Source organism: Amblyomma mixtum, chromosome 5 (genome assembly GCF_055824585.1).
Source record: "Amblyomma mixtum isolate Tamu chromosome 5, ASM5582458v1, whole genome shotgun sequence".
Taxonomy (NCBI): Eukaryota; Metazoa; Arthropoda; class Arachnida; order Ixodida; family Ixodidae; genus Amblyomma; species Amblyomma mixtum.
The window spans coordinates 176872186-177013779 of NC_143016.1; the positions used below are offsets into that span (position 1 = coordinate 176872186).

Here is a 141594-nt window from a genome sequence, read left to right on the forward strand (position 1 = left end):
GCAGTTTGTTAATATTGATACATACTACTCTCATGAACTTCCAGTTACTTCCTGCGTCCCTCAGGGCAGTGTGCTAGGACGATTGTTGTTTTTAATATATATTAATGACATTGTGAGCGTTATTACCGAACACATCCAAATACGATTGTTTGCAGATGACTGTGTGCTGTTCGGGGAAGTGTCAAGTGAGGATGACCAGATAGCTCTTAACAATAATCTTCAAAATATTCTTTCCCGGTGTCACTGTTGTGATATGCAATTGAACGCTAACAAAACAATGTATATAAAAATAACCAAGAAACCTAATAACCTTTCTTTTCTCTACGCCTTCGGGACAAAACCATTAACCGAAGTGAGGGAGTATAAATATCTTGGCGTCACACTAACAAATAGCCTAAATTGGAACACTCACATATCTAACGTATGTGACACAGCCTTTCGGAAACTTTGCCTTCTCCGTCATAAATTGAAGCACGCCCCCGCAGAAACTAAACGTTTAGACCAAAACTTGAATACGACCAAGACCAAAACTTGAATACGCCAAAACTTGAATACGCATGCGCAGTATGGGACCCTTATACCAAAACTAACATTGACGCTCTCGAAAGAATCCAGCGTAAGGCAGTCAGGTTTATTTTTTCTAAGTACCATACAACTGATTCCCCGACAGCACTAATGAAACAACATTGCATACCGACATTCGAACTGAGAAGAAAAATTCAGCGCTTAAAATTCATCTTCCTTCTTAAAAATAACCGCCTTGCTCTAACTCCTGATCCGTACATAACACTACTTACGGCTAGCTGAACACGACATCGACACGATGACTCTCTAACGCAATACAGCACCAGAACTAATGTTTTTAAATATTCTTTTTTCCTCACACGATAACAGATTGAAACCACTTACCTCTGCCTCTTTTAACCAGCATTGATTAAACTGAAACCTTGAATTGCTCTTAAATGTTTTTCTTGTCTGCTTTTTGGTTGCCCAAACTCATCGTGTTTTTTCCTTGCTGCATGTTTGATATTTCATTTTTGGATATTTCATTAATTGGCTTACTTCTGTTTGTTTATGTTTATAACTTTCCCAAATGAACAGCTTGGTTAGCATTTCGTTTAGTCCTTGTTTTTGCTCATATTCTATGTCCCAAAGAAGAAGTGTTTTGAAATTATTATTTGCTATCTTCGTTCTGTCCACTGATGTCATTTGTATGCCCCTCCTGCTTGGGCCGTAAAGGCCTGCAGTATTGAATAAATAATAAAAAAATTTCTCCGTCTACCGAAGCGCACAATTTACTGAAAGCGTGCCGATATCATCATTCCGTTTCATTCTCAGATGGTGACTGTTCGGCAGCAGTATCTATTCAAACCGATGGGTTTTCAAATTGCACTGACGAAACGGTATTTATATAATCAACCCCTATGCGATCTTGCGCAGGACGGAACATATTCCCCATTGCGTCAAGGTCCTACATTATGCAAGCATTACACGCGCAGAGCTCATGGTAAAGAAAAAGACGAAAGAACCGCGATTTGAACCCTAGGGTTGATCGATCAGTGGTGCAAAGAACCCTGCAGGCCTTGCTCACTTGTGAGTTAGGCTTTGTAACGGTCGTTTCCGAAGAACCTGGCACGTATGTTTACTGGGAGTACCCCAGACGGCTCCCACGCCATGAGCGTGCTCACTTTTATGCATGGCCTCCCATCTTTGCCTGCTTGTTTGAAAAAAAAAACAGCGTAAAAGAAGAACGGGACGGAAGCAAGGAAACAGGAACAGGCGCTGACAAGCGTTGACAAGTGCCTACTGTTGCAGCGAACCTAATCGCCGCGAGCCTGCAAGAACGAATAACTGTAGCTGCGGAACTCAAGGTACTCAAAGTAGACCATCCGCCTCGCATTCGGGAGGTGCTGAGTTCGATCTGCAGCTCAGCCTGGTAACAACCCATTTACTAATAGGTACAGGCTTTGCCCCTGACTGGATGTTACAGGTTTTCATCGTTGGAGAGCTTATCTATCGGGTGTTAGATCAAACAATTGCTTTTACGGGACACTGATTCGTTCCGGCTTCCAAGAACTTAAATCCGCCCTGTGCGCTATACGCCTGTTTGCGGCCCTTTTTCACTAAAAGCCAGTGTTGAAGCTCAGAGTGATAGGACTTGAAATCTCATGCTCTCTCCCCAAGCCATTCATGGTGGAGAGCCAAGCACTAGGCTGCTGGATAGCTAGTACCCATTTGGAGAAACCGATTGGCTGGTTGTGTGAGTTGAACCCACCGTCTTCCGAAGTGGGGTGCCACTTGCCGAATTATATTAATTGATCTTTAGTGCCATATTTGTATGGGGATACCGAGGCCCCGTCAGACGTTACTACTCCGCTAGATTCCTCCCCTCTCCTTAGACGTGTTCTAATATATTGTTATAATATATATATATATATATATATATATATATAAATAACAAAAGAACTGCTCTCCCAAAAACGCTTCAGACGCTGGGCTCTGATGCGCCTTTCTATGTTGCCTCTATAGGAGGTGCTTGGCGCACGTAGTGCTAGGATGAGGCGTACGAACTATCTAACCTTGCAAAAATTTTTCAGTATGTATAATCCTATTATTTTTTTCGGCTGCTGACCCAAAAGACGCGGGTTCGATCCCGGCCGCGGCGGCTAGAATTTCTTTGGAGGAGAAATTCTAGAGGCCCGTGTACTGTGCGATGTCAGTGCACGTTAAAGAACCCCAGGTGGTCGAAATTTCCGGAGCCCTCCACTACGGCGTCCCTCACAGCCTGAGTCGGACGTTAAACCCCATAAACCAACCAACCAATCCCAATCCTATTATTTAGGCGGCAACATTTAGCATGCCACGACACCCCTCTTGCATTTGAGCGCGCTTCCATGTTGCTACGGTAACAGTCAATACTCAAGCAAAGAACTATGGCAACTTACCAGAGGTTGGTGAAGGTTTCAGAAAACGAATATAGACGCCTGAACTTTCGCCACTTGAAGCCACGTAAGGTAAAAAAATTATATGCTTTCTTTGAGCAAATTAAGTGCACCAGAAACCTACGTAACACGCGGGTTAAACTATTTGAAAACGAGTCATTTCTGTCCGGTCGATGGAGGCCAACGCGAAGAGGCTGCAGAACGTTTTATGAAGCGCTGGCCTCAAAGACTGCGGCGGTCTAATAACTCTTCCTAGTTCTCACCAACTCTCTGAGCGGCGGAGTCGAACGCGCGCTGGTGCTTATTCGTTCTTAGGGGGCAACAACACAAAGAAAAGAAAAGGCTGCTTACGTTCCGCGGCCCTGATTGGCCAAAAGTGAAGCCTACCGCTGTGGACAACTCCGCTGTGCTCCACTTTTTATTGTGCGGCGCTGCGGAGGAACAGGCCTCCCCGGAACAGGCTTCATCTCAGCGGGTGAGCTTGTTCTTGCCGAAGAGGTTTTAGTCTATTTGCTCTTGTGTATACATTTGTGATTGTTCATTTTCTTTTATGAAACCATTTTCTCTGCTTGCTTATCTATCCTGCTCCACGTTGTTTGTTGTACTCCTGGCAGCTAAGCCAGCCTAAGAATGTCGGGAACTTCGAAGTCTAAAAATGTGAGTGAAAGAGGATCGACTTCAACGCGAAGGTAGGCAGGAAGCAGGCCGGGCACTAGGCGGCAGATGACTATGGCATAGGCTGTAGGAGTAGTTTTCGCAGTTAGAGTTCGCAGAAATAATTTACGGGTCTATAATACCTTCTTCCGCAAACGAGAGAACACGAGTGGACGTGGAAGAGGCCCAATGGTGAGACTATAAATGAAGTAGACTTTCACAGTATGCGCTCACCCTGGCATCTTGCAGGATGTGGAAGTCCTCAGAAAGGTGCGTTGTAGCGACCACAAAATGCTAAGGTCTCTAATTAGCCTAGAAGTGAAGAGGGAAGGAAAGAAACTAGTGACGCGGAAGCCTTACCGAGTAAGCGCTGAGAGGAGAAGGAGTGAAATTCATGATATCACTCTAGAAGAGATAGTCGGCTTTAACTGAGGAGGACGATCTTAATGTTCAGGCAATGAACGATAATCTCACAGCTATCATTACGGATTTCGCAGTAAAGTGGGCGGTTGGACGGTTCGGTATGATACCGGCAAGCTATCTAGCAGACGGAAAATGTGATTAAGAAAGGATAAAGCATGAAACAGTCAGAGCTATAAAAGTTAATAAATAAGAGCAGGGTAGCCGACATAAGGGAGTTTGACATGAACAAAATTTATCGTGCTCTAAAGAACAGAGGTAGCCCAAAAGCAGTGAACAAAAAGTATGCATACGTAGAAAACCAGACGTATGCGCTAAGACACAAAGACCGCAATGTCATTAGCAGTATGGATGATAGACAAAGTAGCGAAACAGTTCTACACAAATATGTGCATCCCGCAGGCGCACCTTGTGTTACGAGGTGTTGGTGCCTGGCGCCACCATGGACCCTTAGCCCCTATACCGAAGCTGTGATCCGCAACGTGGCGAAAGGTTTTAAGGTGAAGGGTAGAAACCACGAACGGTGGCGGTCGAGGCCGTGGTCAAGCCTCGGCCGACGGGCTCCTCGTCTGTCTACCTGGCGGGGGGCTCCGGGACCTTCTTGTGCCTATAAGGGTGAAGCACAGGTGACAAAACAGGAACCCTTAGTCCATACATGCCGCATGGTTACAAATTTCCCCCCTCTAAAAAAACTCATTCGAACCGGAAACTTGACCGCACCGATGTAATGAAACTATCGCCATCATCAAAGCCTTCCGACAACTTCCCGCAATTTCTGATTGTACACTCTGTTGAGCAAAATGCTCCAGTTAAAGCTTAATCAGTCTTTGCAATACAAAAGTGGATTGAAAGCCACATTGGTGATTACTATGAAGCCAAAAAAAGTTCCTCCGGAGGCTTACTCGTGCAACTGAAGACGAAAAAACAGTGACATACTTCTCATGCAAACAAATCTTTGACAACTTGACATTTCAGAAGCCAAAAAAAGTTCCTCCGGAGGCTTACTCGTGCAACTGAAGACGAAAAAACAGTGACATACTTCTCATGCAAACAAATCTTTGACAACTTGACATTTCAGTAACACCTCACAGAAGCCTAAACAGTATGCAGGGAGTCATTTCCGAAAGACTGCTACTAAAGGAAGATGACGCTGAGCTTCTTGAGCATTTGAGAAACCAAGTAGTCACCTCCTTTCGCCGCATCATAAATAAGGCGTACGGAAGAGGAGATCGCCACTTCACACATTGTTCTAACATTCGGCAGCACATGCTTGCCTGAAGCTGTCCGTGTCGCTTTTATCAGGTGTTCTCTCCGACCTTACGTACCTAATCCAAGGAGGTGCTTTAAATGCCAAAGATATGGCCTCGGAAGCCAGGCAGGTAGAGGCAAAGACACATGTGCAAAGTGCGCTGAAACTGACCATAACACAGGCAACTGTCCAGCAACAGAACCAAAATGTGCAAATTGCAAGGGACTACACGCAGCATACTCTAGAACTTGTGAGGTTTTCAAGAAAGAAAAACAGATATTTAATATCAAAGTCGAAGGAAATATCACTTACCCTGAGGCAAGAAAAAAATTCAATGAACAGTCATCAAGGTCATACGTTGACGCCGTCCGCCGGAGGGCCGAGCGGCGTCTGGTGATAGTGGGCACACAGTACACTATTGTTGATGTGTGCCTGCCCGGTCCCCCAGCCGAACAGCACTCTGGTGGCGGCGTAATTGACATCCCAGAGGCCACCGTCAGGTGTACCTCTGGCAAGCGGGCAGGCAAGCAGGAGTGTTACAGCACTCCAAGATAAGGCAACTGCCCAGGCAGGGCCATCCACATCTCTGGCAGGTGCAGCCAAGGCTTCCCTGACATCTCAAGAAGAAGGCTCGCTGGCCTCTGTGCCGGCAAGCCACATGGCTTCCCCCACCGGGAGAAGCCACAAATCCGTACCCCCGTGGGTTCCCCACGCAAATCCAGCGCCTCCAGCGAGGCAATGGATATAAGCAGTAGCCCACCTCCGCAGCAGCGGCGGCGCTACTCCCTTGAACCAAAAAAAGGGAGGAAAAACTCTCATAACGGGCCCCAATAAACCGGGAGCATAGACATTTTAAGTATATCCCCTAAAGATACCATATATGGCTTTTTAAGTTGACTGGAACTTTCGTGGCATGCTGAAAAACTACAGTGGCGTAAACGACCTTTCAGCCTCATATTCCCCGCTTGTTTTGTGTCTACAGGAGCCAAACCTGGGACCAATACATATAAAAAAATTAAGTAAATATAAAGTCTTTCGCTACGACCTAGAGCAAGCGAATAGGCTCTCTGGAGGTGTTGCTATTGGGGTCGAGAGTGGTGTCGCAACCCCCGAAATCCAGGTCAAGACGAAATATGAAGCCGTGGCAGTTACCATTCTCAGTTTTAAGACAATAATAATATGCTCTGTATACCTCGAACCTAATATTAATGTAACACTTCATGATTTAGAGGCACTTTTTAAACAGCTACCAGAGCCATATCTGGTAGTGAGAGATTTACGGAAGCGATCACCTTCCTTTAATAATTAGTTTATCATCATCACCGAAAGTCTTCCCGAGCAAACCACTTCGCTGGAAGGTACACTTAGCAGATTGGGCGCTGGTTAAAGAAATGGTCACTCTCGAGGACATCTTTTCGGATGAGCTTAGTGTCGATGAACTGAATGAAAGGTTAACAACCTGTATTATTACTGCTGCGCACCAAAGTATTCCCCCAATCCTCAGGAGTCTTACAACATAAACATAAATTCTGCTACACACAAGAATGTAAGGAGGCAAAACAGAAACAAAACAAAACCTGGGGGACTTTTCGGAGACACCCAACTCATCAGCATCTTGTAAATTCTAAAAAGGCGAAAGCCAATGCGCGCCGCATCCGCCGTGATGCCGAGAAGACCTCCTGGAAAAACTATGTATCACTATCAATAGTTCAATTACATCAAAAAAGATGTGGGAACAGGTGCATAAATTAGACGGCAAATTTTCTCCCTTTACAGTACCATTTCTAACAGCCCCTGGAACACAAACAAGTATAGATGAACATGCTGACATTCTAGGACATTTCTCTCACGTTTTAAGCTCTTCACACTACACAGTCATTCTTAAAACACAAAAACACAACTGAAAAGCAGAAACTTCCAATGACTGGCAGTACAAACGAAACATACAATACATTGTTTACAATTCAGGAGATCCAAAACGTGCTGTCCTCGGGTAAAAAGACAGCTACTGGCCCGGATGATGTGCATTATGAAATGCTTGCCCACCTGTCCGAAGCTGCTGTAGGGGCACGTTCACAATTTTTCAACAAAATATGGGTGTCCGGAAAGATGCCGGAGGCTTGGAAAAAGCAGATATCGTACTGTTCTTAAAACCTGGAAAGCCGCCCACCTCCCCTAATAGTTATAGGCCAATAGCTCTTTCAAGTTCTATAGCAAAATCATTTGAAAGTGTGCTCAATGTTAGGCTCCTCCTTGACAATCATCCTTGACTCCTTGACAATCATCAGTGCGGATTTAAAAAAGTGATGTTCGACAACTGACCATCTCGTCCGCTTAGAAAACACAGTCTGAGAAGCGTTCATACACCATCAACACTGTCTGGCACTGTCTGGCGCCTTCTCCATGTCTTCTTTGACATGGAGAAGGCGTAAGATACCACATGGAGATGTGGGATTCTACGCGGCTTACCAGATCTTGGCATCCGGGGTAGGATGTTGAATTGCCTGAAGGATTTCCTGTAAGACCGGTCTTTTCAGGTGCGCCTGGGTGCAACCCTTTCGAAGAGCTTTGTCCAGGAGAATGGGGTACCGCAGGGCTGTATCCTAAGTACTACTATTTTTGTGTGAAAATGAATTCCATAGCGAAAATAATTCCCAACCCCATTATGTATTCTGTGTATATCGACGACCTTCAGATTGCTTGCACGTCCTCCAGCCTGTCAACGTGTGAGAGGCAAGTACAACTCACATTAAACAAGCTAGCAATCTGGGCAGACAAAAATGGGTTCAAGTTCTCTTCACAGAAAACAGTGGCTGTTTAACGACAGAACACGGGAACACGAAAACTCGTTAGAAAACGGAGGCGGGTCGAATTTGCCCCTACATTGTAAAGATTGCAAGTGTGAGCCAGTGCTTAACGGAATAAGGATTCTCGGCAGGAGTCGCGATCAGGTGGCACGCGAAATTCTTGAGGCCTTTATGATCAATAAGAAGGGAAGCACTTGTGTTAGCGACTCCTCAGTATCCCTCCGTAGAAATGAAGTGTCCTTTCTTGACAGTTTTTTGTAACGCCATGTGCTGTGCATCTTTTCAGCCCTGCATTTCTAGCGGCCGTCTGTTGTTTGTTTTAGGCGGGTTGTTAACTTTGTTACTGTTTTTTGCTTTCCGTTTTGTTGTTTCTCGGGTTCTGACTGCTTTTGCTTAATAGATTTGACTCTGCCTTTGCTACGATTGTATTTTTTGATTTTTTTGACTGCTTTTGCTTCTCTTGTTTGACTCTGCCTTTGCTACGATTGTTTGACTCTGCTTTTGCTACGAGATGGCCTGCTCAAAGTTCTGTTATCAAAATCTTTTAGTTTTTCTGCAGAGGTTAAGGGTTTTTTCTTTTTTCTTTTATCCTGATGTTGCTGTTTCTTTTCCACGTGTTGAGTTCTGAGCGATAATGCGATTAGTGTCATGCCTGAGCTGTATAAATATGCCTCCTTTCCATGCAATAAAACAGTTGGTAGTGTGCGCATGTGGTGTCCCCTCTCTTGTTGTGTTCTTCTTGTTGCGCCGCCGTTCATTTCAGTGGCTGTTCTTTCCCGCTTAAAAGAGGCTTGTAGATCAATCCGAACTTGCACCTAAATGGAGTCACACTACCGGCAAAACAAGAACATACATATTTAGGAATAACATTTGATAAAAACTTACATTTCTGCAGCACATAAACAGCTTGAAGGTAAAGGCCTCCCGTGCAATGAATATCCTTAAAGTACTCTCAAGGAAACGCTGGGGATCTGAGAGAGCATGCCTCCTTCATATCTACCGTTTTCTAGTGCGCTCATGTCAAGGTTTTGGTAGTATAGTGTACGGCTCGGCAAGGCCTTCATATCTGAAAAGATTAGATCCAGTTCATAATCTAGGTGTCCGCCTATCTTGTGGATTATACCGAACGTCTCCGGTAATGAGCCTTCATGTTGAAGCAAATGAGCTATCACTAGAAGATAGAATAAAAGCACTTAAATGTGAATACATTCTTAGAATTCGGTCGCGAACAAAACACCTGTGTTCGTTAGTATCCATAACAGCAGATCCACAGCACAGGTATTTAAATATGGCGTACCTCAAGGTTCCATCTTAGGTCCTCTCCTGTTTCTCTTATATATTAATGACATTGTATCAATACCCCAAACCCCCGAAATAGGGTTGTATGCTGACGATACTGTGTTTTTTCATGGCAATTGTCTAATCGCCCTAATAAAGAATGCCAATACATGGCTCAAAGAATTATCGACGTTGTTGCAGCGTAGCCAATTAAGACTCAATACAGACAGAACGAACTACATTATCTTTCGGGCTAAAAATAAGGCGATTGACACTAAAGTTAAACTAGTCTTCGAGGAGCAAGCATTAAACCGTGTGAGCACTCAAAAATTTCTGGGTGTACATTTCCATGAGAACTTGAACTGGACACACCACATAAACTATTTGACTATGGACCTCGCGAAAACTATTGGAATGCTAAATAGATTTAAGTTTATGCTCCCAGCGTGGTTCAAACGCCAGCTTTATTATACCATGATTAATTCAAGATTGCAATACTGCATACTAGTTTGGGGCACCACTACCACAGATAATTTGGAACGTCTTCATATTCTACAAAAGAAATGCATCCGATTCATAGAAAATGCAGCGTTGCGAGAACACACAGCTCCACTGTTCTTAACAAATGAAATACCTGCAATTACAAGTATATTTCAACAGCGTTTCACCCTGAACATATTCACTCATAAAAATTAACCTAAATTCATTTCTTGGGAAGTATCGACGTGAAGAATTCGGCTATAATTTCAGGGGAAATTCATTCCCTAAGAATAAAGTAAGAACTTCCTATGGGACACAATCGCTTGACTACCAGACCCCTGTCGTTTTAAATTTGTTTCAAGAACTTATTGACATCGCAGTGGATGCATAGTCACCGTATGCTTATCAAGCGCGGATAAAAAATGCACTCCTGGTCGAAAAGAAAATGACCTGTCTCTTTGCTATCTCATCCAGCTTTGTGTTTCGTTTGTATTGGTGGGTTCATGTTTGATTATTGAAACAAGTCGACAAAAATGTTGCTTTTTCATGCTTTTGACACTGTAACAATTTTCTGGTCAGGAGCTAATCTTTTGTTGAGATAAATATTTATGCAACTGTGCTTCTTGCGTTTTGACACAATAACAACTTAGCAGGTTGTGATGTAAGCTTTTTTTTTTGCAGAAAAATTCTCTTGTTTTCTGTGGTACTTACGATTTTAATTTCATATAATGACCTGTTCACAATGCTTCTGTTTTCTGCACTTATTGAAAGATGCAATGTATTTTTTTTTAAACAGCGTTTGTAGCTTAGAGAGTTTGACGAACACATTTGACCAACACTCTTCCCACTTCGAGTTACTGAACAATTCGCTCTCGCCCTACCATAAGCTTGCCGTCCCGGTTAGCTCAATTGGTAGAGCGACTGCTCCGGTGTGGCGGTAGTTCCGGGTTCGAACCCCGGACCAGGACGAATTTTTCTTTAACTACGAAGTTTCTGAGAAAGCTGTATAGCTTTCCTTTGTAGCCGTTGGCTGCGCTTGGGTGGATGCCAATGAGTAATTACTCCGTTATTACAAATCTACTCCACCTTGGGGGATTCCCCTAAACATTTGACCAACACTCTTCCCACTTCGAGTTACTGAACAATTCGCTCTCGCCCTACCATAAGCTTGCCGTCCCGGTTAGCTCAATTGGTAGAGCGACTGCTCCGGTGTGGCGGTGGTTCCGGGTTCGAACCCCGGACCAGGACGAATTTTTCTTTACTACGAAGTTTCTGAGAAAGCTGTATAGCTTTCCTTTGTAGCCGTTGGCTGCGCTTGGGTGGATGCCAATGAGTAATTACTCCCTTATTACAAATCTACTCCACCTTGGGGGATTCCCCTAAACATTTGACCAACACTCTTCCCACTTCGAGTTACTGAACAATTCGCTCTCGCCCTACCATAAGCTTGCCGTCCCGGTTAGCTCAATTGGTAGAGCGACTGCTCCGGTGTGGCGGTGGTTCCGGGTTCGAACCCCGGACCAGGACGAATTTTTCTTTAACTACGAAGTTTCTGAGAAAGCTGTATAGCTTTCCTTTGTAGCCGTTGGCTGCGCTTGGGTGGATGCCAATGAGTAATTACTCCCTTATTATAACATAACAAGGAATGTAATACAAGGGCATAACATAAAATTATGCTGGGTTCAAAGCCATGTTGGAATTGATAGTAACGAGAGAGCGGACGCATGCGCTGCTCAAGCCCACAACAAGGAAATATAGAAAATAAACATGCCACAAAATAATTGTATGAAGCTAGTTCAGAGCAGACTGAGGAACAAATGGCAGAGCACATGGAATAGTCAGATAAATAATAAGCTACACTTAATAAAACCAATATTAGGAGAATGGAAATCATGCATACATCAAGAACGCTTTTTTGAAGTTATATTATGTCGTTTGCGTATTGGACACACATACCTTACCCACAAATTTCCACTACCAAACAGGACAAACCTACCTGTGAAAAATGCGGAGATGAACTCACAGTAACTCGTATCTTAATCTCATGCAGAGAACTTGAAACACTCAGAAACAAGGTTTTTACCCAGTTTTACAACCAACACATCCCTTTTCATCCGTGATTGATTTTAGGTGAATAAGCTCTTATTGATAAGTCAAGTGTTTTTAACTTTTTAAAAGAAGACAATGTACTCGAAAAACTGTTAATTCCTACCCCGTGCTTTACAATTTATTGACACACCTCATCATCCACCATCTCATGCCTGAGAAGAAGGCTGAGGTTCTCATTTAACTCGTTGGGATCCTCGGCGCTCTTGCACCGTCAAGGACACGCCGAGGTGACGCAACTTTTCTCAAATTTTAACCCTGCGTTTGGCGCATGATAGCCGCCGTTGCTTATTCGCCACTAAGCCCAACTCAACTCAACAAATCTGTGCAGCAGCCAATTAATTCAGAACATTACAGAGAGAGGCAGTAGAGCAGATCAATGGGACATCCCGCATGAAACGAAAGAGGCACTAAAGAAAGCCTTAGGAGTAATGAAAAGGGTGAAAGTAGATGGTGAGGATTAGGTTAAAGAAGATCTTTTAAAGAACGGAGGGGTTATTGAGCTACAAAAACTAGCCAGCCTGTACACGCAATGTCTTACTACCTAGAGCATACCAGAAGCTTTGAAGAACTCTAACATTGTCTTAATTCATAAGAAAGGAACACATCTGTATTCACTAGAGAAGACAGTTCCTACATTCCTTGCGTGCCCGATTTTGACTACCCATACATGGCTCCGATTGATATTACTCTTGAAGGCATAACCCGATTGATCACTAACCTAAGAGTGTCTTCTTCATGTGGCGTCGATGAAATTAATTCCAAAATATTAAAGAACACCATATCCGCGTCTAGTAACATGTTACTTCATACCTTTCGGCAGTCATTATTAACAGGCATGCTTCCGAATGACTGGAAAATAGCAAAAGTGGTACCAGTTTACAAAAGTGGCAATAAACATGCACGTGCAAAACTATCGCCCGATTTCTCTAACATGTATCTGCTGCAAGATGCTCGAGCACATTATTGCGTCTCATATTTACGGCCACTTGGAATCTGTTCATTTATTTTTCCCCAATCAGCATGGTTTTAGGAAAGGCTTTTCATGTGAATCACAGTTATTCGAATTCACTGCTGACCTTCATTCAAGAACAACAACTCACAATCTGATTGCGCATTCCTCGATTTCGCAAAAGCATTTGATCGTGTAGCTCACTGTCGCCTAATATCTAAGCTTTCGGCGCTCAAACTAGATGCTCTAACTTTGTCATGGCTCCGTAATTTTCTTTCGAATCGGCAACAGTTCACAGTCATTAATAATCACTTATCTCCTCTTTCTGATGTTACGTCAGGTGTGCCACAAGGGAGCGTCCTCGGTCCCTTACTTTTCTTAATTTACATTAATGACCTGCCGTGCAACATTTCATCCAGCATACGAATATTTGCTGCCGATTGTATTGGATACCCCATAAATAATACTGACGACCACATTTCACTTCAAAGTGACCTGGATTTCATTCATGATTGGTGTAGAACATGGCTAATGACCCGAAATGTTTCCAAGTGTAAAATAATCTCTTTTTCTCGAAAATCGGCAAACTCTTACTTCCCTTACCACATTAATAACAACATATTAGGTCGGGCTACTCAATACAAATAATTAGGCGTTCACTTCTCACCAAACCTTTCTTGGACTGCTCGCATAACCACCATTGCTGCCAATGCTTCACGGTCATTAGGTTTCCTGCACCGCAACTTACAAAGCACTACGGCTAATGTGCGTAAACAAGCCTATTTAACTTTTGTTAGACCTCAGCTCGAGTATGCGTCTTCCATCTGGTCTCCTCACCAAAAGTACTTAACTGACATGCTAGAAGCAATCCAAAATAGGGCTAGTCGATTTATTTCACGAAATTATAGTTTTCAATCAAGCGTTACCCAAATAAAGCTGGAACTTTCTCTCCTTCCATTAAGAACTCGTCGAGACATAGCCCTTTTATCTCTGTTTCACAAATAAATTCATGCCACTCAGTCACCTTTATCGCGCCTGCAACGACCCTCTTATTCATCAACCAGATCGCACAATAACCTCAACTACACGCGCATTTATGGCAGTACTCACGCCTTTAACTTTTTTCCGCTCCCACGTGCTATATGTCTATGGAATGATCTTCCAAACTGCACTGCATCGCTGCACAACCACGGCACGTTTCATAATGATCTGGTCAAACATTATATAGTTAACACCTAGCACGTTTTCTTCTTTGCCCGAGTCATGCCTGTTTTTTTTTTTGTCACACCCTGTTTATCAGCCCATTTGCCTTCCTGTGTATTTGCTCATGTTCTTTTTTTCCCCGTTACTATTATGTCGTATTTATATTCTATTTTTTTTATTCAATGTTTTGCTGCATGTATTTTGTACTGTCGTGATAATTTGTAATCAGCTTTTAGAACGTAACATTGTTTGTTCCTACGCATTTTTGATTTTTTCTAGCTACTGTTGCACAAATTTATTGCTCCCCCCTTACACAATGCCTCCCTGGAGGCCTGTAAGGTACCTGTAAATAAATAAATAAATAAATAAATAAATAAATAAAAGACTTCAACAATGACATACCGATCAGCTTACTGTCCGTTGCCTACAAACTATTTACTATGACCATCGCTAATAGAATAAGGAAAACCTTAGACTTCAATCAACCGAATGAGCAGGCTATCTTTCGCAACGGATACTCGACAATAAACCATTTTCACACTATCAATCAGGTGACAGAGAAATGCGCAGAATATAACCAATCCCTATATACCAATATAGCCATAATTGATTACCAGAAAGGCATATCACTCAGTGAAAACATCAGTGAACGAGGCATTGCGGATTCGGGGTGTAGAAGAGCCTGATCTGAAAATACTGGAAGATATCTCTAACGAATACCGAGCTACCATATGTCTCCATAAAATCAGTAATAGAATATCAACAAGAGAGGTTCCCAGGCAAGGAGACACGATCTCGCCAAAGCCATTTACCGCCTGTTTAAAGGTGGTGTCCCGAGGCCTAGATTGGGAACATTTATGGAGAAGAATAAATGGAGAATACCTAAGTAATCTCCGATTTGCTAATGACATTGCCTTGCAAATTCATTCAGGAGATGGACTCCAATACATCGTCAAAGGGTTAAACAGGCAGAGCATTATGGTGGATCTAAATTGAACGGGCAGCAACCAAAACAATGTTCAACAGTCTCGCAAGGGAGCGGCAGTTCGCAATTGGTAGCGAGATGCTGGAAGCGGTAAAGAAATATGTCTACTTAGGGCAGGTAGTGACCGCTGATACGGATCGCGAGAGGAAAACAAGAAGAATAAGAATGAGGTGGACAGCATAGGGCAGGTTCTCTCGGGTCCTGAATGGGAGTTTGCCAATATGCCTGGAGAGAAGAGAGTACTAGAGAAGGTGTATATTGCCGGTTCTAACCTCTCGGGGGCAGAAACGTGGAGGCTAACAAAAAGGATTCCGCTTAAGTTAAGAACAACGCAGCGAGCTATGTAAAGAAAAACGATAGGTGTAAAGTTAAGAGACCGGAAGCGGGCAGAATGGTTAAGGGAAAATACGCAGGTTAGTAACATCCCAGTCGAAATAAAGAGGAAGAAATAGGATTGTGCAAGGCATGTAATGTGAAGGCGAGATAGCCGCTTGTCCTTAGTGGTAACGGAGTGGATTCCAAGAGAACGCAAGCGTAGCAAGGAGTGGCAGAATATTTGGTGGGCGGATGAAATTAAGAAGTTTTAGGGGATACGGTGGCCACGGCTGGCAAATACCAGCGCTAAATGGAGATACAATGAAGAGACCTTCGCCCTGCAGAGGGCGTAGTGAGGGTGGTGATGAAGATTATGACTCGCGAGCTTCAGGTATAATCTCACTATACTCGAGCAAAAGACAGCAGAGTGTCCGAGAAGCAGAAGACAGAGTGTATATAAAAGATAATGTAGATGCAGTTTCATGCCTGGAACTGCCAAATGTGTGAATGCTATTTGCTGAAACTGGCCTTCTGAAACAAATCTGGACCAATGACTTCTGTTTTGCGTATTTACCTGGATGAACTTTGCCTCCACGTGAGCGGCATTTTGTTCTTCGGGTGCGAACCATATACAGTGAACACATTTGTTCTCTCTGTGTATGACATATTCCTAATGAACCTTCCGATCAAGTTTTTATAACATTCCAGCAAAGAAATACGAAAAATCTTACTTTATTTACACACGACATTATAAAACTTCCCACCTGCGCTTGCTAAATTCCGCATTTTGCGTTGCATTATATTGACGCGGATCATTGTATTGTTTGGATGTGCATTCTTCAATGCTATGGCCACGTGGGTGTACCGCTTTGTTCGTAAGGAAGACTGGACGTGATTTATCTCGATGGAATAGTTCTGCAAGGTGTTTTGAATGGCCTCCTTACAAAATAGTTTTTGTGCTCGAACACCGTCACACAGAAGACAGCATTGAACACATCGGCACGATGTGCAGTGCACCTCAAAATGTGATGGCCCAGTAAGGCTTCATATATGATCTTTGAGGAGAAAAGTTCAGTTACAAGAAATTCATTGCAGGGATTGGACAGCGCACCACTACTGACGTATGAGTGGCGCATGTAGCAGCAGGTCACAATGACATAATTAAGCTGATCACAATTCGTTTTTATATAGCATGTGGTATCCGTGTGCACTTCGATGCTAAATATACATGGTGCTCTAGCACAAGAATTAGCTCACATTCAAATATTGATAGACGTGTTTTACAGAAGGAAAACAGGCAATGAAACAGTTGTACGCCGCAAGACAGAGTTCGTTTTTACTAATGAGTACGAAGCTGTTAAGTTTTACGAAGCTGTTAAGCTGTTAAGCTGTTAAGCCCTGTTAAGTTTTTAAGAGTTTGTGACCGAGGCTTTACTTGCCTCTAGACATCATATGATCATATAGTTTAGTTGGTAATATATCTGTGGGATTTTATATATTTTTTTTGCTGTATTCTAGATACCAGAGTATCCACCAGAAAATGTAGACGAGGTTGTGTACCTTCAATTTCAGCACACACACTCGCGCCTCACATAAAGGTGTATAAAGGTGGTTGTGCATTAGATATCAATAACTATCGGCCAATTTCCGTCCTCCCAGTTTTTTCGAAGATATTTGAAAGAGCTATAAGTGATCGGCTTGTGTCCTTTTTTGAAAAGCATCAGATTATTACCTCTGCCCAGTACGGTTTCCAAAAGAGAAAATCAACGCAAATGGCTTTGATCCATATTAAAGAAAAGATAGTGGAAAACATTGAACAGAAACTTTTGACCCTTGGGTTGTTTTTGGACCTAAAGAAAGCATTTGACACTGTACAGCACGACATTCTGATAAAAAAGCCGGATATGTATGGTGTACGAGGAATAGCGCTCAATTTAATTAAAAGTTATTTATGTGATCGCTACCAGTATGTGGACATAAATGGTATAGCATCCAGTAAAATGCGAATTCTGTAAGGTGTGCCCCAGGGATCCATTCTAGGACCGTTTTTACTCCTGGTGCACATTAATGATATTACCTCAGTCACTGGCTTTACCGACATAGTTCTATATGCGGATGACACCAATGTCTTCTTCACTGGAGCAAACAAAGCAAGCTTGGGATAAGCTGCTAATGAATACTTGCTTAAATTGTCAGGATGGCTTTTAAATAACAAATTGAGTCTAAATACAAGTAAGACAAAGTACATTATATTCAAGCCCATAAATAGGAGAGACTATTCAACCATAAATGTAACCTATGATGGAACTATGATAGAACAGGTAAAAGAACAAAATTTTTTGGTGTTTGGTTCAGTGAAGAGCTTTCCTGGACTACGCATGTTAATAAATTAAAAGCTGATTTGGCGCTAAATAACCGGGAGCATCTACACGATCAGGAATCTAATACCCACGTCCTTAAAACAAGTGTTATATTATTCTCTTTTTTACTCAAGATTAAGTTATGGAAAATTGGTCTGGGGGACAACGACAGCCTATAATTATAATAAATTAATTGTTGCACAAAAGAAGGTATTACGCTTATGTGAGAACTATAAAGGCGATAGGCGCAACTTACGAACCGGGCCGCTTTTTGTTAAGTACAACATGCTAAAAGCAAACCAGGTCTATTACTTTAAACTGCTGCAGTGGGTCCATCGAAACAAACTACATATTCATCTAGGACAATATAGCAGTGCATACCCGATCCGCGAGCCTAAACGAAGAGTGCCTATGATACGAACTAATTATGGTAGCCAAACGCTAACTTTTCAGTCTATTAAACTGTTAAAAAGCTTTGGGATTCACATGGATTTCAACAAGCCTTTTACTGTTTTTAAATGTGAATGCAGAAACTTCTTGGTTAATTCAGCAATTTCATACACAACATAATGATATGTGTTTCTAGTAGAGCCTCATCAAATGGATTTAATCGTCAATAAGTGTTCCGCGGTTTGCACATGGAATGTGGTACCTAACGCTTGCCATTGGATACAAAATTGTTTTGGTGTTCTATTTTTCTTTTCTTTTGTTCATGATGAGGAGATGGCGCGGTGGGGAGCACGAGGAACAGAAAGGGATCGGCATGTGTTCCTTCTGCGCTATCTTTTCATCATGAACGTTATCTAATTCACCCAACTTTCGGCTTTGCTTTTCTTGTTTTGATGTTTGTAGTGTCGGTTTAACACTTGATGTTTCCTATTGCCTGTGCCCTTTATATGCAAACCTGGATATGTTTACAGAATCTACAGTTCCGTACACCCCGCAAGAGGCTACTTAGTGTGGGGCAGCCAGCGAACAAGCAGGCAGAGGGCAGGGGAGAGGGGAAGAAACAGTTCGAACGTTTGCAGAAAGCGGCCTTCCAGCTCGGTGCTTCGTTAGCTCATGTCTGTGCATGAGCAGGCCGAGGAACGCGCAGCCAAGGCTGCGAAGGAATGCAGCGAGCTACGAAAGCAGCTGATCGAGCTTCAAAGAGAGGGCAGTGAAGTGCAGAAAGGAATGTTGCTAGTGATGAAGCACTATTTGGACTCAAATGATTGTGCAGAATAATTCAATCTGGCTTTTGTGCATTATTTGGGCTCGAAGGAGAACAAAGAACAATTCATTCTGTCTTCTGTGTACTGTTTGGGCTCGAAGAAGAATAAACAATATTTTGTCCTGTCCTGTGTGTAATAAGCGAGCCACTGCCAGTAACGAAATGCTGTTGACAATGCCTATGCAGAAACCTCTTTCAACTATTCTGGAATTACTCAATGTAGACATGGACAATGCAGGAACTTGTGTACGGTTATTAATGAACAAGGGGTTCAAAATGTTTCTGGAACACCGAAATCATAAGGCACCCCAATTTCTTCACTGCCTGTTGAACAGGAGCCATGAACTGAGGAGTGGAAATATAATAGGATCAGCTGTCATTCATCAAGCATTGAAAATAAACATTCTTACTTGCCTTTCATTATTGCAGCCGACATAGATGACATACGTGCAATATGAGAAGTCCTCAAATAAAAACAAATCTCTAGCATTAGTTGCGAGTATGCAACTGCGGAGCAAATACGAAGCTCCCTGAATGTTTCAACACCCTATTATACAATATAAACAATATTTATGTATTTATTTATTTATTTATTCAAGGTACCTACAGCGCCCTGAGAGGCATTGTGGCATAGTGGTAGGTATCGGTAAGAAGCAGACATATATGCAGAAGACCAAAATTGTAAGCCCACATTTCGGTACTGTTACATGGTGCAATGAGACGGCATACAATGAAATGGAAAGGTGGCTTCTACGATTGTCCATGCCTCCACAATACCAGGTTAACACATAACCTTCAAATCACACTTTAAAAGATTGTACAGTTATAATTCTATCAGCCACCTACCATGAGACAAAAATGTGTTCTCATGCGGGATTAGAAATGTCTCGTAATCGAGACACTATACTCAACGACAAAGAATGAAGAGAAGCCGCGCCGCAACTTAAAAATTGGCAGGAGTGCCATTTATCTGCATACAGAGGAGGAGTATGCAAGAGAGATGTGCAATGCATGCATTACAGCAATAAGACAGCGTGGTAATACACTGCCCCACTGGAGCTGACCACAAATGTGCCTATGTGCCTGGCGCATGCTGCAGCAGGTCACCCTCAAAAGATCTATGCCTTCAAAATTTGTGTTTGGTATAACATGTGGCAGCCATATTACCTCGACTGAGAAATTCATTCGGCGCTGCACAAGAATGGCAAGTCCATAAGTTAAAAAAAATGTCTAGCATTTGTTACACGCAGGCAACTTCGCAGCAAGTCAAGCTCTGCCTATGTTAGCAGAGCTACCGAGAGCAATGTAGACTACAATGCACTGCTTCTTACAACAGCCAGTCTGCAATACAACATAGCACTTTATAGCATTCAATGAGATGCAGATTTACATGTATATAGCACAGCAAAGTAGTAAGGTCATGCCTTGGTGCTGTTAAATGGCTCAATGAGAAGGCATATAACGAAATCAAACGGATGCGTCTTTGGGTGGCCATAGCTCCACAATACGAAATTAGCCATTACAGTAAAAGACATCACGTCGGGCTGAAATATAGAAGCCTTTACATGTTTAACTACGTAAAACACCATGTGCGACAAAATAAAGTTTCCTCTTCGGGTGTTACTAATGTATTTTAAATAAGAAATTGGGCTCCACAACGGCGAACAAACAAAACTCGTATAATAGCGTAAAAAGTTGAGAAGAGTGACTTACGCGAACTCAGTGGACCCTACGTGGAAATAGAACTTTTTTTCGAGATGTTGGTTCTTGGCGAGATAGTTGGTTCAAAGGCAGAACACAGACGACCGTAAGGACAGGAAGACGAAGGCAGAACAACTGGTGGAACACGAGAATTTGTCATTCTGTACGTTACATTCTTAGATCCCTGGGGGTCCTCAAACTGCCCCTGGCGCAGTGACGCAGCGGTTAAGCTATGCGCCACCTGCATGGGAAGGCAAGTGCTGCAACCGGTAGGCCTTGTGCGACCCAGGTTGCTCTTCCCGAGTGACAAATCATTAATTTAGCTGGCACCTGCCACAGTGGCCAGTTTGCTCATGATCCGCTGGGCAAGTTGTGATGACTCGGTGCAAGACCACGTGACCTAGGTGGCCCACCTGCCTCCTAGGTAGCTTCTGCGGAGTTTTTCGTGTGTTTTTAGCTCAGGGTCAACGACGAAGACACCGACATCGAGTTTTCTTGGACACGGGCTCCTCACCGCTATCCCGTTAAAAGTAAACGGCATACGAAGGTTGATTTAAACTGATCTCAGTCAGAATTTTTTTCGTCTTGTTAAAGATGAGGTAGCATGGTCGTGCCGGAGAGGGAATGAGGGACGTTGGAGTTGAGGCTGCGGGAAAAGACAAGCAGGGGAAACTTGATACAATTACATTTACATTATTTACAAGGGAGCTCGGTAACGAGGCGCTCAATGCTGGAATGCTACATGAGGAGAGCACATAATGAGACCATGTGATGAGGATCTCTCGGCAGTACCGCTGCCGAGGTTTTAAAGTGTTCCATTTCCCTAGGTTCCCTGGATGGGGGCCGGGCCTGCCGAGGAAGGAAGTTCTCTGTGGCACCAATCACACACACACACCCCTGAGGGATCACACCGCCGTCGCGGGTTGGGAGAGGGAGAAAGATGCCATCCACGTAGCGCAGACGCTGGAATGTCTACGAGTGGCCATTCCAGCTCATTTCATGCGTACGAACGTGCGTACGCCCGCGGTGTAGGGGAGACGCTCGCTCAAAACTTCATCCAGGCAGACGGACGCGGCTTCCGTGGGTAATCCAGGCGTTCACCCAACGTGCGTTTCGGGGCTAGTCGGCGTTCCGCTGCAGCCACGCCGTTTTCTTCCACCCGACGAAGGCGAAACATAACAGTCTGAACCCGTTTGAAGGGGTTCGAACCGGAACGGAATGCCCATCCGGAGCCGAACCCAGAACTGAGCCGAAAGACTTGAAACTGAACCCGAACCGAACCCGAAGAATTTCCAGTTCGACACCCTGCTCATAATTAATATTCTTGGTGTAGACGAAACAGTATCGAACTTCAACTTTGTAACCTTGAAAGTCTTCATGGCTTCGCCCTTTACAACCAACGACCGAGGAATCTCTCTTGGCTTTCGACGTTTCGTGTAAAAGCGGCTCTTCGTTGCATTTCTTCGTTTTTCTAGATGACACTGGATACGAAGCTGTAGTCATTGAACTCCTCGATCCAAGAGGGCCTGTCTGCGGCGTTTTGGAAGTATAAACGCTTCTGCCGAAACACTTCTGCCATGGGAACATGGCGCTCGCTTCTGCTGCGATTTCCACGAAGACTTGCAGTGTTTGCCCGGCTGCTGCCTTTAGTAGCCCTGCCTTCGCCACTTACGGTCTATGGTGGACGCGGCCCCCAAGCTACTAAGACCTTTTTAGACGTGTATCTTTTCCCAGTGAAAAGGGAACGACCGTATATATTCCCATTACGCTCAATACATAAAAAGCGCTGGTCACGAGAGTTTTATGATAGTGCCGGATAATTGACAAAGAAGTTTAATACTTTTTATCTTCAAGCTGACGTCTTGCCTTTTACAGAATGAATGCAACGCCAACAATGAACGAAACCTTCAGTCCAAACACAATAGGCAGGTTAGAAAATTTGTCAATCCAGCCCTATCCTGAGCACCTCTCATTTACCCAAAATCTTCAGAAAGTCGAAGGTTCCAAAGTGGTCCTTCGTTTTTGCGCCCTTCTGTTTCGTTCATGAAGAAGACAAAGAGAGCGAACGGGAACGACAACCTACTCGTGCAAAGTGTCGTTCTAATGGGTTGTTGCTCGGGTTCGGTCTTTTTTCCTAATACGTGATCACAAGGCGATGCTCAAAAACCACGACGCTATACCGTCTAGCCTATAAAGCAGCGTTGTTAGCATTTCCCAGCATAATACTAGTAATCACCACGAACTGACCCAGCGAGCCCACCTCAGCCATAGCTTACAGGTATATGCTCAAGCTACGATGGCCGGAGCTGGCAACGGACAGGGCATAGTCAGGGCCATGATGACGATGATACTAAGCGTGACGCTCAGGCCTGTGTATGCTAAATGCTAGAGGAAGAGGCTTGATGGCTGCCCTAACAGACGAAAAGTTGAGACCAGTTTCTCAGAATCTGCGCCTTCATTAAGGCACGGGAATCTAAACGGTCGACTGCTGGCTGCAGAGATATTCGTTCACAGCCAAATCGAGGGCAGTCGCAAAGTTGGTGTGCATTTCTCTGTTCGCACTTGCAGAGCTCACGCGCTGGAGACTGTCACGACACTAAGATGAAAATATTCATTTGTGAAAGCCCCCCCCCCCTCCCAGCCAAAGGTGACATAACACATTTGCGTCACAGCAACAGACGCCGAACGGCAGCCACATCCACAACCCAGCGACGTCCTTCCACACCAAGTGCTTATTTCTGTGTGACGTGGTCCCCTGTCTGCTGCCTTGCGCCAAAAATACAGCAGATGTCTGCGGCCAGCATTAGACGTAACCTTACAGACAACCTTGTGCAAGCATAACCGCTTCGGCGCAAAACAGTGCCTACTCAGTCATGAACCGACATTCACTACTGCTACTAGTTGCTCTTTGTCAGTTTATTAATCGCAAACTGCACTCTGTTTTTACGTTCGTCGTCACTGCGAGACGAGCACGATGGCTATAATTTTCGAGCTTGCGTGGACCGCTACTAAAGCTAATATTCCTATTTAAAGCTAATTTCTCCCATTGCCATTAGCGTTACTTCGATCGCAGCTCCAGCTGTATTGCTAGTTCGCCGATGCTTACAACCAACACAAATGTTCTCTAACTCTCCGGTGCTCGAATATCGAACGAAAACCTCAGCCACGCAGAGCAATGGCGGGGATTTGGCTCAGCTTGGGCGTGATGCAATGAATAAAAAGAGAACTGCGGAAGGAATCAGGTTGAGGTTATGAAAAGGCAATGCAGGATCGTAAATTATTAGGAATGTATTATGAATGACCTCCTTTGACCTAGTTTTTGAGTTATTGCCATCGAAAGAGGAAATCTCTTTTGGCGAAAACATCTACCCCCCCCCCCCCTTTTATGCTCGACAGTTTGAACCTCTTTATTGCGCGTAAATAACTTTGCGCATTCATATTTTTGCCTCTCGCAGTTATCTTGACATCTTTAGCTCCGATGCAACCAATAAGCTCATGCCTGAAACGTTGCCTGTTATAAAGACCTATTAGAAAAACCACTTCATCATTACCTAGAAATTGGGAGAACTTCCGGAAAGTGCAACGAAGCTTTGCAGCACATTACTCTTCAAGGGGATGAGGCGCATTGTTTGCAAAACCCTGTTGTCCTATTTACTGATTCAATTTTCGAAAAAGATGTTCGTTATACAACATATGCTGTACATATCAAAGGCAGGGGCGCCAAGATGCCACGCCTAACGCTTGTTAATATATCAATCGAATTTTGTACACCAGAAGTTTATGGGAGCGTTCAAACCAAGCCCTTGTTGGTGGCAAAAACGTTATTTTTTACATTCAAGACCTCCAACTTCTTTCCAGCGGCTGCATGTTAAGCAAGGACTGAACGTTTTATTGGTCAGGGCCATGTAAATCACAACGAAAAGAAAAATTTCGTTAAATTTTTAAATCTCCGTCTCCCTATTTCACGCAATAGGAGTTTAAGGTAATCTATTCATTCGAAGAGCGTCGTTTATTAAGTGCAAAGACACAGTTTCGTTCTGGGTCCTGCTCCAAAGAATAGGAAAGAAAGACCTCGTATTAAATGCCTATAGTCTATAAATGATATGAAATTTAAGCGCACACGAAAAACGCACACAAGAGGAGGATACACACAGGACAGGCGCTAACTTCATCTGAAGATGAAGTTAGCGCCTGTCCTGTGTGTATCCTCCTCTTGTGTGCGTTTTTCGTGTGCGCTTAAATTTCATTTCATTTATAAGCTATGCAGCATCTAGCCCAAACAGAAGTTTTGTTAAATTGCCTGTAGTCTACGACGATATGCTAATGCAAAACAACATGATCATGAACCCTATGTTATGGCATTTCTCTTGGACTGCACAGGTTACCGAAAACGCGTATGTCGGAGCAGAATATATAATCTGTTGTTTCAGCTAAAAGAAATTTTAGTCAACTGATGCTCCAGGTGAAGGACGTTTTTCACAAAAGTACCTATGAATTGGATTGCTATCCTACTTTTATGTGCTCTGCACACTAAGAACTGAAGGACGGCGGGGAACGCCTTTCAATGGATTGTACGCTTGCCCCATATTACACTCCTTTTTCCAGAATCACCGCGCCGCTCTAAAGCGCACGCCCTCCGCAGGAGTAGGTATACTCTTCTGTTACGAAACGCTGATAAAAGTAAAACTGCATAAGAGTGAGGAACTGAACCGCAAATCTCCGTGTTATGAGTCACGCGCGATACCTCTTGACTACCCCTGGGACGCGAGTTATTGCCTCTGAGAACTTATATATGCTTTCATCTCGAATGCGTAGAGTGCTTGTATCGGTCGTGTCCATGGTCTGCCTCGGCCTGCGGCCAATGGCGTCGGCCTATTCGCATGAGCTACTAGCTTAAAAGGAGAGCCCTTTTTTACATTGCGCGAAATTAGGGACACACCTAGTTTGCATAAGATGCGAGTCACTGGTCACTATATATATGGCTCCACTGCAGTACATAAGCTAAGAAAATAAACAACCTCCAACTCCTTCATGCCGTACAGGGAGTGCACTCGCGGTTCTACTCTTTGCCGAAGGAGGCATTTGACTCTTTAGGCAATTTCAGCGGTGTACAAAGCTGCCAGAAAGAGTACAGTAACCGGCGTCTACGTACACAGTGTGGTTTCTAGTTGCCACTGTTTTTTGTACATACTCTGTTCTTGCTTCTCTTCTCGCCTTGTGTAGATTCTGGTCCATATTCCTTGGTATCGGTGCTACTTTGAGCGTGTTTCTGTATTCGTTTGGTACCGTCTTCGTGCTTTGGGTCTCCTTTATCGTAGCTTCGCCGCCGTATCTGCTCAGGAGTCTTCTGCCCGTTGCCGACAGTTCTAGTCTTTCGATTTGTGTTATTATTTGCGCTTCTTGGAGTTCTTCGAGACTCTTGTGTAGCCTTAGAGCCAATAGTTTGTCGGTTGATGCTGATTGTGGTAGGACGCTAGCAGCGGAGGGCTACCGATCCAACAGGTCCTTAACCATACTCACCGTCTCACAATCTGCATGCCGCAACTACCTAAACGGCAGAATCAGCCACAGCGCGCTCCGCATTCTCCACTCAAGTGGCAAGACCGAAAACAACCAGGCCAAACACACGATAGTTTGGGTGCCGGGACATACCGCCATTACGGCAAATCAGGATGCGGATACGATAGCTCGAGGGTACGCAACAACAAGTAAGCTAAACTGGGCTAGTCGGAGCAATTGCATCTTCGAAATACATAGCGCGAAAAACAAGACACAGGCAAGATGAAGACGAAGATGAAGGCAAGATGAAGATGAAGAAGATGAAGCGCTCGTGTCCTGTCTTCATCTTGCCTGTGTCTTGTTTTTCGCGCTACGTATTTCGAAGATGTACGCAACAAACCGAGCATCCAACAATCCCGACCCCGCTGAGGAGCCCGAGCCGGTAGCCCAAAGCTATACAGACATTCTTAACTACTACAGAGGGATCAGACGAAAATACCCGCCCCCACACAAACAGCTCAATAGAGAAGACGCCGTAGCATGGCGACAGTTACAAACGGGAACATTCCCGTGCCTAAGCATGCTAAGTAAAATCTACCCCACGCAGTACAAGAGCGAGTGCCCGTGGTGTGGAGACAAACCAACCCTATACCATACCACATGGGCTTGCCACAAAATAGGCGAGCTACCCATTCTAGAAAGCCCAAGTGCGGAACAGTGGGACAGGATGCTATCCAGCGACATCCTGAAAGTCCATCAAGGACTAGTAAAGCATGCACGCAGGGCAGCTACCCTAAGCGGAGCCCTGGACTAGGGAAACCGACCCTGATGATAAGATGGAAGACTCCATCTGAAGCCACAAAAAATATTGTAAAATAGAGCAAATAAACGGTTCCCACCACCACAGTAACCGGCATACTGTATCATAGAGAATACCAGCTCTTAGAGTGTGTCTCCTTGCCTCACTTTTAATTGCTAATGTTCGAGTTAAATATGTCCGTGTTCTGCCACTTCAGTGCACCGTAGCCACTCAGCCACTCTTAATAGCCACTGTACATAGCCTGTTATTATGCATAAATGTATGTAATAAATACAATGCTACGTAAAAAAGTTATTGCGGAGACTAGTGATCTAACTTAACTACACAGCGAGCAAAACGACGTGGAATCGAAACTGAGCTACGCAGGGATTTTTTTCTCAATTTTTTTTTTTTGCACTCAATGTTTCCTTGGGTTGTGTGAGTTGGCTACAACGGTGCTTGCATTTTCGTTTGCGGAAGATAAACCAATGCAGATTGGAAACTTCCCGTTCTCGCAGCTCTACGCTGCTGGTACTAGGAAATTCACTCTACGATACTAAAGCACTCTGCCAACTTGTTACCACGCAAGCATGCATCTCAAACAAACGGTTAACATTGAGAATGTCTCTTTGGCTTCATTCCTTTTTTGTCAACTGAACGCTTCTGCGTTGATCGATTCTACCAGAGGTCTCAACTTTACTGGCTTTCCTGCTGTGTTTGTTTTCTTCTTCCTGCAAGTTCTCTGTGTGTTTGGTACAGCGCTCTTATGCAAGCACATTGCTGTTGTCCATTGCTGCCTTTGTACGTTGCTGATCGGAAATGACTGAAGACAAGAAAGCGACCTAAGAGTCACGCCTAGATCGTGCTGTATTTCTCCCACTGGGAAAAGATCCGTGCGCTTCCATACTGAGCTCGCGGCCTCGATTGGCGCTACACCCAGTAGATTGTGTCGAGAGATTTCTGTAGCGTTTCATATGCGCAGTCGGGGAAAGACGTCGCACATTCATTTTCGCGTTCACTTGGCACGCGCATATGCAAAGCACCCCCTAATCTTTTCGCCGATTCCTGTGCTGTTTTTTGTGACTTCGCAGCGACCGAAGCATTCCATTAGCGACACCGCGTGTGGCACTTTCTTTTTCACCAGCTCAGGCAGAGTCGCAAGCGGTCGTAGAACCCTCGCAAAACGGCAGTTGCTGGCGCCAGTGGCCAACTTTGACCACGCGTTCGCGACTGGTACACAGCAATCTCCAGGAGCCAGTGACCCTTCGCGGCCGGCGCCCCGCGGCCGACTCCCTGGGCCGGCGGCGCCATGGGGGGCTAGGGGGGTCTGCGCGTGGCGCACTCCAACCGCTCAGCGTCGGCTCAAAAGGCCTGATCCGCCAACGACGAGGCCAGCCGCCCCTGGAATTCCGGCAGTGGACCGCAGTTCCACGCGGCATCGAGGTGAGCCTCACAGTTTGTTTCCTTACCGGCTGCATCCACTTGCCGCCAGCTCTTTGAATTCACGTGATCGAGTGTCGTGCATGCAGGTGTCAACTGGCGCAAATACCGCACTTCGCACTATACTTCATTCCATTTCATTTCATTTTATTACCTTAGAGACCCACGAGGGGTATTACATAAGGGGTCTGTACATATATTTTGGTGTGCACAGCGAAACATGAGTGGTAACATTATTGGCGGAGTTCTATGAGCACCTGAGGGCTGCGATGTCGTTGGGTAGGTCGTTCCAGTCAGCTGCAGTACGGGAAAAAAAATGATGCGGCAAAGGTGGTAGTACGCGCACGAGGTCTGGAAACTTGAAAAGGATGACGAGTCCGTTGAGATATGCGGGCTGGAGGGACGATGTAGGGTGCTCGGCCTAGTGAACTATGGAAAAATTTATGGAACAAGCAAAGGCTGGCAATGCGACGACGTAGTGATAACGACAATAAGTTGTATTCAGCTTTCAATGCTGATACACTGCACCAAATTGAGAAAACCAACTTGAGAAGTTCTCTTTGTTTCCAATATGCTTTGGAAAATTACTTTAAACTATGGGTTCAGTTAACTTGAAAACCGCGTGGTCAGTGGTTGCACTTGACAAGCTAACACAGTTTTCACATTCTAAAAAGGCGGTGTGTAACATTCTAAGAGCGTTGGGCAGGTATTAACATGCATGAGTGATAAATGGATCAACAAACCTGGAAACCGGGTTATGGGGAGTTTATAGCTGCGGCACACTGTTTCAGGTTTTCGTGTGCTAATACAGTTTAGAGCATGCAGAAGCCTGGAATCCCATAGAACCTCCTTGCTTTGTTTTGAACGCTCCAGTGCAATGTCTCTCAGCGTAAATGTAAACCACTCTCTGCGGATATCAAAAGGCTCTCGCTGAAAAAGCTATATAGGAAGGGCACCTGAGAAGGGTTCAGGCGTCGACGCATGCCTGGACCAGAACCACGCTGCCACCCTTGCTGCCTAACGGAAGAATCATGCGTATATGAAAAATACACCTTGCAGTATACTTATGGTTAGTTTGTGAATCCCGGAGATTCACACGATACCTTTGAGAGGCTTTCCTTCGGATTAAGGAACTGGACGCGCTTGATATTACGTGAATGGCAAATCTGCTGGCGGGGCTTCTCTCGCAGGCCCTCAAAATGTTCGATCTAAAAAATAGGACAGACTTCTTCGTCCGGGCTTCTGAACCGATCTTTCTGGGTACATATTTAAGTTTTATCTACTGTCTAAGTTCAGGCCTCTTGTACGGCACCTATTCCCTCATTGTTGTCAATAGCAAATGTTTTTACCTTACAAGACTCCAGTCAGCCTATGCCGGCTAGCGCCGCTGCAAGCATTGCGTACCAGTTGCGTTATGTGCTGTCATTCCCTAGGCTATATCTTACTGCTACTCACCTATAGGACAGAAACGTGGTACTAACTATAAGGGTTGAACTTAAACTGACGGCAATGCAGACAGCTTTCGAAAGCAAAATGGTAGGTGCATCGTTAAGAGACAAAAAGAGGGCTGAGTGAGCCACAGAAGAGAGGCTAGTTAATGACATCCTTCGAAAAAAGAAGAATAAATGAGTATAGGCAAGGTATTTAATGTATAATTAAGATAAACGATGGCCGTTAAGGGTAACGGTTTGGATTGGAAAAGAAGGCAAGTGTACCAGGGGGCGGCACAAACTCACTACAAAATTAGGATGTTTACGGTGATAAGGTCACCTCTGTTGCTCGAAGACAGGGTTAATTAAAGGGGTGTGGAAAAGGCCTTTGTCCAGCAGTATACATAGTTATGCAGGTGGTGATCCCCGTATTGTGGAACGCACACTCCTGCGGTCGCTGTATTTAGCTCTCTGTGCAAAGCCAGCTCAAAACAGGCTTTCAGGCATTGCTGACCCTTTCCTGCGTTGCATGTTTCCCGTAGTGTCTGACATACCCAACACACCGAATTTATCGGAGCCCTAGGTACTGTTCAAATAAAAATAAAATTACGCCATGTCACTAACCCATATATCAGGGCTAGTTTTGGTGCGCGGTCAGTTAGGACCTCCAGTGCTCGGCGTCGTCTTCCATATGTTGAGCCGTTTCTTTTGTTTCGTCTCCTGTCAACGTAGCCAAATAAATTATTCCCTTTTCCGTGATTCCAGATGGCGCTGACACACTCAGCCCGCTGCCGGTTTCTGTCTTGCGGCGGCGGCGGTCTGGCGGCTGCGGGGAGCCTGCTTCTCGTGTTAGCAGCTCCCTTGCCCACGCTGTGCGCAATGGGTCCCGAGGAAAGCTGCCAGTTGCGCCCCGTCATCCACGTGCTCAAGCAGCCCGGCTGCCAGCCCAAGCCCATACCGTCATTCGCTTGCCAGGGCTCCTGTTCTTCCTATGTCCAGGTACGCCAACAGGAGAAGCCGCGAAATGGTGCGCCAGCTTTAGTGTATTTCTTGAAAACTAACAACGAGATTACTTTGTGACAAGTACGGCGAAGAAAGTTGCATACAAGACTCCTCAGATGGCGGTCATACGCTGAAGAAAAATTGGTTGCATATGCTTTGTTCTTAGGAGGGTAACGGCTTGAGCCAATTCTGAATCACTGGTAGCGTTTTCTACGAAAGCTGGCAGCGGGCCTGTTATGAGTTTATGACCAGTCTTGTTTCGTCACTTGTCCCCTCTTGTGCACTCTGTTCAGCCACACACTATTAAAATTCCTTGTTTCTCACTAGCAAAAGCTTAGTGCCCTTCTGATCTCTTTGCAAGTTGGAGACTATTTATTCATTTATTTGTGACGCCGAGTGTGCCGCGCGGCATAAAACGCGGAAATCACTGTTTTCAAGGAGTGTACGGAAAATCATTTGGGAGGTGCAGGAATAGTAGCCATGCTAGAACTGATATGTCATGCACTGCTGATGCAAACGTGAAGTGTGAAACGCCTGCTCGTTAATTCGCACATGGTTTTAGAAAATATTGTTGCCTGTATGCACAGTTTGTCAAAAAATCAAGCTATCTGGAGCCTTAACTGTGTGGCACGCTCTAAGCGGCATTTTATAGCTGTTATACAGACCTCTTGTTTCAGCAGCGTACATGGGCCTCTAGCATTTCTCCTCCATCGAAGCAAAGAGCATCAAGGTGTCCTTTTTGGCTTCTTCATTAAGACACTGCAGTCTTTACGCTAGAGTTTGTCCAAAATCACGCGGTTAGTAGTATATCCTGCAAAAGAAAACTGCCTTGCCAGTTTAAATGCTGATAAAAAAAAAAACGTGCCAATATTGTAGACAACACCCGCTGATATTCGTGCGACGCACACATCATTAACGTATTTTGCGATGTTGCAGATTCTATTATTATAAATATAGGCCACTTAAAACCCGTTAGCATTCTAAATATTTCCAAATTATCTTTTGGTGCGGAAAAAAAAGGTTAAGCAAAAAACGAAGGCTCCATATTTTCCTTGGCATAAATAGACAAACCACAACGCAAAAGAAGAAGCGGAATGCAAAGCCGAGATACACAGGGATACAGCTACCTTTCTTGGGCACATTTTCTGGCAAGCCCCGTCGTATGTCTCATGGCTCGTCCCCTTACGTTGTCAGAAGCATATATCCTTTCTGTCAGCGTATCAATAGGGCCTGTTGTGCGTTTAGAAAAAAATAAAGCTATGTAGAGTGAAAAGCTGAACTCATTGGCAGCTGTGTGCAATTTGTAGTGGCGACATCGAGATCGATTCTATAGTTGTCTTCTTCCATGATGTCTTCCAAATCAATTGTGATCACGAACTAACATCTTTGGCGTTTCGCTCTGCGCGTTTGCACGCGGTCTGTTGTTATGAACGGTACATCCGTTCAAGAGAACGGCAAGCTCCGTTCAATATGCGTTCGGCTTCAACCACTAGCTCTGGGTAAGTGCCTCCCATCGTGGTAGGTTTCTCTTCAACCGACGCTCCTCAACCACGCTTGGCTGTGTGAAGAAACCCGTTACACACCTCACCGCCTCGGTAGCTCCGTAATTGTTGAGATGCTCATTCGAGGCTGTGCATGTAGAAACCCATTACATACACCATCCGCCTCGGTGGCGCTGCAGTTAGCGCGTTCGGCAGCTGAACCAGATGGCGTGGGATCAATTCTCGGCTGCGGCGGCTGCGCTTCCATGGAGACGGAACACAAAAAATGCCCGTGTGCTGTGCGATGTGAGTGCACGTTCAAAAATAGTATTTCATCCGGAGTTCACAACTATAGAGCCTCTCTCTCTTCTTTTTTACAATGGCTGTTTCATATCTGTTCTCTCACGACACGGTTGATGTATCCACCACTAAGTTAGCCAGTTACTGCACCTTTCATGTCCTCAAAATTCAATTTCATTTTACATGCGCGGCCTGTGTGCAGATCGGTTGCAGAAAGCGCTCGCACCCAGGAGGGGCGCTATAGATATTTTGTAACCCTGGCGGATGCCACCCTGCAAACAGCTCCTGTTGCTATATGTCATACACCAATAAAGCTTCAGAGCACTGTCCGTATTGGAACCTGCTACTGATGCAAAAACTGGCGCCTTACGCACTGGTTTAAAATTTAGTACGAGCACTCCCCGCCTATTAGAACGAGAAACTGCGACACTCCTCAATAATAATTGTTCGCTACTTCAACTACAACATTCCAGAACTTCGAGCGGATTCAAGCTTTCGTTTCCGCTCTTTCTGCCTGTAAACTGGACTATTCTCATCTCCCTCTTCAGAGAATGGGGCATCTAAATTCATATAAATTGTTCTGAAGAAAATCCGCTCTTCCCCAATATTGCCAATATTGCCCTCTCGCACCAGGAGGCTCGTTATGCTTTTGTTAAAAACGAAAATCAACAAAGAAGGTGACCGCATTTGAGAAAAAAACATTTGTGCTGGATGTTCCGTCATCCTCATTTAGCAGGTTATGTAGTAAAATAAAATCCAACCTCGCCACATTTTTTTCCCTTGGCAGGTATCCGGTTCCCGCTACTGGCAAGTGGAGCGCTCCTGCATGTGCTGCCAGGAGATGGGGGAGCGCGAGGCCACAAAGGCGGTGTTCTGCCCAAAGGGTCCGGGGCCCAAGTTCCGAAAGCTCATCACCCGCGCGCCGGTCGAGTGCATGTGCCGCCCCTGTACAGCACCCGACGAAGCGTCCGTGCTGCCCCAGGAGTTCGTCGGCCTCTAAACGCGTGCTGCGATTTAGTTTCGGGCGCGACGATGCGAATAAACTACCATTCTTCTACCCGGCTACGAGCTCTGAGTTTCTCCCTTTTGGTAGATGATCTTGAGCGGCGTGCGGCATGTGACCTCTTCCACGGCAACGTTCAAGCTCTTCATTAAAGCAAAAACATAAAACCTCAACGAAGCTGTTGTACGGGCAAAAAGGAGGGTTTATCTGACCGGAACCGATGCGTTCGCCAAATCAGCCTGATGGGACAGCTGTGAAAGAGAGCCGTCTAACTTCGTAGCCGGAAAGCTTAACCCGTTAGACAGCAAAGTAGTCTCGAAAAACGTACCAAGTTTCTCTCATTTTTTATGCAGCCACAATTTTTCTATGTAATTTTGATTGTGAAAATTTATTACTTAATTGGTTTTTTGGTTAGAATTCAACAAAAATCATGCTTGTACGGAACACAAACGGATGCACAAGGAATCAATATATTTATTATGCCGATCAGCAGGCCTACATAGCATTACTTCTAAAGTGTGAGGGAAAGAAGGTCTGTAGGAATGCATAACAGACATGTGCTATCACGTTGACCGACTCAATTCCTACGATAAGCCGGTACGTTTGCAACACCAACTTTTCATATTTCGCATCCGCTGATGTCAGGCCTTCTCCAGCATTCTAGTTGGTGCTTTCTGTCCTGCATTCATTTTTTCCGTACCTTCCGTCGAGGGCTAATCATTTGCGGTGGAGCTGACTTTTCTTTTTTTTTGCAGATAAACAAATTTAGGCACTTTCCTCTTTGGCCCCTGCTCCCGCTTTTTTCTTCTTCCCGAATTTTCTCCTCCTGAAGCCTCTTTTGGCCATACGCGCAACTTATTCCACTCCTTTGCAGACTCGTTGGCAGTAGTAGTCTTCCTAGTGCCAGCTCCTACACTTTTTAATTCAGTGTGACTTGCTATTCTTGGTATGCCAGTCTGAAACATGCCTCCCGTCCTGTCCAGGCCTGTCCTCACGCTCGCCCTAACGCGCTCTAAACAGCCCGAAGATACAGCCTGTTTCTCCACAGCTACAGTACCAAAATGCGTTATACAGTTGGGGACGAGGAACGTGTTTCTTTGTATTGATAACCATCTAGAACTCATGTCGCTAATGGCCCATAAGTTGTGCTGTGTTTGAGGCGCTTGACAGTAACACTTTTGTGTGCGCCGTACTTTAGGTGTTATCAAAATTTCTCAGTTTAGCGTAGCGCTAGGAGCTCAGTTCCTGCTGTCGTGACGTGACAGGGGCCGCCGCGGTGGCACAGTGGTTAAGGCGCTCGGCTGCTCACTTGAAAGGCGAGGGTTCGATCCCGGCAGCAGCGGTCCTAGAGCCCCGTGTACTGTGCGATGTCAGAGCACGTTAAAGAACCTCAGGTGAACGAAATTTCCGAAGCCCTTCACTACGGCGTCCCTCATAGCCTGAGTCGGTTTGGGACGTTAAACTCCCCATAAACCGTAAACGTAACCTGACGGCGCAGTCATGAAAACACGAAAGGTGGCCGCCCCGTCTGGCTTTCTTTGGACTCAGTGGTCAGTTCGTTCACAGACCATTTCACGCGAACGAAAGGAACACTGGTCGGTGTGAGAGTCACCATTATCATCATTATCATCATCATCAGCAGCAGCAGCAGCAGCCTGAGTATGCCCACTGCATGGCAAAGACCTCTCCCATATTGTTACGAAGACGACGAAGCTGGCAGTGGCGCGGGATGGAGCGCTCGCGCTAGGCCAGCGGCCATTAAAATCATCTTTTGTTCATGGTTCACCACGTCTCATTCTTCGGCTGGCCGCCACGTTACATTTGGTGGAGGTGCTGGGTCGCTTCATCGCCATCCTGGTCCCGGAGCTTCGGTGTCCTGCGCCTGCCGTGGACGTCGGCTTGGAGTGCCTGGTCCGCGCCGCTCGGCCATGCCCCAGCCCGCCCGGCCTGAACCGACTTCGCCGCTCACCCCAGCCCCGTCCCCCGCCCGGATCACAAGACACAACGACCCAAGACCCGACCGAACCAAGACCCACACGTGAAGTCACCGCCCCCCTGCCCCTGCCGTCCGGTGCGTCCAAGGACCTCGGCCGTCAGCTCCTGGCACCCTCCGGCCCGGATGCTTCGTGGACTGGGACTCATCCTTCGATCATCTCATCCACTGTGGCGGCCAGCACTTCACCACATTGCCAGTTCTAACCTGGACCTGGAAGCCCATCACCGTTTCGGCCATCCCTTCATCGACGTCTTCTGTTTATGATCGTGACGAGCGCTCGGTGGGCCTGGGTAATGTTACGAAGACGACAAAGCTGGCAGTGGCGCGGGACGGAGCGCTCGCGCTAGGCCAGCGGCCATTAAAATCATCTCTTGTTCATGGTTCACCACGTCTCATTCTTCGGCAATATCTCTCCAATTATCCCTACCCTATACTAGCAGCGGCCACCATATTCACGCAAACTTCTTAATGTCATCCGCCAACCTAACAATCTGCCGCCCTCCTCTACGCTTGCATTAGCTTACGGTCCAGTCTGTTACTCTTAAGGAACATCGGTTAGCTTATCGTCACATTAAATTCCCTGAACAAGCCCATTTCTACTTCATGGTTTCGACTGAGATATCATTAGCCCCGCGTTTTTCCATTACCCATTCTGCTTTGTTCCGTTTTCTTAAAGTACACTTATCATTTTTGTTTCCATAGCTCACTACGCTGTCTTTAATTTACGTGGAACCCTTTTCGTTATCATCCACGTTTCTGCCCCATAAGGAGTACCGGTAAGGTACAGCGGTTGAATACTTTTCTTCTGAGAGATATTGCTAGACTGTCATTCATCACCTGAGAGAACCTGCCAGAAGTTTTTTCACTCTCGGGATCCGAATGTGTGGTCACTGCATGCCCTAAGTAGATGTAATCCTTTACCTCTTCTAGCTGGTCGCTACCAAAAGGGAATGGTGGTTCCCTTACGAGAGTGACGAAATTTACTTTAGCTCTCTGCATCTTATTTTTTAGACCCATCGTTCTTCTCTGCCTTTGTAACTAATTGATCACGCTTTGCAGTTCATCTCTTGAGTTAGCAAGATAATGCTACCAGCAAATCGTAGATTACTGAAGTATTCTCTATTAACTGTTATCACCAACTCTTCCAGGTGTCTCAATAGCACTGCCTAAATTGTGTCTCCCTGCCTGAAATTTTTTTCTTATTGGAACTTTATTATTGAATTTAATGGAAGACTATGGTAGCTCTGCAGCTGTTATAAATATGTTTATGTATTTGTACTTAAGGCTCTTCTACTCCCTCATTCCTCAATGCCTGCATGACTGCTGAAGTTTCCACTGAGTGAAATGCTTTGCCGCTATCTATGACGTTTATATATAACGGTTGATTGTATTCTGCACATTTCTCTACACCCTGATTGATAGTGTGAATATGGTCTATTCCCGAATATCGTTTACGAAAGCCTGTCGATATTGGCAATTACCTTAGTAAATACCTTATAAGCAACGGACAATAAACTGATCAATCTGTAACTTTTTAAGGCCTTGACGTCTCCTTTCTTGCGGATTAAGGTTACCTTGGCGTTCTTCCAAGCTTCTGGTAAGCTCGTGGTCATAAGGTGTTGCGTATAGTGGGTGGCTACTTTCATTCGCACAATTTCCCCTCCGTCCATGAACAGATCTGCTGTTGCCTGATCCTCTCGAGCTCCTTTCCCTCTTTGAATTGTGCCTCGTGACGTGCTCGTTTGACGAGCACAAATGTGACATCTGGAAGTGCACCGGCCAGTGACTGTACCATTTGATCGAGTTACCAGTAAACCAACTTCATTGAAGCAGTCGAGTCAGCAAGTAGACGACTTTCAACGTTGGTAACTGAACGACGAATGCACGGTGAAACGAAGACACAATAAGAAGGCAAACGACAAAGACGAGCGCGAACTTTGAAATGGCATTTATTAGAACTCCGGCTTCAGTAGATTCTTGGTGTTCTTGAAAAGGACACTCTATGACACGTATGCCAAAACTAGCAAAGTACAAACTATATTTTCCCAACCTACACAAAAGATATAGCTGGTTGAAAAAGGAATCTTAGGGCGACAAATGAAAGTTCATTCTCCAGTAATGCCAGTGAAGGAATGCGGATACATGCGCTCTAACCTCTGAATGCCTTTGAAAAGATCAATGTTAGCTCAACTCAGTACGCATATGTTAGCTTGCGCCAAAAGTTTGTCTTTATTCGCTTCATTTCAAGCCTACTATATGTCTCCTAGGAAGATTCCACCGGTGCGCTAAGCATCAATACCCCGGTTTTCAGTAACAAGAACGGGAACTGAATATTATTAGGCAGAAAAACAAATACTACTCAAATTCAGAACTTGAACTTGGGCAGTTTTGTGTAGTATTTAGGCAGCCATTTTATAAAACGAGAAAAAGCTATTTCCTCACAATTAAAGTCCAGTAAAAACCTCCGCAGTGAAAGATACCAGAGGGACGAACACACAAGTAACCTGAAAAAGAGCGGCAGAAGAATCCCAGTTCTGGGCTAAAAAGTTCTCAACAGGCAATATGCCCTCCACGGTAACAGCAACGATAGCCAATAGTGTCCAATATTGTGTAGCAATAGCTTCCAATGTTTTTCTTGTTTTTTTTTGTCGCCACTGTAATGGGATGAACCCACTGTCTGCTTTTGATCAAAAGCAACATTCTCGGTAGTTCGTCTCGCTTCAGTGGCTATACGCTGCTGCGGGGGTTAACGGTCTTTTGGCAGGTCCGGGCAGGGCGCATTTACCACTCATCCATTTGACGACTGTGCTCAGCTACCTGCGATAATCGAAACGAAGCGCCAGCACAAGCAATAAAATGAGATGTTCAAAAGGAGCAGCGAATCATCAAGGGACATGCGCATGAAACTTATCTCGCATTAGATGCTACCAATGCGATAGTTTTTGAAAGGCTTATACTGTGAAGCATTATCGATTTTTTGCCAGCTCTTAAAATGTTTTGAAGCACTTGTTGTTAACCGCGTACAATGGCCCATGCCCACACAGGGGAATCGGCCAAGAAGTGGGGTGCATTTGACAGCGTTGTAAACTCGTCTTCTGTGTAGTCAAATCAGGTACTCAAAAATATTCGTCAACAACGTAACTTAATCCTTACTACACTACTGTGTAGCTACTATCTAGATGTGTCACTTTATTTCCTACCATCCGGCTTATTATGGCAATATATTCACTATCTAGCTTACTGCCCAGCATTATTTTCTACTATGCAGCTTATTATAGCTATCTAGCTACTATCTAGTTTGCTTTCTACCCTACTATCTAGCTTTACTATTCTCTCTTGATATCATGCGTCCTTTTAAAGCATGCGTCAGCGATTTCAGTTCTGTAACACAGTTTCTGCTCCAATATAATATCACGTTGTGCGGACGACTGCGGCAAGTTGCATCATTCAGCGCGAGCAGCGGTAGAAGACGCTGGGCGCATAACGACAGACAAAGCGACCCTACAAAAAGCTAGTGAGCCGTACGGCTAAGCAGGAAGTAATCATCCCAGGCCTGCAAGCAAAAAGAAAATGAATCAAAAAGCACGAGCACCGTGTTGATTGTAGCGAGCTCCCGCACCGGGTCAAAAATGTTTCTCAGTGGTGATTGCAAAGAGAAGAGAAGCCAAGGCGGATAAACACAGAGGGGCACATTTTTAAGAATAACTCCCCCTTACTCCAGGCAATTTTACCAGCGGTGTGCGTTCAAATTTAAGAATGTGGTAATTTTTAGAGGTGGTCCTTATTCACTGAGAGCGCATTTATTAGGATAAATGATCATTGGGAAGTGAGCACTGAGCTCAACATTATAATTTGGGTTTGCACCCTGGTGTTATGTTGCAGACCTTACCTTCGGAAGGCAATAGTGTAAATGTGAGCAATGGTAACTTGATTACAAATGAGCACGGCGAATAAGGCCATGCACGTGTGCATGTAAACATGTGCGAATTTTCAGGCACTAAACTCTAAATTAAATGAAACTAAAAAAAACTAAAAAACAAACTAACAATGGTCACTTATCAGTTCACACTGATATACTTATATGTTATATGTGTGAACTTATGCGTTCACACTCATTTCCAAGGTTGCTGAAGCGGTTATGAATCCACTTAGGAACACTATCAAATTTAAATTACGTGTTCTACTCATTGGTACAATTTATTTGTTGTGTATTTATCAACGTATCCCGGGCTGAGAACTGTTTACTTGACGTTTACTAGGAAAGCTAAAAAGAACAGCCGACATGAGTCGGCATGTGCTATACAACAAAGCGTATGTATATATTGCAGAAGCTTAATAATCATCAGCCTGACTACGCTCACTGCATGAAAAAGCCCTCTCCCATATCTCTTCAATTGACCCTGTCCTGTGCGAGCAGCTGCCACCTTTACTCCGCAGACTTCTTAAGCTCATTTTAATAGCTAGTCCTCTAACACTGCTATATACCTTATTTTTGCTATAGTTCCCGCTCCAACCACCCACACATCGGTCCTTACGTTCAGTCTTCAATCACGGTTGCTTTTCTTCTCCAACATGTACCAACTTGCGCAAAACTTCTACAGCTTAATAGAAAATAACGGCTTTAAATGGGTACGGGTGTGAAAGGGTGGCATTCATTGGTTGGCAGCAGGCCGCCTTGCCCAGTAGACACAAGATTCTAGGAACAGCATGAAGCGAGACAGCAGTGCGTCGAAAAAGAGTGGCTAGTTAGCACCGCTTTTAGGCTCCTTTCACCTGCACACATCAATGCTATTTGTAAGTTCGCTGATACTGAACGCAGCGATACTAACATAATGGGATGGTGACGAATCTTGAGAATGGGTTCAGGGAAGCCAGCGCATCCCAGGTATCGCAGTAAGTCCTCGCCAGCAGTTCGATTGGGCTAGTCGTGAGCACCTCGGTCACCAGGCACTGGGAGGAGGCAAAGCACCAGAGATGAAAGCAGCAAAAATGTATGAACTGCATGATCTACAGATAGGTGTTTCAGCGTTCCATCAATGAAAAGATGCAACAACTACTAAAAGCTGCTTAGGAATAAGCCCTGGTTCGCATTGATAAGCCTACTAAAAAACTAAGGAAAAAGTCCATTCAATCACAGCACACGCACTTACATGCACGGCCTTACTGAACGTATGCTATCCTAGCGCTATCTTATGAAGCAATAATAGTATACAGAACTACAGTTGTTTCAACATTTCGTGTGAATATTATAATCATTTCGGTAACTCTCGCAGTGACCAATGGGATCATGACACTTTCCATGGTAGGAACCTAATAGGGGCACTAAGAACAACACAGCTCAGTTGTTTTTCTTGATAATTGCTCCTCTGGCCCACCGTTGTAATGTTAACGGTTGCGTGACAGCAAAAGACACGTTTATCGCTGAGAAATTGGGATTTAAAAATCTTTTTGCGTGTCTATTCAAATTCGCGAGGTCCTTACCAAAAAGGACGGGTTGCCACAATTTCGAAGTGAACTGCGGTGTGGCATAGCTTCTGGGATCGGCACTCAAAAGTTGCTATCGACGCAGACATTTTGGTCCGCGAAATTGGCCGCAGATGGCGAGACTTGTTTTTGAGGTCTTTTTCTAAGTTGCAAAAAAGCTCCCGTTTCGGCAGAAATGACCTCTTTGGGATCAAAACGCGATACACTATCGATGCAAGCCCGCTTCAATTTTCCCTCTGTGGCCCTTTAAATGAAATGAGAATAGTGCTAAAACATAATAAATCTCAATGACAACAGCTATGTTTGCAGACAAGGAAGAGTGAATTGACACAAAGTAGCTTTTTCATGCGAATTCTAGCTTTTAGCATTGCATTAAGCTCTCTTCAAGTCCTAGATATGCAGCGGGATATGTACGCGCTATACAACACATCTTTACAAAGCAATGAGAAAAAGTAGCTTTAGAATTGTGTGTGGAACAGCAGTATTTGTTCATGTAAACTTGTTAATCCGAGCCCTCTTACAACGGCGACCTGATAACTATAATTAATTAGGGCTCTGTAAGCCAAACGGAAGCAAAGCCGTTCCGCGCCACTACCCTCAATTGGCAAAAAGCTCGAATGAATGGGTGAAGATAAAAAATTGCTGCATAAGCTAAGATTTTATAAACGAGACTGAAAATCCGGCATTTGAACGGGAATTTCAAAACCGCTGCTCTACAAGCTACGGACCTACTCTGCCTCTTCAGGAAGCGAACGGTAGCCTTTCATCTCTTCACGATTCAAAGCTATTGTAATTCAAGAACACTCTTAATGCACACTTTCATTTCTCTGGTTCTAATTAGAAATCGCGGTGCGGCGTAGTAATTGAATGTAACTCAATTACACATATTCGATAGTAAAGCAGCACCACGGAGTCAAGCACTCCATTACCACATCATCAGTGCTTCACTCTGTTCGCGTTTCCGAATCACTTCGCTTAAGGCAGCCGGCGCATCTGTAATGGGTTTCGTACTCCATTGCTGGCAGAAAAAAACCTGTTTAACGCTGTGTTGCCGCGGTCTGGAACCTTACAAGTCCGGCCAAATTTCTCTCGTGCTGGTGATCCAATGAGCCCAAAGCGTGCCACTTTCACAGTGACGAAAGGCTCTTCGTTGGCAGCCGCCTTGCATTCGACGTTTTCCATGAACCTCGAAAGGCGTGCAGAGAAAAAAGAGGAGAGGTAACTCTTCATTGTGTAACTGTAGGTGGCTATTAGACTGCGCACCACTCGCTGCCTGGTGTAACCTATGCCTTCCGCGCGAACCGGCGGCCATGATACTGGCTATCACTTGCCAGAGATATGACAGCACAACAAGCTCATTCCTTGCGCATGTAATTAGCATCCATTCCTAATTAGCATAACCACGCAGGTGGCAGAAAGGTGAATGGAATACTCTAGGGAAGAAAAACCAAGCACTTACCTCGAATGTTGAAATAAGCGACGAAAAAACGGACTGCTGTAAAGGTTAAGAACAAAACATAAACATTTTCTTGCTGTTTAGCAATTTCTGCACATACAGCTCAGCGGAAGTGCGGGTTATAAGAATTCAGTCTTTATAGTGCACTTTTTTTATACCAGCTAATTTATCCCCTTTTATGGAGTTTGCCTAAAATAGCTTACGAAAAACTGAGAACGAATGCACTCCATTACACAAAGTTAGCCGGGCCATTTGGTACAAAGACAGGACCGAGAATCGTGCTTTTCTTCTCCGGTCCTGCCTTTCGCGCACTTTTGTTGTTGCAGTTAGGAATGGACTAGTACTCGCGTGGATAATAAGTTTCCTGTGTGTGTGTGTCCCGGTTGCATTACTGTCAAAATGCGTGTGGAAGAGAAACGTGGTTGTTTTATTTTCTTACGGCAGATGTGCGCCATTCGGTCCGCTTATTCAACGACCCGTACCACTTTCTGACACTAAGTGAAATTCCTTGAAAAGTCACACAGCGGACGATGTTGTGTGTGTTCTTTATGAGATCATGTATTTACAAGTTCCTCGTGGGAAGTGCAACTAGGTGTAGCCGGGGAGCAGACACACTGAAAATTCTGCGGCCCATATTCGACTCGTCACCTGACGAGATGTCTGGGAAAATCGACATCACGACGATAAAATTAACATTTGTGTAAATTCTCACGACATTCAGCGACAGCGCCTTTCCTTTTCAAAAATTCTAGTTCCGTCTCATAACCCCTACGCACACGAGCACTCTCCGTGGCCTTGGACGAGCGAGAACGCTCATGTGTCGATCTGTGCCACGAATCGAGTGTTTAAACGAAGCACTGCACGACGAGAGACGAGCGCCTCTTTCGTAGCGTCGTTCAGTACCTTCGTCTGCATCAGGCGCTTCGACACAGGGCGCCTTTCACGTACGCCCTACACCGTGAGGGGTGTCCTTGTATTCCGTGTGCTGCGTGATGTTATTGCACGTTCAAGATTCCTAGGGGGCCGAAATAATTCCGCAGCCCTCCAATAAGGCACCGCTTTCCCTATTTCGTTTTCCCTTGCCTATCGGCGCGCTTGAGGTGTCCAATAAGCTGTAAGATATTTACTACCCCTTTTTCTTCCTCAACGTCAATTGTGATTTTCTGCTTCGAGACTTTTAACGAGCTGTTTCGTTGCTTATAAAAAACATAAAATGGCTACAAATAAAAAATAAGCGCCTCTTTGGGCAGATGCTACCTGAGCACAAAAATTGTCCACTTAATAGTCACGCCGTCTTCGCGAGGCCACGTAACGCATGATCGTGATGGCCCTTGTGGCAAGGAACAGTGAAGACTCATTACTGAGAGGAGACGCTTCGAAGGCTGTGAAGATTCGTGTGCCTTATTTTTAAGACTAAAGACATTTACTGCAAATCCTTAGCAATAGTTCATTGTTGATTTCATTTGCACCTTGTGCTTATAACATTGCGTATGAATTCTCAACCTACTCACATTTTTAAATCTTTTATCTGTTTTTTAGTAAAACCTGGCTGCCGTTGACTCATCTGATGTCTCCCCATGACTGAATATTGTGTGTATGCGGTGTGTGTCGGTGTCCCTGTTCTTCACCCTCGATTCGCGCAGTTCCTTTTCGCTATGGTGAACCAACTAGCCTGTGGCATTACGCCTGTACCTTTGCGAAAAACCCCACTCAACGAAACACAGAATGGCCGGGCGCCGGCCTAGAGAATATGGCGCGGAGGAAGTTGCAGCGGCAGCTGGGAGCTGACGCAGCCAAAGAGCGCTCAGTGTGCCTTCGGGCAGCACATAACCAAGTTTGAGCGCTAATTAACCGAGCGGCTCCATCCCATCCTCACCTCGCATCTCTTCCGTCCATATATCATATCCGAAGTTTTTGGACAAAACTTGAGTATTGGAAAATTGTATGGTAGTGTGACGAAAATATTTAAGGTAATGCGCCGTTTCTCCAGCGTGTGGAATAATCTTTCCTTTACAGTTTTTCATCGCTCGCATCGAGCAGTTGAGACTGCCTTAGAAAACCAATAGAGAACATTTTTGACGACAAAAAAAAAGAAGTTAATAGCAAGAAACTGGAAACCTGCCAACGGGAGATATGCGGATTTTTTTATTGCTGTAATGAAATCTTCCAGTATATAAAAGATACGTTCGTAAACTATTTGCCGTTCAGAAATGCTTTTGTTCATAATTGTTGAGTATTAGCTAACGAATAGAAACCCTAATTCTCAATCGCAGGAGGTACCCTACACGGCACAAACAGCTAAGCACAGCAGATGCTGTTGGCTGGCGGAAAATACATTCTAATCAATTTTTAAACCTACATAAATACAGCAGAATGTATCCTACTCAATACCTTGACACCTGCCGCTCGTTTGAGAGTGTGCCACACATTGCAACGCACCGTGGGGGTGCGAGGGCAACCTTGAACTTTCTGAGACGGCATATACGTGTTACGAGCAGTGGGAGGTTGAACTGACTAACGTACCATAGGACGATGAGCTAAAGCCTATCTGCCAGGTTCGTAAAGCAACTCGGGTCACGAGTTCTAGAATGAGGACCCAACCATCGGATCGTAAAGGAACTCACCAGATCGGTTTCTAAATAAAGGCTATTCTCTCTCTTCCTGAGAGCTTCAAATCATCAGCGCTGACTTGAATGTATTTGTTTACAGAAACACTACTTACCTGGATTAGCCGTCCTTGCTTGCACAGCATTGCCGTGTTGTTTATGCACTGCACAATGAAATAGGTAAAGACGGAAGTTTTTTCACCAAGAAAGGCAGAGAAGTAGGCCTGAGTTATTTTTGTCTGGCTATGCACTGAAGAAGGCGAAGAGATAGTGAAAGCGGGGTATAGGAGAGAACTGCTAATTTATACAATAACATCACCAATGCCTCAAACTGCAGTCACGAGTCGAGACCCGCGACGCATGAAAACCGAAGTAGCACTTGAACTTCGGCAGAAGTTTCCAAGCTGCGAGGAATTTCACCAGTGCTAGGATCTTTGATATAGCCTGGCGCCGAAGATCGCCGCAGAAGCGACAGACATCCCCCTGTCGCTCTCGCACAAGGGGCAAACTGCGATAAAGTGAACCACGCTGTCAGGAATGCAACACGGCTCAGAGTCTATACAGCCCCTAATTTCAAATTAGATTAATGCCACGCCTACATGTCCAACATTTTCGGAGAAAAATTTTAAAAATTGAAAAATTTTGAGACACTGTTATGGAAGCACTGGAGTTATGGTCGATTGTTCTGATGTGTGGAAAAATATTTAAAAAATTTTCCTCCATCGATTGCATCGAGTATTTAATACTGTCGTGCAAAACCATCAGGATAAAAACCAAATGGATATCGAGGAATAAAACTAACGACTATAAGTGGGCCGCAATGGAAATATTAGCGAAATTTCTTCACGTTTTACACTCCAGGAGAACGAAACGTTCTTAAATATTCCACAAATACTGCACAAATTTCCCGCCCGCGAAGAACGTAAAAGCAGCAATGCTTTACCGGCAGGGCCCAACGTGAAAACAAGATCAATAGCAAGTCACTCAACTCACTCGCTGTGCGAACTCTCTCACGGGAAATAGCAATGGGTACTCATCCAAAGACCCCCGGTACACTAATTCATCGATCACACACTGTTGGCGAGTCATACGTGACGATGAAGAAAATACTTCATAAGAGTGAGTCCTTTGTTTCCTTTCACGCGGAAATAGACCTACGCCAAATCGGTCCCCTTGCTTGCTATGCGATGTTTAATGCCGGAAATACCACCCAACAGATTCATCGTTAAGAAACCACGCATTGTCGGTCCATCACGCCCGAACATGGAAGATCACTGAACACAACAGACTTAATGCCTTCTATGAAAAGCAGCTTATGAAGCAGCCGGAGGACTCGCAGACGAAACTGCAGCCGCCGTCACCGCCGCCGCCGTGATGCCTGGCGGCTATCCCGCGTCTATGTTGTTTTGGTTTTATGGGGTTTAACGTCCCAAAGCGACTAAGGCTATGAGAGACGCCGTAGTGGAGGGCTCCGCAAATTTTGACCACCTGGAGTTCTTTAACGTGCACTGACATCGCACAGTACACGAGCTTAATAGTCGCCCCGAACGTCGCGAGTCATGCACATGCAATGCGGTTCTCTGGGAAAGAAGGTCATTAACGTCACCCGCAGTGGTTTTAAATGAAGTGCGCGTCATTACCGTCGCTTCTAGTGGTTTTAAATGCAATGTGCATCTCTGGAAGAGGAGGTCATTAACGTCTGTAGATACTTTAAATGCAATGCACTTTTCTCAGAAAGAGAGGTCGTTACCATCGCCCATAGCGCCTAAATCTAGCACGCAATACTGAGTTCGAGTTCCCAGTTTCGAACCTGATCGCGGGCGCCGTGTACAGATGGAAGCGAAACGCAAGACGCCCGTATGCTGTGCGATGTCACTGCACGGTAAAGATCTCCAGGAGGTGGAAATTATTCCGGAGCCTTCCACTACCGCACCTCTTTCTCTCTTTATTCTTTCACTCCCACCTTCCTCCCTTCGCTCATTGAGCGATTGACGAGTCCACTACGAAATGAGACTGTTAATGCCCCATTTACTTTCATCTGAAAACCATTAATTTGTTTTTTTAGCGCGCAATGAACCAGTCGGGTTTATTCCTCTGCTCCTGGACTCAGGTTATGTTTTGACTTCCGAAGCAGAAGTAAATGGTGCTCGATGACATAGGCTTCATGCTCTCGCTCTCGTTTGCAGGGAGCCGGCGCACGCAAGTGTGGCAGAAATGTCGTCGACGTGAATAAATTTTTGCGGGCGACTTGAATGCGGAATCGTTCAAGCAATTTCATTGCACTCGTTTTTGGCTCCTTATCTAGTGGTTTCTTGCGAGCTTGAAACTGAGCGCGCGCAAGGAAGGCGGGCATTCTGTTCGACGACCACCGAGCCCGTTGCTGCTTTCGTCGCCGAGCAGACATTCAATCCATTGTGTGTGCAGGTGAGTACATAAACAGTTTTCTTTTAGGACAACTTTTCAGTGTCCTCCACACTGTCCGGACTGCGTCACCACTGGGTGACATTTTATGGGTGTGCCGGGTAGCGTTCCCAGTACTTCTTACGAGAACTCTAGAACATCTCGTTGTCCTCAGTGTCCTGGAGGAACAAGTATACGTTACATCTCGCTCAAACGTTATCGTCACCGTAGGCGCCACGGAAGCCGGCAACATTGAAGACCTGATCGAAGTGAACATGCAATTGCTTCTAGACCAAGGAATCGGCATCGCAATAGGCAGCGCACATTTCCGCCATGGCCAAGCTGAAGTATACTGCTGACGACTTCAGCCAAGAACACCGCGTATTTCGTCGTTGTTCCGAACGGCTTGCAAGAAGAAATTATGTAGGCTTCGCACAACGAACCAGCGGGCGGACACCTCGGGTTTACCAGCACCCTTTTTCGCATTCAGGATAAATACTACTGTCCTTGATTTTCTGCCGACATCGCACAGTTTGTCAAAAACATACCGGGAATGTGAAGAACCGAAGACGTAGCCGGTTAGGCCAGCTGGATTTTTGAAGCTCATGCCATCACCGAGCAAGTCCTTTCAACAGATTGGAATGGATCTCCTCGGCCTCTTCCCAACGTCTACATCGGGTGACAAGTGAATCATCGTAGCCATCGACTACCTGACCCACTGCGCTGAAGCAAAAGCCCTGCCATGTGGTACTGCGGTGGAAGTAGCAAAGTTTTTTGCCAAGCAGATATTGCCTCACGGCATCCCAGAAGTCCTTATCATGGATAGGGGAACGGAATTTAAAACAGAGCTCACCTAAGCCATTCTGAGCGACAGCCACACAAGCCACTGGCGTACTACTGCGTACCATCCGCAAACCAAAGGTCTTACGGAGCGCCTGAACGAAACTATCGCTGACATGGTCGCCTTGCATGTGGACACCAAACACATGGCATCAGATGCCATCCTTCCTTATGTCGTCTATGCCTCAATACAACTGTGCAAGAAGCCACCCAGACGACACCATTTAGGCTCGTTCATGGCAGGGATGCAACCACCACACTTGACGCCAAGCTCCCAAACGTCACAGATGAAGACAGCATCAACGTCGCTGCCTACCTTAAGCGCGCAGAATTCCTACTGTTTACCTGTGTGCTGATAAAAGATCAATAGCGCACCGACGCCTGATGATACACCCTACTCTGACTTGACGCGGAACACAAGCCGTGTAACCAGTTAGGGCTGTGGACGCCTATTCGACGACGCGGACTTACTTCAAAGCTTCTGCGCCGCTACCTCGGGCCATACAAGATTATTCGTCGACTTGGAGGGCTTCAATACGAAAAGTCGCCCGACGGTGCGACAGCATCATAACGGTGCTGTTCATGCCGAGAAGTTGTGCGTATCGTGGGTCTAAAGCCATATTATAGACGGTAACGGGCGCTATTTGCAGCCCAAGTGTTTTACTCTTCTGGGTTCACTTCCTGTTAGTTTGCATTCCTTTCTTTTTGTTTTGAAGCATTGAGCCGATGCTTATTTCAGAGGAGAGCAATGCCGGGTATCTTTGTAGTTTGTTTATTTACGCTGAAAACTGCCGGCAGGTGGCTTCAATATTTTGTTTATGATGCGAGATATGACCAGACTAATCTCGATTGATCGTAGCCGCGAAAAAATGCTTTCAAAATTTTTCGCATCGTTCTAGTTGCTTTTGATTTTTTTATCTCGAAAGTTCCCTCCCAGCTTTAAATAAACTTAGCGCGGCCAAAACTGCAGGCTTTCTGTTGGACGACCGCCGAGCACGGATCTTGCTTTCGCCGCCACCGAGTCATTCAGTCCATTGTGCGCGCAGGTCAATTAACCGCTGTTCTTGTTAGCCAAAAAAAGTATTGCACATACCAACACTTGGGGGGGGGGGGGGTCGGCCAAGAATCAGGAGGCAACATTTTTCTTTTAGAAGGCCTTTTTATTGTGTTCCTCGCTTCCTACACTGCCGTCACCGATACGGGACAATATGATTCCTGTGCCACTAGAGAAAGCAGTCGTTTGTGGACATGAAATTGTAGATTTGGAAAGTGCTGAACATTACAGTAGTTATGAGCTTTCGCGTTTCTTTTTTGTTGCAAAGCTACAGACCAAAGAGATGGTGTTAGAGAAGCAAACTAGATGGCGCAGCTTGCCTGGGAGCGCAGGCTTTAATTTTTGTCGGAAATGACGTAATATTGGTCAGGAGGTAGGAAGAAACTTTATCTGGAAATACACGGAGTCTCATTCGGGACTGCAGTGGAAAGGAATGTCTTTCTGCAAGAGACATGTAAGCAGTTAGGCTAATCCAGAAAACATGCGAACTTTGTTGTTTCTTCGGCGTCCATACGTAGCGCGTGACAATACCTTTCACATGACTTATGCGCGCGAAATTAGATTCTCAATACGTGCCGCCATGGGACAGAATGACATGCCCCAGGAGCCGCCCAATAAACTAACGTGGGTATGCGAGCACGTTAACAACGTGATAGCATTTATGTTCCCGTCACAGCAAAAATATTCGGTTTCTCCGTGACGACATTCTCTGATTGGTCCTGAGGGTCGTGACGTCATCAGCACCACAAGAGAATGTGCAAGTACCCTCCATTGGATTATCAGACGGGAGTATGCTAATCCAAGCCACTAATCCACCTTAATCTACTATTTTTCAATAATCCGCTTTTATCTTCTCACTACAATCACCACTTATCTATATGAATCCGCCGACTAAACAATCCACCTAAATCCTTTTTCTGGGAGTACTTTCAAAACTTTGGGTATCCTACGTTTCAAGGGGTGGGCCCACACCCCAATGCTTTCGCACTTCCTTCTTTGAGTGCGTGCTTAAGTTTTTCCACAGACAGCCTTCGTCAGAAGTTTAGAGCCCCGGGGGTTTGCTTCTAAGCCGTGTGGTGGTGCTCCTGTGGCATTCATGAGAGTCCTGTCCGTCAGAGGAGGCACGAAAAAGAAGTTACATTCAGGCAATTTTGAACACTAGGGATGCATTTCTAGCCACACTCTTTGGCTCGGAAGTAAAACCTTCTTGTTCCAAACTTCTGACAAAGGACGTGCTTGGTAAAGAAGCGCTAGCGGAAGATAGTGCCGCTGTATGCCTTTTCCCTAAGCATTTGACCCGCTGCTAACCACGGCGACGAACTAAGAGTCAGGGCATATGAGTGTCTAGAGAGTAACATTAGGACGCGTGCTTGTGGACAGTGAGCGCTGTACAAGAAAGCTAACGCCGCGTACACATGGCAGCTTACACAGCACCGACGCTTAGAAGCCGAACTCGATTGGTTAAGATTGCTTTCCTATGTCGGCCAAGAGATGGTGGGAGTAAGTACATGCTCATGGGACTGCGTGTATGAAAACCCCAAGCGCTCTCCGAAGACTCTTAACTTCGAACACTGAAACACTAGTGCCGTTTGCACTGCTTTAATACGACAGCCGCGTTGTGCGCACATTTGGCGCTTATTGTGTTCTTTACCTTTCCGTAGCTGTTCGGAAAATAGAGCTGGATGTTTCCGCGGCAGATTTCCCTCGGCCTGCTGGGTGTAATAAATGGGAGGCTGGTCAGTGACTGCCGGAGACGTGAGGTCACTGCAAAGAATAAAATATACTCATTTAGAAATGTACAAATGTGCTTCTCACCGAAATAAATGTTTGGGCTTGGTGGCAGCTCGTGGTGAACCTTACAGCACAGAAAAGACTCGACTGAAGTAATAGTACGAGTTGGAGGCTTATATAGTGCTCGTGCAATCGTGTAATACTTCTGCGCCCATATATTTGCTCCGCTATTTTGTTCACCGTGATGCTCGCACAGCTTAAAACAGTCCAGATGCAAGTAACGGGAATGTAGCGCGAGAGGAAAGGCATAGAGCATCGAACCAAACATAGACACTTCATTGTCCTCAGGGAAGATGAAAAGACGGACTCGATGTCGTACGTGCATGATACCCATTCTATTAATACTTCTGTTCGTGCGAGTTGGTTCAATTCTAATAATATACGTAATTGCGCGTAGAAGACGAGACAAAACGGAGAAGCACGTGCAACATGTACAGAGCACACACGTCGCTCATGTTTGTCCTGTATATAATAACAATAATACTTTGTTTCCACCAAACCAAATACAATTTGATGGAGGAAGGGAGAAAAAAAGCGGCTATCCGCTTGACGGAGTTCTCCTCTCCTGTTCAGACGGCGGTGACAAAAAACGAGGAACTAAATTGAACATCAAGTCATACATGAATAAAAACATCAATATAGCAATGTCTGTAACCAAACAGAATACGCAGAAATCAAAAAGGGGTATCAGCAACGAGAAAGGGGTATCAGCACAGTAGACGACCAGTCGTCAAATAACAAAAAGGGTGGAGAGCAATTCATAAAACAGGAGTTGATGTATTAGCACTTAACGAAATGAACAATCACACTACGCAGAGAGGAGATGGGGATTTCACGGAGGTTTACGCCTGCTTCAATTAACTGGTTTTGTAAATACGGTAGTTGGTAATTAATTCTTTGACGACCGTAGCTAGTTCTTGTTAATGGTAAAACCCATTGTGGTTTGTGGCGATGCGGATATGGTGAATCGGACTGATGCAAAGGAGCCATAGAGGAAATGGTGTCAACATGGCGCTTTTGCTCAACTGTATACACGCGCAGCAGTCTGTAAGCATAGAGGTTTAATGTGGTAATAATGTTGAGGTTAGTTATCAAATCCTGAGTTGTGTGTCTAATGGGCAAGTCATAAACTATACGAAGGACTTTTTCGGAAATACTAATATCTTGTGTAAGTTAGTATGTGTTGTTGTTGCCCACACTAATGTGCAGTAGTTTAGGTCTGAACAGAATAGGGAATTATATAAGACAAGTTTGACTGTCTGTGGTAAAATATGTCTGTGGCGTGATAGAAAACCTATAACCTTAGATGTCTTCAACATGACATGACTGACATGGTCATCCCACAGCATATTTTCGTGAAATTAAACACCAAGTGATTTGAATGATTTTACTATTTCAATTTCTTGTGATATATAAGAGAGAGCTAGTTCTGCACTAAAAGTTTTATTCTTCGGACGGAAAATTACAGCTTTGGATTTTGACACATTTATTGAAAGAAAATTTGAGTCTGACCATTGCTCTGTGTATGTGTTTCTTCGTTCTTTCCTGTCTTCGAAAAATTACCTACCTTATCAGAAATTATATACATTTCATGCACATCTCATTCGCTTGATCATTAAATCGTTTTAATGGCAGCCGCAGATGCGAAGGCTGCCTTGAGGCTAGCACAACAATTAAATCAGCATGACCTAGGTATTTTCTTCCTTCACTCTGCAGCACACAAAACATCCGACGGACACGATGCCTAGGGTCGATTGAGTAGGTAATTTGAAATAAAGACACCACGCTGGCGCCAAAACTCCTCGAAGCTCTATGGTCATTATATCAAAGGCAGTCACAGGAACGAATTGTCGTTTCTCAGTGCCATGGCGGGACTGGTGAGAAGTGCATGGCCTTCAACATTACGCAGTATTTATGCATTGTGCTCTAAACTACGCGACTTTGTGGTCCATATGCTGCCTGTCATGCAGATCCGTGATGTCTGTCTGCATATTAGGCTTCGTGTGATATATTTGCATTTCATTGTATGTATGCATCACGTGCAGAAGATATTGCACAGCTCCAGCTGAGTTTCGCAGTTTACGCAGATTTGCTTAATTTACCTAGGCTGCGCAGACTTGCCTCCAACTATAGCTTCACTGTGCTCTCCACACTGTCGTTTTGCTAGGAACGTGGAACGCGCCTACGCTCTGACTTCCCCTCCACATGGAGCTTCCATAATGCTAACCTTTAACCTGTACTCTCCTGTTAAACGCCACCCACCTACGGTAGGAGACACGCCAAGCTCACGCGCCGACAGCGGTATCCTTTGACCAGGCCACCCGATGACCCCATCAGTTGAAACTGGCAGCTACGGAACAATGGAGCGACATCTGACTAGTTACTGCCGAAATGAATTAGTTTTCGATTCCCAGGATAGTGCGAGAGTATTTCTAGACGCTTATGTCCCTTGCTCTCGGCGTTACCATAACGTTCCGTACTATTGCCCACATTTTCAGAAATTATTCCGGACGCATCTGTTTTAAATTTTGAAACGTATTAACGTCCTTACCAAATAATAGATAACGAGCACAAAGTACGGACATGGACGAAATGAGGCGATGGAAACAGCCCTCCTCCAGTTCCCTCACTTTCTCCGTGTCCGACTTTCCGCTACTCTATTGGTTCTTAATATGCCACGTTAAGCACAGCAGCAAGTACTGTTCAGTTAAGTTTATCAGACCATCTGTCTTGCCTCTCCCTTAATTTTTACTTTTGGCATCCGGGTTATTTGAAAGAAGCCATGAGGAAAGCTACATTAAAGGTGATGGTGAAATGCTCGCGCTTTCACGAATTTAAAATGATTAAAGCAATAAAGTGACTAAACAATTAAGCATAGAAAATCAATTCACTCTTGAAGTGTACTTCTGCCGTCGTCTTCTTCTAATAAGACCTACTCGGTCACGACACGCTCTAGGTCATCATGTTCTTCCGTTCTCATCCGTGTTTCTGATCACCCTCCAGCCCTTGATTCTAACTTAATTCCGTACTTTACCTCCGAATTAGAAGACATTCAAAGCAGGTTTCCTCGCGTCCTTATCATTTTAAGAAGAGAATAATAAATGACGACTGGCGTTTTCCAAATTGCCATGTTTCTATGCTTGAAAAATCCTGTGAAACAAGGCTTTTCGAACTCATCACTGATGTTCACTCGGTAAATCACTCATTGGGTTTGAATGATGCCGTGTTCATTGCTTTTTCGAAGGGACTCGACCGAGTATCTCGTTATCACCAACTTATACAAATTCGAACTTTTAATCGTAATGAAAGCATTTTAAATTGTTCCAGAACTCTTTAAAATACAGATCGCTGGCTGTCCTACTAGACTACTTTGTTTTATAGCCTGCAGCTGTTAAATCTGGAATTCCTTCAGCTTGATTTTGGTAATGTTAATCGATATTAAACACACGTCACAACATCAGGATACTGAAATCTGATCCTTCTGTAGAAGATGAGAACCGTTAGGTACTTTAATCTGACGAAAAATGACACCATATATCATTCACTGGACTCTAGAATATCATTTATGTGCAACAGGAATAGTAATGATTCCTGTTGCACAGAAATGACATTCCTGTAAGGAGGCGTCTCACACAATTAGCGTAGACGGCCACAGTCTTTGTTCGAGCGGTGCTGCTTAGCAGGCCAGCGTTCGGAAGCACAAACACAAACTCCGTCAACTTCGTCTTCTTTCTTTCTCTCCTTCGTCGGCGCTAGCCGCTGCGGCATCAAACCCCCACTATCTTTCTTACATTCCTAGCAATATCTCGTAACAAATTCATCTTTATGAAGAAGACTGTGTCATTTTTCGTGAGATTAAAGTACCTAACGATTTTCATCGTCTACAGGAGGATCTGATTTCATTATCCAGATGTTCTGACGTCTATTTAATGCTAATTCAAACAGGTAATAAAGTTAACTACACTGAGCTCCAGCTCATCATTCTCATATAATATCGACAGCTGTCCCATTGAGCTAGTAAATCAGTTCAAATACCTCGGTTTCATCGTCTCAGCTAAATGAACATGGAATCAGCACATAAAATACACCATTAGCAAGGTGAATAAACGAGTAAAACACAACATGACTGTGATAGCGTCAAGTGCATGACGCGTCATTTTGCCATGACGCGCACTGATAGCAGCAGCGGGTAAGCAACCGCTGCGTATAAAAGAAGCGTCAGAGAAATAAACGCGGATTCCTTGTCCTGCACCGGTCTTCGCTGGTTCTCTGCTGCGGCCGCTCGGCTGCCGCACGCTACTACATTACACTGGCGACGAAGGTGGGATCGAGGCGGCTGGCTGCTTTCTTCAGCTGCTGCTGAAGACTACTATCTGGCGGATGCTGCAATGGCGAAGGTGGGAAAAATTGATACTTTTGACGAAAGGAGCGACAGCTTCGAGTCCTACTTGGAAAGATTTGAGCTTTACGTCTTGGCAAATGATGTGGCTGAAGGCAAGAAGCTAGCCGTATTGCTGACTGTAGTAGGACCTCGAGTGTATGAAGTATTGAAGAACCTGCTAGTTCCGAATTCCCCTGCCAGCAAAACGTATGACGAGGTCACGGCGCTACTGAAAACACACTACAGTCCCCGAAAGGCCGTGATTGCGGAAAGGTGCCGATTTAACCGAAGATTGCAACTTGAGCAAGAGACTGTAGCCGAATTCATTGTGCAGCTGAAGCACCTGGCCAGAACTTGCGAGTTTGGCAAGTTTCTCGACGAAGCGCTTAGAGACAAGCTAGTCGCCGGGCTACGCTGCGTCGACACTAAGCGTGAGCTGTTTGCCGCTGAAAAGCTGACGTTCGAAGAGGCGTGCAAAATTGCGTTAAATCGTGAACTAGCCACCACCTAGACTCAACAAGTAAAGCTAGAAGAGCTCAAAAGTATACCACAAAGGCGCTCAGGACTAGAAGTTGGTGTTCTGAGTCAAGGCTACCGTGCTAAGGACAACTATCGAAGCAAGACTGAGCCCCTAGAGTGCTTCCGTTGCGGTAAACGCCATGCGGCCAATAATTGCCGATATCGCAAGTACAAGTGTCATAACTGCGGAGAGCAAGGTCACTTGAAATCAAAGTGCAGGCAGCGCACAGGCAAACCGAACGCGCTGAATGTGACCGATAGCTCGGCCGATGAGTCTGACGAAGAGCAAGAAATATACAGTATTACAACAAATAAGTCTGCATACTATGTCACAGTTCTGGTGGAAGGACAGGCGTTAAGGATGCAAATAGACACAGGGGCGTCCGTCACCGTCATGCCGAAGTCAGTTTTTCTTCGTAAGTTTCCCCATCTGACAGTAACGATGGCTACGGTTCTTTACGAACGTACACAGGTGAACTAGTGCCGGTCGTAGGGTCGGCTAATGTGCGTGTTGAACACGCTAATCAAACTGACGTTCTACCTGTTCTGATAGTACATGACGGTGGGAAAGTGCTGCCGTGTCTGCTCGGCCGCAACTGGCTGAGGAAGCTGAAATTAAACTGGCAGGAAATTCATGCTATACAGCAAGACGACGCCGTGGAGGAACTTAAGAAGTTTCAGGCTTTGTTTTCACCGAGGATGGGGCTGATAACGGGCTACAAAGCACAGGTCCTCTTGAAGCCAGACAGCAAGCTAATATTTTGCAACGCCCGCCCCGTGCCTTTTGCATCGAAGTAAGCTGTGTCCGAAGAGCTAGACGCCTTGGAACGGGCGGGGGTACTGAAAAGGGTCGCCAGAAGCGATTGGGCGACTCCGCTGGTAGTGGTACCGAAAGACGGAGGAGCAAAAGTGCAGTTGTGCGGTGACTACAAGGTCACGGTGAACCCTGTGCTGCTGACTGAGCACTACCCTCTTCCCATGCCAGAAGATTTGTTCACAACATTGGCAGGCTCAAAAGTATTCTGCGTCCTAGACCTTGCTGCCGCTTACCAGCAAGTCGAACTTGCCGAAGATGCAAAGGCGATTTTAACTATAAACACCCACCAAGGCCTTTACCAGTACCAGCGGCTCCCTTACGGCATTGCCAGTGCTCCTGCCATATTCCAGTCGCTCATGGACGGGCTTCTCAAGAGTATCCCTCAAGTAGGGTGTTATATTGATGATGTCATCATTGGGGGTTCAAGTGAGAATGAATGTCGGAAAAGGCTGGAAGAAGTTTTGACACGATTGCAGGAGTACAATGTGACGGTTCGCATGGAAAAATGCAAGCTCTTTTGCAGTGAAGTCCGCTATCTGGGCCACATAATTTCAGCGAATGGAATAAAGCCACTGGGATCGAAAACAAGGGCAATAGAGCGTGCACCGGAGCCTACAAATGGTACTGAACTGAAGTCTTTCCTGGGAATGGTAACATTCTACTCCAAGTTCCTGTCGAACTTGGCGACTGTGGCTGCGCCGCTCTACGAGCTCCTGAAGAGGGGCACGCATTAGAAATGGACAAGGGAGTGTTCTCACGCGCTTCGAAAAACAAAGAACTTGCTCACGACCAGTCCGGTACTTGCTTACTACAATCCGAAGCTACCCTTGGCTCTCAGCTGTGATGCGTCACAGTATGGGCTCGGCGCGGTTTTTTTTCACATACTTCCCAGTGGGCAAGAAAAGCCTGTCGCTTTTGCTTCCAGGACGTTATCGCAAGCTGAGCGTGGCTATGCCCAGATCGAGCGAGAAGCGCTGGCAATAATCTTTGCTCTTAAGAAGTTTCATCGTTACCTATATGGAAGGGCATTCACGTTGTTCACGGATAATCAACCATTACTAGGCATCTTAGGGCCAGGAAGCAGGTCTCATCTTTGGCGGCTGCTCGAATGCAACGGCGGGCGTTAATCCTGGCTTCTTATCGCTACGACTTGAGATATCGGAAAGGATCTCAAATGGAAGTGGCGGACGCGCTGTCCAGACTGCCTGTTGCAACCGAAAACAGCGTTGATGAGACACATACGCTCGCTGTTTTTGAAACTACGCCACTGACGGCTAAAGACGTTGCCAAAGCTAGCAAGTATGACGGCATTCTCAGCAAAGTCTACAGATATACGCTTGAAGTATGGCCAGCACAAATCAAAGATCCTCAACTTGTACCGTACTATAAAAGACGTGCGGAGCTGTCGCTGGAAGCAAGATGCGTCACATGGGGCAGTCGTGTTATTGTGCCAACAAAGATGAGAAATGCAGTGTTGAGTCTGCTGCACACGGAACACCCCGGTGCTTCACGCATGAAGATGCTCACACGTAGCTTGCTCTGGTGGCCAGGGCTAGACGCAGACATCGAAAGCACGGTAAAAACGTGTAGCATTTGCCAACAAATGCAAAATAGCACTCCCCGTTCTCCACTCGAGCCATGGCCATTTCCCGCCCGCTGCTGGCAGCGAGTGCATGTGGACTTTTTAGAGCGCAGCTCTTTGGCGTCCGTTCCTGGGTTTCGCGTCGTCGTCGGCGTTGTCGTCGGCCTCGTAACCAGCTCCGCCCCCCTTTCATCCTCCCAGCGCTAGCAGCGACCGACTGATACCGCTGGATGCCGCTGACGCCGCTAGAGTCAAGATAACGTGACTGCATAGAACACCGTCGCCGCCATGCAGAAAGAGGAGGAAAGGGTCCCCCCCCCCCCTGTTCTTGTGTGGCTGATAGGGTGCTCTTCAGTTGCCGACGCGCCGGTTATTTGACGTAGGCCCCGGCACGTCGACGAATACGTGACCACCTTCCCACGGCTAGACCTGGTTCTTAGCGCTGCGGAAGCGAGGGTATCATATTGTTTGTGTCGGCATCGGCGGCGTTGTCCCTGAAACCAACTCCGCAGCTGGGGTTGACTCACTATCTAAAAGGTGAAACAGCTTATTTGCTGCGCTCAAATTTCGCATTAGGAAGTAACGTAATCGTCGGTAATTTTTTTGATTTTGAAAAAACGACATTTCTTTTGTGCGTGGACTCGTTTTCAAAGTGGATCGAAGTGTTTCCTACGCGCTCTGCTACAGCCGCGAAGACTATCGAGCGCTTGCGGAGTCTGTTTGCTGCTTACGGATACCCTAAACAGCTGGTTTCTGATAACGGCCCCCAGTTTTCAGCGCAGGAGCATCCAGGACTTCCTCGATGCCTGTGGCATCCGACGCACGTACAGCCCGCCATACCATCCGCAGTCCAACGGGGCTGCCGAAAGGTCGGTGCAAACTGTAAAAAGGAGTCTTCGTAAGCAGCTTCTGCACGACAACAAGGGAGGTAACAACAGATCGATGCGGGAGAGACTGGACGACTTCCTGCTGGCATATAGGACAACCCCTAACACGGCAACAGGCAAGTGTCCGGCTGAATTGTTTCTGAAACGAACTCCACGCGCTAAACTGTCATTACTAAGGCCATCATTTCGGGATGACATGCAGAGTAGGCAAGAAGGTCTAAAACAGCAGCATGACCAATGGAGATCAACTTTCCGTTCGTTTAAGGAAGGAGACTGGGTGTACGTGAAGACTGTCCGGCAAGAGAAGGTGTCATGGACGGAAGGGCGTATAGTGCGGCTATTCAGCCCTGTGACCTATCTCGTAGAGACTCAGAACACAGTTCGGCACGTTCATGTTGATCATTTGCGATCGCGCAGCTCTTTCCAGTATGTAGGACTGGACGACCCGACACCGACGACTTTGAGCGTCATCAGGAGACGCTCCCCTCCCCACCACAAGAGGCGCAGCATGACGCGGACGCGGCAGTACCCCCTATTCGCGATGATGCACCAACCCCTACCCCGCCACCACAAGACGGGCAAGAATTGCAGCTGCCAGCTGCTCACAACGCACATACTGAGGCGCAAGCTGAAGCGCCTTCCGACTCTCCACCAACAACACTGCGCAGAAGCCAGCGCGCCCGGAAGCCACCAGACCGATATACCTCCCACGATTTCCGCCACTGCAGCTAATGAGTGGAGGCGAAGATCTTGGAGGGAAGGAATGTGATAGCGTCAAGTGCATGACGCGTCACTTTGCCATGACGCGCACTGATAGCAGCAGCGGATAAGCAACCGCTGCGTATAAAAGAAGCGTCAGACAAATAAACGCGGATTCCTTGTCCTGCATCGGTCTTCGCTGGTTCTCTACTGCGGCCGCTCGGCTGCCGCACGCTACTACATTACAATGACCACACCTGACACAGAGATTCTGGTGTACAACGCTCTAGTTATGCCGCAGCTGGAATTTGCCTCCATTATTTGCAGTTACTCGAATACTTACCGAACGGCTCCATTAGTTTTATAACAAGCAACTGCACACGTCAAAGAATTACGGGGCCGATGGCTTGGTATTGCACTTTACTTTTAGTTGACCTAGTAGAAAATAATGCCTACAAAAGAACTTCATGGGAGCGCAGAAAGAGAGCCGAGAAATAAGTTGTAAATAGAAATTCGGCTTTTCAGTTGTCTTGCTAGAAAATTCGGCCCACTTTTTGAGTTGTACGTTTGGGAACCCAGTTTGCCTTTTCTTTTTGTGGAAGTATTTTTAAAGATAAAAATCAGCGTTCATTCGCTGTAGCAAATGTGGACTCGCTGTTTTTCGCGTATTCATTTAGCTCTTTTAAAGGCTCCCGCTTGTGTAAGTCAGATGGTGCTTAACTTGTCTTTCTTAGCAGAAGTCGTTGATGGGCTGAGCTTCGGACAAAGCGGAAGTGGCAGTATAGCTCTGAAATCAAGGGTTGACCTATTTGTGGGATCTGTTTTCAATGACCAGGATGTGCACTACTTGGTCCGTGTGATCACGTCAGCGATGCAAGTGGCACTGATGCTTTTTGAAAGCCCAAACAAGGCATAGTTTTCTGATGCATCGAAGATGGGTTTTATCATTATAACGGTAGGCAATGTCTTCGCATGTACTGAAAAAGCTACGTAACCAAGTGGTTAATGCGAGCCTGTGAGCAGGCGGTCTGTGCTAGCAGTCGGCGACGCTTGGCGAAGCTTAGGAGGCTACCTTTCATCCGTGGCATTTGTCTGACGCTGCGGAACAGTGCCACAAACCACACAAGAACGCAACACAGTAAGTTAATTATACCATCCTCTAACCACGCCCCAGGCTTCCGCAGTGTTTCTCCCGTGAAAAAGTGCGACTTGTACTGAATAGCTCGCCAATTTCGACATTCCGGACAAAAACACTTAGCGATGGGCTCGTTTTGCGTCGGCAAAACGATTTCATGTCTGAACGAATTCCTGCACTTTGCTCGCGCATGATGTAAGCGGACACTGACGACCGGTTGAAGCAGCGGGTAGCATATTTAGCACCAACTATTTTAATTTTGCCTTCGTTGAAAGATCTGCCGCAACAGCATACCGTAACATCAGGTATGCTGTTGCGTATGAACATCACTGTAGTCATTTGATATTGCTTTGTCCACAAGATCGCATAGGCGGTGCTGGCAGTGGGTGGGCTCGGTGGCATTGCCTCGATAAGGTCATCTAACCCGATGATCTTCGCCATGCAGGTCAGTCAACCCTACTGCCTGTTTACCAAAATATCAAGCAACTATTGTCTTCTGGAGCTGCCGAGCCCATAGTGCTGCCTTGCTATTGCTCATGAATGTGCGAATGTTATTCGTTCTTCGCTATTGCTGGCCGGAGACATTGAAACCAACCCAGGCCCCGACAGAGTTCTCGAAGAACTGCAAAAGCTTTCTGCCGGTCAGTCCCAGCTAATCACTGAGGTTTAGGGACTCAGGAACCAGCTCACGTCTACCGAAAAAACTACTGCCTACATAAGTAAGAGACTGGCTGACCTTGAAACGCTCCATCAAGACATAGCTGCCCTACGCACTGACCTAGACACAATAAGCGCTAACACAACTGAAATAACCTGTCAGATTTCTGAAATAGATGCCCGCATAGACGATGCCGAGAATCGTTCACGTCGAAACAACTTAATTTTCTACAGCATCACAGATGACAATCCATCTGAAACATATGCCCAATCCGAAGAAACATTCATCCGCCACTGCTATGGCACCCTGAAGTTGACAATTGATCCCAAATAATTAGAGCGTGCTCACCGTCTTGGGCGCCACTCAACCGAACATCTTCGCCCAATAATAATTAATTTCTCCTCCTTTAAAACGAAAGAGCTAATACTTTCCAAAGGCACTATGCTAAAGGGTACCAACTATAGCATTGGCGACGACTTTACGCCGCGTTCGTGCCGCACGGAAACAGTTCGTTGCATTCGCCCAAAGCAAAAAAAACATTTTCATTGCACTACAAAACACTGCATATTGGTTCGAAGCGTTATGCATTCGACGAATCCTCACAGACGGTACAAGAAATCGCATAGCAATCGGCTCAGCATCATGCAGCTGTACGCTCATTCAATAGCCCTCGAGATAAGGTTCCAAATCTTTCTTTTTCCATTATCTTCACAAACATACGCAGCTTTATTCCCAAGCGCGAGCATGTTTCTAATCTTGTTTCCTCATTCGTAAGCAGCATACTTATACTAACTGAAACGTGGCTAACAAGTGACATCACCGATTCTGAAGTTCTGTCCGACTTACCAAATTTTAACGTGCTTCGGAAGGATCGCAAATACTCCCGAGGCGGAGGTGTTCTTATTGCCACTAACCAACAGTTCACCTGTTCTATTATTAACATCGATTCGGAGCTTGAAATAGTGTGGGTAATTCGTCGTTACGCCCCCCAGTTAATCACACTAGTTGTCTGCTATTGACCTCCCAGCAATAACCCAAATTTTCCGCATAGCCTTGGTTGTCGCCTGAACCAACTTGATACTAAGTACCCAAACGCGTTCATCCTTCTGTTAGGCGATTTCAACTACCCTAGCGTTAATTGGCAGAACATAACATCAACAGGCAACGCAGAAATAACGAATTTTATTGATGTGTGTCTATACCTTAACCTCACCCAATTAGTAACAGAACCAACACGATTTACACATGAATCTTCTAACATTCTGGACTTGATATTGACTAATTGCCCTGAGAGTTTATCATCCCTTACTTATCTCCGTGAAATTAGCGATCACAAAGTTTTACATGCCACCTTCAGCTTTGCCATCAATTTGCTCCAAACTTATCAAAAAACAACGATCCGCTTGTACGAAAGAGGTAATTACGAGGCGATAAACAACCAACTGCACAACTTTTTCCCAATTTTCGAAACGGGCTTTCAAGACCAATCTGTTCAAGATAACTGGCAAACTTTGAAAGCAAAAATATTAGAACTTGCGTCTGAATTTATTCCCGCCATAACATTTTGTGCCAATCGTCATAAGCCGTGGTTCTCAAAGTCATTAAAAACGCTCGAGAACAAGAAAAAACGGCTATTCCGAGCAGCAAAACTCAACCCAAGCGCATATGCTTGGAGTAAGTATTACGAGGCTGAGCACGAGTATTTACAATCCATTCGAAACGCTAAACGCACATTTTTTTGTGTAGATCTGCGAAAGATCTTAATCAACAATCCGCGAAAATTCTGGCAAGTACTAAACCCCTAGCAGACACGAACTATCACCCTTACTAACGCACTTGGACAAGAGCCCAGCGACGTTGAATGCGCGAACATATTTAACACTGCATTCGCATCTGTTTTCACTGACGAAACTGACACGCCACTACCTGATACAACTGCATTTCCAATATCTCCAATGCCTTTACCCACACTTTCTGCACATGGAATTGCCTGTATTATCGAAAATATTAAAATATCATCTTCAGCAGGTATTGGTGGAATAACCTCGAAGCTGTTAAAAAATACTCGGCACAATTCTGCAGCATTCTTACCTTTACTGTTTGCGCAACCACTTCACACAGGTAACATAATGCCACGTATCATTGCAGTGTGTGTTCGTTCACGCTCAAGGCAGCAGGAAAGGGTCGTTATCACTTTTGTTCGTGGCGCGAGAAGCGACCAGACTAATCTCGATAGTTCGCAGCCATGAAAGGCTGCATCTAGGTTTTTCCAGATTACCGTAGATGATCTTGACCTGTTATCTGGAAGTTTCCTTGCCGGCTTTAAATTGAGCAATGCCACGAGCGGCGGACATTCGTAGTTCGACGATTGACGAGCACGCTTGTTGCTTACGCCGCGTAACGTGTTAATGCGCGTAACGTGTTTTTTTCACAACACGTGGTTGGCCCTACAGCCGAGCAGCCGCCGGCATTTTTCGTTAATGTGCGTCGCACACTGACGTCGTTGACTGCCAGCGTGCCCGATCTGGATGTTGATGAAACCCCGCCCTCCAGGATGTGTGAAGCACTAACGGTCGCTGCGCTGACCCGCGAACAACTCCAGAAAACGAGACGGGCACGCTGGCGCCAACTGACCTCAGCTACGCTCCCTGCAGATGTCAGGGACTTCGGCTGGCTGCGAGGCTGGCGGGTCCTGCCCACAAGAGACCGCCTTGCGGCGTGGGGCGTGGCGCCCTCCGCCCGATGCCCGCAGTGCGGTCTGCTTGAAACTTTGCAGCACGCAATGTTTGAGTGTGTAGTTGCGCGCACCTTTTGGACATTAGTGTCACGCATGTTTTTAACCCGCCTGGAAGCGCGCACTAGTTCTCCCGAAGTGTTTCAAAATATGCTCTTGTGTGTCGGCATGTTCGTTTTGTGGCGGCAGCGTGGAGTGGCATCCTTAAATGGGCGTCCGCAAAGAACAATGTTCCCAATGTTGCAGCGCCTGCGCACGCGCCTCTTTGAACAAGCATGCATGGACGCTCTGTCAATGAGCGAGGCAGAGTTTTTGCGCGAATGGTCGACATACTTTATCGTCCTGCGCGGCGGTCGAGTATCGGCATTTTTACTGCATTACTGACGTGCTCAGTGCTGCGTCACTGCGCATGTGCTTGACTGATCAGAGCATTAAGTTCATCTGTTTTGTTTTGTATTTTCTATGTTAAAACAGAAAAAATAAACTTCTCTTTCTACGCCGCCACCGAGTGATCCAGTTCTTTTGCGGGCGCAAGTCAGCCCAAATAAAGAGCTTCGTTTGCAAGTCTTTCTTGTGTCTTCCTGACCACTGGACTGCCGTCACTACGTCACATCTGGTGGAGGTGCGGGGTAGCCTTCCATGTACCGGACACCCCCAGCAAGTCGCGACGCCAGCCCTTCGAGTCATTCACCGCAGGACCTGAGTCCAGTCCACCGCGCAAGCCGACGTCTGCTAGGAGACGCACCTGAGTTCGGGATTCTGCCTGACCCTACCCGGAAACGAAAGCCAGCAGGAACGTCCACCATGAGCTTGCCCCAGCCGACGGCTCCAATCATTCTTCACCAGCCCCGGGTGCCACCAACCTTCGACTCTTCGCCTGGCGCCGACCCCGAAGAATGGCTGGAACAGTTCGACCGTGTGGCTGCCTTCAACAACTGGGATGATGCTACGAAACTTAGGTACGTCTTCTTCGCATTGGAGGGACCAGCAAAAGTCTGGTTTGAGAATGAGGAAGCTAACCTCACGAACTGGGAAACCTTCAAGGAGCAGCTTCTAAAGACCTTCACGAACGTTGTGCGAAAGGAGAGAGCCCAGCAGCTGCTACAGTATCGCATACAACACCCAAACGAGACCGTTGCTGTGTACACTGAGGAAATGAAGCGTCTCTTCCGGCGTGCCGACGCAAACATGAAGGAAGAAGAAAAAGTAAGGTTGCTCATGCGAGGAGTTAAAGAGCAACTCTTTGCCGGCCTCGTCCGAAACCCACCGAAAACTGTCGCGGAATTTGTAGAAGAAGCATCCACGATGGAAAAAACTCTGGATGCCCGAGCCCGCCAGTATGACCGCCAGCAGCGCATTTTCTCAGCAAGCTGCCTGGACACCGCTAACAGCAATGACCTGCGGGATGTTATACGTCAAGTTGTGCGAGAGGAGCTCCGACGATTGCTGCCAACGGGAACGCAGCCGCAAATTTCATCGCTCACGGACGTCATCAGGGACGAGGTTCAACAGGCCTTGGGTGTGACGCCGACACCCACGCAGCCTCTGCAGCGACCAGTCATGACTTACGCCGCAGCTGTGCGCCGTCCTGCCCCTCGACGACGGGACCCAAGCCCCTATCGCCCTCAGCCAGCTGCGTTGGACCGCCGCCCACTCGCCCCAACCCGCCCGTCCTACGAGCGACGCGCGCAGCCGAGGAAATGCGACGAGTGGAGAACTCCCGACCAGCGCCGCCCACTATGCTTCCACTGTGGCGAAGCCGGTCACGTCCTCCGGCACTGCCCATACAGAAGACTGGGCATCCGAGGGTTCTCCTACGACGCTCCACGACACCGACCCGGCCAGCGACCAGCCGAAATCGAGGAGTTTTTGCGTCGGGAAGAATACTCATCGCCGAGCCGCCTATCACGTTCCCCGTCGCCATCGTCCCCGCGCTTTGTATCTCCTAGCCGAGGTTACGCCATGCGTGGACGCTCCCCCAGCCCCCGAAGGTTAATTTAAATAAAGCAGCCTCTGGAGGTGAGGTTGCTTCTAAGCGCAATGATAAAGATCCTCCATCGACGAGTACTCAAGACCATGCCTCAACTACGACGACAACACCGATGACGACAACACCGACGACGACAACACCGACGACGACAACACCGACGACGACAGCTCCGACGATGACAGCTCCGACGACGACAGCTCCGACGACGACAGCTCCGACGACACCGACGACGACGACGACGACGCGGTCAGACTTGAAGCTTTTACCGTTGCCCAGTAAAGTAACGTCGCAGTACGCCCACCGCAGCCTCACTACTCGACGAAGCCGAGATCGTACACCGAAGACAACGTGCAATGCGAAAACGCGAACAAGCGACCTTGAAGTTATGATCGACGATCACGCGGTTACTGCCTTGGTGGACACCGGAGCTGACTACTCCGTCATGAGTGGGCCACTCGCTGTCCGACTCAGGAAGGTAACAACCACTTGGGATGGCCCGCTGATCCGCACCGCAGGTGGTAACCTGATTACGCCGTCAGGACGCTGCATGGCGAGAGTTACTGTAAATGGGAGAACCTACGCGACAACCTTCCTGATCCTACAGCAATGCTCGCGAGACGTGATTTTAGGAATGGACTTCCTGAATGAACATTGGGCGATCATCGACCTTCGATCCAAGTCGATCAAGCTTTCCACGGACAAAGCCATATCTGCAGCGACGACAGCGACTCATCGCGTTGCCTTACGTCCTTAACGAAGTACTGAGCGTGCCGCCCCGATCAAGTGTCTTCGCCTGCATAGGTACTGGAGACGTCGAAACTGCCGAAGGCGTCGTCGAGGGGAACACCCAGTTACTCCTTGATCGAGGACTGGGCGTCGCAAGGGGAGTCGCCCAAATCCGAAATGGCCAAGCCCAGGTGCTGCTAACCAACTTCACCGAAGAATACCGGCATCTAAACAAAGGTACGACGATCGCTTTCCTCGACGAGCTGGCAGACATCAGAGACATATGTGCCCTACCCGACCAACCCCTAGAACCATCTAACCAAGGCCATCAACCAACGTTTGATATCAACCCGGCATTACCACGGAGCAGACAAGAACAAATACGCAGTCTTCTTCAAAAGTACAGCCATTGCTTCTCATCAGCATCGAATGTGCGAAGAACCCAGCTTGCCAAGCACCGCATTGTCACAGACGAACACGCCCGACCACTGCGACAGAGCCCCTACCGCGTATCGCCGCTAGAACGCCAAGCTATTCGCAAGCAAGTTGAGGAAATGCTACGTGACGACGTCATCCAGCCATCAAGGAGCCCCTGGGCAGCACCAGTTGTCCTAGTGAAAAAGAAAGACGGCACCCTTCGCTTCTGCGTCGATTACCGCCGCCTGAACAGCATTACGAAGAAGGATGTCTACCCCCTCCCCCGCATCGACGACACACTGGATCGGCTATGCAACGCTAAGTACTTCTCATCGATGGACCTGAAGAGCGGCTACTGGCAAATTGAAGTCGACGAAAGAGATCGCGAGAAGACTGCGTTCATCACGCCAGACGGACTCTTCGAGTTCAAGGTGATGCCATTCGGCCTCTGCTCTGCACCAGCGACGTTCCAGCGAGAAATGGATACGGTGCTCGCAGGCTTGAAGTGGCAGATTTGCCTCGTCTACTTAGATGACGTTGTTGTCTTCTCCTCAAACTTTGAAGACCACCTCAGGAGGCTTCGGATAGTGCTGGAAACGATCAAGTCTTCAGGCCTGACACTGAAACCAGAGAAGTGCCACTTCGCCTACGAGGAGCTGCTGTTCCTTGGTCACATCGTAAGCAAGGATGGAGTTCGCCCAGACCCCCAGAAGACGGCTGCGATCGCAGAGTTTCCACAGCCTAATGACAAGAAAGCTATACGCAGATTTCTTGGATTGTGCGCTTATTACCGTCGATTCGTCAAGAACTTTTCGCGCATCGCTGAACCTTTGACCCAACTTACCAAGGGGGACGTGCCTTTTAAATGGGAAATGCCGCAAGAGGAAGCTTTCAAAGAGCCAAAGCGCCGCTTACAGTCCCCTCCTGTGCTCGGGCACTTTGATGAAAACGCCGAAACCGAAGAGAGGAGAAAGTTATCGCGTACGCTAGCCGTTCACTGTCGAGAGCCGAAGCCAACTATTCGACGACAGAGAAAGAATGTCTCGCCATAATTTGGCCCACGTCGAAATTTCGCGCCTACCTATACGGACGACCATTCAAGGTTGTGAGCGATCACCATGCTCTCTGCTGGCTGGCCAATTTGAAAGATGCCTCCGGCCGCCTTGCTCTTTGGAGCCTGCGTCTTCAAGAATTCGACATAACTGTAGTCTATAAATCTGGCCGCAAACATTCCGATGCAGACTGCCTATCGCGAGCCCCCGTAGACGCAGCACCGGAAGAAGAAGACGACGATGCTTTCTTAGGACCGGTAAGCGCCAGCAGTTTCACGCAGCAGCAGCGCTCAGATCCTGAGTTGCAAAGCCTAGTTGATTATTTTAAAGGCAAGACCGCATCGCCTTCCCGGGAGTTCAAGCGCCAACCGTCGTCCTTCGTCCTTCACAATAATGTCCTCCTGAAGAAGAACTTCGCGCCCAACAGGACAGTACATCTTCTTGTCGTGCCCAAGAATCTTAGGCAAGAAATTATGCAGGCATGTCATGATGAGCCGACTGCAGGGCATCTCGGGATTGCTCTCACGTTGCACCGCATCCAGGAGAAGTACTATTGGCCGCGGCTAGCTACCGACGTTTCCCATTACGTGAAAACGTGCCGTGAGTGTCAGCGACGCAAAACGCCTCCGACTAGACCAGCCGGACTCCTCAACCCCATACCACCTGCAACTAAGCCCTTTCAGCAAATAGGAATGGACCTCCTCGGCCCCTTTCCGACTTCTTCATCAGGTAACAAGTGGATCATCGTGGCCACCGACTACATGACCCGATACGCCGAAGCAAAAGCGTTGCCTAATGGTACCGCAACAGAAGTCGCAAAATTTTTTGTCGAGCAAATTCTCCTGCGACACGGCGCCCCCGAAGTGCTCATCACAGACAGAGGGACGGTATTTACAGCGGAGCTGACGCAAGCCATTTTAAACTACAGCCAGACAAGCCATCGGAGGACAACTGCCTATCATCCACAAACCAACGGACTCACAGAGCGTCTGAACAAGACCATCGCAGACATGCTCTCCATGTACATCGACGCCGAACACAAGACGTGGGACTCCATTCTGCCCTACGTGATCTTCGCGTACAATACTGCCGTCCAGGAGACAACCAGGTTTACCCCATTCCAGCTGGTATACGGCAGGAAGCCCACGACAACACTCGACGCAATGCTCCCGCACGTTTCTGACGAAGACAACCTCGACGTCGCCGCCTACCTTCACCGCGCCGAGGAAGCCCGAAGACTTGCGCGGCTTCGCATTCAAGACCAGCAGCACACCGACGCCCGACGCTACAATCTGCGCCGACGAGACACGCATTACAAGCCAGGTGATCGTGTTTGGATATGGACGCCAGTTCGCCGCCGTGGATTGAGTGAAAAGTTGCTGCGACGCTACTTTGGCCCGTACAAGGTTCTCCGTCGCATCGGTGACCTCGACTACGAAGTCATCCCCGACGGCACGACAACATCTCAGCGACGCCGCACACGCCCGGAAGTCGTACATGTCGTACGCCTGAAGCCATATTATGAACGCTAAAGGACTGGAAGTTTTCATTGTCCGTGTTTATTCTCATTTTAAAGCATCGATACGATGCTTCTTTGGAAGGGGGGTAATGCCACGTATCATTGCAGTGTGTGTTCGTTCACGCTCAAGGCAGCAGAAAAGGGTCGTTATCACTTTTGTTCGTGGCGCGAGAAGCGACCAGACTAATCTCGATTGTTCGCAGCCATGAAAGGCTGCATCTAGGTTTTTCCAGATTACCGTAGATGATCTTGACCTGTTATCTGGAAGTTTCCTTGCCGGCTTTAAATTGAGCGATGCCACGAGCGGCGGACATTCGTAGTTCGACGATTGACGAGCACGCTTGTTGCTTACGCCGCCACCGAGTGATCCAGTTCTTTTGCGGGCGCAAGTCAGCCCAAATAAAGAGCTTCGTTTGCAAGTCTTTCTTGTGTCTTCCTGACCACTGGACTGCCGTCACTACAACGTGACATTAAAAACGTGAATATTAAAATATCATCCTCAGCAGGTATTGGTGAAATAACCTCGAAGCTGTTAAAAAATACTCGGCACAATTCTGCAGCATACTTATCTTTACTGTTTGCGCAACCACTTCACACAGGTAACATACTCAGCGACTGGAAAGTGGGGAAGGTCGTTCCAGTGTTCAAATCAGGTAACAAAGAATCACCTTTTAACCATCGTCCCATCTCTTTGACTAGTGTGCCATGCAGAATTATGGAGCATGTCATTTTTTCGCAAATAATTCATTTTCTTGACTCGAACCATTTTTTCCATCAATCTCAGCAAGGATTTCGTAAGGGTTTCTCCTGCGAAACACAATTAGCGATTTTCGTTCATGATCTGCATATAAATCTTGATTCTAACCTTCAAACCGGCGCAATCTTTCTGGACTTTGCTAAAGCCTTTGACAAGGTACCTCATAAACGCTTACTACTAAAACTTTCCCTGTTAAATTTACACCCTAATGTTTTACAATGGCTAAAAAAATTTTTAGCAGGTCTCCCCCAGTTTGTCCATGTTAATAACCAATCCTCTAACTCACTCCCAGTCACATCAGGCGTTCCTCAAGGTTCAGTGCTTGGTCCCCTCCTCTTTCTTATATATATCAACGATTTACCCATGCATGCTTCTTCTAACATCCGCATGTCTGCCGATGACTGCGTCGTCTACCGCACAATTAATAACCCATCCGATCAGCTATCACTCTCAAACAACCTAACCTGTATAAAAGACTGGTGCAGCCAGTTGCTCATGGAGCTTAACTCCAAGAAATGCAAACACGTGTCATTTCACCGCAAACACAAGCCTCTTTTATTCCCTTACGTACTCTCTGGCGTTGCAGTAGAATTAACCAAATCCTATAAATACCTGGGTGTAACCTTAAGCCAAGATCTAACCTGGAATCATCAGCTAACAAAACCCTTGGTTTCCTGAAACGTCATTGGCGCCATGCACCGCCAAACGTTAATCTTCTTGCCTACGCCGCCGCGGTGGCTCAGTGGCTATGGTGCTCGGCTGCTGGCCCGAAAGACGCGCGTTCGATCCCGGTCGCGGCGGCTGAATTTCTTTGGAGGAGAAATTCGAGGCCCGTGTACTGTGCGATGTCAGTGCACGTTAAAGAACCCCAGGTGGTCGAAATTTCTGGAGCCCTCCACTACGGCGTCTCTCATAGCCATAGTCGCTTTGGGACGTTAAACCCCATAAACCAAACCAATCTTCTTTCCTACAAGTCCCTCGTTCGAACAAAACTAGAATATGCATCCCCCATTTGGAGCCCTAACCAAATCTATTTGTTAACATCACTAGAATCGCTACAGAACCGAGCCACTAGATTCATTCATTCATGTTATTCATATGATATCAGCATATCATCTTTAAAAGCGCAGTTGAGCCTAACAAACCTTGCCTGTCGTCGTCGCATCGCCAGTATGTTTATTTCAGAAGTTTTTTTACACCTCATTGCGTATTCCACCCTAGATTAGCCCCCCAGCACGCATTTCACTCCGCCTTGGTCATCCCCGGAAAGTTTGCCGTCCACAGACTCATGCCATAACGTTTGCCGCGTCATTCTTTCCTCGCTCAGCCAAAGACTGGAACGGCCTTCCCCACAACGTCGCTGCAACCACCTGTCCATCCTCATTTTTGAATTATATAACTGCCATATTTAACGAATAACATCTTTGTACATAAAATTTGATTCTATCTGTAGCCAACCCTTATGTAATACCCCATAACTGGGGGTATTTGAGGTAATAAAGTGATGTGATGTGATGTGAATAAGCCCAAACTCCGGGCTTTGTAGTGTGACAATATCGAGCATAGTCACGTCAACAGCACATTAAGTAATGTCGCTTCAGGGTTTTGTTTTTTTTTTCACTGGAGTTGCATCCGCAGTGCATGCACTTCGGCCCGCGAGAAGTGCAGTGCAGTGTGCCGAGCTTGATAAATACAAGTTCCGCCCCCGCATCGTTGTCACTACTGTGAATGGGAAGGGCGAAAAAAGGTTGCCTGGTGTTAAAACACTTTGAACCGGAGCAGCGAAACACGACATCGCTTCCGGGACCAGAACAAGCGGCCACCACGTCGAACCGTGCAGAGGTCAATGCGTGCAGCCCGGTATTCTACGTAGCCGCTTTGTGGTTTGTGCAGCTGTTGTAATTTTTACCCTCTCTTTTCTCGTCTCTTTTCACGCTGCTGGACCTATCTGTATGATTGCGCTTTTCACTATCACGAGGCTTAGCATTGCTCGTTACAGTGCGAAAGAGCCCCACGCTATCTCACCGCTCATGTACTGTTTCATTTGCCTTTTACTAGCGCGTATTGTGATGCAGCGCTGGGCCATGATTTGGGAGGCATATTGTAATTTCGGTTCTCGTCGAGCAGTGAAGAGTTTTTGGGGTGCTATCCTCTTTCTGTAGATCGAAACTGCCCTCATGAAACTTGTATAATCTACCAACTATGCTCTAGGAGTTATGCAAGCTACTTTTAACGCGGATGGATGCACCTGCATAAAAAAAGATGCCAAATGAATATTCTTCGTGGTTGGACTCACAGAGGGGAAACACTTTGTTCACCAGAGCGACGTAGATGTCCCGTGCCGCCGCAATCGCCTGCAGCGGACTTGTGCTTGTCGCCAGTCCCAGGACGGTGCACTGGAGGCAAGGCATTCACATTCAGACGTAGTCATTCCGGTTTGCGCTAAACGCACGACTCCTCACCCACCAAAAAACTTAGCTATATATTACATGGTCATCTGACCACTTGAGTCTCGGTAAAAAATGTCACATGCCTGCAAACAGAAGGCTGGCAAAACGCGCACACAATGGTGGCATAAAAATATTGTTAGTTTTTGTTTACTTTATTTCCTTTGTAAATGGGGCATTTTCTGTCATAGATTAGTGCGAATCGCAGGCTAGGGGACAACGCTCATTTTAAAATGCAGCGAAAAAATTCCAAGCATCTGTTATCAGCACAAGAAAACACAGCCCGACACCACAAGCATCTGGACACTAAATATTTTGAACCCGGCTTTTTCATGCGCGAATGTTTCTAGTAATTCTACGGCTCAAATGGCAATCTTGTGCTCTTCAAATTCAACCGAATACCTTTTGCTCCCTTCAAGAAACAGAGCTGTATGGGTGGCTTGGAGAAAGAAAACTGCGTTCGCTAATTAGAGGAGGAATCAAGGATCAAAGATTTTTGTTCATGCTAAAAAAGCAACATGAAACAAAAGTTGCATATGCAATTTTTCCTAGAGTGCGTTTGTGCCCGCATTTTTGCTCACTCCGACGTATAGAGCCCCGTTAGAAAAAACACGCATCAAGACGCAACGCACAGATCGTTCTACTGAACGCTGACTGAAGATATGCGAGGGATAGTGCTGGTAAAATACCTTCGAGTGAACAACTTGGAGCGCTCTCCCTAATTGGCTAATATTAGACGGCGAGTTCGTAAAATATAACCACTTAAATAATCAGTTATCCATCTATATGTAACTGTAAAATTTATCTGTCTCTGAAACAAACAGCCGTCGCGGTGGCTCAGTGGTTATGGCGCTCGGCTGCTTACCCGAAAGAAACGAGTCCCATCCCTGGCGCGGCGGTTGAATTTCGATGGAGGCAAGACTATAGAGGCCCGTGTGCTGTGCGATGTCAGTGCACGTTAAAAAACCCCATGTGGTCGAAATTTCCGGAGCCCTCCACTACGGCGTCCCTCATAGCCTGAGTTACTTCGGGACGTTAAGGCCCCCATAAACACAAACTCTGAAACAAACACGGTCTAAGGCTGTCGTTAATATTGGTATGACACAAACATAATTGGCCTGTAAACACTTTGTAACGAGCTCTTTAACGCCACTCTGTTGTTGCAACTATGGGGCGAGCATTATTTTCTGACCGCCGAGCTGAAAAACACGAGCCCTTACTGTCCACATCAGGAAGTATAGTTGTAGAACAGATGTTCTGAGAAGTGCACTTTTTTAATACTGAAGCGCGCGCCTGTGATAAAGTGGAGTTTCCTCGTTTCCATAGCACTGAATCATTAACGAGAAAAAATCTCCACGTAATGTTCTGTTCAGAAAGATAGCAATTCTCGTTCAAGTTGACTTCCCGGCCGTATTTCGGGCAATAAACGCGGTGCTGTTTGGTGGTGTTCTAATGTGATTCCTTAAACTTTGCTTTGATTTTGGATTACACATATCGCTATGCCACGCCACGTGATATTAATTCTTGCTGCCGCGGTAGCTCAGTGCTCATGGTGCTTCGGCGGCTGACCCGAAAGAAGCTGGTTCGATCCCGACCGTGGCGGTCGAATTTCAAAAGAGCAAAACTCTAGAGGCCCGTGTACTATGCGATCTCAGTGATGACTGTCACCACACCTTGTCGCAAGGCTCTCATTGCACAACGTAGTCTCTTAGGTCCTACGGTGCCACTCTTCGGCACCGGCCGCGGTTTAAACTGTACCGACGGTTCTTGCGGCCTGACATAGCCCTCTTCCGTAACCGTGGATGAATGCCTACTTTGAAATGCCTGTGGTGTGACAGTTGATGTATCTGGTGGCGTACTGACATCGTCTGTACTGGCGGGAAACTCACGATTGTCTACAAAGTCTATTCCGGGGATTGCGTCTTTTGGTTTCGGCACCCGTCGCAAGTGAAACCTGTTTTTTCTCAGTGTGCTGCCATGGACGACGACGGTGCAGGACCTTGCAGTTGCAGGTTCCCCAACTCTACCCTTTCCCCGTGGCAGTTCTGCAGCAGGTGGATTTACTCGCACCATGTCTTCGTTGCGTACTGTGAGGAGATGCCGTGCCTTATTGTTGCAGTACATTTTCATCCGCCTTCTCTTTTTAATCCATTCTGCTCACTGGTTTAATGTGCATGACTTTAAGAGCTTATTTGTCGTTAGAAGTGTAGTACAAGTTCTCTTAATCATCATGAGCTGAGTTGGGCTTGCCTTTCCGCTTTAGCATGACGTATTGCGATGACCTAAGATAGACAAATGTGGACCTTGCCCTGTTTACTATGCCTCTTTAGAAGATACTTTGCTGTCTCGGCTGCCCACTTGACAACTCGACGATTCCCTTTTACTGGACAAAACCCGGACTTGACGTGTCATGAACAGACTATCACATAAAGAAAAACTCAGCGAATTTACTGCAAGCAAATTGAGGACCATTGTCACTGGCAAGAATAGCTAGAATGCCATAGTGTACAAACTGTGCCTACAGTTTCTTCATAATAGCAGAAACAGCGGTAGATGTAAGCTCGTCAACTTTCCAGAAGTTGCTCTTGCAATAACAGTGACTAAGAAAGTCCGACCTTTGTACTCCATTCGGGCTGTGCTGACTCTGTCCCACAGATACATGGGATCTGCGTGTGATGCTAGATTGTGATGCTGCACACACTTGACATGACTGAATGAAGTCCTTGATTTCAGAGTTTATTTTCTTTCTTAAATGTGCTCCAACTACTTCCAGCACCTCGCTACGAACTGCGAACTGCTGTGCCCTTGCAAGACTGTTGAACATTAAATTGGTTTTCTGCACGTTAATTTTCATCCCCACCGTTCTGCTCTGCCTGTCTAACTCATTGATCATGCTGTGCAGTTCGTGCCCTGAGAGACTAAGCAAGGCAGCGAATCGCAAATTACTTAGGTGTTCTCCATGAACTCTTATCCCCAATTGTTCCCATTTCAGGCCCTGGAATACCTCCTGTAAGCAGGCAGTGAAGAGCATTGGCGAGATCGTGTCTCCCTGCCAGGCACCTTTACTCATTGGAAGTTTATTGATGACTTTATGGAGTACTATGGTAGCTGTGCAGTTGTTATAAACATCTTCCAGTATTTTCGTATGAAATTCTCCTACACTCTGATTCCACAATGCCTACATAACCGCTGAGGTTTCTACAAAGTCAATTGCTTTCTCATAATCAATGAAGGCTATATATAGGGTTTTTTTATATTCCGCGCAAGTTTCTGTCACCTGATTGATAGCGCGGATATTGTCTATTGTCAAGTATCCTTTACGGAAGCCTGCCTGATCATTTGGTTGATGGAAGTCTAAGCTTGTTCTGACTCTATTAGGGATTACCCTAGTTAACTGAAGTTATGAAGTTATCTGAAGATGAAGTTATCTGAAGTTAACTTCATCTCGTATGATGGTGTCGTTGCAATGTTACTAAACCTGAAAATTAAATCATCCCCAGGGCCCGACGATATTCCTAACGGTTTTCTTCGGAGGTATGCTGAATCTCTGGCCAGGTTTTTGGTTATTATATTTCGCGTGTCATTGTTAACCGGGTGTGTACCTGAAGACTGGAAGATAGCCCGAGTCGTACCTGTATTTAAAAAAGGCGACCGCCTTCAGGTGAGCAATTATCGACCTATATCCTTAACGTCATCTTGCTGCAAATTAATGGAACATATTGTCGCAACTAGCATTAATGAATTCTTAGATCGCAACAACATTCTGACAGATTACCAGCATGGTTTTCGCAAAGGGTTTTCCACAGTAACTCAACTACTTTCAGTTATCCATTCATTTGCGGCATCACTTGACAATAACAGCCAGATTGACGCGATCTTTCTAGATTTCAGTAAAGCGTTTGACAAAGTTCCACACCACAGCCTAATTCTAAAACTAAAAACTATTGGACTTCCGCCTATTTTTATTTCCTGGATAAATGATTATTTAACTAACCGGAGTCAACATGTTTCAATCGGTCGGCACCAGTCTGGCTGTCTCCCAGTCACATCAGGTGTGCCACAGGGAAGCGTACTGGGGCCACTACTCTTTCTAATATACATTAACGACATCATCGATGAAGTTTGCCCTGGCGTACATATTCGATTATATGCTGATGACTGTGTCCTTTTTCGCGATGTTAGCAATGAAAACGATCAGAGTGACCTACAAAATACGCTTACTAATATTGTACAGTGGTGCAAGCGCTGGGACATGACACTGAACGCAGATAAAAGCGTTTCTCTTCGCATAACTAACAAGATAAACGCTCTAGAATATGTATATAAATTAGAATCATCAACATTGCAACAAGTAGCGTCCGTAAAGTACTTGGGTGTAACACTTACTAATAACCTTTCTTGGAACTCTCACATAGATAACATCTGTTCACTCGCATTCCGTAAGCTCTGTTATATAAGGCATAAACTTCGAAACGCCCCCGCTAACGTTAAGCTCTTAGGTTATAATACTCTAATTAGACCCAAGCTTGAATATGCTTGCATAATTTGGGACCCGTATACTAAGTCTAACATATATAAGCTCGAGAACATTCAAAGGAAAGCAATTAGATTCATATATTCAAAATATCTACCCACTGACTCACCCTCAGACTTGATGCATGCTAACGGTATTGAAGAACTACAGGTAAGAAGACGAAATTTTCGTTTAGATTTTCTTTCATTACTTCTTAACAATAAACTCAGACTTGACCCTTCTGCTTATCTTTCCCCAATGCCAACACGGAATACAAGACACTATCACAAAGCTCTTTTAAAACCATATTTTGCCCGGACTAACTCGTTCAAGTTTTCCTTTTTCCCACGCACCATATCCGACTGGAACTCATTAACCGAACCTAATCAACCCTGAAAATCAGACGCGTTCCTCAGCCATCTTTTTTGATATTGCGTATTATGTATTTTTTCTGCTTTGTCTTGCATTGCTGTATTGTTGTTTTACTACATTATCTTTGCTGTATTGTTGTATTTTTGTTGCTATAATTTTGCTTTTTGTGCACCTGCCCTTCCTGCTTGGACCTAACCATGGTCTGCAGTATGTACATAAATAAATAAATAAATAAATATCTTGCCGGCAACGGACAGTAAGCAGGTCGGTCTGTGATTCTTCGAGTCCTTGACGTCTGCTTTCTAATGAATTAAGATGTTACCGTTCTTCCAGGCTCCCGGTACGCTCGAGGTCACTAGGGATTGCGTATACAGGGTGGCTAGGTTTTCTAGCTTAGTCCCTCCTCCGCCCTTCAACAAATCTGCTGTTACCTGATCGTAGCCAGCCCCTTTCCCCCTTTGAATTGCTTCTAAGGCTTTCTTTACTTCCTTCTTCATTACTCGAGGGATGTCCCATCGCTGTGCTCGACGTTTGAAACAGGCCTCCTAACAGTTGAGACTTCCTACAAAAACACCTGCACTCTCGTATTCGGAGATTTTGAATTTTCCGAGTATCAACTGCCCTGATCAAACCTCTACACGTAATAGGGATGCTAAAGAATTTCTAGGCGTTTGCCTTAATATTAACCTCGTTCTAACTATATCAGACCCAACCCGTGTAACTTAAAACTGCCTAATATTCAAGACCCAATATTAACAGATACCTCTGAGTGCATTCATTCCATCACGTATGTACCCGGTGTCAGCGATCACCACGTCATACATGCCGGCTTTGCGATTAAACCATCTCTACGCTCAAAACTAAACAAACTATCCCACTGTACGATATAGGAAACTAAAAAGCAATAAATAATGAACTTCGCGCATTTTCCCCACGATTTATATCTAACTCTGGTCAAAGATCCATCTATGATAACTAGGCTTTGTTTAAGAGTAAAATTCGCGTGGTGGACAGGTATTCCGGACATAAATATACGAACTAACCTTTAAAACACGTGGTTCACAAATACACTAGAATGCGTTGAAAATAAAAAGAAGTGGCTTTTTCGATCGCCCAAGTTGCTTCCTAGTCAGAACGCTTGGAACAAATACTATTCATCAGAAAAAAACCTATTTATCAAGTATTCGAGAAGCCAAACGCACTTTTTTAACTTCATTCTGCCTAAAATGTTGTCAACTAACCCCAATTGGTTCTGGCAAGTCATTAACCACCAGCACAGACGCACTGTTTCCCTCACCGATGCTTCGGGCGCAGATGTTGGGAAACTGAAGGCGCCAACATGTTCAACACAGTCTTTTCATCCGTGTTTACTAAAAAAAACCAATCCGACGTTTCCTCCAAGCCCCCCAGTCATTCAAGATACAACGCCTCCACCTACATTTTCTTTCAGCAGGAATTTTGTCAGTAAAAGAAAACATTATACTTTCGTCCTCTGCTCGAATTTACAATACTGCCGCGAATGTTTGTAGCATTTTGTTTGTTCATTCTTCAAAGCTGCCGGAACGCCACTTTATCGCTTTGTTTGTGATGCAAGACGCACCCAGATTTATCTCGATTGATCACATTCAGGCGGAGCCGGCTCTGCGTTGTTACAGAGTGTTCTAGTAACTTTCCAACCTTTATCTCGAAAGTTCGCTATCAGCTTTAAAAAGAGCATGGCCGAGAGCGGCGGGCATTTTGTTCAACGACCGCCGAGCACGTTTGTTGCTACGCCGCCGCCGAGTGATTCAGTTCTTTGCGGGCGCAAGTCAGCCCAAATAAAGAGTTTCGTTTAGGAGCCATTCTAACTGTTTTCCTGTTCGCCGGACTGCAGTCACCACTACGTGACAATATCAACGCTAAAAATTGCGCGTAATACCAAAGATGTATGTTCATCTCTTCTGTGCATGTTATTCGTCCCGTCACTGTTCACAGGTCTGCTGCCTATAGACTGAAAAATGGGAAGGCCGTTCCAGTCTACAAACCAGGTAACAAAAATTTGCCGCTTAATCACCGTCCCATCTCTCTAACTAGTATTCCCTGCAATGTCATGGAGCGTGTCATATATACCCACATCATGGCATTCCTCGATTCGAACAACTTTTTCCGTCCTGCTCAGCACGGGTTTCGCCGGAGTTACTCCTGTGCGACCCAACTTGCTATATACATTCTTGATCCGCATGCTAACCTTGATTCTAATCTACAGACTGACATCGTGTTTTTAGATTTTACCGAAGCCTTTCATAACGCACCCCATAAACGCCTGCTGATAAATCTTTCTCGATTAAATTTACACCCCAAGTTTTGAAGTGAAGAGTTTTTGAGTAACCATTCGCAATTTGTTTCCGCTGACAATGAGGTCTCTAACTCTGTTCTAGTAACGCCGGGCGTCGCACAAAGATCTGTGCTTGGCCCACTACTGTTTCTCATAGACGTTAATGATTTGCGTTAAAACGTAACATCTAACATACGCATGTTCGGTGACGAATGTGTACTTTATCGTGCAATTCTCACCACCGCTGATTCATTTTCTCTTCAGAATGATCTTAATGCTGTTCAGGAGTAGTGTAATATGTGGCTAATGAAGCTTACCCTGCATAAGTGTAATCTTTTTTCCATTAGCCTTCGCGGTAATCCTGTAATCTTCTCTTACGTAATATCTGAAGTTCCCGTACAACTATTTCAGTCATACAAGTATCAAAGTAGAGCAATTTCTAGCGATCTTTCTTGGAGCTTGTATGTCACTAACATATCGTCAGCAATCAAGACGTTAGGTTTCCTAGAGCGCCATGTTCACCATGCTCCCCAACATGTAAAGTTATTAGCTTACAAGTCATTCGTCAGGTCCAAACTAGAATTGGCGTTTCCCATCTGATATTCTCTTCAAGTATTTCTCATAAATGCCATTGAATCTGTTCAAAATCGCGCTGCTCGTTTCATTCATTCACAGTACTCTTATGACATCAGCATTTCCTCCTTTAAAACAGCATCAGGAATATCACCCTTATCGCTCCACCGTCGCATTGGCGACCTGTCTTTATTTCACAAATTCTTCCACAGTTCTATGCGGATCGCACCTTATATTCTTCCTCCAGCAGGCATATCGCATCGCACCAGCCATCACCGACAAGTTGCCCGTCCACGCTCACTCGTCGTCACTTTTTCTGATTCCTTCGTTCCTCGTGCAGCCGAAGACTCGAACGACCTTCTAAACAATGTTGCCATCACCACTTCCTGAATTCTTTTCACTGATAATGTAAAAACTTCCGTCATATTCTGAATTCGTGCTTTAAATTTTTGCCACCGCTTATATATGACACCCTTTTTCGGGGCCTTTAAGGTAATTAAATAAAATTAAATAATATGAAGGAGAGTCTATACTCACACTGACAAGCCGCAGCACTGCTGACGCAAAAGTCTTCGTTCGACACATGAAAATAAAGAGTCACAAAAACGATAAATACGTTAGAAAGCGAAGCTCAAGGCATGAATAAACAATTATGTTTGGGTGCGGTAGATCAATGGCCAGGGCAGTGAATCCTCAGTTCTTCATACGAGTAGAATACACTTTACTAGGATTTTTCAACATTAGCAATACCAGAGAACGAACAATATCTATTTCGCCAGTTTTTGACGCCCCTTTTATGAATTGCTTGTCAAATCCACTAGTTGTATTAGATGCAAGGCAGTATAGTACGTTCGTGGCCATACTTAACCAATCACCAAGTCTGATTAGCGTAGCGTTTAGTAATGAAAGGAGTTGATGTGCAATTTATTTATCCGCGGCACGGAGATGGGATAGTTGCAGAGAGATGTACGCAGTCTAAACATCGAGAAAGTGGAAGATATTTGAAATGGCGTCACCAAAAATTTGAAGAAGTGCACGTCAACATTTTAGTCGCTGGAATTTCGCTCGACTGCCTCTCAGCGTAGATAACAAGGAAAGGCGGGCTAGTTGACTGTTCGAACATCTGTGCATATTGTAACTGCGCAGAAACAGACAGAACTGAAAGCGTAACATCCCTTGTCGTTCGCGAGGTTACAATATGCATACAAGTTCAGCGTACCGGCAGTCATTCTCAGGTTCCTCAGCCCCCGTTCCTGTAATTAGATTGAGGACTGTAAGAACCTTTTTGCTTGGTTCTTGGTCCTGTTTATGGTTTATGATCTATGGGGGCCTATGTCCAGGCTGTGAGGGACGCCGTAGTGGAGGGCTCCGGAAAGTTCGACCACCTAGGGTTCATTAACTTGCGCTGACATCGCACAGTACACGGGCCTCTAGAATTTCGCCTCCATCGAAGTTCGACCGCCGCGGCCTGGATCCAACCCGCGTCGTTCGGGTCAGCAACCAAGCACCATAACCACTGAGCCACCACGGCAGCGCCCCCGGTTGTTAGTCTGTAGCATTAAGAAATGTGAAGACTGCGTGCCTAGCAAGTAGTATTTATAGTTCTACATGTCCGTTTTAGTGAGCGCAGTTCATATACCTCAGGTGACCTGTTAGTTAAAAGCTGTGTTGCGTTACAGTTCAGCTGTATCCTAGGTACCCCGGGATAGCATTTTATTATGTACATAATGTTTTTGCTGTTAATGTCAGTGTAGTCATTCAGTAGGGGTACATATGTCTGGTAGCACATGATGCTGCTACAACACTGAAGCCGCGTTAAGAACGTTGTTCTTCGTTTCACAACGTTCAACATCTTGCTGAAATGCTAGAGCAATGTTGCGAAAGGTTTTTATTTATTTATTTAGTTACAAATACTGCTATCCCATGAGTTGGGACATTGCAGGAGTGGTACAGAGGATGGAAAACATAGATAAAACAGTAGGAAAGTGCATAATTACAAGTGTGAATCCGAGATTTTACATGAACAAAAGTGTGGTATTAATAAGAAAATACATGATTAGGTAATTCTTGCGCAAAGCGGTCAACAGACATCTGACGTAATGTAATATCCAGATCATTCCATAGCTCGACTGTCGAAGAAAAAAATTAATATTTGAAACAGTCCAAATACGGCATAAACGGCACAATGTTAAGCGGGTTGGTAACGCGAGTGACAAGTGCTGAAGAACTAGCGAAAGAAAAGAAAAGCGGGGCGTCAACATAAATGCATTTGTTGAAGATCTTGTGAAGAGTGATAAGGCGATCACATATGCGTCTGTGTTGAAGTGTGTCAAGTGATAAGGTGCGGGCATGAGCTGTGGGAGAGAACTGGCGGTCATAACGTTTATATGTAAATCTTATTGCTGTTTTCTGCACATTTTCTAGTTTAGTGATGTCTTTAGCGAAGTGCGGGGACCAGACTGCCGAGGCGTATTCAAGCACAGGCCTTACCAGAGATTTGTACGCTGTCAACTTACAGTTTTTAGTCGAATCCTTTAAGGTACGTTTTAAAAATCCGAGTTTCTTCAGTGCCTTGGAGCAAGTTAAATCGACGTGTTTTGACCAATTTAAGTTAGAACAAAAGGTTACTCCTAGGTACTTGAACTCGTTTACGTGCGTTAGTTGATGAGTGCTGTTAATGTACGAAAAACGCAAAGGATTCCTCTTGTTAGTGAATGTCATCGACACAGTTTTGCTGAAATTTATCTTTATCTGCCATGTGTTGCAAGAAAACACATTATTTAAAATTAGCTGGTCGCATGCATTATTTATGTTCGAATACAGAACGCAGTCATCTGCATATACACGGATTTTAACAGGTGTGTTAGTAGTGATCTGGACGACGCCATTAATGTAGATGAGAAATTGAAGTGGCCCTAGAACTGATCCCTGCGGGACGCCAGATGTGACAGAGACAGATGCTGATTGAGAGTGATTGAAGGTGACAAACTGGGATCTTAACCGTTAATAGTCCTTAATCCAGCCTAGTAGTGGAACGCCGTGAGTTCCTTTGAGAAAAGCGCCAAGTTTAGAAATGAGTTTACTATGAGAAACCAAATCGAATGCTTTGGAGTAGTCGATAAAAATGGCGTCCATCTGATCGCGGTTATTTAAGCATGATGCAATGTCGTGTGAGAATTCAATTAACTGTGTGAGTGTGGAGAACCCAGCCCGGAAACCATGCTGATTATTACAGAGGAGATTGTTGTTAGACAAGTACGACACAATATGTTTCTGAATAATGTGCTCTAATACCTTGCAACAAGTACACAATAAGGAAATTGGTCTATAATTGGAGAGGCATTGTTTATTACCGGACTTAAATACTGGTAATACATTAGCTATTTTCCAGACTTGTGGAACGGTTTCGGATAGGAGGGACGTTTGGAAAATCACAATCAGGTAGCGGGCACACCACTCAAAACAATTTTTAACAAACATATTGGGTATACCATCGGCTCCAGCACTTTTCATCGTGTCAATTTGTAACAGTAGATTCAGAACTCCATTGTATGTTATATCCAACTTCGGGAAGGACGGCAATTCAGTGACTAAACTAAACGTTGGTGTAGTGCCATTGTCACTCTCAAACACCGATCTAAAGTATTTGTTAAAAGCTTCGGAGATAACTGAAGGGTTAGAACATGGTTTATCATTAACAACAAATGATGAAGAACAGCGACCGGACGGAGTAATTGTTTTCCAGAATTTGGATGAATTGGATTTCATAAATATTGTTAGCGTGTTCTCATCATAAAATTTCTTAGCGTCGTGCATTTTAGTTCGCAGACTCGTTTTCAAGGAAACAAGAAGCCCAGCATCACTTTTGTGCCGTGATTTACACCGGTTGCGAAGCCTCTTTATGCGGCGTACAAGTTGGATGATTTCCCTGTTGTACAATATATGCGTGGGGTTTCTCTTGACACATTTCTTGGGAACGAAATTACACAGACAGTCATGCACAACTTTATAAAATTGTTCGACCAACGTATCAACATTGCATTGGTCACTACTAAAGAAAAATTCATCAAAATTTGACGCCAAAGAGCCAAGTATCATGTTTTCATCGGCACGAGAGAAGCCAGTAACCATCTTGTATTCAGGTCTTTTGGGTTCAGGGGCGATGTTCAAACTAAGAACGACTGCTTTGTGATCGGAAAGGCCATCACTGACCTCGCATTTGAACCCACACTGTAACAACTGCTCGTTCAAAAGCACAAGATCGAGTATAGAGTCACCACGCGTAGGAGATTGGACAAATTGTGACAAATCGAAAGATACGGCTATGTCGATGAGCGAGTCACATTGTGCCTTGTCGCGACCAGTCGACACAAGTGACGCCCAATTTATGCAAGGCAAATTGAAGTCACCACACAAAACCATTTTGTGTTTATGTAATCTATGGGTTGCAATATAATCATTCAGAGCTGGAAACACATTCTAATCAGCATTTGGAGGGCGATAAATAACACCTATAACCAACGTCGAGAAGGAAGTATGAACTTTGCACCAGACGGACTCAGTCTCTGGAACATCGGGTAGCGAGGAAAAGTTGATGATACTTTTAAGGCAACAATTATACAGCAATGTCGTTTAAACATTATTGCAACGATGTTGCATTAATATTAGAGGACGGCATTGCTGCCACGTTGCATACCCAGCACTGCACCAACGTTACGCTGTCAACTGTTAATGTAACATTACAAGATGTTTTGTTTCTGCAGTGTGAAAATATATTTGTTACGATCACGAAATATTCGTTGTGAAGCTACGATGATGAAGATAAATATAAAAATGAAAAAATGGTTCCCTCCAGCCCTATAATCCAAGGAAACCAAAAAAATATGCAGCGCATGAAGTACACTGTGCTGTTTTGGTGTAGTGAAGTACGGGAATACTGTGGGTAGCTGTGAAACAACAAAGAATATGGCAGCTTGAGGCGAGAGGTTGGTCAGTATTAATCAGCCTCACAATCTGACTGCCTAAATTTGTCCATTGGGCCCAATTAAACATCACAATTGTGTCAGAAGTGTTCTTTTAACCTGTGCAAGTGTAGAGCAAGCGACTAGTACTTCGCCTCCATCTTCGCCGGCAACACGCGGAAACAACCAAGGGTGAACCGCACATGTGCTTCTTTCATTTCAGTCTTTCGTCTCCGAGCAGCTGACCTCAACAAGATTGGTCATGAGCAGTTCAAGTTGATTGAGGGACTCGAGAAAATGTTTTCTGCGAATTCAACGCCAGTGCGTTCAAATTTAAGCAGCGCTAACTTTTAGGACGAATACACAGAGGACATGACAGGACGGGCGCTGCATAAAATTATAAACCAACTAGCCCCGCAACTAAGTTCAAGGTTTTACTAAGTGAACGCCAATGCGGACACGCAAGTAAGCGCTTGGTCACAACATTAGAGAAAGACGTCGGTAAGTCCTTTTATGCCTTTTAAGCACGGCTCAGAAAGCTGGCTTGGCACTGTAATTTTGAATACGCTGGCCTTGAAATAAAGAACAAGATAATTCTTGCCTCAGCGTCATCTCGTCTCTGGAGGTGCAGCATCCTACAAGGACAAATGACTGAGGCCATCTTATGCGAAGTGTTCGAAAGCAAAAATCTTTGCCTCTCCCGTAACCGAGAGTAGAGTAAGCATGAAATGTTTACGGGCCTAATGTCATCTCGGTGGACACCCTAACCGCACCGTACAGGAAGGGAGGAACGCCACCACCCGTTCTGCGCGATGCCTTGCCATTTGAACGCAAGGTTTTTTGAGGAAAGGAAATGGCGCAGTAGTTCTCTGCGATCTCGGTGGACACCCGAACCGCACCGTAATGGAAGGGAGGAACGCCACCACCCGTTCGGCGCGATGCCTTGCCATTTGAACGCAGCGCTTCTACCCCGGGCCCCTGTGCGCCTGCGCGGCTTTGCTTCGATGCGCGAAGCCCCTAAGAGATCACGTATGACAACAAAGTGCATCGTGGCATTTATGTGCTTTTTGCACGCGTTATTAGAAATCGGAAATTATAATTCCTTGCATTATCAAACGCACAGCGACTGATATCTTGATAAACGTTGAGAAGTACTGGCAGCAGTTATTTTTTATGACTCCTTTGGAGACCAACCGGCGCTTGCATGCCGGTCGCGTAGGGCTAAGAGAGTCTCGTTAAGGAAAGAAAGGGTATCTGTTCTCGCTTCTGCGAGCGCGGCTTCGGCCGCTTCTTTTTGAGCAGCGTCCGCTCCGGCGGACGCAGTTGTTGCTGCGACGCGCGTCTTTTCTTTCCTGTTTCTCTTTCCTCTGATCTTTTAACGCTCCTCTATCTGCACGTGGCAGCGGTGGTGGCTTGGCTCGAGCCAGTAGCAGGCCCGTGCAATTTCCTCTTCGTCCTTCTCTCAGTCACAACAACAACAACAACAAATCTCGTTAAGTATCGTACGGTGCCCGGATGTTCCCGTTTCAGAGCCCGGATGACTGGATTTCAGTGCCCGGATGATGGCTCTCGGTCTCGGCGTGACGTCACCACACTGCCGACAACGGGGGCTAAAAGCATTTCATGCTTAAAAGGGTGACTACCGCGACGCGAGACTGACTGGTGCGCACAAACGGGGTGAGCACCGTACCCGGCAACACAATCGAAACGCGCTACAGATGCCTAAAAGATTTGAGGTGAAAAAAGATGTTTGCTCTGAACTGCTCAGCATGCTTTTTTAGAGCACATTGCACTAGATTTCTTATTCCCGTGCCACCAGCTTGGTCGTCCTCTTGAGATTGTGGTCGAAGTATTTTAGTGGTTTCTAATCTACATGCAGTGAGGAGCATTTCCAGGCGGAAATTCTCCCTGCACTCAACTCTGACTGTCTGCTTGATACAGTTCATTTTCTCCGCTGACGTGTGAAGTACCAGTCTGACCCCGCTCTCGCCAATGATAGGGTCCAGCTTCAATGAGCTCCCCTAATTTTTTTTTTTTGCTTTCCTTCTCCGCTACTATAAGAACTTCGGAGTGTAATGCTTGAAGGATCCATGTGGCTCTAACAGCTGGAAACGATAGAAATTAGGAATCAATTGACGAAGTGCGACAAAAAGTTCGCTAAAGCACCGTTGTGGTCTTACAGTCGGGCTCAAGTCTCCAGTTTGCAAACAGAACCCGCTAATAATGTGCTTTGCTTCCTATATTCGTACGTTCTATTTTCGCTCTATTATTTTTGTCATTCAATGTCATGATTGCTGGATATTATTTGGCACACATGGAGCATCTAAAAAAGACCCCTTAATTTCGTATAGCTCTGTTCCTTTTCTTTCGCAGCACCTGCAGCCAAATGAAGTCAAGTTGATAAAAATTTCTAACCATGATGAAAGGCGCGGAATGCAGATCTGCAGCTGATTCTTTCTTGAAAGACGACAGTGAGAATACAAAAAATAGCTTCGGTGTACTGTCACATGGTTTTATGCAGGCGATCGTAGGCGAGTGCCGGGTACATTTAGCAAAAAAATTCTCATGGCCCTTGGGGGAAGACACTGTCAAGTATTTTTCCGCCGTGAAGACAAGGTTAGGGGCCCTGAAACTTGTCGCAGGAAGAGAAACTCACTAAAGATGCTGAAATACTTGAGTGAGGCCATGTATTTCTGTCACATGTTAATCACAACAGACTTTTGCAAACAGTATCAGAGGTCAGTTTGATCTATCCATGTCACTTTCTGAGCATCACTAGTAACTGAAAACCTTAGTCTGCCTTTTTTAAAACAACTGCTTTGCTATTTTCTTGCATAGCAATGGGTCCTAGAGGCTTAAATTCAGTGCTCAGATGATGTTCTGTAATCTGGTAACTGCATTTATTTTCATAACCAGGCAAACAAGGTGCACAAAAGGCAATTAACTGATGAGACGATTTAGAGAAAAGTTCAAGTATATTGCCCTTAGACCCTTTACATTTCAATAACTAGGCATTTAAATACTTATTAATTGCGAAACTTTCTACGGATTTGTTTAAAGTTTGTTGCTGCGGCTCACAATTACTACAAGATTGTAGAATAGGTTTTGTATATCATTTCCTGACTTGGTAGATCACACTACTTTCTGCTTTCTTAGTTTTGAGCTTTGCAGTGGCAGTGGAGAAGTTTGCTGGAGTAACCGATATGAAGGTGCAGTCATATGCAGGCGATTGCATATGCTGTGCCACATCGAGGATGAAATAAAGGCAAGGAAACTTTTCTGAAAAAATCCGTCACCTCAGTGCTTTCCCGAAGCTGTGGAGTGCCTCAGATGCTGCAAGTGCAAGATACATCTTGTGCGGATTGTGCTTGACAGGCACAACTAGCAGCGCAAAGTGATGATATATTCGCCTCGGCTTACAAAATGCTTTAGTCTGGACAGAGCTTGTGCAACAGTTATGACAGTGACGGCGTGGTAGTATTGTGAACTAGCAATTCTGTTCATTACCGCTTCCCGCGCATGATTTTCTCTTTTTGGGCAGAGTATAGCTTGTAGTTGTTCTCATTGAAAAAATAGAAGGTTCAAAAACAAAGTAAATGAGATACTCATGTCAGCGATGTGGGCACGTCATTCAGCACAACTGTATCACCCTTTGATTACGGACAAGAAATTATTCAGGTATCAGCCCTACGCAGTCACAGCACTGCACTGAAAGGAACAGAAACTCCATCTAGCTTCTATGTTTCGCAGCCTTCATGGCTGTTTCTGGCAAAACATGGGCACGGTCGCAGTGATCTCATACAAAAACTAGCAGAACATTTTTGCTATTGCAGGCATTATTCTCCATCAGATTTACTAGTTTTCAATGTAACTCTTTTTACTTTGCTATGCGATGCACTGATCAGGGGCTCATGCGGGATGCAGCATTGCTGAGGACAAGCCAGAAAGATCGTTGTTGGATCGTGGGTCAGACTTTGAAGAAGAATAAAAATTCTTACTATTCATCTTGCAGATTTGTTCACCTGTTTAAGCACTGCCATTCTTACGAACACGCAGCATGCATGCATATATTGAAGGTCACTGGAATATTGTTCTGTGCTTCCAGAAACGTTACATAACATGACAAGCCGTTCAGCAATGATGCAGCAACGATGTGGAAGCATGGAAGTAACGTTGTTGTGATGTTGCATGCTAATGTTAGCTGATTGTGATTCTAAAGTGTAATGAAACAACACTGTGATTAAATATTACTGCAATGCTCGTGCAATATTTTGTGCTGCGAAGAATTCCAGTAACAACTGGTACTTACCGAGCCATTCCGACAGCGGTCGAAGCTGTTCCCAATGCACTGCAGAAATGAGTACGATCCAAGGTCATTTTCTTACACACAGATTTACCAGCACGTCTACACTACGTACGATCAGCACACTGTAAACTCTAACATACGCGTAATAAATCGTTAGACGGAGGAAGAAGAAAACATTGCTTGCAGCCAGGTCCAAGTCCGATGACTAAGACCGATGGTTGTTGTATATGACAAAAGCCGTTATTCAGTTTAATGAATTCTGAAAAATTCTGCAAGGTGTGGTATATTAGCAGTAACCAGCAACGAATAGTAGTGGAATAACCATAACGAACGCCCACATACAGCAATACGGTTGTACGAAGGAGAGCTGGTTAGAATACCCAAGTCATTAGAGCTGAAAGCATATATTTATTTATCTTCAGTACCCTCAGGGCCATATCGCATTAGAGAGGGGAGTGGCTGCAGGCATAAAGCAAAAAATAATGAAGAACGGAATGGGGATAGTTTTATCAAAACAGTTACAGGTGTGTCTATTCAAGCAATGATAGCCAAGGAACTCTTCAAAAGCTAGTAATCATTCATGGTTGGGGTCAGTGCGGGAGGGTGATTCCAATCTGCTGCTGTAGGAGGTAAAAACGATGGAAAGAAGCTGTAGTTCAGCAAAAGGGCACACCGATATTGTAGGGATTATTTAACCTCGATTATAGGTGATGCAGGGGAGGGATGAGTTCACTAAGCAAGTGGGGATGATGGAACATCTCATGAAACAGCCAGACATGCTAGCGGCCCGGCGGTAATTAGAAAGACTGAAACGGACTGAGTTATGTTGGACCATATCTAGTCAATGAATTAAGCTTTCATGATGAACGTCCCAAATGGATGCGGCGTATTATAGTTTTAGAGTTTTAAATGTATTAGTGTCTTGTAAAACAGTAGTTTGAGGGATGAAGGCGCTTTAGCGAAGTTTCGGCGGATGTAGTCCAGCTTGCGATTAGCATTGGTAACCACCTATTTCATATAGAGATCAAGTCAGAGTGGAAGCGGTGTGTACACCTAGGTACTTGTACGAATGCGCCGATTCTAACCGGGCATCGTATAGAAATACGTACGAGTACTGTTCTGAATACGCGCAGTGATTTACATTTACTGATGTTAAGTTTTATTAGCAATGTTTTGCGCCACATGGAAACATCATTCTTGTATGACTGAAGGGTGGTTAGTCTGCACTGCATGTTGTTTCCAAAAAAAATTACACAGTTGTCGGCAAATAAATGGATACGAGACTAAACAGACTAAGGTAAATATCTAAAGTCAATTAGAAAAAGAAGAGGGTCAGTACGAAGCCTTGTAGAACACCCGAGTGTTTTTTCATACTGCTGCGGAGACATACTGCACTGTGTTCAAACCATGGACGACCAAGGCAATGAAGAAAATAATCGTCAGTAACGCTCACAAATCCGATCAACCATTATTTACAGAGACGTCAAAATGACGAAACGACAAGACGTCACCGCTTAATGCACCGATGAATCACCCAATTACAATACGGTGGTACACCGTGGGCATTTATTTTTCAGAAAGGCTTCTGAAAACCGCAGCAATAAAATAAACAATGTTTTATGTTGCCTAAAAAGATGGGCTTAAAGCTGAAAAATATTAAGGAAAACAAGGAGTGTACGAAGTTTTGTTATTAAATTTGCTGGTAGGTAACTTGCTTACGCGGGAATGTGCTCCTCTGTGCGAAACGAACTGACTGCGAGCCAATAATTTATTGGTTTTTAAGCAGCGTCTGAAATAAAGCCACTGTGTGGTTCACCTAAGCTCGAAGAAAAATATTAATGAAGGCAGTGAAGGCTACGGGTCTGCCGAGCAAACTTACAACGAGCGCTTGGTACGAAGTCGAAGCAGAGACCGATAGGATCAACCGATAGGATAGGATCAACCTTTTGTAAAAGTCGCTAATGAGACTTTTACGCTAACACGGTGGCCGTCGCAGGGAAGCGCAGAGTTGCGCGTGGCGGGTACCCCTAGAGCACTATTTCAAAGCACCAGTTTCGTAACTAGCATTGTTTGACAGAATTTTATTTTATTTCAGCAGTATTGGAGTACAAGATGCAAGAAAAGTCAAAATATGCTTAATCACTTCAATCTGCCTCGGTATCCGAGTCAAAAAGGTCTATATGACGCCTGACATGACCTCGTGACCTTCACATACGCTGCAAGGTAATGAACAGCTCCATCTTTTGCTGGAGACTCATTAAACATGGTTTCTTAATTGTCACGATGTAAAACATCCATGACCTAATATGAATACGTAAAGACATAAAGAGAGACCATCTAAATCAATCTATGGACAGCCAGACAAAGCTAATCCTTTGAACAAAAGACAGAACAAAAAGAGAGTATAACAAAGAAATCAACAACACAAGCGATACAAATGAAACAGAGAAGCTTCAAGAAACAGCCGACGACCAACAACATAACTTCACATATTCTTCGACAACACCGGCAATGAAGCACAGTACTTTTCATGGTGTGACACTGCGCTGAAACTACAACAGAACGCGGAAAACACAGTTGTAAATTAAAACTTTTAAAACCCAGCCAACTGAATTTGATAGCTTTTTATTACTTATTCCTAGTTTTCTTTCGTATCTCGCTACCATGATAGGATTGCCACGACGTGCTTTGGCAGATATCTTCAATCTTAATAGACAGTTTTTCGGAGTATCACTTCTTTTACTCACTTTTTTAAAAGAATTATGTATTTTGCATTGATTTGCGTTCGTAACTATTTCTGGGGAAGTGATTAGTAGTAGTGGCAGCTAATAATGTGTTGACTGTTCTCTGTATGCTGTTCTATTCGCTTCTTTAACTTTTGTTTCTCCTCTTAACGCATAACCGCAGTCTGGTTCCATGTGCTTTTATGGTGTGGTACAGGTACTTCGCTTGGCCTGCTGAGATATGCTTACAATAGATAAGCCTTTATAAGTTAGACAGCAAGCCTATAGCACGCGTCAGACACTTCAAATGTCTAGGTGCAACCATAGGTGACGATTTGAATTGGAAACTGCACGTAAATAATAGACGCGAATCAGCCGAACGAAAACTTTGGTATTTTAAACGCAAACTAAAACTTGCACCCGCGAATGTGTGGCTTACTGCCTATATGACCCTAGTGCGCCCAAAGCTAGAGTACGGAAGCGTGGTATGGGATGCATTCAGGAATAAAAAACAGTTAGATAAAATTGAGAAGGTCTACAGACGTGCAGACTGTCAAAATACAGATCAACAGACTCGGCCGCAGAACTTCTTGCAAAACTAAATTTACCGCAACTTTCACAGCGACAACAAATAGTGGTGTTAAAATTTATATATTTAATGAACAAAGGCCAATTCAACCTGTATAGGGAACGGTATGTTCAAGAAAGGTCCTCGCGTCCATTAGGAGGTAGTCACCCAGGTCATTTCCTTCCTGTACTAGCAATAACAGCTACGTTGAATTATTCATTTTATCCTAAAACCATTGAAGAATGGAACTCGTTACCGAGCGCAATGATAGAAACTGATTCCCTGGACCTATTCGAACAGCAGTGTTACTAACATTGAACTAACGCTGTGATGGAAGCTGTTACGGAAACGCCGTACGAACTCCCGGTTAGAAATGCTGTATAAAATCTTTCACCTAAAAATAAAAATAGATAAAGAAAATTATTTGCCTCCACCGCATTTGAGGTCAAAAAGACTTGACCATCGATGGAAGATTAGAGAAATTAAATGCAAAACTAACACTTATCAATATGCATTTTTCCCATCTACCATTCATGACTGGAATCGCCTGCCCCATGAAATTGTTGAGTGCCGTTCTGAACTTATGTTCCGCGCGTTGCTGTCGGATGTATGAGTGCGCAGTTGGCTTTTTTTTTGTCATGCCTTGTTGTTGATTCATATTTCATTCATTTTGTACTTGCTGTGTCATGCATTGTTGTATTGCTTTTTTTCTTTCTATTTTTTTTCTCGCCTGTTCTTCTGTTATGTAACCTCACCCCCCCCCCCCCTGCAATAATGCCTACGGGCGCTGCAGGTATTTCTAATAAATAAATAAATAAATAATAAAAAAAAGATAAACAAGCATCCATCCACCGTCACTACGATATTGCATATACCGCATAGCTGTGCAGGAAACATTTTTTGAGAGGCATCCGTTTTTCTTGCTATTTGCTATTTCTTGCTTATATATACTGTTTCCTTCTTGTGCGAAAAGAGAGATTATCGCACATGCCGTGGAGTTGGTAGCATTATGGCGCGTTTGCTTGTGTTTTTTTTTTCTCCCTCTTGAGTTGAGGTGTGGGCTCGTCGTAAAAAGCTGTTTCTGGTGGGTGTACTTGTGTTTGCGCAATGCTTGGGGTCTGCTGTGTACTGTGCACCTATGTTCTTGTTGTCATGAAGTCGTGCGGAAAACAAATGTCATTCGAGTGCCACCCTGCATCGGCCGAAAAAAGGGCTAACAGCGTCAATAAATAAAAAATAAATAAAAGGTGAAGAGAATTGAGATTTGTCTGCTATGATTCGAATATATTTCTTCTGCAGGAGATAAAGTTTTTCTAGACTACTTTCACCTCGGCTGCTCCATACGAATGCAGTGGTAAAAGCGAGATAAAACCGTTGCGTATAGAGTTTTTGTTTAACCAATGCTGGGAAATTGAACCTTCAGTTGCTAAAGGGAAAAAGGGTTCCTGAGAGTTTTATGCACACTTGCGATGTATGTTGTGTCCCGCTCAAAAGCGCATGAAAACACACTCTCAAAAGCTTGCGCCCTTCTAGTTTACTAATTTGATGGTTCTGAAACGTTAGCATTACGTTTCTGTGAATTATTTTCACTGTCCTGGCTCTAATAATACATAGTTTTTTTTTTCTACGGTAATGCCTAGTTCGTTTGAAGACAACCGTGTCAACGGCGCTTGAAGCCACTCATTTGTAGTATTCATTGTATTCACAAGATCACGACCGGTGAAAAATAGATTTGCATCCAGCGTATACAATATAGTGTTACATGTCTGCGGTATCATTACAACCTCATTTATATACACAAGGAACAGTAACAGCCCTGAGTGGAACCCTGTGGCACGCCATAATTTATTACTTGGAACCTTGATTTAGCGTTGCCAAATCCCGCGTACTGGAGATGATTCTGCAGATAACTTTTGATTAAACAGAGCACAGTGCCACGAATACCACATCTTTCTAGTTCCTGGAAAAAAATGAAATGTTTTATGGAGTCGAAGGCCTTTCTGAAACCTAGAAATATGCCTACAGTGGAAAGTCCGTTTCCAGTTTTAAAGATTATCTTTTCTTTTATGGTTAGCAAAGCAGACTCAACCGATTTGCGTTTTTGGAATTCTTGTTGCAGAGCTTTGTTGACGCCCTTGCTGAATACAAAATAACTCAATTTGTTGTTTATCATGAGCTGCGCCATCTTTTAAAACACCGGAAAGACGGATGTAGCAAAGTAGTTTCCCAAAATATTCTTGTCTCCTCCCTTGTACACCGCGCAGACGCGGGGAATTTACACTTCATTTTTTTTTTTCAAGAAACGCACCATCCCGCAGGATACAGTTGCAAATATGTGAGAAAGGTAAGGATAAAAGGGTAACTACAGTTAAGCTACAGTAGGTAGTTAGAAGGGTGGCCGAACTGCAGTTCTATAATAGCCACTTGTACAGCTCTCTTTGATGCCTTTTAGGACGGGTTCGACTTCAAACGGTGTTCTCGTGTTCAGTAATATAACTCCGAAAACCGAGCATCAAAATAAAGTCCAGAGTGGATGCTAGTTGTGGCCTAAAAAGAGTCATTTAAACCAGACAGCCTAAGATCCTCTATGTGGAATCAAATGTTATCTAGCGCTTGTACACAGACACGGACAGAGAGAGGTGGGACAGCACGCACCCACCTCTCTTTGTCCGTGCCTGTGTTTAAACTCTAGTTGCCATGCGTGATAACGGCAACCAACTAGCCCAACTGGCAGCCTTAATACTCTACATGGAAGGCGCTTCTCAAAGAACCATGGAGGAAGGAAAGAACTAAGGAGAGGCCCTGACGTCACTTTTTGTGAAGACGCCCAGCAACCGGAAGTTGGCTCGGCTCTCCTCACTATCTTCTTTCTCCACCGAGCTACGGGGCGGGGATCGCGCGCGGCTCGCAAGCGCTTCGTAAAAGAAAGGTATAAAAAAACCGCGCCTCTCGCCGCTACACTCCTACACCTCCCTCCCCGCAAACACGCACCTAGACACAGACCGGCGCACAGGTGCGGTGAACCTTTTCCGACGCCAGGCGAAGAAAGACGACATTGCGCACCGCTCACCATCCTCCTCGGGCTACTGTACACCCGCCGTGTGTCCTTGGAAACGCAGCTCAGCATCGCCGAGAGCGGCTTCATGTTTCTGTGCTGTTTGGTGAGGTGCGAAAGTTCGCCGATCCAAACAATCAACGCTTCTTCGCGTGTCGAAGCGCGGTTCCGGAGTGCCACCTTTTCGCGAGATCCATTTCAATGCATCGATCGTTCCGCGTAACGACACCAAGTTTGACGAACAAAATATCAAATAAGCGGTTATTTGCCGCATTTAAAAGCAATCTTAGATGCGTGCGTAACGTCACGACGCCAGGCATGTAGACTTTAACACGCAAGGCCGAACACACCGTGCCGAAAGCCCGTCCACCGCCACCGAGAAACACTCGGGCCCCTAGCAACAACGACGCTGACGACGCCGTACGCCGTTGCTAGGGACCCGAGTTTTCTTAGCAACAACGACAACGTTGCTAGTGGCCCGACTTTTTCAGCCTAAATTTTGACGTCACTTCCGCCACATTCTCGTCAATGCATTGAGAATACGAAGGGCCTCTCCTTAGTTTTCCTTCCTCCATGCAAAGAACGAACCACGCACTGTGGCGATGACGCCGCTGAAACATCCGGTCGCCCCTGGTGACAGCGACTGCCTCTGTGCTTTCAAACACGCTGTCGGTCTACATCTTGTATAGGTTGGAATTCATTTATCAAACAAAAAAAAAGATGTGAATAAAATTCCTGTACTTTGGTTTTAACCGAAAAAGGTCACTATCCTTGCTAGCCGGCTATCGAGTGGGAGTTCCACTTGTTCACGCAACAAAATTAACTAAGCGAAGAAGAGCAAGAGTTATTGCGAGACTGTCTACATCTGGATTAAGAAGCGCAGTTGTGCGTTTTGAGGCATCCTCAGCCACCTTACACTCATCTGTAGTATGGGAAACTATATCGTCGCCAAACGTCGTCTGCGAGCTAGCGCTGTTCAAAGACATAACCCGCTCAGGGCAGTTACCTGGATAAGGAGGTTTCTCCGCTTCACGTAAGTACATTAAAGCCACAGAAAAGCTTGCCGAAGAGTTTATGCTGGCGTCAACAGCAAGCTGCGTAATGCCGCGCGCTTGAGTGAACTCAATGCAACAACCCAGCGAAAATATAGCAGCCCATTTTTAGGCGATAGAGTTAGAGGTCCTGCTGTGCAGAAAATCCGTTGTCGGCGTTGCTGGCGCGGGCGTCGGCAACGAAAAATCGCGAGCATGACTGTGGCAGTTGACGCCAAGAGAGCAAACTAGGAGGCAGGTCGTCCACCTAGGTCAAGTTACCTTGCACACTCTTCACAACCTGCTCATCCGATAGGGACCAAACTGCCCACCGTGGCAGGTGCAATTAAAATGAATTACTGATCACGGGGGAAGGGCAACCTGCAGGTTGCACAAACCCTACAGGTGTCAGCACATGCCATCGCAGGGCAGTGGCGCATCGCTTAACCGCTGCACCACTGCGCCAGGAAGGGTATGAGGACTCCCAGAGATCTATTAATTTAATATAAGCAATGGCCGTTTCCATATATAGAAAGTTAACCCAATACGCTTTCGATTGATAGAGTTAAGGTGAAGCTTAAGTGTCCACCCGAATTGTTCTGTAGAAATATATTTTGACTTGGGTTCATATTTAAAGTTTCCGTCATTCCACTTTCATTAATTCGTTAATGGCGATATCAGTTCCTCCTGAAAACGTGCCTCTAAATGCTTTGCTAGTAATTGACGTCAACTTTTTTAATTAAAGTAACTGGGATGCTGATGTGGACAAGAAACACAAGTGCTAAGACATAGAGTAATGCCATGGTGTGTTAACGAAAATAACGGTGATTTATTCATAGAAAATATTATTTGTTGAAAAAACGAAACTTAAAACTGTTTTAAGAAATAAACCCCGAAAAGCACCCAATGAATTTTTAAAAAGTAAATAGCGGCCTGTATAGATTCCTAGTCTAAAGCTAGAATAAATCAAGAAACGAAATATGCGCATTCATAATGTCGGTGGTTTTAGCAAGCCAGCTGCGGTTGGGGAACATTGCATTCTGCAAGCGTGTACGGCTTCCAGGCTAGAGCAGCGCTAACTTCAAAAGCTGATTGCGACGCACTTTTTAATGCGATAGATTACGAGGGCCGTGAGGCGAAAACTCCCGCGGAGTCGGTGTTGGCTTCTGTGAGAAGCCTTCACCCGCTGGGTGCTGCTTACGAATTTTTGGCGCACTCCACCTGCCACTTGTCAACAGTCCTGCTCTCCTCAAGTAGAAAAGGAGGGAGACGACACAGCAAAACACTGAACGTTTCTGTGCGCTATCTTTACCATATTTCCAGTGCATCGGAAGAACGCACACGCTTCATCACGATCTTTAAGTTCACGTCACCTGGCTCTGCATCATCATCAACCTGACTACACCCACTGCAGGGCAAAGCCCTAGAACTTTGCCTTGCCTTCCTTTAGAAGCCACTCCGTTGCCCTTAACGGAATAGCGGTTATCTAGACTTCGCTCCGTATGCTCTGCCCGAGCACATTTTTCTGTCTTGATTCCGACTAGGATGTCATTCACACGCATTTGTTCTATTACCCACTCTACTCACTTGCGGTCTTTTAACGTTACATCGTCATCATCATCATCACCAGCCTGACTACGCCGACTGCAGGCCAAAGGCCTCTCCCATGTCCCATGTAACCTATCATTTTTTCAGTGCAACAATCCTGACACAATGACATTTAAGGATCGTATTGTACATTACGGTTATTGCAAAAGCCGAGGACCACGCAGTTGTGCTGCTCGATGTCTCCACATGAGCTGCGTGTTAGTTAATTTCCAAAAAGAATAAAAAAAAACATCCCCAGTATTCCCATCTCTGTCAAGGAGCTCGCCCACCTCTAATAGAGTATCAATTTTGGGAAATGATTCTCACATGCGCACTTAAGCAGAAGCACGTATTTCTATTAACATCCTGCTGTAAGAATTTGATACCCTTCTATAATACCCCCCAACTGGGGCCTTTAAGGTAAGAAAGTGATGGGATGTCTTAGTTGTATCCTGATGCACTACAAGACTGACAATGCTAGGCAAAAAAATAAACACGATTCTTACTCAAAAAGATTGTTATTAAAAGTTCTTTGCACTGTTATTTAAAACACTTCAACGCTCACAATTTGCCGAGATGGGGTAAATGAGTGCTTGGAATACTTGCAATGTTTGAATTGGTGGAACTTAATATATAGTCAGGCCTTCGTAGTCTTTCTCTCCTTTTTTCTTTATTAACCTTCGCTCTTTCTCAGCCTCGTGAACACCAGGCTGTGTAATGTAACTGATGTCAGTGGCTATTTTAATTTCTTGAGGTAAATAGAGCCGAATAGGCGCGGGAAATAAAAGCTGTCGAGCACTTCGTGTGGGGCAGCAATGTTAGAACCAGTCCCGAGAAGTCCAACCAGCGATGCTAGATGCAGAACCGTTTGCTGACTTTTCTGAGCTTTTCTGTTCGACTAGCTCACCGATGCAATTTTTGTAGACCTCCATCCGCAATATAGGCTTGCATGGCATCATACAAATGAGCGCTAGATCAACCATTCTGCCTACTTCCTAGATATAAGCGTACATTGCTGCGAGTTCTATACTCACTACAAACAAACTAGGTCAGACGTTTTACGTAAAAAAAGGTTTGTAAAGGGCTTGACGTAAAAGAGGCGGCATGCTACTTTACCGTTCTGATGTTCAGCGCATCAGGGAAAGTAATCGCAATGCAGGATCCGGGCGGCTGCTGTCCAGGTTGCACAGTAGAAGCTAGAAAGTGCGAAATTATGCGTGTGAAAACGCGTTCAAGATATAAATGCAATTTTGCACACAACAGATACCGCTGTGCATTTTTCATTGTTCTGCAACAGGCTTCCAAAAGAGCACCGCTAAAGTAAAAAGCTTGGTTTTTTTAGGTGCTTGTTAATGTCGCTTAGCCTAAATCACTTTGTATACAGTGTTAATGAAGAACTTAACACAGATGCCACATTTATTTTAAAACGCAATCGCCGAATGGCACCGGCACGACAAGGTACACGCCTCCTACGATGTTTCGACAGGACGATCGCGCCTGACGTCTACTATAGTATCGAACAAGTGCACTGCAGTATTTACACGCCATACCACTCTGCTGCGCACGCGCAGTCGGAGCTCATTCGATGGACGGCTTGAAATGCACAGACGTGCTCTTACCAACCTAATACCTCAGCGTATAAGTATGTTCAGAAATGCCGGCTTTCAAAAGAAACTCCGAGAAGCTAAAATACAGCGATACCTAGTTTAGGAGCAACTCGCACGTACCAGAAGCTTGACAGAGCACTGATATCATCTGAATCCGTAAGAAAAGAGACATCAATAATTTAAAAAGTTACATACAGTTCAGCTTAGTGTCCATTGCATTAAGGTATTTAGTAAAGTATTTGCTAATAGAGTCAGGGCAACTTTATATTTCAACCAAACAAATGATATGGCTGGCTTTCGTAATAGATACCGAAACTAGACCATATTCAGAATATCAATGAACTGATAGAGAAATTCGCAGAACATAACAAACCCCTATATATAGCATTCATAATTTACACGAAAGCATATGACTCAGTCAAAACCTCAGTAGTCATGCAGGCGTTGCGAAATCAGAGTGTAGAACGGCGTTGTGTAAATATTCTGGAAAACATCTACAACGGCTGCACAGCTACGATTGTCCTCCATAAAGTCAGCAATAAATATCCAGCAAGGTAGGGTGCCAGACAGGAAGTCACGACCCATCCAATGCTATTCAGCGCCTGCTTACAGGATGTATCCAAAGGCCTGGATTCGGAACAGCTGGGTATAAGAGGTAATAGAGGGTATCTTACGAATCTCTGATTTCCTGGTGATATTGCCTTGCTAAATTACTCAGGCAAAAAACTGCAAAGCATGATAAATGAGCTAGACAGACGGCGCAGAACGGCGGGTCTAAAAATAATATTCAGGAAACTAATGTAATGTTCACCAAATATTTAGGGGAATCCCCCAAGGTGGAGTAGATTTGTAATAAGGGAGTAATTACTCATTGATGTCCACCCGAGCGCAGCCATACGGCCACAAAGGAAAGCTATACAGCTTTCACAGAAACTTCGTAGTTAAAGAAAAATTCGTCCTGGTCCGGGGTTCGAACCCGAGACCACCGCTACACCGGTGCAGTAGCTCTACCAATTGAGCTAACCGGGAAGGCAAGCTTATGGTAGGGCGAGAGCGAATTGATCAGTAACTCGAAGTGGGAACAGTGTTGACCAGATATTTAGGGGAATCCCCCAAGGTGGAGTAGATTTGTAATAAGGGAGTAATTACTCATTGACGTCCACCCGAGCGCAGCCATACGGCCACAAAGGAAAGCTATACAGCTTTCACGGAAACATCGTAGTTAAAGAAAAATTCGTCCTGGTCCGGGGTTCGACCCCGCGACCACCGCTACACCGGAGCAGTCGCTCTACCAATTGAACTAACCGGGACGGCAAGCTATTGGTAGGGCGAGAGCGAATTGATCAATAACTCGAAGTGGGAACAGTGTTGATCAAATATTTAGGGGAATCCCCTAAGGTGGAGTAGATTTGTAATAAGGGAGTAATTACTCATTGATGTCCACCCGAGTGCAGCCATACGGCCGCAAAGGAAAGCTATACAGCTTTCACAGAAACTTCGTAGTTAAAGAAAAATTCGTCCTGGTCCGGGGTTCGACCCCGCGACCACCGCTACACCGGAGCAGTCGCTCTACCAATTGAGCTAACCGGGACGGCAAGCTTATGGTAGGGCGAGAGCGAATTGATCAATAACTCGAAGTGGGAACAGTGTTGACCAAATAATTAGGGGAATCCCCCAAGGTGGAGTAGATTTGTAATAAGGGAGTTGTGGCCGTATGGCTGCGCTCGGGTCAATGAGTGATTACTCCCTTATTACAAATCTACTCCACCTTGGGGGATTCCCCTAAATATTTGGTCAACACTGTTCCCACTTCGAGTTATTGATCAATTCGCTCTCGCCCTACCATAAGCTTGCCGTCCCGGTTAGCTCAATTGGTAGAGTGACTGCTCCGGTGTAGCGGTGGTCCCGGGTTCGAACACCGGACCAGGACGAAATTTTCTTTAACTACGAAGTTTCTGTGGAAGCTGTATAGCTTTCCTTTGTGGCCGTATGGCTGCGCTCGGGCGGACGTCAATGAGTAATTACTCCCTTATTATAATGTAATGTTCACGCACTCGGAAGGAACAGCAGTTTACAACTGGTAGCGAGGTGCTTGAAGCTTAAGGGAATGCGTCTACTTCGGGCAGGTAGTTAGCACTGTGGCCTATTGCACTGATTTTTGCCATTTAGAACATTCCCTCATATCTTTCACCGATCAGGACACGGAGCAAAGGTTCCTGCTCGCCTCTGTGAAATAGGTCAAGGGTGCAAGCGGATCTATGCAGGGCATTGTTTAGCAGCGTGAAAACCACGCCGCAAAAATGGAGATTTGCACCCTTCGTCTGCAATTTCATCACCATATTAAACTGGGGATGGCAATGGTAGTTTTCCTCCGCCTCAGACGTTTAGCTTTTGCTATTAGTATAGTATATTGCTACAGTGGAGCAACTGCAGGCGCATATAATGCGAGCATAGTCCTACCTGTAGTCGAAAGCGTCCTCAACCATCACTGCATGAATTCAGGAAATTCAACGTCTCTTCCAGAGTTCTAGCCGTGACAAATGCACGATGCGTGGAGTAAATGAACGGCTTTTTGCGCGTCTCATGCGTAAAACGCCAAAATCACTCGTTGATTTCACCGTTCAGGCATGTACCATCGAGGGAACTCTTGAAGCCCGAGCTAACCAATACGAATGCCAGCTACAAAACTCCGTTATACACGAGGACAGGACGTGTGGAAACAGGGAGAACTTAGGTTTTATTATGCGCTACGTTTTCGAGAAGGAGACACCGAAAGAGACGTCGGTCGTTTCTGGAAAGAATATTCTAAGATTCTGGTGACAAACATCAGCGAATATCCGCCCCTTAGCAAAGGCATGACGATCAAGCTCTTGGATGATATTTTTGTGTGGAGCGAGACGTGCGCTCACTGACAACCATCTTCCAAAGCCCACTAGTTGAAGTACAAGACCCCGCCTACGGCATGAAGCCAGCGCTGTCAAGGCCGAGTGAAAAGGAACAGAGGCATATTCTACGGTGCAAGAGAGAAGAATGCTTTAATTAATCGTGAAAGGTGCGCAAGACCCCAGACACCGAACAAGTACATCGTAACTGACGAATGCGCGTGACCTTTTAGTCACAGTCTATAAGGTAAATCCAGCATGAATCCACTCGAACAAATAACTTGGGACGACGCCATTCAGCAGTACAATAGCCCATGCGTGTTCCTGGTTCTTCCGGTAACGAAGAAAGATAGCGCGCTTCTATACAACGCGGATTACTGTCACTGGAACAAGGTAACAAAGAAAGGTGTGTACTCCGCCGCACGCATCGCCGACACACTCAACCTATTTTGGAATGACCAGCGGCTACTGGCAGATGGAGGCCGAGGAAAGAAATCTTAAGAAGCCCACCTTCATCTTGCCAGACAGTCTGTTTCAGCTTAATGCGGTGCCATTTGAACTTTTCTCTACAGCTGAAACTTTTGAGCCGGTCATAATCGTAGTGTTAGTGCGTATTAAGTGGTAAATCTCTTTCGTTCTCTTAGACGACGTCGTAGATTTCGCGACAATCGTTGACGAGCAACTAAAGCCGGCACAACAAGTGCTCAAAAATCTGGTCTTGTGCGCTTTCCTTGAAGTTGTAAAAATACCACTTCCCCTTCTAAAAGCTGTTCCTAGGCATGCTGTGAGGAAGAACGTAGAGCGCGCAGACCCACCAAAAGCACCGTCGCAGATTTCCCGAAATGTGCTGAGAAGAAACCCGTCCAAGGATTTTAGAGACTTCGGGGTATTACCGCCGTTTTGCAAACGATCTTTCGTGCATTGCAAAGTCCCTGCCCTGGCCTGGCTCAACGCACCTGAGAAAAGCATACGTCCCGTCACAAATAAAAAAAATTTAAAGAATTGCAGAGGTCTTTTTAAGCACCATTAGTCCTCGCCCTGTTTGATCAACGAGGCTAAATTGAGATCCACACCGAAGCAAGTAGCTGTGGCCTCCACGCCGAGCCCACCAAAAGGAGCATCGTACTAGAGAGACTCGCACTCGACGGCACGGGCTAACTTTAGCAGGGCGAAAAAAATTCTTCGCGACCATGTAGGCCAATTAAAATTGTGCTTCTAACTATACGAAAGACCATCCAATACAGTTAGAAGAGGATTTTTTTTCAGCGGCCATCGCCTGTAACGCTGACTTGCTAATGTGAAAGACTCTTCGGACGACATCGCTCGTAGAAGATTACGACTACAAAAGCTTGGCGTTGAGTATTTACAAGCCTGGACACCAGCACTCAATCGCCGGTATCTCATCATGAACCCCGTCGGTGCCTCTCCGAAAGTTGACGATTACGACGCCTTCCTTGCAGCTATCAGCAGCAGTACGTTTACCCAGCAGCAACGCTTGGAACACTAACTGCAATTCTTCATCAACAAGGCCTCATCCATTACCTCGAAGGCAAGGGATCTCCCCACCCCCTCCCCTCCCCGCCTGGCCTGCCGCGTTCAAGGGTGGGTTGTCTTTTCTCTTTCCGCAAAATGGCGTTGTTATGAACGCCCATGTGCTCAAACTAGGCACCTTACAATGTCGTCCTTACTAGCAGTCATGGAGAGGGAATTCTCCAGGCTTCATTTCACGAACCCGCAACCGGGCCCTTCGGGTTATCTGCACCACACACCGCAGCACTGCACACTAATGTTACCGCCTCAGGCTACCCGCCGACGTTGCATCACCGTCATTATCATCAGCTTGACTGTGCCCACTGCAAGGCAAAGGTCCCATGTCTATCCAATTAGTCCTGTCCTTTGCCAGTTGCGGCCACCGCATCCCCCCAAACTTCTCAGTCTCATCCGCCTACGTACCTAACTTTCTGCCGCCCCCAGCAACGCTTGCCTTCTCTTGGAATCCACTCCGTTAGTAACGACCAGCGGTTATCTTGCCTTCGCATTGTATGCCCTGCCCAAGTGCATTTCTTCCTCTTTCCATTCATTACCCGCTAGTTCCTCGAACAGCATAGAAGGCTGCGGCCAAGTACTACACCAGGGTGGCCAAGTCCTGTTCTGGTGAGGGAGGAGCACATGCAAAGCATGCAGGCCGGTGGGCTGATTAAAAGAGCATATATTGTTGCGCGGTAGAAGATACTTCTGCTCCTTTTGACTTTGCCTTGACAGCGCTGGGTTTATGCCGTAGGGGGGTCTCCTACTCGTGCTACTGGATCGCGGAAGGCGGTTGTCAGAGAGCGAACGTTTTGCTCTACTCAAACCTGCCGGGAAAAATGCAAGGAATCCTACAACAATCTACCTGCACTGCTTAAGAGGATCCACCACCAACAAGGCCACTCAAGGAGGTCGGTATGGACCTCCTCGGCCCCTTCCCGACATCGACGTCTGGGAAATAGTAAACAGCGGCTACCTTCTGCATGACCAGCCGCAGAACCTGCCGAACTGCACAGTAGCTGAAATCCAGAAATTTTTCTTGGAATACATCCTTCCACAACATGAAGCTGCAAAGATCCTTGTGAGAGAAAATATCGACGGTGCTTCTACCGGCTAGAAAGTGCAACCTTGCGGAAAAGGAAACAACGTTCATGGCGAACCGGACGTAATTCAACTCGCACTACAGTCAGGCTGGCCTTTGAACGAATACCGCGTGTCATACGAAAGTAAACAGGCATAGGGCTCCTTTGCACAAGGCCATCGTGAACATGTTTGCCATATATGTCGACGCAGAATACAGACCTCTGGATGTCATCCTCCCCTACGTCCTCCCCACTTACAACGCCGCAGTTCAGGAGACAGCCCAGATACCACCTTTAAGGCTTCTTCAAGCCAGGGTGGCAAGCGCCCAGGTTATGCCACCCAACATCACCGACAAAGACAAGCACAAACAGCACTCGGGAGCGGTGTACATGGATGCGTCGGAGTACCAACACAACAAGGCCTACGCATTGGTGGCGGTGGATGGGCCCGACGGACTGCTCGCTGCCGCGGCTATCAAAACAAGCTGCTCTGAGATCGCTGAGGAGGCAGCAATAGCTTTAGCTATAACTAATACCACCGCTGATTTTATCTTCAGTGACTCAAAATTCGCTGTTCGCAATTTCGCGAGGGGCTGAATAGCACAACCATCATCAGCATTCTTGCAAAAGCAGCCCAAGCTCCAAGAGGGGTCGAAATAATTTGTGTGCCGTCCCACTCGGAGAATCCAGGGAACGAGGCAGCTCAGAATAAAGCCTGAGGTTTGGTCAACCGTGGTTTACGAGAGACAGCACGACCTGTTTTCATGACATTACCCACTATCACACCTTGGGCAGGTGAGTTTATCCCCCTCCGGCTAAAACGTTGTCCAAAGCACAAGAAACCACGTGGAGACGACGGCTTCAGACGTGTTCCCTGACGAATCCCGCGCAACTGTCACTCATGTACCCCTGTCAATACGAACCGAAATGCTTACTCTATGGCAAACACGCCACTTACGACCACATCTTATGGGATTGTAGGGAAAAGCCGCCTCCGTCGGAGCTAGTACGAATCCCTTCTCTCGAGCGGTGGGAGGCTGTGCTGGCCAGCTCAGACCCGAAGACGCAAGTCCGGGCCGTCGAGTGGGCCAACCAGGTCGCCAACAGCCATGGACTGGCGGCCACCTAACACGGCCCTCCGGTCACCAAGCTCTTCTTGACGAAATAAATGTTTTCCAACCCAATTCACTTCGCCATTTAAGTCGAACGAGCGGAAGAAGCCCGACGGCTGCCCGGCTGCGCATGAAAGACCTACAGTGCACCGACGCTAAAACCTAGGCCAAAGCTGCATGGAATACAAGGCAGGAAACCTGCGTAGGTGTGGATGTCTAGTGGCCGGGGTGCAGTCAATCAAACATTTTTTTGCGCCGCTACTTCAGCAAATTAAAGCTCAATACTGTGCGAACTCGTGCAAGAGATATTTCTCCCTGGGGTGATAGCGTCCCAGCGACACCGCGCGCGTTTTGCCTGTGATGCGCTTAACACCCACTAACAAGCGCTGACGACACTTCGTGTTTCTCTTGTCACTGTTTATTTTGGCTGAATTTCCTTTAATTGCAAGCACTGGACCGGTGCTCATTTAAAGCCGTAAGAGCCACAGCGCGAAGCTTTGTATTCTTTGTTGACCCTCAACACGCAGCCTTATCACTTTCTGGCGTATGCCACGAAAACGATGCGAACTGCTATGACTCGGTTGCCAGCGGTGCGTCTCTACAATATGCGCAGAAGGCATCCGACACTTCCCCTGGGCATGCAGATCACTACACCGCATACGGAGGCAGCCCTCGACGCCTACAACGATTATCGACCACAGATCACATTTAAGATGGACGACGAGGTTTTCTGGCTCACTATTTAACGGCTCCTTGACGCTACGAACGTCGGATCCGGTGCGCCCGCCATTGTCGCCTTTATAAGTAAATTAATGCTGCCCCCTATGCCATCGAGTTCGAAAATTGGTTTGGTTTGGTTTAAGGGGTTTAACGTCCCAAAGCGACTAAGGCTATGAGAGACGCCGTAGTGGAGGGCTCCGGAAATTTCGACCACCTGGGGTTCTTTAACGTGCACTGACATCGCACAGTACACGGGCCTCTAGAATTTCGCCTCCAAAGAAATTCTAGCCGCCGCGGCCGGGATTGAACCCGCGTCTTTTGGGTCAGCAGCCGAGCACCATAACCGCTGAGCCAGTTCGAAAATTCTCTTGTTTTATTTTTTTTATTTTCATAATCTAAAGAGATCCTGCCGGCACTCACCTATGTCAATTTGTATTCTCGAATGAAGGTAGAAATCGATGTACAGACATCCGGAAAAATACACAGATCCCCAAGTCTGCTTATGGGTGTGGAGTTAGAGATTATTTCGACCTCGAACACGATAAATTACTTCAGAGACGGGAAAGTGTCTATCGTACCCTAGAGCAGCTTAGGAGCTCCAGAAGAGTGACAGGCACTCCACTACGTGCTCTATTAACCAGCCCACTGGCCGGCATGCTTTGTGTGTACCGCAAATACTTTAGCAAGAACCTTTATATGATTCCTGAGACGTAAAGCACTCATTTTAATAGCAGGATCGCACGTAGGCTTCAGTTTATTCCGTCTTAATGTACAAAGACATCACGGCCAGCTCTTGGAAGGTTGCCATATCAGCACTCTGCCTGTGGGCTTTCAAAGCCCTGCCAATGTGGCCGCGTTGGTTTTACGGAGAACCGCACTCACCTTGCGTAGGTGTGCTCTTGCCTGGCGTAGCTGTTGTGGTGGCAGTAGTTGAGGGGCTCGATCCACCGCTGCCTGTAGTTTCCCCACCAGTTGTGCCACTTACGGTCGTAGCAGTAGTGCTGCCTCCTCCAGCTGAAGTGGTGGAGGCTTCTTGGCTACTCGTGGCCCCGCTAGACGCTTGAGTGGCCTCGCTAGTAGCCTGCGCAGTGGACGGCGTGTCTGGCGAAGGGGTCGTTGCACTGCTAGTCTCCGTGACTGATACCGTCGTGCTCGCTTCTAAAGTAGTCGGGGAAGTCGTTTCGCCACTTGTCGCGGCACTTGTGCCTGGAGAAGATAAATGACAGGGTTATGCGGCTTTAAACACTAGAATAGTGAGATTCTGAACGCCGCGTCGGCAGTACATATTTTTTTTTGCTGATACCTATACATACCGAAGTCTCAATAATACACTTCCAAAGTTTTTTTGTAGCCTTCTTTGGTGAAAAAGAAGAAAGGAGGTTGTTATATGGTACAGGGATGGCCAATAGTTCCCAGGCCACACGGTCTGCTTTTCATCGGTATATCTTGGCACTTAAGATGCCGATGTAGCTACCAAGGTAGTCAGAGGTTAGAACGATACTTCTTGTACCCTATACAGATATTTTGAGTTTCGCCGGTGTTGTAACTGCCTGGTTATGCTGCTCAAAAGCAGACCCTGTGGCCTGGGAACTTTTGACCGACTTTGTACATCTTAATAATGCTGCACACAGTTTTATCTTAAAGATGATTTGTCCTCCGTTTAGTCTAGCTCAGTGCACAGAATTGAAGGATTCCTTCTTTATTTCGTCTTTATTCAACATCAGGTTATGATGGGTGCTCCGGCCAAAGCCAAAAAGGTTTGACCAGGCTAGTGCACGCATTCTTTACTGCGGGAATGGCGAATACTGCTGTGCACAACATAGATGCATACATCAATAGATAATCGACAAAAGGAGGGTAATGGAAGATGATACCGCATTTATGAACTTCACGCAAGCGCAAAGTATACTCAAGCAAAGAATAAAAATCAAAACATGGAACACCTAGTATACTTTCAAAAAAGAAATCATTTAACACCAAGCATGGCCAGTTAACAAAATAAGTATGCGTGAAAAAGGGACGCGTATCTAATTAAAGATATCACGCAAATTTTTTTGAGACAATCTCGTAACATCAATGTCGCCTTCTAGGAGCTGATTTATGGTACTAGACAAAATTAATTTTATTATCTGTTTTACATATTTGGTACATCATTTCTTAACCTTCCAGAATTCAGGATTACGTGTGAGGTATGGAACTGCGTTTCTTTCTAACACGGCTGGTTCAACCACGGTTCGGATGTGTTTCATGACGTTTAGCCTGTAACATTTGAATACTTCCAAACCATGCATTAAGTCCACGCGACCACCATTTAGTATTTTGAATAAATCATCTGTAGGTTGCAATTTAAATATGGCACACTTTTGCAAGATGAGCAACTTATGTATGTTTTCTGTTTTAGTGGCCCACATAGAATGCCGTAATTTACCAAATATATGGACACGGAGTTGAAAACCACTGTACTAACGAATGTGGTGAAAGTCTGGAAATCAATGGTGCTAGATAATTTACCGAACAGATGTTCAATGCGTCGATCCCATGACATGTTGTCAGAAAAGTAAACTCCTAAAATATTACAGCAGTGTAATACAGCAGTGCTACATTTTTGTTTAGCAACAGGGAAGGAAGTTCCATATTCACGTTGCGTGAATGAAATATGACTGCTTTAGACCTAACAGTATTTAAATATAAGGAGTCATTAGGTGCCAAGTTAACCTGCGAAAGTGCGACCATGGCATGATTATTGAGTTCTGAGCCTTTGCTTCCCGAAAACATATGTTTGTCGTCTGCATATGATGTGGTATTTGTCCGGTTCACCTATGCGCTCAATGTGCTTGATGTATGAGATAAAAGAAGCGGGCTAAGAATGCTACCTTCGGGAACTTGTGAAGTGACCGTTTTAGCATCTGTGAAGTGTTCATTTACATCATCATATTGTGTGCGATGCTGTAAATATGTTGTTAGTGAAAAAGCCGTGACACGAATCGCGCAGTAGTTAAGCTTCTTGAGCAGTTTTTCTCGTTTAATGAGTTTAAAATCTGTGTTAAAATCAAGAAAATTAACCTAATAATATCAATCTGGTTGCAGCTATTCAATACGATTACTTTTCGGGATAGAAGAGCCAATTTTCTCGATCTGTTTTTTTCGAAAGCCATATTGCAAAGGTCTTATAATTCTGCAACATTCAGTGAACGATGTAAGATATTCAAGAATTACCCTTCCAGGGCCCTTTGAAAGGACTGACAAACTTGAAATGGCGCGCTAATTAGGTATATAGTTTCTATCACTTTTTATGCACTGCTTTCACTTTGGCTGATTGCATACTGCGAAGAAAAGTTTCCTTTCAGACACAGATGCTGTAAACGTGAGCTACGCGAGGGGTGATTAAATCTTGATCTGGATTCCAGACGCGTCAGAAGATTTTCTGTCGCTTAAGGACATAAATGCAGCTCCAACTTTATTATGAGAGACTGGATTCAACAAACCAATGTAATCAACACCACCTTTGTCAGAGGTTAAACCATCTTTTAGGAGGCTTGTTATAGGTTGAGGGGCACAGCCAAACACAAATTTCAGTTTTTTCCAGAGAGATTCCGACTGTACTTCTGCTGGACTGTAAAGATTAGCCCTATATAATTGTTTTTCGCGACTCGAAGCTCTTTGGTTATGTAATTTATTTAGCTCTTCAACGCACTCAATGCATCAGGGCTTAAAGGTTTGCTGGAACCGTTTGAACAACAAATCACGTTTTTGTATGAGCTTTAAAGTTCACGGCCCACCCACGGTTGCATACCTTTTGCGGGGAAACAAACTTTCTTTCTGGAATAGAAAAATATAAATACACGGGTGAACTTAGTCAGAAACAGTTTATGTGATCCTCCCCAGTAAACTGGAAGTTTGTCAGGAAGGTGGCTCGAGAGCTGTGCTCATGCGATTTGAACGCAGCGGCATATAGTTAGTGAGAATACACGGGGTGAGAGCAACCCCGGAAAGTGCACTTTAGTCACGTGGTAGCTCCGCTGCTGCTGGCAGCAGGAGCTAGCACAGCAGGAAGACTTTGTGATAAAACATCGCTGTTTTGTTTTTTCCAGCGCGAACTTCAAGTAGGCAAGCAGCACTTAAACACTTCATCAACCAAGGAGGCCGGGATGTTCCCGCGAAAGCCTATTAGCGAGCTGCTGACGCCGTCTGGTCATTGTGGGTGGTGAAAATGGTATAAGTGCAGTCAAACATTTTACTCGACGCTCGTTTCAGAAAGTGCTATGAAAGGTAGGGGGTACGCCCGCACTCAGTTGGCGGAAATCAGAGAGTTTAGAGCGTAAACCGCGAGCATTATTCACTAGAAAATGATGGACGTGCGAAAGATGTTGTGGATGGACAATGTGGTAAAGCTGTCGCTGTTGGCGCCATGGTTATTGATGTCGGGTATTAAGCCACTGCGGAGCGTAGGAGGCCGTTATCAACGGTTCGATTGCGAGGACAGCTTCTATTTCTGGCAGGCCTCGTGCCGAGGGTTTGGCGCGGACAAGTGTCTTGCTTGCTGCAAACAGCACCGGAATCAGTTAGCACAGGATGTCCTGTTCAATGCTTCCGTTTTGCTGCCTTTCGCTGTTCGACCTACCGGCTTGCACCGCCGCACGGCCACTCTCGCCGTGGGGAGTGAAAGTGGCTGTTTTTCCGGGCTTTTCTCGAATGCTTCGACAGCGTTGAAGTGGGTAGTGTACCGGTAGGCTTGACACGTTTCTTTTTGCTGCTGCTTCTGCTGCTGCTGCATAAGTTTTCAGCGCTCTTGTCTTGTTACTTCAATGCGTCTTGGTTAAAGTATGGAGTATTAGTAAAAACTACATCAGTGTTTGGCGATGGTTCATAAGGCTTGGGCACTTTCTCTTGAACTTGTTTCATAGTGCGTGCAAGCGTAACGGCTTTCTTTTAATGCAGCCTCGGTATGAAGCAGGGTGCGGCCATTGCTGTTCGCTCAATTAGGTTGCGATCTCAAAGTGCATTCTTTGCACGAATGGGAGCCAGCACAGAGTTTACAGCAAACAGGGCCTGTGCAATATTTCGAGATATAGGCATGAATATGACATTTAGAGCATTGTGTTGCCGGCACAGCATATTCAGTTGCAGGGCAACTGCGGAATCCCAGTGTTACGCTTTTAGGCAGTCGTGAGTCCTTGTTGAGTTCTAAGATAACTGATCTACGACGCACTTCTCAGACCACGCCACCGTTTCGGGAACGTGAGCGGTGAGCCTCCTTGCTGAGACGACGCCTTGGTCAAAAAGGTACTCCTGCAGGTCTTCGTTTTAGTACGTGACTGGGACGTATTGAATTTTTGCGTAATTAGCCTTGTATGAGAAAGGAACGCGGGCCAGCACAGCTACTCCAGTAAGTTTAGCGACGGCGAGTAGGGGGCTCGCAGCATGTAGTCGTGAAACTGCAACCATGAGCTTTCCATTTTTGTTAATTCGATGGTTGAAAAGTTTTTCTTGAACCGACGTTACAACTGCCGATGCTACGACATTGAGGTACACTTTCCATACGCTTCCTCTTTCCATGGTAGGCCTGAAGACTACAGGAACACCAGTACCCCTTGTTTTTTTACAGGAGAAAACCGTTAAGGATGCCTGGTCCATCTCATTTGTATTAACGCCCAAGGGCTCGCAGGTGGCTTGTTCTTCCCCCATTGTCTTGTTTGCTGGGCCTTTCTCTGTGGTCGGAGCTACAGTGGCCACCAGAGCAGTGGTTGCCACTACTTCCATGAGTGCAGCGTAGAGCGCAGCTAGTGCAGGTGTTCCGCGTCGGTGCTGCTACGGTGCCGATCGCCCATAGAACCGCATGAGATGCTTCTCTCTGCGAGCGAGGAGCCCCATGTCGTCGCACAGCGAATACACAAACCAGAAGAGATCTAAGAATACTCAGACGGAGAGGAAACGCTGAAAATTAGGAACATATAGCTCAGATAGCCAGTCCGCTAATCGTTGTCTTCCTCTTGACGTGCTTCTCCTGGTAAGCGGGGAGCCCCCGGTCGTCGCACGCCGAATACACAAACCAGTACCTTGGTTTGGGCTAGTTGGCAACAGTTCTTCAAAAACATAGCGCGAAAAGGACTCGGATGACACAGAAGTGGACAGGACAGGAGCTACTGTTGTGAGGTACTGTTACACAAACCAGAGGAGATCTAAGAGTACTCAGACGGAGAATTTGAACGAAAACATCTTCGACGGAGGTCCGTCTGGTTGGGTTTTTGAGATAGTTGAAAGAAAAAACTGACGCCAAGCAATATTTTAATTTTTCCCAATGTTTCGGGACCAACTCGGTCCCTTCTTCAGGGGTGACTAAAGTGTGCCAGCAGTAGCGGGGTGTTGCCTTCGCTCTACCTTTTGTAGGACGTGGCGCAGTCCACTAATGTACGCATAGGGAAGCGTTCCTGGAGTTCTATACATCGCCGCCTTTGTGAGCCGGATGTGCCATGACTCCACATGTCACCTCTTGAACAGGTTTGGCTCCACGGCCAAGACGCTCACCTTATCCAAGGCTATTAGGTGGTCGGCGCGCTCGCAGTGTTCGGCGAGGCGGTTGGCTTCCGAATTCATTAGCCGGACGTCATTCTTCTGTTGCCTTATTTTTTGGGTGGAGGTTTTTTGTTTCACCGACGTATGAAGCCGGGCACTTGGAGCACGGGATTCTGTAAATGACACCCGGTTGTTTTTCTCTGGGGACGCGGTCTTTCAGTCGTAGAAAGAAGCGGCTTATTGTAGAAACAGGTTTGTGAGCAAAGTAGATTTCATATTTTCCCAGAATGCGTGCAAGTGCCTCACTGGTTACCGTAACGTATGAAAGCACCACGCGTGCGCGTTTCGTTGTGTCGTTGTTGGCTGTTCCTCCTCTCCTCTGAGCCTTACGGCGGCCAACGCGTTGAATGAAGCCACGTGTGTAGCCATTCTTCCATAGGTCGGCGAGAACGATGGCCTCTACTGCTCTTTTCTCTGCTTCGGAAGAGCAGATTGCCTTTGATCTACCCAGAAAAGAGGAGACGCCTTGTGGCTAGTAGGGTAGTTGGAATTAAAATTTAGGTAGCGGCTGGTGTGGGTTGGCTTGCTATGGACGCCGAACTTTAGATTTGTCCCTTCTCTTCTCATGAAGACGTCCAGGAATGGCGATGTATTGTTCCCTTCTCGTTCCATTGTAAACTAAATTGAAGGTTCGACTGAGTTGAGGTGTGCCAGGAAATTTCAGACCTGCGATGTCTTCAGAATGCAGAAGCAGTCTTCAGTGTAACGAATAAAAACTTTTGGTTTTTCTTGAAAGGTCTTCAGTGCCTCCTCTTCGATGGCCTCCGTCGTCAGGTTGGCAGCAGTCACAGAGATCGCTGCGTCCATGGCAGTGCCGCTGGTCTGCTTATAAAATTCTCATTTGAAGGAAAAAGCTGTGCTGCTTAGGCAAAATTCCAAAAGCTGGCAAAGTTATTCAGGGCTCAGGCTCGTCCTGGTGGCAACACAAAAATGAAGTCCCACTAATGAATTCGGAAGCCAACCCCCTCGCCGAACACTGCGAGCTCGCCGACCACCGAATAGCCTTCGAGGAGGTGAGCGTGTTGGCCGTGGAGCCAAACCTGTTCAAGAGGCGACATGTGGAGTCATGGCACATCCGGCTCACAAAGGCGGCGATGAGTAGGAGTCCAGGAACGCTCCCCTCCGCGTACGTTAGTGGACTGCGCCACGTGCTAACAAAGGGAGAGCGGAGGCAAAACCCCGCTACTGCTGGCACACTTTAGCGCCCCTGAAGAAGGGACCGAGTTGGTCCCGAAAGGTTGGGCAAAATTAAAATATTTGTTGGTGTCAGTTTTTTTCTCTCAACCATCAGACGGAGAAGAAACGCTCAAAATTAGGAACATGGCTCAGATAGCCAGTTCGCTAATCTTCGTCTTCCTCTTGGCGTGCTTCTCTTCGTAAGCGGGGAGCCCCAGTTCGTCGCACGGCGAATACACAAACCAGAAGAGATGTTAGAGTAATGAGACAGAACAAACGCTGAATATTACAAACATCGTTTAGATAGCCGGTCAGCTAATTGTCGTCTTCCTCTTGATGTGGTTCTCCCGGTAAGCGGGGAACCCCAGGTCGTCGCACGCCGAATACACAAACCAGAAGAGATCTAAGAGTACTCAGACGCAGAAGAAACGCTCAAAATTAGGAACATAGCTGAGATAGCCAGTCCGCTAATCTTCGTCTTCCTATTGGCGTGCTTGTCCTGGCAAGTGGGGAGCCCCAGATCATCGCACGGCTAATACACAAACCAGAATAGATCTAAGAGGACTAAGACGGAGAAGAAACGCTCAAAATTAGGAACATAGCTGAGATAGGCAGTCCGCTAATCTTCGTCTTCCTCTTGACGTGCTTGTCCTGGCAAGTGGGGAGCCCCAGGTCATCGCAGGGCGAATACACAAACCAGAAGAGATCTAAGAGTAATCAGACGGAGAAGAAACCTCAAAATTAGGAACATGGCTCAGATAGCCGGTCCGCTAATCGTCGTCTTCCTCTTGACGTGCATCTCCTGGTACGTGGGGAGCCCCAGGTCGTCGCAGGGCGAATACACAAACCAGAAGAGATCTAAAAGTACTCAGCCTGAGAAGAAATGGTGAAAATTGTACTGCTTTCAGATAGCTGGCCCGCTATTCGTCGTCTTCGTCGTTGTCCAAGCCAAACCCTTTCTGAAGACGCTTCGCAAGGACGAATGGTTCTTTGCGCCTCTAAGGAAGAAACCTAGTTTGTCGGACTGCCATTAGAGTGGGTGAAGCACGTGGGTCCATTGGAAAGAATACTCTGCCATCTTTCACTATCTAGGTGGCCATTGTTTTGAATCAAGAGCTGCCTCGGTGTTAATTACAGGGTCTGTTCTGAAAGTAGTAGGTCTGGTTTTTTCCTGGTCAAACGGGTAGACGAGAGGAGATCTGTGAGTGCAGGATCGTTGAAGGGGAATATTTGGAATGCTGGGGAAAATCGGCAGTCGGCTCTCGGCCGTTGAAGAGAGCAGGTCGCTTGTCCTGTGAACCCCTGTCGAAACGTCTCGTCACGCAGAATCACAGCGCGTTTTCTGGACCAGCGATACGTGGTTAAATTTTGTGTAAATCTTGGTAAAACGGGCAAAGAGACTCACGACAGGATTAAGGAGGTCTACGGTGACGCTGCCATGGGTAGATCAGGGGTTTTTTGAGTGGCACAAACTGTTCCGAGAAGGTCAGGAAAGAGTTGAAGACGACGACCGCTCCGGACGCCTTTCGGCCAGCAAAGCCAACGAAAATGTGTAGCGAGTGAAACATTTACTGAACAGTCATTGTAGGATGAGTATCAGAATGATTGCTGATTGCTTGAGCATACCTCAAACCCAAGTTTTTGAGATCGTGACAGAAAACCTATCCATCAGGAAAGTGTGCGCGAAGTTGGTGCCGGGAGTGTTGTCAGAGGAGCAAAAGGCCAACCGGAAAGCGGTCTGCCAGGATCTTCTTCATCATGTGAATGAGGACTCAGATTTTTTGCCCAGCACAGGGTGGCAACGCTGCCTCAGGCCCCCTACAGCCCCGACTTGGCACTGCCAGACTCTTTTCTATTCCCGACAATAAAATCGACGCTCAAGGGGATACATCACGGATTGGAGAGGCAGTTCAACAGGCCGTGACGAGGGAGCTAAACAACATTCCGGTCCAGGCGTTCCTGAAGGCGTACGAAAACTGAAAAACTAATTGGCAGCAGTGTATAGGTGCGCAAGGGTGCTACTTTGAAAAATTTTAATCGTTTGTGCTATTCTCTTGAATAAAGTCTATTTTAAAAAATCAGTCCTACTACTTTCAGAACAGACCCTGTATTGCTAGGACTTTGGGGATGATCGTTGCTACTTATTGGCACTCGAGGTGTAAACGTTTCGTTCTCTTGTTTTTCTGTGTGTTTAAGAGCTTATATATGCTCAATATGAAACAATACGGTACTATAGGAACGATACAGCCCGCATTTCGATTTCTTTTGTATTTGCTGCGCTCAAGGTCTTGTGCTCCTGATTGGGAGCAAGAAGAAGGCATACTCTTGGTCAGGCGATTATTTTCCTTCAGGTTGGCCGCCTGAACAACTGTAAGTGCGCTGTGTGAATAAAATAGTGCTATACTCTAACGTCAGTCTGTTTGCTTTCACGTGGTGGAAGTTCTGATGCATTCAAGATTCGCGCATCAGCGTAAGCGAGGAAAAAAAAAACCGCACATCGGGGTGGGGAACCAACACCTGAGGGCCTCTTGATCGACACGGTGCAGCGATATTGCCTAAAAACCATACTTAATGTAGCGCCGTAGGCCGCAGGCGTTATTGACGCTGTCTGTGGTTGTCCGTAGTCCCTGCTTACGATACATAGCATTCAGTGCCCGTGGCGTGCAAAGCATTAAACATGATAAAAATATTTTAAAACACATTTGCGCAATCCAGTAGGATGTTAAGCTTCGACGACACAGGTGTGCCGGCGCGGTTGGACGCTATTTGCAAACGAAGGCTCTCGCACACCGCGAATATGAAACACCAGCAATAGCAGTGAACATCAGTCAATGGTTAACCACACAAGAGAAATAATAAAGGAAAAATGTTGAAAACATGAAATATGCTTTCATTGGTTCATGTACTGACTGATGTTTGTCATCGAGCGCTTTGCGATAGGTTTCATACCCCGCTGGTCTATTCAGCGGCTTTGGAAGTACGAAGCCTTGCGTAGAGTACGCTTTCTCCTGTGATGGTGTGGGTACGCGCTTATGACGTGGTCGTCGCTGACACTCTTGGAGCAGATTCTGGAGCATCGTTGCCATCTCCATAGAATATTTTGCAACCAGACTCTTTTATACTTGTTTTGGCCTGTAGAGCGAGCGAACCGCACCACTGCACCATCGCTATCAAAGTGAGTGTGCCGAAAAAAATATTTCCGCGAAGTTACGTAAACTTGTGGCCTAAAGTCTTCAAGATATGAGGGGACGTGTGTGCTACTGCGTGGACACTATATAAGTGGGTCGCCAGCCACACCTGCAGTAAACATCCCACAGACGTTCCCTTGCCCGCCCGTATTCATTTTACAGAGTTGCTAGGTTAGGTTTAAGGCGGTTTAACGTCCCAAAGCGAACCAGGCCATGAGGGACGCCGTAGTGAAGGGCTCCGGAAATTTCGACCACCTGGGGTTCTTTAACGTGCACTGACATCGCACAGCACACGGGCCTCTAGAATTTCGCCTCTATCGAAATTCAGCCGCCGCGGCAGGGATCGAATCCGTGTCTTTCGGGCCAGCAGCCAAGCCACTGCGGAGGGGCTTACGCTGTTGCATTAATATTGTACAGCTAGTGCTACCATAACAATTAAAGCTACCTTCCATGCTGCTAACTAAGCTGCAAAATAGTATATCGTCCAGACACGGCAACTTGGCTGGTTGCACCACTGCGCCAGCATGGCTGTGCTACGATACTTAAAATATTGCCGAATGGTAAGGTAGAAAAATTCCCAGCGACAACTAATTACATTTCGTGTTAACATGTTAACAGTCAACAGGATTACAAATTTCTGTGCTTTACAAGTTTTGGAACTTCAAGTCTGGTGCTATCAGTTCTATTCAACCAAAGGAAATTCTCCAGTGTGGTGACGTAACTTCCCTAGCTAATGGGCAAATTTTATGATCTTACAGTTCCCTTGCATTAAGAAACCTCGCTCCTTAATGAAAACGTTGGAATGACCGTCTAACAAAAGCACCTAGCTTCGACAGCATCATCAATGTAGCTGTGCTTATCTAGCTCGACGCTTGTCACCTTCTGTAGCAGTACTTTCCCCTGACGTGGCTGTTGTCAACGCAGTAGTTCCAACGCTCGATGCCACAGTGACAGTAGTTTCCTCACCGTTTGTGCCTCCTTCCGTCGTAGCTGTGGTGTCGCCTCCTCCAGTTGGAGTGGTGGAAGCTGCTTCGCTGCTCGTGGCAGCGCTGGATGTTTGATTGACAACGGTAGTAGCCTCTGCCGTTGACGACATCTCTGGCGAGGAGCTCATTGCACTGCTAGTCTCTACAGGCGACGTAGTCGTGCTCCCTTCAGTAGTAGTCTGGGCACTCGTCTCCACGCCTGTCACGGCAGTGGTGCCTAGGAATGAAAATTTTAAGATTACGCACTCGAATGGTAACATCTTCAAGACAGCGGAACACGATGGCGGCTCTGAATACTTGGGTAACATAATAAGATAGCAATTACTCAATGGCATCGACGCAAGCGCAGCCCTAAGGCTACAAAGGAAAGCTATACAGCTTTCTCAGAAACTTATTCTTATAGCTCTACTGTGGCACCGACATCGGCGAAGAGGACACTGCATTGGGCGGTGAATACTGCATCTGGCTTTCTAGGCCGGGTGTTCGACACGGCTTCGAAGGGCTAAGTGCGATAGAGCAGCTCGGCTGGCCGCCTCTGTGAAGGGCGCTCTGCAAACAGTTGTTACTACCGCCACTGCGCTACATTCCGAGTGATGACACGGCTGCGAAAGGCTGCGACAATGTGAACGAGACCATTAGTGTACACCGCATGACAGATGCCTCATTGGAAACATTTAAGCACGATGTTACAAACTTCGACTGGTCTTGTGTGCTGCAAAAAACGGACGTCAATGATGCCTACGACTTATTTTTTCACCATTTCCTTCGTCTTTATTTGAAGCACTTTCCGCTCGAAAAGTACACCCCTTCCAAAAAGATAAGGAAACCATGGATTACACACGAACTGTTCAAATTGATAAAGGACAAAAATCGTTTGTATCAAATGTTCCTTCGAACACGTGTAGAAGATGCAATTCTTTCCTTTACGAAGCTAAGAAACTGTTTAAACTCGGAGCTACGGAAAGCAAAAAATTCATATTATCAGCAGGTCTTTTCTACCGTAAGTTCAAAGAGACCTGATATTACTTGGAAGGCTTTGAATGATGTCCTAGGTCGCCGTGTTCATGACCATGTTGGAAAAACTCTGCTACTAAGTGGCAAGAAAATAAAAGGAAGAGAACTCGCAGAATATTTTAACAAACATTTTGTCAATAACATTTCATAATCTCGAGATCCTACGGACAGTGATGTCGCCGCTTACCCTAGCCAGGTTACCGAGACTATATATTTCGAGCCTACTGATGAAAATGAGGTTTATAACGTGTACATGGGAATCAGTAACAGCAAGACCTTAGATATCAATACAATGCAGATGAAACCACTGAAATATGTCTTGCACACAATTTGTCCCTTGCTTTCTCACATCTATAATCTTGCACTGGAATGCGGGGTTTTCCCAAACGGAATGAAAACTGCAAAAGTGTCTGTAATCTATAAAGGGGGCGTCCGAAGTTTACCAGCAAACTACAGGCCTATTTCAGTGCTCCCTGTGTTTTCCAAGGGACTGGAAAAAGTTATTTTGTCAAGAATCACAAAGTTTTTCGACAAACATAGAGTAATAACTGAGTCACAATTTGGTTTCAGAACTGGTAAATACAAAGAAACAGCCTTACTAACAATGAAAGAAATTATTTTGAGCAACATTAATGAGGACTTGTATACGATATGTCTTTTTCTTGATTTCAGTAAGGCGTTTGATTGCTTAAACCATACGATTCTTGCTAGCAAACTTCAAATGTACGGTATCCGTGGTAAACCACTCAGTTTGCTTGAAAGCTACCTCCAAAACAGAAGTCAGTCGGTGTCTGTAGATAATGAATTTTCTTCCCTTTTGCCTATCAGCTGTGGTGTCCCACAAGGAAGCGTACTGGGACCTCTTTTGTTTAATGCGTAGATAAATGATATTGTTATTATAGACCCTTCCATTGATTTTGTAATATATGCCGATGATAGCACCATACTTCTTTCAGGCCCTAACCTTAACGATTTAATTGTGAAATGTAATGACACACTCAATAAATTATCTATGTGGCCAGTGATGAATAAATTAAAGATAAATCCTACAAAGTTCAAGGCTATAATATTTCGCGCTAGAAACAAACCGATAGCACCCAGCTGCACGCTCAACTTTAAAAACCAACAAATAGAAATTGTTGAAGACCACAAGATCTTTGGTGTGTATTTTTCATGTCATTTAAACTGGGATGCCCACGTCGAGCACCTCTGCAAAAAACTCTCTTCTGTTTGCGGAGCCCTTTCGCGATGCCGTGACACCTTACCTTTGAAATGTAAATTACAAATTTATTATGCATTATTTTTTTCTCACCTTAACTACTGTAGCTTAGTATGGGCCACAATGACTAAAACTAACATAAATAAGCTTTGGAATCATAGAAATGAGGAGACGAGGGAGTTCTTCCCTCATTCTCTCATCGGCTTCCGACGCCACGTCTGTGCACAGGACATCTTTCTGGTTCTCCAGCACACGTTTCTGTCACCTACCCCCACTCAAACTCACGCACTTGTGACCGTCGATGTTCGCAAGGCCTTCGACGGCGTTTGCCACGACCACATCCTTTCCCAACTCGCCTCCCTAGACTGTGGCTCCCGCATGTACTGTTATATCCGCTTATTCCTCTCTAAACGTGTCGCTCGCTTTCGAGTCGACACCTATCTGTCCGACCCCCACAACCTCACCCGAGGCACTCCTCAAGGTGCTGTTCTCTCTCCTACCCTTTTCAATCTTGCTATGGCCCCACTCGCCTCCCAGCTAGATGAAATTCCCGACCTGCATCATATATTTTACGCCGATGACATCACTCTCTGGTGTTCGTCTGGCTCTCCCGGCCACGTACAGGACACCCTGCAACGTGGCCTAGATCTCATCGACTCCTTTCTCACCACTGCTGGCCTCTCTCCTGCTCCTGAAAAATCCGAGCTCCTTCTCCTCAACCATTCCTCATACCAGCGCTCACACAACCAATTCGTCTCTCTCCACCTTTCTGGCTCTCCCATTCCTGTCGTCACGCAGTGCAAAGTTCTTGGCTTTCCTTTGCATGCAGCCAAGAACGTGCAAGCCCTCCACCGTGCTGTCACCACCTGCCACTCCGTAACTCACCTCCTGCGGCGCGTGGTCACTCGGCGCTCAGGTCTCCACGAGGCTCATGCGTGCCGAGTTGCCCACGCGCTGGCCCTCAACAAGGTCTTGTACTTTGCACCCTACGTTTCCTTCAATCAGACTCAACTTAACGCTCTTGAGACTGCCCTTGTGGGCCTCTACAAGGCAGCTCTCAACCTCCCTATCACTACCTCTACTGCAAAGATCTTTGCAACAGGCCTCTTTCATCCTCTCCGTTCTCTGCTCTCTCTCCATCATGACTCGCAGATTGCCCGGCTTTCCCTTACCCGTCAGGGTCAGTGGTTACTGACTCAAGCGGGTATCTCGCCCATTCCCGGCGCCCCGTTTACCTCCCCTATTCCCACCCCGGCTCCCAATCTTCGGATCCTCCCCCTTCCGTCCAACATGTCCCCCGTTCTGCACGCCGGCCGTCGTCATGCGGCCGCACAGCACCATTCCCCTCTCTTTGATACCCAGGGTGTAGCTTACACGGATGCCTCCTTCGTGGCTCCTCAAGGTTCCTGCGGCTACGCCCTGTACCACCCCCACCTCCCCGCTCCTGAAACTCACACCAGCGGGCCGTTTCTACAACCTCCGGATGCATTGTCCCTCGAGGTCCTCGCCATTGCGCATGCCCTCCAGTCATTTGCCCTCCTTCCCTCTCTTCAAGAATACACAGTCTATTCAGACTCACAAGCCGCTATACACCACATACAGAAACGCACCCTAACCCCTTCTCTTCAACAGGAGGTCGAACGAGCGGTCTCCGCTTTGCAGCCTTCCATCGTTTTCCTCCGCTGGGTCCCTGGGCATTCAGGGATTGACGGCAATGAGCTGGCTCATCAGCTCGCCCGTGACACACTTTTCCGGGCACCGTTGATCCCCTGGCCCAAGCCCTCAGAGGACGGTGGGAGACTCACCCTTCGCCGCACCATAAAAGAGGTCTACCTCGAGCTCCGCCTCGACAAACGCCTTTACCCTCCCCCTCATCCATCACTCACAGTGCCGGAGGCTCGCCTTCTTCGGCACGTTCAAATGAATCCAATCATCACCCCGTCTCGCCTCTTTCTCTATCGCTATCGATCGGACCCTTCCTGTCCCAACTGCCCCTGTATCTATGCGGACCTTGACCATTGCCTCTTCTATTGCCCGGCTGCTCAGCAGTCGGGTTCCTACCCCCCACCTTCTTTATCCATCACCACCTGGCTCGACTGGCTTGGCGCTGAAGGGGAGGAAGAACAGCGACTTCTGGTCGCCCAGGCGGTCGATATGCTCGGCCTGTAACTTTTAGCGGAATAAACGTCTTCTACTACTACTACTACTACTACTACTACTACTACTAAATAAGCTTTTAGTATTGCAAAAAAAAATTGTTCGAATAATCGCCAATATTGATAACATGACTACCACCAAATACGCCTTCCAAGCACATAACATTGTTCGCGTTGATTTTTTATATAATTTTAAGTTATTGCAAAAAATGTATTTTTCCACGGCATCAATTGTCAATTTTTACTCGGCCCTATCATCTTTGGACACGCGTCGTGCTAACATACATACAAGAAGTACTAACTCATGGAACATACCACGTTTTCGCACCGATTATAAATTACAAATGTTGTCTCATAATCTTCCCTATGTTTTAAACACATATCAACATACAACGGGATATAAAAAAGCTGAGCTGCGGAAATATTTTGTTCATATGCCATTCCATGCCTCCACTTTTTGATTTTTGAACGTTTGATTGAGTGTTAATCTACTTTTCCCCTCACGATATGTATGACCATTTTCAGTGTTCTCATCTTTTTTTCTATTTTATTATTCGAGTCAACGTGTATATGTGTCGAGTGTTTTCTGTATTTAATCTACTACTTTATGTGTGACTGGTTCTTGTAAATTTCTTGTGCCGCTCGTGTGCTACTGCTTGTAGGGGTTTCCTGGACCCAGTCAAGCTGCCCAGGCAGCTTTTAGCCAGGAAACCCTCCAGTTGAAACTGCAAAATAAACTTATTGACTATTGACTATTGAGTATTCGGGTTGAATTAGAAGCCCTGGTGGGGGCATTGCGTGAAGGGAGGCTGGTATTGCAGCTGTGTTACAGGTCTAAGTGATGATACTGCTACAAAGGGCCCAGCGTAGCAGGGCAACGGCGCTAGCCGAACGACGGACGCTTCAAGGGCAGTTGAAAGCTGCTGCTACGCGACGGGAAGAGCAGGTGAAAGCTGCTTCTACGCAAGGGGTTGGATTAACAGGCGAAGTGGCATAGCAAAAGAATAGCCAAAAGAACAGAGAGTGGTTAGATCACATCCGGGTCAGGCGGAAAAGACGCTGCCGAAGAAGCTTGGGGACGGTTGGTTAAATGGACGGACATGGCGGACAGCTCAGCATCCAAACTTGTGGTGAGGGGCAGTAATATTTCTCCTTTAGACATTGTGGAACCGATTTTGCTGTGAATGAGCTCGGGTTGTAAAAATTCCGAACTCATCAACGCAACGGTAGCAGCGTCTACCATAGTCCAGTTTATGCCGGACATGGCAGGGCTTTGGCGGACAAGGCGGAAAAGAAGGACCAGAAGGGAGAGGGGAAGGCGGTCGAGATGACAGGACAGGCGGGCATCGCGTGTATCAGCGTGTCCAAAAGAAAAAAGAGGATCCACCGTCGACTTCGTTAAATGTGAGCGACTGCCCCAATTTTGAGTGAGAGGCTGTACAGATGACTGTGGCAGAAGTCAGGGTGGAAGCTGGAGCATGATGACCGAATCAGAAGCGATTTGTTCAGACGTCGTTTAATGACTGCAGCGGCATTGTGAAGACAAAATTCAGGTTTTCAATGCTACTTCTTTTGTATCCTCCGACGTAGGCTGCTCTAACACATTTTCTGTCTACGCAAACGACCATCTTTGTCCGCAGTTGAAAAAGCTGCTCGGGATGACAGTTGCAAGAAAACGAGAGAAGAGCTTGCTATTCGCGCCGACGAAGGGCGGAAAGATATATACTAATAAAAACTGAAACATGCGGAGTGCTTGAGATAACAAGCAGCTTGAGAACATGATTTAACCGGCAGTATTTGCTTCATGAGATTTCGCTGATATGGCCGGGTACCATATGACACCCCAAATATCCACTTTGTCGCTTGTTGTAAAAAAGGGCATTTCTTGCTTGCATATTAACACTCACTCAGCCACAACAATTACAACTCTACTTGAGCGTTTTGATGTTAAATTTTATGTGGTTGTGACCACTGAATCGTTGTACCGGTCGATTGAGAGGCACTTATGATGCATGGCTATCGAACCTACCTTTTATATTAGAGTGGAAACACGGGTTGACGGCGTAATGCTATTAGTGGAAAATGCATTTGAATGCTACATTGTTGACATCGCGAGAACTGATTATTGGTTGAGTTGATATCGGTTCATGTTGGTTACCTTTTGACAGGGGTAACAGAATATTAGGAATTACTAACCTTGCCGTCTAGTATGGCTGTTTTTACTGTTGCATACCGTCCCCGCAGAGGTAGCCAAAGAGCTTTTCCTTCGTTCCTTGACGGATATTTAGGGCGGATAACAGAAAACAACTGCAACATTGACATACTACACTGGTCTACACAAAGTGAAGATTCGTGCAGTACTTTAGAACGTAATGCACTGTTATATCTCATAGAACCCACTCCACTCGTATACAGCAAGGTACACCTACACTCATAGAGGTTTTATCACCCACAGTTTGATCGCCCATCTGTTCAGCCTGACTGCGCCCACTGCAGGGCAAAGACCTCATCCATGTCTCTACAATCTACAATTAACCCTGTCCTCCGCAAGTTGCGGCCACCGTATTCCCGCAGATTTCTTAATCTCATCCGCCCACATAACTTTCTGCCGCCCCCTGCTACGCTTGCCTTCTCTTGGAATCCACTGTGTTACCTTTAAGGACCAGCAATTATCTTGCCTTCGTATTACCTGCCCTGCCCAAGCCCATTTCTTCCTCACCCGCGTTTATGCCCTCACCCACTCCGCCCGCTTCCAATCTCTTAACGTTAAACCTATCTTTTTTCTTTCCATAGCTCGCTGCATTGTCCTTAACTTAAGCTGAACCCTCTTTGTTAGCCTCCACGTTTCTGCCCCATAGGTGAGTACTGGTCAGATAAAGCGGTTGTAGAGTTTTCTCTTGAGGTATATTGATGAACTGCCATTCATGCTGTGAGATAACCTGCCATATGCGCTCCACCACATTCTTAATTTTCTAGTTGTTTCCCTCCCAGGCAGTGACCCCGATCAGCGGTCACTGCCTGCCCGAAATATATGTATTCTCTTACAACTATGTGTATTCTTTTACAACTATAAATATATGTATTCTCTCTTACAGGTTTCCTCAAACGTAACTTGCATCAGGCAAATCAACAAACAAAACTTCTAGCCTATACATCCCTGGTCAGGTCCCAACTCGAATACGCTTCCATCATCTGGCACCCTTATCAAACATACGTAGTAAACTCCATTGAATCACTTCAGAATAAAGCAGCTATGTTTATTTCCCACGATTATTCATTTCGAACCAGCGCAAACAGCCTCAAGCAACAATATAACTTCTTGCCCCTCCAAATTAGAAGAAGAAAGGCCCGCCTATCGTTCATGCACAATCTATATCATGGTTCATCAGAATTTTTTTTTTATTTGTTCCTCAGACAGCGTCTAAGAGGAGGCCAAGGCTAAAGGCTAAGAGCCTGATGAGGCCTTGGCCCCTTGTACAAATTTTTCCATGAACGAACAGAACTCAGGCATAATACTTCGGCCAGTAGCAGGGAAAAATGTAAACAATTCTTTAAAAGGCAAAATTTTACCGTCCTGTACGTCACTCTCAAACGATCCAAAGTTGTAAGAAAACGCAGATTCTGTAAACATATCCAGGTTTGCATACAAAGGGCACAGGCAATAGGAAACATCAAGTGCAAAACCGGCACTACAAACATCAAAACTAATACACAAGGAGAGCAAAGTCGAAAGTTGGCGAATTAGATAACGTTCATCATGAAAAGATAGCGCAGAAGAAACACGTGCCGTTCCCTTTCCGTTCCTCGTGCTCCCCACCGCGCCATCTCCTAATCATGAACAAAAGAAAAGAAAAATAGAACACCAAACCAATTTTGTATCCAATGGCAAGCGTTACGTACCACATTCCATGTGCAAACCGCGGAACACGTATTGACGATTAATCGTTTTGATGAGGCTCTACTAGAAACACATAATTAAGTTGTGTATGAAATTTCTGAATTAACCAAGAAGTGTCTGCATTCACATTTAAAAACAATAAAAGGCTTGTTGAAGTTCATGTGCATCCCAAAGCTGTTTAACAGTTTATTAGACTGAAAAGTTAGCGTTTGGCTACCATAATTAGTTCGTATCATAGGCACTCTTCGTTTAGGCTCGCTGATCGGGTATGTACTGCTATATTGTCCTAGATGGATATGTAGTTTGTTTCGATGGACCCACTGGAGCAGTTTTAAGTAATAGACCTGGTTTGCCTTTAGCATGTTGTACTTAACAAAAAGCGGCCCGGTCCGTAAGTTGCGCCTATCGCCTTTATAGTTCTCAAATAAGCCTAGTACCTTCTTTTGTGCAACAATTAATTTATTATAATTATAGGCTGTCGTCGTCCCCCAGACCAATATTCCATAACTTAATCTTGAGTAAAAAAGAGAATAATATAACACCTATTTTAAGGACGTCGGTATCAGGTTCCTGATCGTGTAGATGCTTCAAGTTATTAGCGCCAAATCAGCTTTTAATTTATTAACATGCGTAGTCCAGGAAAGCTCTTCACTGAGCCAAACATTCAAAAATTTTTGTTCTTTTACCTGTTCTATCAGAGTTCCATCATAGGTTACATTTATGGTTTTATAGTCTCTCCTATTTATGGGCTTGAATATACTGTACTTTGTCTTACTTGTGTTTAGACTGAATTTGTTATTTAAAAGCCATCCTGATAATTTAAGCAAGTATTCATTAGTAGCTTTTTCCAAGCTTGCTTTGTTTGCTCCAGTGAAGAAGACATTGGTGTCATCCGCATATAAAACTATGTTGGTAAAGCCAGTGACTGAGGTAATATCATTGATGTACACCAGGAATAAAAACGGTCCTAGAATGGATCCCTGGGGCACACCATACAGAATTCGCATTTTAATGGATGCTATACCATTAATGTCAACATACTGGTAGCGATCACATAAATAACCTTTAATTAAATTGAGTGCTATTCCTCGTACACCATACATATCCAGCTTTTTTATCAGAATGTCGTGCTGTACAGTGTCAAATGCTTTCTTTAGGTCCAAAAATAATCTAAGGGTCAAAAGTTTCTGTTCAATGTTTTCCACTATCTTTTCTTTAATATGAATCAAAGCCATTTCCGTTGATTTTCCCTTTTGGAACCCGTACTGGGTAGAGGTAATAATCTGACGCTTTTCAAAAAAGGACACAAGCTTTTCTTGTGTCCTGAGGACAATTGTTTCGGCGCCCTGGTGCCCACATATCTTCTCGTGTATCCCACCCATTTAAAATCAGCCCCATATTCGCGCGCACAAATTTGTTCAAATATTCACCTCTTTTACTTGGCATCTCACAGTGGAACAGTTTGCCTGCAGATTTCGCCTCCATATCTAATCATGCATCTTTCCTCAAGGCTTTAGAAGGCATCGAATGTTAGGCTGTTTATTTCTTTGTTGTTATTAATTGTTTTAGACTACTTATCTCGTTTCTTTCCCATCATGTAAAGAGCTGTATTCATTGTTGCATTGCGCTCCCTGCCCGGTATTGCGCGTGCTTACAGCTAATTCTGTTATAGCCATGTGTAATCATTCAAATATATATATCTATTGTATAAATACACAGGTTCCAAATTAGTTTATTTTTTGCTACATTTTTTTCATTTTATATACTGAATGGTTACCTTATAAGTGCGTTTTTGCTTATGTGCATGTAAAACCAATTTTTAATTGTATTCCCCCTCTATGTAATGCCCGAAAGGGCACTTAGGGTAAATAAATGAAATGAAATGAAACTTCAAGCACCTCTGCACTAATCGCGAACTGCTGTTTCCTTGCTAGACTGTTGAATATTATTTTAGTTTTCTGCGCGTTAATTTTTAGTCCTACCTTTTTGCTCTGCCTGTCTAACACATTGATCATGCTTTCGCATTCATGCCCTCGGTAGCTTAGTAAGGCAATGTCATAAGCGAATCGCAGGTTACTTAGGTATTCTTCATTAACTCTTATCCTCAAGTGTTCGCATTTGAGGCCCCGGAATACCAGCTTAACTGTAAAACGTTCCGATGAAAGGTAGGGAAACCCACTGTCAGTACATTTCAACAGATAGACGAAGGCATTCTGGAGTTTTTATAATCTACTTTCTATGGTGTCCAGGGAGAGTGTTCTGTCAAGAGCTCACGCTAAGAGGCTTAAAACCTGTTCATATACAAATTTATAACCGTCTATAACAATTGCTTCGCCTACAAAACCCACAAGCGGCCCAGCAGATCATGCAATCTATAGATTATCACTCAGTTTCTCAAAGCTGTGAACCTTAAAAGTGCTCATTATGAAAAAATTTTGAAATAAAGATATCAGCAGAATCAAGTTGCTTTAAAGCAATACAAATATAAGACAGACATCCTTTTAAAAAAAAGTAAAAACAAAACATTGAAAACCTGTTCTTGCGGGATGTGCACAAACTCCAGAAGTTATTGGAAATATAAACACATTCTTAAACCGACACCCTGGTGGAAGTAATAACGCCATTGCGATTAGTGTAAATACCACAACACTCACAGGATAAGATGCATCTGCCAAGTTCAATTATTCTTTCACATTTGTAGGAAATACCGGCGTTGACCCAGATTGTACGAACTATACGTGCCCACGAAAAGAGTAGACTGCTTGTTCATTTCCAGTAACTGCAGACGAGGTCATGCCTATAATCACAACTCTAAACAATGATTCTTGTAATGATGTAGATGGTTTGCAAATTTGGCCATTTAAATATGGTACTAATATCATAGCCCCTGATTTAGACCACATCTTTAATGAAATCTTTTCATGCTGCCAGTTTCCTCGCCGGGTCCAAGTGGCTAAAGTCGCCATTTTTAAAGGCGTGAAGACAAATAACATGTCTAACTGTAGGCCTATTTCAATCATCTTTGTATTTTCTAAAGTTGCTCAAAAACCAATACACATACGAATGAGCTCATTCATAACGAAGCACTACGTCATGACACCCTGTCAGTTGGATTTGCAAAAAAAAAAACGTTCGAACGAAAGCGCTTAGCTCACTCAAAAGAAATCATTCTTGACGCTTTTGGGCATGAGCCATAATGTACTTGAAATTTTCGTACACTATTGAAAGGAATTCATAGAAGAAACCACGTCGCACTATTAAAACAGTTGCAGGAATATAAGGGGCCTTTCTGGGTGTTATTAAGTCATAACTAAAATACCGTGAACAAAAGCGGCACATAAACAACTCTCGCTCCAACATTAAACCATTCCTAGATGGCGTTCCGCTGATAAGCATTCTTAGGCCGCTCCTTTTAAACTACTGCATTAAGTACCTTGTGAACATAAATACGAACACATCATACGTTAATTAAGCCCATGACACAAAATTACTTTTCCCACGTCCCAGTTTAGCACCGCTTGTAAAAAAAGAAAAATGAAATGCTCGATGTATTGAACACCTGGAGTCATACTAATTATGCAACTATAAACGTCTCGAAAACAAAAGCAATACATTTTCGTCGTAGAAATAGGCCGCTTTATTAAAATGTTATCCTGCCTTTTCGTCCTTCTGTTTGTAGACCTGTTTCAGATAATAAGGACCTTGGGTGTTCTTTTCCAAGAAAACACGCAGTAGAATGCACATATCGACTTAGCTTACTCCAAGCTTTCTCGAACAGTTTGTAGTTTTAGAAGCTTCCGTTACTTTCTATCAGAACGCATTAAATTCATTTTATACAATTCTCTTTTCGCATTCAAATTAATGTATGGTTACTTAGTCTGGGTCACTGCAACTGACGCAGACTTGTCCGAAATTGATCGACTGCAGAAAAAAGCTCTTAGGATAATTTTTAGCCCACCATATGACTAGCACACAAAAGCTATATTTGGAGACTTTAGATGGCAACCACTGCCCAACCTGTTCAACACACTTCTATTGAAACGCTATCATGCCTTTCGCAAAAGTAATAACCCTTTTCTAGAGAAAGTAGTAGGCCTGGGTCCACATGCAAAAACATATAGCACGCGAAGTAGTCAGACTTAGAAGATTTCCTACACCCGTTGTACCTATGGCCGCCAAACGGTGAAGTATGTACGTACTGCCAGAAGCTCTGAATGCCTCCGTTCACGGGTCTAATTAATCTACACAATAGTATGAGGATTGTTACTGCAGATGCAATCTTGTGCCTCCCAGTTATTATCCCTTTTATCACTGTGCTTATAAGGCTTTTCTTTACATTGCTCTTTTTTGTCCCCTTCTGTTCCGCTTTGTAAACGGGGTGCCGGCCTTTGTCAAACCAATACATGCGTTTGCTAGAATAGCGTAGCTTCTTGAGGGTGGAAATTTCACTGCCGATGCTGAAATAAAGTTCATTCATTTGATCTTAACTGACCTTATTGTGCTTCCGAGTCGCTTCATCCGACACAGATCGGAAGCGCAACAAGAATAAGCGCCCGTACTACTGCGTAACTTACTGCCACCTTACAGTCGTGAAGGATATCAGGAGACAAATGACTGCTTCCCGTCGAAACCGCAAAGACTTCGCCGCACGTTTACGCGTTTGCCCCTGCTTTGGTTCCACTTTCAGCGACGGATGGTTTGGCGCTAAGTGTTTGTGACAGTCCGCGTGTCTAGTGAGTGGATGGAAGGGTGTGGTTATTATTTGCGTACACATAAGCTAAGAATGCATTTTGCAGAAAACGTTGGAATATTTCGGAGCAGAGACAAGTCATGGGGCGTGCGCGAGATAGCTTTACTACGCAGTGCGTGGTGCGGGGATTCACGGTCACGGATACCGAAGACGGGGCTGGTGACAGACGGGGATTGCAGATATGTGTCGCTTTCCTAGTGGGCAACGTGTTACTCACGCCTTGCCTTGTGTTCGCACACAGCTGTGAAGGTACACTTAATCCCCCTACAGCGATTCAGCACGTGGTGCAGCCAGTATTCGTCAGCTTTTCTTCTGTCGACGGTTGGCATGGTAGTGAATGGTCACTGGTAATAATAATTATGTTGGTCTGTTATAGCACATGGCGCTTTAGCGTATTGCATCGGGATTTAGTGACAAATTTTAGTTACGCGTGGATTCGTAAACACCTACGCTCAGAGTAAAATAAGTCAGATGCGCAGCGAGTGGTCACAGACTACTTATATATGATGATAAGCCAGGTATAAGCATGGGAAAAACCTGTGGTGAGATCCAAAAAGAAATGCGGCAGAGAGCTAAATGTGGCACACGTCATTTTTTCAGCAGGTAAGATTCTAAAAGTGCTCGCACTTAGCGGCAGCGCAGTTCAACGCCAGAGGCGTGCTAATGTTCGAAGAGCTCTCTGAGCACTTGCCTGCTCGCCGGCTTGCCTGATCGCAGTGCATCCAGTGCTGCACTGCGATGGCCAAGACTAGAAGTTCTTTAAACCTGAGACATAAGTGCTCCAGCATGCCCTGCTCCAGGCAGGAAATTCATCGTAGCATTTATGAGACGTCTTTTGCTAGCCTTTTCGAGGACACCACTTGCATTGCTGAACAATGTATATTGTATGTGAGCCCCGTTATGGCACGCCATGATCATATTGTTTTCTTATCTTGATAGGTGAAAAAGCAGAGCTCACCACTAGCCATGGCGAACCGGAGCAAAGCCGCAGCCGCAAGTGTCGCAGTGAAAGCAAGCGCCATTACAGTGGATTATTTAGTTGGAACAAGCGAACGCGGTGCTTTCGATCAAACTCGACAAGTAGCCTGCAAACTTGCTTTCGGATGTACGCAAGTTCTCATAAAACAACGGAAAAAAGTGGATGCATCGCAACTATATATGCCAAAAAGCGACACTTTCAGCTGCATGCTGTGCGAAGGTAGCATGATGGCCAAACATCCTTTCGCGGTGACCCCGTAACGCAGCCTTTTCAAGGGGTGCCTTGATCCCCGGTTCCACGCTTGGCGCGGAATCCTCGAGCCCGTTCTGCAGCTGGTTGAGTGGAGCCTTCCATTTCCGTCCTTGGCTGCCTCCGTTGAAAGGTTTGTATGGCTTTTCAGCTGCCTCTTATCAGCGATCCGATAAGGAGGTAGGAAAGGTAATAACACAGGGATGCAAAACGACGGCTATTGCTTTTATCTTATTAAAGTTTACTTGCAGCACTCCTTTCTGTCGGGGCTTCAAATATAAGTCATGGCCGCCGTACTAATCGCTGTACTTTTCCACGCGGATTGTTCTACATAGTGTAACGTTAGCTGCCGCACTCCAGTGTAGAAGTATGAAAACGACGCACAGCTACAACAGTAATGGAAACAGTTAAATGTGTTTTGCTTTGTCTACATGTTAATTTCTACAATTAAGCGCTACTATTAACTGAAAATGGGAAACAATATTAAAAAAGAAGTCCCTTGGGCCATTATTTTACCCAAAAGGCGCTCTTGAGTATAGAAATTGGCATCTAGACTAAGCCAGAAAGGTAGTCAGGTAACACTTGCTACTGGGCTAGTCGGTGCATAGTTCTACGTGCAAAAGTAAGCGCAAAACACAAGACGATAACAAGAAAGGTGCAGCGCGTTGTCTTGTCCACCTTTATTGTGATGGCCTTGTGTTTTGCGCTAACTTTTGTAAGTAGAACTAAGCCAACATTGAAGTACTTCCCTTGCTCGTGTTTATTGACCAACATTGGTCTGCAATACACTACTCATGAAGTCAGCTACACGGAGTTTAAAGAGACCGTCTCATTCGCTGCGTTCATCGAAAAAAGATGCTCGCGTGGTGACTCGACCGACCCTAATTACCAATCCTCAAAGCCAAACGTCATATGCGCGCCCGGGTTTGGGGCTGCGGGCCGCTGCTGCCAATACGATCCAAACCATCAGCCTAGCTACGTCCACGGCAGGACAAAGACCCCCCCCCATGTCAGGAGCTAACCTGTCCCACACACGGCAGCCGCGGCCACCTTGTCCATGCACACTTCCTAATCTCCTCCGCCTACCTATCTATTTGCCGCTCCGCGCTACGCTTGCCTTCACTCTGAATATCGTCTGTTACTCTTAACAACCATCGTTTACCTTGCCTTCGCATTAAATGCTCCGCCCATGCCCATTCATTCTTCCGGATGTAACAAAGCATATCATAAGCCCGCACATGTTTCTTGACGCACTCTGCTTTCTTTCTCCATCTTAGCGCCGCATATATCGTGCACAATATACCTTTCCAGTTATTAAGAAATCACCACAGAATCAATGTGAATATTTGAAGCAGGTGTTTTGTTTAAGAATAGCATGTTCCCTCAGGCTAAGCAAAAGTTTTGAGAACATGCCTTAGCCCCTGGCGTTAACGCTTCGACATTTTATTCTCCATAGCAGTTTGTGGTACATTTTCGAGGCTTATAGCTTGTTGCGCCCGAAATGAAGAGGGGAATTCACAATAAACAGCAGGTCGCCTATGTACCCCCTATATAAGCACCACTTCTTTTAAAATTATGGCGCCTCCTTCCATCCAGCATTGCTAAGCCATAAGACCACCCGGACATATGTTACTCCCGCAGTGATTCTATGAGCCGCTGTGCACCCAGTCTCTTTGTTCCTGTTGGGCGTCGCCTCTTCTGTCCTCTTACCTGAGGCGGCATCTAGTGTTTCACAGCTTCACAGCGACAGCTGCATCTACAGCTCGTACAAAGGAATTCGCGCTCTGTCCTTCGCTGACAGCAGAGCTTGTGCAGCGGGTGGGTCAGAAGGGGAGTCTAGCGTCAGGTAAGAGTAACAGAGGAGGTGATGGGGCGAGGAAGAAAAAATCTGGGGGGCACTCTGTTGACCTAAAGTGCGGTGAGGCGAAATCCTTAAAGGGACTCTGAGGAGAAATTGAAGTTGGCTTGTATCGACAGAATACCAGCTCCTGATTACAAAAACGCCACTCATACTGACAACAAAGCTCTTGTAACGTAGAAAAGAGCGAGAACCAAAATACAGGTATCGCCGCCACAGGCCAAACTCGCAAGTACAGGCGTGATGACGTCATAGGACAAAACATTGTTGTTGGAACCAATAGTTCTAGTAACACTGGGACACGAGAGGGCACGAATCACTGAGGCGCAGCCAATGCATGTGCAAATTTCCTTGACGTCGCCAGATGGTGCCACGTACTAGGCAACTACGCGCCCGCCTGCAGCATCGGGACCAATCAGCGCCTGCTCACCGGAGGTAGGCGGGCTCCCGGTATTCCGCTAACGGTAACGAGGCACAAGGAGTGCTAAAGGTGTCTATTTGCGAGATCTTCGTTGACGACATCAAGAACGGGATCCATCGTAACGCTGGCAAAACGCCGGTGCAAACGTAAACGAAGCGACGGTAGCGACGGCCGCAACATGCGGCCGGCGGTAGCGTTTTTTTCGGCTGCTCCTAGGCCGCACTGCTGGCCGCCAGAAATCACAGAGACTTCGTTACGTGATGTGCACGTCATGTTTCACGTCATGTTTCACGTCATTTTGTCCTGTGTCGTCATAAGAGAATCCGAAGTTTGAATCAGAGCGGCGGGAAAAACTTTTTCAACTTCGAATCCAAATTTCTTAGAAATAAATGCATCTTTCGTTGCCTGCCTAGTGGCAACAAAGCCATGAAATGCCGAACTATCGGATTTTGCTTTAAAAAAATATTAATAGAGCCCTCCTCACTGTCCCTTTAAGCAGCGGTGTTGCTGCTTGTGTCATTGAGGTGTGGTTAACGTAAGTTAAGCTTTGCCTTTAATAGTGGAACGCGCCAGTGTCTTGCAACGCTGCCAGGGAGTCCACAGGACGCCATCACCCGTTCGGCTCTGCGCCTTGCTCGTCAGTAAATTAGTTTTTGAGGAAAGGAGATTATCAGGCTCGCATATCTCTGTGGACACCTGAACCTCGCCGTAAGGGAAGGGAGGAAGATGGGAGTGAACGAAGACACAGTATCAATAGACGAGCCTTTGTTCATTCCAAACCATCGAGCTGGCATGGCGGAGTGGTAGGGTGCTCGTCTCGCACTCCGGAGACCCTGGTTCGATTCCCCAAGTCTACGAACTTCCTACTTGGTTTTATTTATTTGTCTGGTGTGACTAGAAAGGTTAATTAGGCTAATCGGTTAATTAACTAATTAACTAAACTCAGTCCCACTTGGTGGTGGTGGTGATGAAAAACTTTAATATTCAAAGAGAGTTTGAAGGTCAAAAAACCCTGCTGCATGGTCGGTGTCCTTAGTCCGGGGCACCGCACGACGAGGCCCCGTCTCGCGCCCACTAGAGCCCTTTGAGACTCCAGTGTGGAGCAGTTCAGGAGGGCAGTCTCCTCGCGCTGACGAGCGCCTCCTTATCAAAATTCTCACTAACACTGTACTGTGCCCGGCGGTGCTTAAACATTTCAATACATCCTTTGATGGCACGTGCCAGTTCTGTGGGGAGGTGTCTGACACCTTCCACATGGTTTGGGCGTGTCAATCTAACCCATCTATCCCCCCAACCCCAACCCCACCAGAGAGGACTGGGAGGCGGCCCTGCTCGGCTGTCAAGATCTCAAGAGCCAAAAGGCCTTGGTTCAACGGACGCGGGCGGCGTTGCTTGCCAATGGGGCCCCGGAATAGGGGATCCACCTAGTACTGTGAGGGGAAAGGGCCAATAGGGTCCTACCCTAATCACCTTTCTGTAAAATATTTAATTGCCCATAAATGTTTTTCACCACCACCCATGCCTCTCGGGTGGGGGTGGGGTAAGGGGGAAGGTGAGGACTCTGAGTACATGCTCACACCATGTGAAAGATATCGCAGATCTCTCCACAGTGCGGGCAGTGCCCATCTGTGTTCGGATCGAAGTGTTTTGCTATGGCAAGACAGAGAAGACTTCCTGTCTGCAGGCGCCGCAGAGTTCGCTCCTCCGCCTTACTCAGCCCCTTGGCATGTGCCGGGTAGAGACGGTGGCCGTCGCAATAATGAATTAGGATTTCGCGCACCCGCAGAAGCGGTTTATGAGCTTCTGAGCCAGGGGAGCTAGGATGAGGAGCCCGGTGTGTGAGCGCTCGGGCGGCCGCATCAGCGGCCTCATTGCCTAGTAGACCCTGGTGGCCAGGAGCCCAAATCACTTTTGTGCGAGTTGGATCGGCGGGATCGCGTCTTAAAATTTGGGAGGTAAGAGGTGATATTTCGCCCGCAAGATAATGTTCACAGGCCCGGCAGGAGTATGTGATAACCGTTCTCGATGTTGGATCGGCGGCAGCGAGAGCTATTGCGACTTCCTCCGCTCGTGTTGAATTTAGGGCCCGAAAAGATAGCCCATCGACATTCATTCCTCGGAGGACTACGGAAGCCGTGAAGACTCCCGCGGGCGACGGCCCTGTGATGTCCACGTAGTAGACGCCCTCTTTATATCCATATTGCCTCTCAAGCGTGCGAACCCGCGCTTGTCGTCTGCTTTCATGTTACGCGGGAGCGGAGCGACCCATAGCATGTGGCGCCACAGCACCGGGATGTTCTCCGTCCCCTCTGGTATGCATGTGTGTTGGATGTGTAAGCGTTTTAGGAGGCGGCGCCCAGGAACCGTCTGCGATAGCCGCGTATATTGGTTCACGAGGTGGGCCTCCCGAAACTCCTGATAGGAGTTTACCGCTCCCAATGCCTTCAGTTTGGCGTCGGAGGTCCAGTGCTCGCTTTGTTGCCTTCCTGATGATGACGTCAATGCGCCCGTTTTGTTGTTTGGTGGTGCGTAGGTACGGCACGGCGTAGAGGACCCGGCTGGTCACGAAGGCATGGGCGAGCCGTAGCGCGTCCCTGCCCCGCAGACCACCCCGCTTGTTGGAAACACGGTGGATCATGCGCCCTACCTGTTCACCTATGCGCTTGAGTTTCGCTATGGTAGAGTCCGGCCTAAGTTTGTTATTGATGAACAGACCCAGGATCTGGAGCTCTGCCGCTTCTCTGATGGGACCGCCCAACAGAGATATGTGTAGAGACGTGTTGTCCTTGTGGTTTGTCCTGACGTGTAGAAGTTCTGATTTGGCGGGAGCACATTGGAGACCACAGTCGGCAGCATATGCATCGACTATGGAGGCGGCCTGCTGAAGGCGGTCCTCCATCTCCCCAAGGCTCCCCTCGGTGGTCCAGATTGCAATATCGTCTGCGTAGAGTGCGTGTTTTATGCCCTCCACCTGAGCCAGTCGGCCGGGCAGGTGCATCATGGCGATGTTGAAAAGGAGCGGTGATAACACCGCCCTCTGGGGTGTACCTCGTGTACCCATAGAGTACGGGCCGTATTCCTCGTCCTCGATCCGGAGGAGTGCCTGACGCGCAGAGAGGGAGTCTCTGACATAGGCGAAAACCTTCGCCCCGCAGTTAGTGGTGTTCAAATGAGAGAGTATGGTGCCATGTTTAACATTGTCAAATGCCCCCTTAAAGGGTCCGTCTACTCACCGAGATGAGTGTATAAATAATGGAATATTCTGGTAGTTGGCACCCTATAAGATCATTAACGAGGGAACTGCTCCTGGTTTAGGCAGGAATTTATATTTTATTTCGGTGTTAAAAGTCGCGTAAAAATGCATGGTGGCGACCCCGAACGTTCATTTTGTTCAAGAAGGCGGTAGTCGTTTTTTGTAGAAGCATAAGTGAATATACTACGTACATCTGTATGCCCCAATGTCAGAGAAACGCACGTTTTGTTCTAGTAAACTGTAGAAGGCATACCGCTCGCTTTTTCTGTAAATCACATGAATATTTATAGTTACACGTACGCAAAACGCAAGCACATTCCAACTTTTAGTTCAGCGTATGCTAGCAGAGACGCAAAAATAAACTCAGGCTATAGTGGCGCCATCTGGTTTTCAGGACGGGAACCATTGCTGTAAACAAACCGACTCTCCACTTAAGCCTAGCAGCGGTAGAATCCTCACTGTTATTATTAAAATAAAGCAAATTTATCTTTTATATGTTTTCTTATAGGCGAGATGAGACGAAGTGAAAGACCGGCGCCCCATGTATGGCCAGTGAACGCACTGAAAAAGGCAGCAACAACGAGAATTCAGTCCGGAGCGAGAGGTCTGGCTTCGACGGGCGCTGCCATGTTTGTCGCCGCACGGCGGAAATCCAGATGGTTGCCAGATGAGACTACCATCTCATACAGATGTGTTCCCACATCAATAAATTCTATTTTAAAATGTTCTACCGCACTTCTTGGGACCACAGCTGGCTAAACGGTAATTTGAGTAAAGAGCTATCAGTTGCCGCAAAGAAAATGTGGTCGATAAAATTCAGTAGACTGACCCTTTAAGATCGAGGGCGAGAACGGCCTTGTCGTTTTGTTGCATGGCTGTGGTTCGTATTATGTCCCTGTGCAGTTGGAGGAGGAGATCCTGTGCAGACATGTGCGGGTGGAACCCGAAGATAGTGTCTGCAAAGAGGCCCTCACCGTCCATGTAGGGAGAGAGGCGATCCCGAAACATCGTCTTCATGAGCTTTCCCACACACGAGGTCAATGAGATGGGTCTCAAGTTGTCCGTAGTCACGGCTTTACCTGCTTTGGGGATGAACGTTACAAGCGATGTTTTCTATTCGAGTGGGAGTGGACAGCGATCCCAGATCTGATTTATGTATTGTAGCAAATGGAGGTATGCAGAGTCGGAGAGGTTCGCCAACAGTTTCACTGTTATGCGATCCCGACCCGGTGCCCCACCTCGGCGCATTTTAGCCAGGGCCGCCTTAAGGCAATGCAACTCAAAAGGGGCGTCTAAATCCTGATTTGGCTTGCCGGAGTACGTGTGCTCGGGCCCAACCGGGGCATTTGTGCGGCAGAGGTACCTGTCGCACAAA

The 141594-nt window shown here is 45.8% G+C and overlaps 2 protein-coding genes across 2 annotated transcripts; one reads left to right on the forward strand and one right to left on the reverse strand.

Annotated features, from left to right (window-relative positions):
• The first annotated feature begins 30598 nt into the window (after positions 1–30598).
• Burs (Cuticle-tanning hormone bursicon) lies at positions 30599–33616 on the forward strand. Its single transcript, XM_089542671.1, has 2 exons — positions 30599–30832; positions 33404–33616. Exons 1-2 carry the CDS (start codon positions 30599–30601, stop codon positions 33614–33616), a joined length of 447 nt encoding a protein of 148 aa, XP_089398797.1.
• Positions 33617–39157: 5541 nt separating this feature from the next.
• On the reverse strand, positions 39158–115879 carry LOC149344801 (uncharacterized). Its single transcript, XM_089547309.1, has 12 exons — positions 115739–115879; positions 114556–114655; positions 109382–109705; positions 100686–100765; positions 90609–90647; positions 81876–81908; positions 73416–73515; positions 51107–51219; positions 45278–45325; positions 42559–42594; positions 40445–40565; positions 39158–39168 (listed from the first exon to the last, which is right to left on the reverse strand). Exons 1-12 carry the CDS (start codon positions 115877–115879, stop codon positions 39158–39160), a joined length of 1146 nt encoding a protein of 381 aa, XP_089403435.1.
• Positions 115880–141594: the final 25715 nt, after the last annotated feature.

Bases quoted from the DNA above. Each gene is read 5' to 3' on its own strand.
- Burs (XM_089542671.1), top strand. From the start codon at position 30,599: ATGGCGCTGACACACTCAGCCCGCTGCCGGTTTCTGTCTTGCGGCGGC. The intron at 30,833-33,403 runs GTACGCCAACAG...TTCCCTTGGCAG, and splicing joins CCTGTTCTTCCTATGTCCAG to GTATCCGGTTCCCGCTACTG.
- LOC149344801 (XM_089547309.1), bottom strand. From the start codon at position 115,879: ATGGACGCAGCGATCTCTGTGACTGCTGCCAACCTGACGACGGAGGCC. The intron at 100,766-109,381 runs GTGAGTGCGGTT...CGCACTTTCTAG, and splicing joins CAAGAGCACACCTACGCAAG to CTTCTACTGTGCAACCTGGA. The intron at 90,648-100,685 runs GTAAAGTAGCAT...TCATTTCTGCAG, and splicing joins ATGCGCTGAACATCAGAACG to TGCATTGGGAACAGCTTCGA.